Source organism: Cebidichthys violaceus, unplaced genomic scaffold (assembly GCF_023349555.1).
Source record: "Cebidichthys violaceus isolate CVI_PGR_0920_01 unplaced genomic scaffold, fCebVio1.0.p SCAF_4, whole genome shotgun sequence".
NCBI lineage: Eukaryota > Metazoa > Chordata > Actinopteri > Perciformes > Stichaeidae > Cebidichthys > Cebidichthys violaceus.
Genome location: NW_027176594.1, coordinates 3,688,141 through 3,812,029, shown reverse-complemented (window position 1 = coordinate 3,812,029; position 123,889 = coordinate 3,688,141). Strand labels below are relative to the sequence as shown.

Here is a 123,889-nt window from a genome sequence, read left to right as displayed (position 1 = left end):
TGAACAAAATCCTTGCTCCAATTCAGGATTTGTTTTAAGTATCTCAACTCGTGTGTGCACTTTTGTGTGCATTTGCCTCGAGGACACAGCAGTAATATTAAACCTAATGGACATCATTAGCTCTTCATTCTTTTACATAACTTTGTTATTATTACATAACAAATTAGAAAAGAGCAGTGCAAACTAACAACAAAAGTTATATAACAGAAATAACTTGGAGATGCAACAAAATACCATCAAATACTTAAGTTGCAAGCATAAAAGCACTCGTACTGCATTAGGTCTCTCTTCAGAATAGTTGTCTGTTTCTTTTGGCTGAATCTTACGAATATTTGACTGAAAAAAAGATAACGTTTCAGACTTTAACAACACATTAATGAAATGAAGGTCTGACTTGTTTTGACTTCATAATGAAAAGAGATCATTGCTCCACAATGAACATCTTTCACATTATTTCTGAAATGCATAACTAAGAGCTGGCTATGCAATATTTTCCACTGTGATCTGAATCAGGGTCTGAAATGAACTCATCTCACCATCTGTGGCAGTAAAGTGTCTCAGCGGTAGACCTCTGAAGATTTGGGGGGGGGGGGGGGGTTCGCGCCTCGGCTCCTCCACGTCTTAGTGTCCTTGGGCAAGATATTAAAACACAAATTGCTCCCGAAAGGCTGTGCCATCGGTGTGTGAGTGATCAATTAGTTCAGATCCTGATGTGCAGGTGGCACCATGTCGCTCTATCCAACCGTAAGCTAACCTCACTAAACGTGTCTTTGTCGGCTATTTTTCCCCGCCCGCCAAAGTGGCAGAAACCTGCGTCTTTTGACTGCTAAGCCTGCTAATTTCAGATCTTAACATACCAAGCATATATTGTATATCATAGACTATAAAGTGTTATTCCAACATGGTCTGAAAAACCCAGAGAGGTGTTGGAAGAATGTCTTTAATTCCTGTTGCAGGTGTGTTCTCACACAGCAGTGCTGCAAGTCTCTAAAAGATTAATCATAAAACAGGCCTCGTCTAGTCACACTGGACCAGAGCTTAAGATGTGACTCATTCTGTAAAATTTCTGCATTTTGAGTTCCAGGCTCTGTGGTCGACTTTGTTCCGGATATTTCCTTGGTGAATGAAAACCACAGTCTCAAAATGAGGATGCCATGGGATGATGTATTAGGGAAAAGCAAAAAGGGGTTTTTCGAAAAAGAAAATCTCAAGAGCCACAGGTGAATCTTCAACTTAGCAGCTCATGGTGTTAACTTCGCTCGCGTGGCAAATACTGACTACCTTTTTCAATACGCTGAGGTGAGTGCAGCTCTACTAAAGTCAAGGGACTGTCTGCAGCAGCTGCTAACTCGCCAGCGGTACAGAGAGAATGAGAGAGAGTTCATAAATCACTGTTGGAATGCAGCCTCATTTCCTCCGCGACCCCACCTTCTCAACAGCTTCTTCCTCCAATTCCAGGAGCGTTCTACATCAAGCCACCGAGACCTGAGCGTCACAATCATGACACAGTTTGCAGCTGTGTCTCAGCAGCAGTTTAAAACATTTCAAAAAAAAAAAAAAAGATTTCCCTGCAGCAAACTACGTCCTCACATTACAGTCATGCAAAGCAGGTGTTACAAAGTAAACTTGATGAAAGAGTAAGATCATACGCGTCGGGCTGTTGATTCAGAGTCGATTACTGCAAAGAAAAATGATGTCACGCTTTTACAGGCATTGTTCTTGAACTTGTAATGGAAACTTTAAAGGATGAGAGGCAGGCTCCGTTGAGATTTTTAAACTTTAAAACACATCTTTCTTTTGTGCTGTTCGGTCACTGCTCTGAAAAGATTCACAATCATTTTCAACAGACCAAATCGTGTTCTCTTTCATCTGTAGTGTCGCAAAATTTGATTTGATATATTTTGTCTTGTGTGCCAAATTTGTATCACATCAACACTCAGTCCGCAGATGTGATGCAGATGTGATGCAGATGTGATGCAGCCTAAAGTTCCAACAAATTGGAGAGAAAAGAAAGGATCCTCGTGAAGCCGAGATGAATGCAAAGTTTACTTCAAATGATACTGCAGAGGAAGATAGCTCATTGTAAACTGGTTACAAATACTGAGCCACAAGATAAATATCAGGTCCAAAAAACATACGAGTCAGGGTTTATATCCTATAATTTAAAGGATGAATGACACATTTGCATGATATTGAGACGGACACACGCCAACATGTCTCTACTGCCAGAGGATAAACATAACTTATCTTTTGTTCAGCATGTGATATCATCTTTTTCTTTTCCTGTTATGCCAACAACTGGTCCCACAGTTTAGTGGAGCACATTATCAGTTTACGTTAGTTACATTCTTATTTTCTCTGCATTAAATTAGCTGGAACTTTATATTAAATACATATTTAGTATTATTATCTGACTCCACATTACATGGCTTGTAAATGAATCTTTTTGCACTAGAGACAGTCGGTGGCACAGAAATCCACAGGCAGACAAAGATGTTCTTAGAGAGCAGATTATGGGATGTTTCATCCCAGAGGAAATCAGGAGGAACCTGAGCAGTGCTGCTGCCATGGAAACACAGATAAGCCAACAGATGCCACGACTTTGACCATTACCCAAAATACTTTAGTGCTCCAAACATAGAGCGGCCATCCCAAATGTCCATTCATTGCACTTTTTTTTCAGCTCAATTTCATCAATCAGAACTGGTTTGAACGGGATATCATTTATATCACAGCACTGATATCAGTTAAACGCTAAAACATGATATTTTGTCTTTCTTTAAACAGGTTTTGTGAAGGAATAGTGCCCCACTCACTCTTTAGTGTTTAAAGAGCTTGGTCCAAACAAAATAAAAAGAGGAAAAAGTAATTGCTCTTCAAACACAAGGTCGTGAATACAAACTGAATTAGTGTGAAGCACTAGTTGTGGAGTATTTGATCTTTATAATTGCTGTGTGATCATTTACAGAGGCATGCAGAGGGTGAGACCAGATGTAATGCATCACCGATACAAGTAAAATACATTACCGTTTTTAAACAAGCAATGAATGCAGAGGAACGGTGCAATATTTTAGAAACGCAATTGCAAAAAAGTGGTGGTTAAACAAAAAGTATAGCCACATGTGAAACATGAATCTGTGCCAAATATCCTGATAAATATATATCATTATTCAAAGTGTTAAATAGTTAAAACATCTGGGAGTCCTATTGAACAAAACATGCGTTTGTGGATGTAGTTCTCACAGAGAGAAATCTAGGACGCCTCCTATGCCATAGGCCGTTATACTCCTACTAAAAAAAACACTGTATTCCTTCTTTCATCAAGTTTCACGAGTACACACAAATACTGCAAGGCAGCAATGCAATTCAAGTGTACATTTAGGTCTGGGGCTGGACAGATCAAGAGCCAGAGCACTACCAGACAAAACAAAACCCTCTTCAAACGGCAGCAAAGAAACAAGAGAAGCAGAAACGGTTTCCTACAAGAGACAGAAGGGGCCAAACCTGTCAGTGGAGGGACTGCGTAGGGGCTCTGGAAGAGCTCGCCGGTGCTTTGGGGTGCAGCGTGTTATCTGCAGCACCGCAGACCTTCCTCTTTGAAGTGATGCTGAACACCGACTGAGCCGGGGGCAGTGAAGGTGGAAGGTGGGAGGCTAGAGAGAAAAAACGCAGAGAAAGCAATAAAAACGGTGAGAAAACAAACGGTGGGTTTGCAAAAGACACGTTAAACAAAACACAGCTGATAACTTTCATCTTGTAAAGAGAAAATGCACCTCAGAGATCGTTTACAGCAACTTTGTTTGACGCGGAGCTAAACATTTCAGGTTACATTGAGCCTAATTGTTTTTCTCTATTTCCTGCGTCTTGTTTAGGGAGGCCATCTCTCCTTTTAGGGAGTGATGAAGAAAGCAGGAGGCGGCCATGTGTTGGGGAGCGATAGGCTGCATCGGGGGGTGTGGGGGGGGGTGTACAGTCAGATGGCAAAAGTGAGGAAAGTGAATTGACAGACTGTTTCGCCGGCTCCTTCTGTTCACTGCAACTCTCCCTCAAGGATTATCCTCTCTAATAGACTTAAAGGCACTTTAACTGAGCCGCCAGCTGCCTGCGTCCCCAACGGAAAGCCACCCAGGTCAAGTCTACGGGAGGATATCCGACCATGACAATGCCACACATTCCTACAGAGCCTGTACTTCTTTGTGACACCACAACAGTCCATTATTGATCTGAAGAGCAATAGGATACAATGCAATGCAAGGATTAAACACTACAGATCAACTCAAAATAAAAAACTGTCTTCATATTGAGGAGGAGGAATCGGAACCAAATTAATTTGTGTCTACTCAAATTGGGATCAATTCACACAAGCTACATTTTAGAGCTTCAGTAAGCGCAGCCCAACCTACTTAAATTTGGATAAACAGTAAATAATTCATCCAGAAGAAAGGATATGTGGGCCAGTGAACTGTGATCTACATAAATTCAAACAGACGACTTCTAGGCAGTTTCTATGTTGGCAAACTGAGCCATGAAAAGAAATAATAAATAATGTTGAATCTACAGACTAAATACAATGATTTTGACTAAATTGCCACAGATGATTAGGCTGGTTTTGGGGACGTTAAAAGCTGGGCAACATTCTAACATAAAAGGCACATTTATGGGAGAAATTAAAACTATCCCAAACAGTGCAGCTACACTTTTAATCACAACGTGGAAACGGTATGAAGGGCAGACGATGAAGAGCGTGCCAACTGTACACACCTGTGTGGGCAAAGACAGGACAAGGACAGGATGCTGCGGTGACCTCGGCTCTTTAGTTGATTACAGGGAATGAGGACATTCATAATGAAGTCATTGGTTCTTTGTCCGGCTGCACAGAGAACAGACACTTGCTGCTTTTCCTTCAAGACATCTAATCAAGTACTAATTTAGACAAATGACCGACAACATAGAAAACCAACTATTCATTCTCTTATCCGTTACCTTTCTTTGGTTCGTCTTTCCTGACCCCTTTTGGGCTGATGAAATGCGAGCTAATTACTAATTTGAAGCTATTCAAAGGGAGACTCACAGTCACAATCACCTGATCATCCAAATATCAAGCAAACCATTGTTTTTATGACTGTCAAAAGTTTTTCATACATTTCTTTTTCCTCCTTTATTCTAATGTAATTAGAATCTGTTTCTACCTTAACATGGAGTAGGTTGTTGCCTAGAGAAATATCTGCCAAAACAGTATGATTGTCTATCCAAATATGAATGCACTCATACAGAAATAACTCTTAAACTCAAGTGTTTATAGAGACACAATCATATTTGCGAAAACAACTGATTGGTAAAAGACAGACAGAGCTCGTACTGGTTGTGTTGAACAGATACAGTAGAAACAAAAGGACTCACTGCTTGATCCAGCAATCTTTTGAACATCCATTTCTCTGTACGTCAGGTCTGTATAGTTAGTGTGAAGAGCATATGAATGAGAGCACTCTAGTGTTCACATAATCAGGTAGCTACGCCTAATATCTGCAGAAACAACCACACAAGCTTATGAATCAACAGTTCAGAAGCTATACAAAACAACAGTGTTACCAAAAAAAAGAACCACAAACCAACACGAACTCAAGTTTTTGGTGAACTTAAAGGTCTGACAGCTTCCTCTTGGACCACGAGACGGTGGGAAACCTCTGCTGGGAAATGGTTTCTGGTTTTCATCCTGCACCTCTGCTGCAGTCTCAAGAGAACGACCAGTTTGGCATTCGAGAGCGAATGAGTTGTGGGAGGCAGTGAAGAGATGCGATTGTGTTAAAGACAAGATGGAAGAGATCTGAGCTGAAGGCCACAGAGCCTCTGACAGGAAGTCACACCAGAGCAAAGGAGATGGATCTGTGCGTGTTGGGGAGCTATTTACACACCGACGTCGTCACCTGTCACCAGTCTGAACGCACTAGAGCTGCAACTAATGGTTAGTTTCAACACTAATTAAACCGTTGATGCCCATCAGAACAAACTAACAGTCATACACCGTGGGTACAGCCTACGGGATCAATTTGGTGTCTTGCCCAAGGACACATTGACATGGATTGATAAAGTTTTAATTAATTGAATTAATTAAAAAAAACTAGTTCCTAATTTAGCCTTTAAATTGTGGGAGTGTACAGATTAATAAAAGCCTCAGAGATATCATTATCGATTCAAAAAACACATATTTGAGAGAATTCTGTACAAAACCACCATACAGCTGTAAGATCTGCTCTCTGTGAGAACACCATCCCATCACACGTTCCTGTGGACATGATGGGTGAAAGGATACCCGAACTGTTAAAAAATGTGCTTCTTCAGCACCGAGAGACAAAGAAGGCGTCTCTCCATGGAAAGAATAAAGAGGGACTCACCTCCACTCCCTAATTTTAACTCATCTTTAGGAGCCTAAAGGACAGTCTACCACAGCATAATTTTAAACTATAATATATCCACTATTGACTTGTTATACCACCCCCCCCACTAAGTCACACAGCATTCACAGTATAGCCCACATCAAAGCAATATGCCTGGGAGAGTCCTCTCTGTGTTCATTAACCAACTCGGCTACATGGCACAGCACTGAATTATTAACGTGCTCCTTGTGCCTCACAGATACAGAGCAGAGGGCCGTTCACAACTGCAGAACACACCCACGCTCGGCTGTCTTTACATCTCTGGTTAACCCTGAAAACTCATTAAAGCGCATTAAGGAAGCGCAGAGCAGAAGGTGCCGTCACATGATTGAGGACAGCAGCATCGACGGAGAGATTGGACGGTGAAAGCGTGCAATAAAAACAAATGAAAAAATGCTGAATTTAAAAGATATGTAGCTGCCGTTCATTTTGCGAGGCGTGACAGGAGCATACATTACAGCGGGGCATGAGAAGTGAATAACGGACGTTTCAGGGAAATTAATGTCTGAACGTGATTTTATGTTACACCGAAAGAGCTCTCAAACTGAACTTAAAACACTGAAAACTTCTATTATGACACTTAAAACTTTACAAAAAACCTGATTAAGGCCAAAATACTAAAGCATAACTAAATTAACATGTTTACACAGGTTACATGCTTCAGAACAGTATCTGATTAATATCGGAAAACATCGCCCTCCATATTATTTTTCCAACACCACGGTTTCCCTCCAGGATTCAACCTCAAACCCTCACATCTGCCTTTGTGCAATGGCTACTGAACTCTAACTGCGAGCTAACCAACACTGTATTTCAAAGACAACACAAGAGACTGCATATCATAACAATATTCACTGTATTTACCTAATGTTACTACCTTTTACACTTGCAAGTACCTACATCTCCCACAACTTCAAATTGATTCGGTTGATGTTTAGCCATAATGCTAAGAAGCTAATGTTAGCATGCCTCACATCCATGTGGCTAGCAATAGATGGATCAGGGGCGGTCAACCCTGGACCAAAAAAAGAAAAGGGATATTTATCATCTATGTAGTGCCCTCAATAATGTACATAATAGTATTAGTATCAGTAAAGCCACCAAATGATGATGATCAACAAGCATCCAAAATCTTAATTCACTGCTCACTAGTAAACTACCGAGTGTTTAACATTTAAGAGCTACTGAAGGTGCGAACAAAGTTATTTTGGACAGAGCAATCAGGAGTTTCTTCGAAGCAAGATAAAAGGTGGGCGACACAATATCCAAACATTTGACCTACGTACAGCCTAACCTTTATTTCTGCACATTGTTGCTCTAACGTCCTACTTGATGGGTTTCTTAGAGATTTCCTGGAGATCCCTCACTCTTCAAGGTGGCTTGGACCTCCCAACAGAAAAGCCCTTTAATTTCCTCTTTCCTTGATCTTACTTTCTCTGAAGTACCTCTGCGCCACACACACACACACACACACACACACACACACACACACACACACACACACACACACACACACACACACACACACACACACACACACACACACACACACCTAATATTTTTGCTTTTCCTCTTCATATTTTATTTCCTTCTCCATTTCCTCTTTAAATAAGTCGTCCCTACACAAACACACTTTATGTGCTCCTTTTCATCTTTCTTTTTACCATCAACATCGGTCATCATGATTGTTTGAATAAATTAAAATGAATGAAAATAAAACTACCAACGTTCAGTCTCTCCTCTCAATGCAAACTCTGCAGCTAAAACATTCCTCTCTTTTAACCCTGCACACAGTAACACAGGCTTCATGTGAAAGTACAAGGAAGAAGTCCTTGAATTTATCATGTGTCCTGTATCCTTCCCCTTTCTCCTCATCAAACTACCATCATCAACTGCCCCAATCCCGCGGATGTCCTGATTCACTCCTTAGCCAAATGTCCCATTCACTAAACAGTGTTTTGGGTCCCAGAAGACCTGGAGGACTGCCCATTATAAGCTGACTGCACTCATTGCGTTTCTAAAGAGCTCCACTTCAACACAAGGCGCTCCTCTCCTCAGTCCTCATCCTCCTTTCTACTTCATCCCAGACCATTGGCCAGGAGGACCTTGCCATCCTTGTTGACTCGGGGGTATTCCCAATGTATGGCAGGAAATTGGAAACGGCCACCACCTCTTCTTACTCCAGAGCTCGAAAGGAAAAAGACAAATCTAAAAAACATTTCACATGCAGTTGCAGTTTCCTCAATAACCCAAGATGATACGATACGTTTCATAATTGGGTTAACATTCAGAGGGTTGACTGGTTGCCTACGGGAAACATCTTATGAGCCCAGTTTGTGTATCAGCAAACATGTGTCTCACTTCAGCACTATAAAAAAGTTCACCATGAAGCCACTGCGATCAGTCTTGTCTGCAGGAATGTATACCACCCTTCCCATCTATTGACATCCTAACTAATCTGACTCATAGCCCCTTTATGTTTAGTCAATACAAGCTTCAAAGCCAGGAAATCTCACTGTCCATATGAGAATGGTTTGAGGAAGGCCCCAGGGTCAGTTACACAGCAACAGTCACGAGTGTGGGAATGTGAAGCTTTCTGCAAACAAAGTCTAGGATGCCCCTCATCTCTCGCTCTCCAAGGCCTCGCAGCAACAACCACAGCCAGAAAAGAAAAAAGGTATTTCATCACATCACTACTACAACATTTTATCGCCTCAACCATAGAGCTGGATGAATCACATATGTTCACACAAAGTCATGCAATGCACTCAAGGGTTCAAGACTTGCTCGTGCACTTTGGAAGGGATACATAGAGGGCAGTTTGACTCGTTTTGGGTAATCGCAAAAAAAAACAAAAAAAATAAAGGGCCTCGTCGTTTCATCACACTGGGATGCAAAATGATCACTTACTGGACCATGAACAGACCACCAATATTTGACATCATATCAAAAAATCCCCACACTTACAATAGATTCCCAAGATTGCCTTTAAATTCCCAGATGTTTCACACTACCACAAATATTCCCCAAAGGCGTGGTCACGTGACGACCCTGCAGATGCATAGACTCATTATGTAGGTTTTAAGTCACACTTTTTTTTCGAGCCAAAAAAGGTGAAACTGAGCCAGAAAACAAAATGGCTCTTCTCTGTTGGCTTTGAATCAAATAAACAGGCTTATTTTTGGTGACTGTGGCTAAAATGTCCTCTATGGACATACATACGTACATGGCACATTATCACAGACACGCTTAGTCTACATCTGTATAGACTCATTTGACAGCCAGCAATAACAATACTGATACATTACTACCAAACTTTTTTTTTCATTTTGATGAGTAGCCGATACTTTTGTGTTTGACAACCATACTTCTGTTACAGAGTGTCAAACTAACCAACAACTTAACCCAGATGTTCAGTATTTAGTGGGAATAGAAAACACAAACACTGAAATAAATCCTACCTCTGTGTATTCATCTTCTGTTGACTGTCAGAGAGCTGTGTAATTCATGCTAGGGTTTTTGTACACTTCCATGGAAAGTTGTTTATAATTATCTGTTAAGGAAAAGCCTTTTTGTTGATCTGATTTGACAAGTAAACAATAAAGTATCTATTCAGTATATTGACTGCGTGTAAACAGTTGGATTCTGTGGTTAGGCTCTGGGCATCACATGGATCTTGCACAAAAAGAAAAGCACCTTTGCGGCTCCACTTTTGTAGTCCTTGTGATACAAAACAATACTTCAATTTCTTGGCCCGAGGATGTCGAGTCAACATGACTCATTTGACACCGTCCTTAAAGACACTGATCCAAATACAAAAGACAGCTGACAGAACAAGTATGACCCTGTCTTTTCCTTATCAAAGCTTTCATACTGATCAGGTTAACGTACACATTCTACTGAGAGATAGACGTGCCTTATTCTAGTTGTCCCATGAAGGACCTGCTCAGACCCGAGAGGTCAAGTGAAGGCAGTTAACTAGCAGGTTAGTGTGGAGAGGTGGCTGCATTCTCCTGAAGAGGAAATAAGAGCCACTTGTCTACATCCTCTTTCAAAGGGAACACAGAGAAGCAGTAGGTTAAACCTGTATTAACTGTGTCAATGCGTGTCATTTGACCTGACTTCACATCCCTCCTCCTGACCGTGGTTTCACAACAGTTGAACGCAACTTTTGTAAAATTCCTTTCCTATAACGGAAGGCAAATTATCTCAACCTTAGTGGTGTTTAAAATCAAACTTGACTGACTTGCAGACTCGGGAAAACAGCACAAGAGAAAGACACCATGCGGTCAAACAAGAGAGGATCAGGGTGTGGAGGTAGATGAAACGGAAATTCTATTTGGTATTTATGTAATTCTATTGTTTAGCTGTAATGTGTGATGAACAGTTCCAGACTTGAGTCTGTGTGGATATACACACCCACATATTTATATAACTGTAGACATGAAGCAATGGGGTCAAACTCAGTTTGAATGTGAGTGTGTTGGCTATGTGTAGCACATGTAAATATCATATCTTATTATCAGGAATCTTGACACAACATCATCCCTTTTTAGAAAAACCTGAATTTTCTGGATTACTCCAACAGAAACCAGGATACTGAGGCATGTAAACAACACTGTATCAAAGTTTCTCAACTTTGACGGTTGATAGTTTCTCAACTTGTGTGTGCAGGTGCATCTTTGACTAAAATAATTAAACAAAACAAAACAAAAAATACATAATGATGGTCTACAATGAAGTCAAAGTCTGACACCAGTAAGCAGACGATAAATTGTGTTGCCGTTCTGGTCTTGCATTCCTGGAGATTATACTGGAGACCAAAGTGGCAAATGCAGCAAGAAATCAAACTGGGTTCGTCCTCGGTGGTTGTGGTTACTCAGTCAGTACAGAAATTACAGATTTTCTGGATGTCAAGAAGTCAAAGACAGGGCCGTACTGCTGCAGACGATCGTAAACTTTGATAATATTAGAATCGTATACAGTGACATAAATAAACTGGTCTCTCTATGGTACATTTTCCATATCCCAAAAAGCATCAAAACCAGGATGAGACTCAAGTGTTTCTAATGTATTTTACCACCGACTTCTATAAACAGACTAAATATAAGAAACAACTCTGAGTATAACATTGTGCAATTCAAAGTGTCAGCAAACTACAGCTTCCAAAATTACAATTAACGTCTCTGCAACCAATTCAACAAAAACTGGATATCATAACCTTCATGAAGGTAGGATTTATTTAAGGGCTGTTGTCACAGACCGGATTAGTTTTGGCTAGAAGTACCTAATATAAAGTGGCACCTAGATAGAGGAACGATTGTTAGATATTTCTTAGAAACCCTATTACTTCAAGAGCTGCTTCCTTCAAGAATAGAATTGCTCCAGTGAATTACGAAATCTGGGCAATCCACTAGGTATCCGGAACTTAAGCACCCCAAAATCTCTGAACAACCTACAAACTCCTGTTATTGTCCCGTGGATTCATCTCATCCGTGTGCCCACGAGAACATCTGGATTTAGCTGAAGTTATGTTACAAGTATGGCAGAAGTTGACTTTTTGCATTTTAGACACACAGCCTCGACTATCAAGAGAAACACCGATCATTTAGCTGCTAAATTGCACCTTAAAGTTTGTGCTCATCACACAGTTAACGTGTTGCACGCGGATTGAACTTCTCGCACTTTGCAGCTTTTCACTCAAGTTTGTGCAGCTCGTTTAAAAAGCCAAAAGTTTTAGTGAGCCGATACAAGTACCCAAACTCAGTCCGATTGTTTAAATGAATGGTGGAAACATAGCGACACGTGGAGGCGAGCCCCAAGTGAGCTGAATCCGACACAGAGAACTTCTTAAGAAGTCGCTAACAAGCTCCCCATCAACAGAAGTGCGATAAGCTGGCTAGCGTTAGCAATGCTAACTCAGCTAACGAACGAGCTACTCGTTAGCTAGGCGAATGCTAGGGCCCACTTCCACTGGTCCGTTTCTACGTTATCCCCCAGTTGTGATCTTGCACTTTGTAAATGTATACTGTGTTTACCTCTGAAATGTGGAGATGAATAAAGACAGCAGGCCTCTCCGGTAATTCCTTTTGTATCCCAACAGAAATATCCTTTTGGAGCTTGATGAAGCTAACGCGACGATGAGGTGAAACGCTCCTTCTTTCGTTCCTTGGGTTTCCCACCAGCAGCAAGTCAAGTGTATGCACCCTAACTAACAGACGCTAGCACGTTAGCTGGACGAGCTAACTAGCCTCCACAGACCCAAGTTCGTGTAATGTTAGCTGGCTAGTAAAACACCGCTAACGCTAGCTGCTGTGTCAAACTGACGAGAGTGTCGGTCGACCCTTTGACTCTGTTGTTTTACTGGGCGACGTGTGAAGGCGTCCGACCATTGCAAGAGGGGAAACACATCCACTGAGAGCAAACAGCGGGTCAGTTGTGAGTGATTTAGCCGTTCACAGGCTCTTCGACAACCGCCAGGTTTGTTCGTCTCCTGACTCTCCACCGACTGGAGAGAATGGCTGTCGCAACATGATGATGCCACGTTTTTGTTTGGTCGGGGGCGCTCGAATGTGATGTAATAATACACTCCCTGGATGACATCCATGTGTGGGTAACGAGTGTAGTTTTTGTGAAGGTTTGTTTATTTGAAAGATAGATGATACTCAATGTACAGTGCAGTTGCGATATGTATGTATGTACGTAAACATTTACATTCGTGCGTAAAAATAATATATTATATATTAAACTTTTATTTCCAGACACATGAGTCCATATAACTAAAAAAACAAATACAACAACAACAACAACAAAAAACAATACAATATGCCAAAGTCACTCGTGGTTAAAAAACATGCAGACATTTGTTCCAATGTTTCCAAAAACAAGAAGAATACCTTGTGTCACTCTGTGTTGGGTCAATTAAGGCCTTTATGATTACATTTTCTGAGTTATTCAATCGACATTTCAATTTGTACATAAAATTCCTCAACACAGCATGGAAGGTGGGAGCATTACGAATCACAAACGCACTTGTCCATCTTGGAATACATTTAAAAGAAAGGAATAATACGTTTAAGCTTTCAGATACACGCAAATATTCTTTAAAAAGGGTAATTCTAAACATGATATTGATACATCAACTTAGATATGTATTAAAGTAAAAGTGTAATGACATATATGACATATTAATGATGACCTTTGAAAAGAGGGAACATTAAATAAAATAAGTATAAAGGAAATTAACAAACAAATACACATGTATGATTCTTTATTTTAGTTTTTGCTACAATTAATAATATGAATAACAAAATATTTTTTAAGTATTTGTATTGCACAAAGGGATTTCCATAAACAGCATAAAAAGAAGAAAAATAACTATCACAAAAAAAGAAAAACTCAAGAACAGCAAAACACAAGCACACAGTTAAAAGACTTTACAAAAGACATTTACAAATATATCACTCAAAAGCTCAAACAAGTGAAACTTAAAATTGCACAACAGAGCTGTATTATGTAAACATTAATGCTAGTTTTCAGACAAAGAGGAAATTCTATAAAAATGTGTCTTAAGACCTAACCCTTAAAGCAAAATCAGTCTAAGCAGATCGAATACTAACTGGAAGACTGTTCCAAAGCAGTGCAGCAAACACTTGATAAGCCTTTGAAATGAACCTGGACTCTTGAACAGCTTGCAGGACTTAGCCAGCAGATCTGAGAGGCCTTTTTGGACAGTAAGGAGTTAAAAGTTCACTGATGGACATGAATATAAATAAAGCATGGAATGAAATAGAAAACGTAGACTTATTTTTACGTCGAGCCACATTTACTCAAAGGCAAAAAAAAAAAAAAAAGCCAAAACAAGTTATAATGGATTAGACTGCTGCCTCTGCCTCTGCTGCTTTGGTTAGCCCTGTAGTGCCAGTCATGGTTAGCTTTGGCTCACGGTCATTTTCACGTCCTGTATCTGGATCCTCCAGGGAGAGTCTGAAACCCTGAGATATCACTAAACACCAAACATGTGATCCTGAGAAGTGTGGAATTGAGACTGGCAGCGAGTCAATGAAGACTGAAACACAGACCCTGGATACAAAGAACGACTGTAAATATCCTGACTTTGTTACTAAATACTCTCTAGCTGTGTGTTTTTATGGAAATTGCTCCTGAAAGTGGACTCTCCTCACAAATCTGAACTCAAAGCCTGCAATTTTCATTGGTGTCAGTCTATGTGCTGTTTATGGCGTTTTGTCAGTAAAACTAAACACTAAAATATAATACTGGATAATCTTGTGTGAGGTTTTTGAGATTGTATCTCAATATTTCCACATACAAACTGCAGAAGAGACCTGAATCATCATACCATGTTTATTTCATTGAACATTTTTTGTTAGTTTTTAGTCATGTAAAACGGTTGTCTAAACAGTGACCCTCTAACATAAAGTAATATCTTGAGTGATTTTATATGTATACTGTATACTGCATTTATACAATAACGTATAAATAACACAAGTGTTTGGCGACCCCTCACATTTTTCTTGAGACCCCCTGAGGGTACCCGACCCCCAGACTGTGGCCAGTGGTCTTAAAGCAGTTTTCTAAGAGCTTTTTCCCCCCTCCTAAAAAAATTACAGTCTCGTGAGTGAAAAAATGGTTGAATTGTTATTATTTATTCCCTTCTTTGTGCTTGTCCAAGTCTAAAACTAAGTTGGTCTCACCATTTAAAAGTCCCATAACGTGTAACTTTCCTGGGAAAGAAGTACAGAGGCCATGACCCCAGTGTCCTCAGCTCCAGCCCTGGTTGGTGTGTCTTCAAATGTTGTCCAAAGGGGGCAAGAAGCAATTTTTCAGGCCGAGAAAAAGTTTCACACGCTTTAAACTGCTCATCACGACTCTACAAAGGACCAAACTCAAAACTATTGTGAAGTAAGTCCCTTATAATGACACAAACACACTCTCTCATTCTCTCTCTCACACACACACACACACACACACACACACACACACACACACACACACACATTCCCTGGTGTACGCTGTGTTTTCCACTCAAAGATTGCCCAAGAATGACTGAATGCGATGATTGCGACAGACGGACGGTGCTCTGTAACATCACAGCTCTTGAAAGCAAACAAACACGGCCGTGAAATGGAACTGATAGAGTGTGACAGGCAGCCACAGTGCCTGCTGGGTAGACTGTGATTTGGTCCACACAGGCTTAGTAAATTCAGAGCGACGGGTCACTGGAAATGCGATGTTATGAACGTGCCCTCTGAGGGATTACATCACATTTGTGTTCACTGTTAAAGACATGACTTTAATCAAAGTTATAAACATACACTCACATACACCAAGAAAATCTACTGTATATCCTACCTGGGGTGAAACTGTGCGTATTGTTTGCCACTGTCATGTTTAGGTAAGAGGCACTGATGTTTTATTTGCCTATTAAAACCAGTCAGTCCAGAATCTTGCATAGTGGGAACAATGCTGTTTGAAAGTCACGCTGCCTGTGCACTTAGAAAAACCCTTCACCATGCTGCTGTAGAGCATTTTAAGGTAGAAGTGTAGATTTACAGTGTTTGTACTTTATCTATATGGTAATATTGTATTCATGAGTTCATTTTCTGTCCATCTACTCAGCGTTTCAAGCCCAATCTGCTGATAAAAGCAAATGTAAGAATTTCGAGGACAAAATAAGCCATACCACTGACTCAGGAAAACTATTATAGACTACAAAACAAATCCCGGAAAAATAACATAACAGAAATAAGTAAAATTAGGATAAAGTCTATAAAAAAGTTTTTCTCGTTCAGTCAGGTTTTTCACAGCCTCTGGGTGTCAACTGCAAAGACTGTGACCCATTTTAAGTTTAGAACAAAGAAAAGACCTCTGCCCGAAGATCTCAAGCTATGCACTATAAAAGGTCAGAAATAAAACAAAGGGAAACACTTTGAGTAGCCCTAAAAGCAGGTAAACACCCACGTCGTCTTTGAAAATTAAACGTTACAAAATTTCCGTCTCCAACCTAAAGTCAAGTGATGGGTGATGTCAAAATTAGTACTTTTGACGGAGCTCCTCCAAAGCCAGAGCATCAAACTGTTTTCACAGGTTGAGTAGTGGCTGGAGTGCCTCTTTAAATTTGATTAACAACATCATAAAATCAATTTCTGGGAGCCAGTATGAAGAGGGAATGACAGGTGTAATGTGGTCACACAGTTCTGATGAGAAAGCCTCGGCAGCTGAGGTCTGTACGGTCTCCTGTCACTAGTTACTTTGTGAAGACAAGAGGCTGTTGCAACAATCAAGGTGTAAAAAGATAAAAAGAATGTAAGATGGTGTGTGATTTTCTCAAATTTGAAATAGATCTTATTTTTGAGTCGACAAAAACATGGCAATTACCTCCAGACAAAAGGCAACAGGCTTGATGTAGCTGTGTAAACAGTAATTCAGTATTTCCTGATACGTGTTACTTGATGATTATGAAAATATCGACATGTAGTCAGTAGCGTCTGAGCAGCCAGACAGCGGTGACGATGCAGACACTGAGGTGTGGCAGACAGAACTGCTGTCTGGAAATCTAATAATGAGAAAGAGAGAGAGAGAAAAAGGAGGAGAGAAAATGGAGTGAGAGACTCATTTTGTCATTTGTATTCATTGGTTTGCATGGATTGTCTGCCTCTTACCCCCTCAGACCTTCCATTGGTTTGAATTCCATCACACATACAGAGCGCACAGGGGACTCATCAGTGGATTTATAGCAGTAGAGAGCGTAATGAGACAGAAACACATACGGGACAGATGTGAGTGCACTTTAAACCTGCCGTTTTGTATTTAATGTCGCTGAAAACAGGAGACAACTATCATGTGCGCCTGGATGGAATATTCCATTAATCTTAATTATTTTCTATACACATATACGACAAGACTGCCAGCAGCTATTTAGTGGTGCTTTGAGTTAAAACGTCAACATGCTAACATGCTCACAATAACAATAGTAAGGTGTGGATGTTTAGCAGGTGAAATGTTTACCATGTTCTTCATTTTAGCAATAAACAATGCTAATTAGCATAAAGTACAGCTCAAGCTTAATTCTGCAGGTATTTGCTTATAAAGCAAAGTAAAACATTGAGATGAGAGGTCACCAAACTTTTACATTATATAAAACTTTTATATTACTCTTTATTCTGAGGAGGAGATGAATGTATGTGGGTTCTTGTCAATCCATTCAATAGCTGTCGAGGCATTTCACTGAAAACCACAAATGTCAACCTCGTGGAGACGCCAGATAAAGACAGGGGTCCTCCAATGTCAGTAGGATTCATCCTCTGGGAACCATGAATGTCTGTACTAAACTTGAGGGCGATCCATCCAACAGTTTTGGAGATATTTTAAAAGCAAAGCAACATATCCATCCCCTGAGCCACACTGGCATCGTGATTTTTATCAAGAAATTTTATTTAATGACATTTCGTTCAAAGCTTCATCGGCAAAACAACAAGACAACAGCCTCATATGAAATATTTACAAAAGGCATTCCTTGAAAATAATATCTTTTGGTATACTGTATTCTCATATTTATAGTGCAAGATAATGCAAAATACTGACTGAGACGTTCAGAGAGTGGCACTCTCATGTGTCATGACTGCGTAGATACAACACTTATAATCCCAAACCTGAAACAAAACAGTATTCAGTCAGAGAGTTATTATCTACTGTATTGTGAGATGAAAACCTTATCAGCAGCAGCTTTTTGAAAGCTGCTTCAGCAACGGGTAATAATTTATCAAAAGACTCAGAAATGAGTGCAACTGCTTTCACACTTAGAGAATTCATGAAAAACACCTAACCAGCTCTGCACAGGCATGAAAAGGAGTGGCCTTCTCTGTCATGCATGCCTGCAATCTTCAACAGGATATTTCCCCATTAAAACCTGCAGCTGGAGGGCGTGACACAGTGTAATACAACAAAGAGGCTTTGAGCTAAAGAGAAGCCACCAGCAGAAACAGTCATATCTGTGGTGAAGACGAGAAGAGTACGGGCCTAATGCGCTTTACGATGACCACATACTCCACAGTATGAATCTGCAGAAAAGGGAAGCGCTGGGATTTTTTTTTAAGTTTAATCTAATTACTTTTCACCCTGTTTGATGGATTTGGGCAGAAAATGCCGTGCATTTCCGTGGATTATAGCCGATGACTTCTCGACAGTTCAACAATACAATGAAAACAGGCAAAGCATCTACACATCCTCCATCGCAGACTGAAAACTCTTTTGTTCACAAAAAAAATAAATCGTATTGACTCTAAATTTAGCACTTGAAGTAGATCAGCATATTTAGTCAATGTAATAGCTTGATTCGTGCACTTTTTGGAGTTCTACCCACATGGTTGAATGCACCTTTTGTCAGTAGCTTTGGATAAAAGCGTCCGCTAAATAAATGTACTGTAATGCAATGCAGCAATACATGAAAGGTACAACACTGATCAAAGAGCCACTATTCAACAAGTTTAAGTCCAATCTTTGTCCACTGAATACTTTCAGGGACAATAACTTGAGGTAATGTTCTTCTTTAAAAATGAAAATAATGTTTGCTAGTGTCCTTTAATGATGTTGTTCCCTGGCAGTCACATTAGCTGCTGTCGTCACAGATGTTTCTGGATTATTGTAGAGAAGGTCAGAACACCCACGTTGTCATCGACACATTGTTGACTGTGTGTTCTTGCGTGCCTGGAGAGCGTCCTTTGTTGACCTGCAGAAATCATAGGAGAGAGAGAGGTGACAATGTCCGAGTCAGAGTGATCACTCCTAAATAGTATCTGAACTCTGGTGGCCCGAGTCAGGAGCTGCGATGGCGCTTACAGTCATTTAGTCAATTTACAGTGTGTGTGTTTTTTTTACCTTTGACTTAAATAGTCCCATATAGTGTTAGAGGTTTGAAGATTCTTTTTAACAGCCCTGACAAACAGGGCCGAGCTGCTGCAGCGTGTAAACACAGCAGCAGTTACATCCCATCTACTTTGGTTCTGACATCTCTTGTGTAACCTAATGTGTACAGAGGGCCTCCACAGTGAATGAAAGTACACTCTAACTGTTGCACAGCTTTAGAAATAAAATCCTGAGAAAAAGAGCCGTGTGTAAATGATGTTGGTCAACATCTTTTACACCGAAGCGGACCTTGACCTCGCCTTCCCAGCGCTTCCAGTAAGGAGACTATCCCGGGGTTAAGTTGCGCCACACTTCATTACATGCCTGGTGTAATGACTAGCAGGTGCTGGGAGTGTTTGTGCTTCCAAACGGTACCATGACGCAAGGGTCACAGTTCATCGTAGCTATACTGAAACCAGCTGCTGCATCACAACAAACACGGGCTGGCAGGAAATAGCAAACATTTTGGAAACAGTCCAAGTCGACTGTTAATCTCTATTTTGTTGCATTGTTAGAGACGTAAGAGAGATATTAACATGATTGTTTTGAGTGTATTCATAATAAAGAAGCAGATTAATAAAGAAGCAGGTTGTATTCACACCTGACACATCGACATTAACAAATAAACTCTCAAGGTTTCTAGAAAACCAAACATTAACAAAGAGCAAAGCTAATATATACTTATGCACTTTATTTTATACATTTACTGTACATTTGTTTTGATATCTAAAAACAATATTTCAGACTTGAGAAATTAAAGGCAGATTATAACAAAAAGTGAAAATTGTACTCACCACAAATAGATTCAGGCATGTTTAAAGTCCTCTGTAGGTTCACCTAGAACAAACAAAACAATACACATGAGATTACTCAAATATTCTCTAAACCCTCAAATTTCAAAATACGCTGTTTACAAAAATGACTATGTGATAAACTGACACCAACAATTAGAGCAACAGCGACCTCTGCTGGATAAACTCCGCCAACTAATCCTACTGTCAGAAATGGATCCTTTTTACCTCTTTCGATGATTTTTCTTTCTAGCTTTCATCTCAGAGCAAACAATCAGACACAAAGGATTTCATTTAGTCCAATTACAACAAATGTTACAATAGAGAAGATCTTAACAACAATAACTCAGCCTATAACAGAATCCCACCACCGCTTCCAAACACACATTTATCAGGAAAAGGGAATACATAAAAACAATACATTTTTTATGTATCTATATGGATACATATTATGGATCTATATTCCTCAATAGATCCCCTCAAAGTGAATCTAACCTTTTCTGCAGAAAACATGACACCTCTTGTTTTTTCTTTGACAGATTCTTATACTTTAATGTCTTACACGCTTTATTTAGAGATACCTACCATCCTTTTTCATCCATTGGCCCAACTCTTCCATTTCTAGCTCCAGCACAGAGGGCACGTCGTCTTCAAACATGGGCCTGGAAGATACAAAGTGTTTGGACATCAAATAAGACACAAAAAACAGGTTAAAGTGTCAATCTTAAATATTTTTATTTAAATAAATGTCTGTTAGGTTACTTTTAATCAAATTTAATCTTTTAAAGGAGGTAACACAGTGGTGATTGAGCCTATGGCCCACTGACCAAAGTACTGCATTATTTGAACATTTGCAGTTTTACAAATTGTGTGTCTGTGATGACATTCCCAGAAACAAATGCTGTATTACAGTTTTTCTCCATTGCACACACACACAAAATTGAATATGGATTCCTTTGGTTTCACTCAAATAGAACTTTTTTCAACCAGGACTGAAATCTTAAGGATCGCCACTATAAAAAACTAACTTCAATGTTTCTGACACCAGCAGTTGGTTTTGGTTGAAACCCATTTCATTCTTACTGTACTAATTACATTTGACAGTAAGCTTCCTTTGATCTTAGGCCTTCTCTTGTTTATCTCATTTTCACTGATTTAAAATCTCATTTAATTTATTGTGTCTTGTCCAATACTGTTTTCACAGTTTCACAATTGCTTCCATAGAGACTTCGAGGCCAACGTTCGTCTTAGACCTTTATTTGAGGTGCTTTTTGGCTCCCTGCACAGCCATGCACCTACACACATAGCGAGAGAAGAAGAGTTTGTTTGCCTTGTATCTTAATGCAAATGCAATTTGGTGAACTCAATGTATCAAGATGTATATAATGTTTAAGATTTTGTTGATGTTCTAAGTAGTGAAGACATATGTAGCCACAAGGTAGGACTTGTGTTAACCCTATATTACTTCAACATAACTCTCACAGTAGTATGCACATGAATCCTAAACCTCTTTTGCACAAAGGTCATGTTTTTCAAACAGGAAAAGGGTAATCTCTCTCTAAGCAGATGACAGTTAACAGTGAGTGTCAATACTTACATTGGTACCTTCTCTGCACTGGACCCATCCAAATATGGATCCTCCTTTCTCAGCTCTATGAGAAGAGAACGTAGCTCAATCATCTTTATTATGATAAATCGCCATCTTTAACTTAAAAGAGCCAAACTAAATAAGTATTCATGAGTTTTATTAATAGCAAACAGTGATATGTAGCTGAGGTATTTTCAACAATATGAATTTAATATAGGAAATAAAAATGAGGACAGATTTAGCGTCAGTTCCCCGGCCACACACAGATAATCTCTAATTTAACATGTTTATGATTTAGCAGGTAATTTGATGTTTTCAATTATAATGCACAGATTTCTTTCAATGCTTTAAATGTGATAAACAAAACTACATTCACCCCCATGAAAGTGTTCCCTCTCCTGATGGACATACCTTGATTTCTCATTTTTTCGTTCCACCTGCGGTTGATGAAAATACCGCAAACGATCATGCCTATGATAATGACCACCAGTACCACAGGGATCAGGATGATGATGGAATTCAACATATCCTGCTTTGGTGCTTCGGTTGTACCCGTACAATTGCTGTCCACTGTGGGTTCTGGAGTCCCTGCAGAAGCAAGGCAACGGTTGTCTGTCTTTAGATTTGTTACTTCTGTCATAAATGTGTGCTGCTGCAGGGTCGTTCTCATTGTCCTGACATTTAATCTAATGATGCAAGTCGTAAATCACTATGACATACCTGAGCCTTGATCGTCTTCACTGGTATTGTCAACTGGAAACGACAGCAGAGGAAAGATTAGATGATTTTACTGAAACATGTCAGTGATTACTGACGTTTTTCTCTTCTCTCCACTACATTGTGCCAAGCAGCGATGTAAAATTGCCTTATGTTGTTACGTTCTGAACAACAAATAACTTCTTTAATAACCTTCCTGAGGGTAGATGGAGGTTTTTCAGCAAAAACAACACCATATAGATATATAGCTGTTGTGGACTTACTGTAATTCGCTGTGGGGGATTCCGATGTTGAAATGGCTTCTACAAACAAAGAGAGGCATGTCATCATGATGACAGCATTCTCAACAAGTTATTCTCATGAGCTTTGAAGATTCATTACACATGGCCAAAATTATGTGGACACCCGAGCATCATCTGATTGTTTGACGTCTCATTCAGAAACCACAGGCTGCATTACAGTAATATGCTGTTAGAACAGCTTCCACTCCTCTAAAAAAAAAAAAAAAAAGTTTACGACAAGTTAGAACTTGCAGGAAGTCTTCACAGTCATTTTGTGCAGACATGACCAGATGGGTTAAAATGCATTAAAGCATTAAAGACAGTGAACCTCAACAACATGTTTTGACCAGAATGAGGAGCCAATAGTGTCTTTCAGTGAAACAGAAGTACAAAACTTAAAAGTCTTATAAAATGAACCAGGGGTTTATCACAAAACTACCATCTCTGTCTGTGTTTATGTCATATGTATGTATTCCTATCTGTATCTGATCAAATAAAATAAAAGTGTCCCCTCACCAACCACCACTCAGTCCACTGACTATAGTCCCTTCACAGGTTGTGATACCACACACAAGGCTAAAAGACACTAAAGACTTTATATTCTACAATTAAAAATGTTCTCATGATAGGTATTTTAAAAGTTATTTTTTTCATTAAACAAAAGTACATCAGTGTCAATAAGGTATTTTGCCCTAAAAAAATACAATTCTTCTGTAAATTCTTGATTTAAATCTGTAAATTCCTGATCAAAGAATAAGTCAACAAAACTAAGAATCAAACCAAATTCTGGTTTCAGCTCTTTCTGAAAACCTTTTCATTATAGACCTGGCTTTGTGCAGGAGGGGGTATTGCCATGTTTCCTCAAACTATTGTCACAAAGTTGTGATCACACAATTGTCTATAATATTGTTGTATAATAGCATCCTCCTTACCTGTAAAATCAAAACCAATATGGCCTGAGCTGTTCTCAAAGTTGGTCTACAGATTTCCTGGAGTTAAAACAAAGTTGGGCAAAAAAACAACAACCAAAAAACCTCCAAAGGTTTAAAATCTGGAAACGTGTAAAAAAGTACTTGAACTTATCAGGGTTGAGCATCATGGTAGCCGTATGGTGAAAAGGCATTTATGGTCACAATATCCCGGTTTGATTGCTGAATTCAAGTCAGTTTTAAAAAATGTGAATTGTTATTTTTGGATCCACATAGCTGTTTAAGCATCATAACTGGAAAATGTTTCACTTATACCACATTTAACGCTTGTCTTGTCCTGTTTGATGTTGTTCTTATTGTTGTAACAGTGTTTTTTATGCTGCTCTCTTGACAAAGTGTCTCTTCAACAAGATATTTTATCTTGTTAAAAGAGAAAAAATGGGACTGAGAGGTCAAGCCCCACAGTGTCCACATACTTTTTGGCCACATAGTGTATTATTATTTCTTGAATTTATTATTCTCGTCTCACCTTCTGTATCACCTGGCTCTGCATCAACTGCCTCCTCGTCAGGTGTGTCAGTGTCTGTGCCATCATTTTCTTCTTCGCATAACACTGCAATTCAACGCCTTTCGTTACTGTATGGTTACCGTCATGTCATTGAAAAAGATAGTGAAGCTTAAAGGACAACATGTGCAGTGTTCATATTGAAAGTGAATGAATGAGAACACAAAGTGAATGAAGACACGTCTGCTGGGACTTAATGTGCTTAGTTCCTAAAACAACATCTGAGAAACTGTCACAGTCAGATCACACAGGAACTTAAGACTTCCGTGAGCATGTTTTCAAGCCGTTGCTACAAAAATCAAAACTGTTGCAAAATGCACCTACTGGACAGCACAGAGTAGGTGGAGATATTCAACATGTTGAGCAATTAGTTCCCGACAGAGCTTTGTCACGATGTAAAAGATTTCACTTTGTGAGAAAAAAGTTCCTCTTTGCTTCAAACAAAAGAGGAAAGCAAAAGTTTTATAAATACTAAGACTACGGTGTACATTGTACAAATATAATTGGTATGCTTATCTTGGCTTTAACTTAAAATAGTTTAATTTGAAATACAGGAGGGATCAAGCTTCTACACGTGGCATTGTTTTCACAAAAAAAGTGCTTTAAAGTGAGTTTCGGCCAAACTGTAACTTAAACTTTAAGTACTTTGGATCCTCAAGCCTTGCTTTTTCATTCATCTGCCCTTTCAAGACGTTCCACTCACAGCCACAGAGTCAGAAACTAAAGCACAAAAAGAGAAAGCAGGGAGGAAGCAGGAAAGCATAGGTGAGTTGGGAGGGTAAAGAAACTAATCTTCGAGTCTTACCCGTTCCATTCAGAGTGGTCAGCAGCAGCAGCAGCAGCAGCAGCAGAGGGGTCTTCATCCAGGGCCCTCTCATGCTACCAGTCCCAGAAGCAAACATAGTGCCATTGTGTGCCCACTTCCTTCTCTACTGTCACAGCATCACACTTCCTGATCTGACTTGACATGGTAAAAGGACGGAAAAGAAAAAAAAAAAAAAGACTCGCTCACACACAAACACACCCTCAGACTCACTCAGATAACTCACTCGGATGTGATGCAATCGACTGTGTGCTTGTCACCACAAGTCTGACGACTCCTCGGCTGCAGTATAATCGCATTCCTGCCGGTTAGGTATGCAGCCCTACGGAGCGAGGGGGGGGGGAGCTGAACAAACTTTAAGGAAGGAAAAATAAACTAGTTGTGTGTGAGCTCAGCGAGGGTCAGCTGGTCGTTTATCTCTTCAGAGAATTGTGAATGTGTTGAGCTGCTGCTTAGAATAACCCAGCGGCTGTGAATGTGCAGTATACTTGTTTGTTTGTATGAGAGGCAGGATTATAAATCGCACTGTCGTAAAAATTTAAAAAAAAATAATAAAAAAAAACTGGCATGAATATGATGGTCATGCTGTTATGATTCTCTACGGATGCAGACTGTAAGCCTACTTTGAGAAGACTACAAGCTTTTCTTCATCTCATTTCATCTCATCATCAGTTTCCACTGATGGCTGGGGTTTGAGGTTTCTATCAACTGTGACTATTATCAACACCTCACAAACGGCCTTAAAAAACCATTGTCTGCAACTTCCTCTGAATACTGGTTGTCGGTTCTCCTAAGCCCGAAGAGGATTAGGCAATATTTGATGACTCTTACATGAGAAAGAATCTAACTAAAGGTTAAGTGATCCAGGACACTTCATGCTCTATGAGAACAAAAAACACTTTCCTGTTAAAATAGTAAATAACTTCAAGATCCATATGTCACAGGATGGGCATTAACTGACCTGATTAACTGATTCTGACCCACAATCCTCTGTGCCGCAGATATATGAGCAAGAAATTCAAAGTTAAAGATGCCATGATATGAGGAAGTAGTGTGTCCCAATTGAATGCATATTGCATGCAACAGTATACTGTTAGGGCAGCTGCCGGATGTGCTAAAAGTACAAAGTAATGCATAATCTCTCCAGCGTGTTCTTGGTCTACCTTGGAGTCTATTCTGGCTCTAACCCTAACCCTCCAATGAATAGCCTGGGCAATCACCATGGGGCTATCACCTTAATAGCCATGTGGTGGAGGAGTTTGTGTGCTCCAGTGACCCTAGGAGTGTCTGGGGCAATAGCTCCTGGTAGGGTCTCCCAAGGCAAAGTGGTCCCATGGGAAGGGTCAGACCAAGAGTGGAGTTCGGCCGGGCACAACCCCAAAAAAAAATCAACACGAAGCCGTCGCCTACCGCAGGCAAAGGCGGAAGGCCTAGGCGGGCCGACCCCTGACATTGATAAGACTGAAGATTATCAAAGTTATCCTTTCATAACTGTCGCCTCAAATCTTTTGCCTCTGGGAAAACCAGAAGTGAATGACGTTTTTCTGAAGAATTTCTTGCTTTATAGTTCTCATCTGTGACAAAGGATTCATCTTAGCATCCATGGATGCCGTTGCTCATTCACAAGATTTATTCATCTAACTGTGTCATTCGATCTGAGTCGGGTGTAACTCACTTTAGTGGACACACACTTGCTTTATTACTGGGAGTTTGAGAGTGGCATTCTAGTGGTGGAAAAGTACTTTACTTAAGTACAGTATTGAGGTATTTGTACTTTACTTGAGTATTTACATTTGATGTAACTTTGTATTTCTATACTCCACAACATTTGAGGGGGAAATATTGTACTTTTTACTCCACTACATTTATTTCACAGCTGTTACTACTTACTTTATAGATTAAGATTTTATACAATAAAAAATTATGATCATGTTATAAAAAACAAAACATGGTTAATGACTGAACCAGGTGTTCCCAGTTGTTTGCAGTTTCACCAAATAGTGATATCGCCTCTAAACATTTGTAAAGCAGAATTTAGTTTTATCTTACTTCCTGCTCCTACTACTTACTCCAGCTCCTGCTTACACTAGATGCATCAGTATTTACAATCTAATAATGTCATATATAATGATATTCCAGTCATAGTGGACATTTTTCAGCAGCAGGAGTACTTTTAATTTTGATACTTTAAGATAAAATGTCTATACTTGTGTTTACGAAGGATTTTGAATGCAATTCAAATTGTATTATTATTATTATTATTCAATTGTAATAGGGTATTTCTAAGGTTCTGAGTGCTTCTTCAAAGACTGGACTTCATAGCTCCCCAGAAAGGTCTTTTTCAAGGAGTTTGATTTCATTGATAAAGGGAAAAATACCAGGTGTCTCCTACCTTGAAAGTGTTCTTTTCTTCTTCTGCTGGCATTGTGAAATAGGAGTTCACCACAGACGCATGACATTTCCTGTTGAACAAAAGAAAGGTGAAGACACACATGAACACTTTATTGCAAAAAGCATATTGACACCTGAACATCAAACCAATATGTGGTTGTTGAACATCTACACCATACAATGGGCCCTAATCCGCTTCTATAATAGCCACCACTCTTCTTGGATAGCTTTCCACAAGATTTGTGGACCTGACAAGTGCATTAGTGAGGTCGGGAACGGAAGTTGGGCATTATCTTTAAATTCATCCCAAAGGTGTTTGATCAATGGGCTTGAGGTCAGGGCTCTCTAAGACCAGTCAGGTTTTTCCACACCAAACAGGGAATTTCCTTTATAGAATTTGCTTGTGCATGAGTTGTCGTGTCAACCTGCTGCCAAAAAATTTGAAACACTTTGAAACTGTGAACAACAGCCCCTGATCAAAAGTATGTGGACAGTATGTGTGTCCACTATAATACCACCAACAAATACAAATTTCGGGGCCCAACATCAACCAGCTTTTAAAGTTGTAAGTTCATTGTTCCCGATTTGAAAATGATAGTGTGAAGCAAACCAGGGCTTGTCCCCCTGCCTCATATCTGATCTTAAACATATGAACCAAGCAAAGCAAAGCAGCCTGAGGTGCTGGAGGAACCTGACTGGTCTCAACTAGTCTCGCTGCAGCAGCTTGAACTGGACTGATCAGTAACATCGCATCCTTGTTAGGGTTGTTCATTGGGAGCGGCTGGGGGTTTGTAGATTTTGCGGATGGACCTGATTTGCGGTGGGGGATGAAGTATTTTGAGTGCAACTGTATATGTATGTGTGTATGTGTGTATATGTGTGTATGTATGTATGTGTATGTATATATTTATTTTATTTTATTTTATTTATTTATTTGTATTATTATTATTTTATCATATCGACTTTGTACAACACTATGTAATGTTTAGAAATTAAGTGCTGCATAAATAATAATAGGTTTGTGTTTTTTGTTTTGTTTATCCTAAAACATAACAAATTACATAATTGTACAATTTGTCATAGTGTGCCATTTCACATTTCTCAAACAGTTAGAAACAGGTGATAATCAGACTTAAACATCTACCTCTCCTCAGCTGTTTCTATGCTCTGTCAGCTTGGGTAACTATGTTCGCCCAATTTTACCCTGCTGTCCTGCTGCTTTCATTTTTGGTAATCCTCTCAGAAAGATGCTTGTGATACTGAAAGCTTGGCCACATCATCCCCTTCACATTAAATCTAGTTATTTCTTATAACCTTGTGAATGTCATTTAATCAGTTTACAATTCAAAAGGGGAACTTTTAAATGAATGCTGTGGAAGATAATCCACATCATTCGCGGTGACCGCAGCCAACATTGCTAACATTACAAACTTTTGACAACTCCGACCCGATGACGACAACAGTAATTTGGCAAATTGCAGCGGAGAAACACGGATTTAAAACACACCATTTTACAACTATAATCTTAGCCACTGACCTTAAATTGTGGAATGAGTATTCATAACAGAGCAGCAACCGAGGATGTTTTACGTCATGCATTACGTCATGCATTAATCCAGAATTACATTTATTTTCAGGTTTCTCGGTAAAACTAAAACCACACTTTCTTCTGCTGCCAGTAGGTGGGGCTGAAACTTCGCCTCTAATTATGGCCATATGTCAGAATTTAAATAAAGCACATCCATCACAATGAGTTCATGGTTACACTCGAATAGTTATATCTCTGGCTCTTGAGCCATCCAAACAATACGTTAAATCGCTTTAATGATCCGTTCAATCACTTTAAGTTTGTGATGCGCTAAAAACCGGAACCGTTTTGTTTTCGCCGCAACACATACGGACAAACTTTGAGGACGGACCGCTCTACTTCCGGTCCAGTTGTCAACAGAAGAGGACCACACGTGTTGTCAATCACTTAAAATGGTAAGACTGGCGTGCTGTGGCGTATTTAACTCCGCGTACTATTAATGATTACAGTTATTGTTAATCAGCAGCTTTCTGATTAGTTCATATTTGTTATTATTTTTCAGCCGAAGACTCAGAAAGGAAAAGGAAAAGCCCCGGAGAAGGTTGTTCACCCGTACAGCAGGAAAGCTGCTTACCTCGCCCGGGAAGAAATCCGACTGAAAAAGAAAGAAAGGTGTGAGGAATAAAATACAAACAAATACAATGCAGTACATAAGCTGCGTTTGAGCACAGCTGACTTCCAGGTGTCTTTAAAACTGTAAAACTCAGGTAGTAAATGCTTTACAGACTACAGTTAGCCCAATAAAAACAAATTAACACGGTCCATAATAGAATATTTACAGAACATCATTTTGTTCTATAGGAATCTATAGTTTTATAAACTGTGTATACATTTATTTTGTATGAAAAGCTGTGATCTTTAAAGTAACTAAATGTAAAATAAATGTGTGATGTGAAAAGTGAAACATTTGCCCCCTAATTGTGAAGTAGAAATATAAAGTAGTATTAAATGTAAATACTTAAAGACCAGTTACAGTACATTTCCACTTAGTTAATAATTGAATGTAATCAACCATTGCTTAGCACACACTGTTGTTGGATTACTTTCATTCAATTGTTTTTTCTGATGCTGCAGGCAGAAGAGTGACAAAGCGACACGTCTGAGCAGCATCGGTAAGCTCCTTTATCATTCAGTGCTCACCTGCTGGCTGTGAGGATCAAACTGCTCTCTGTTAACTCCACGTCTGTCGTCGTCTCTTCGTCTCTTCGTCTCTTCGTCTCTGGACTCGCAGGTGAGAAGCTGTTGTGGTTTCAGGAACAGTTGGATCCAGAAAAGACAACTTACACCAAAAAAGATGCCTGTGACCTCGTCGAAAGGTGAAAGATTTATGATATATGAAAATGTATTTTTGCCAATCACCATTTCAAAGTATTTTGTTTCCTAAATCTGATGTCATTGTGACGTCTAGTGAGCTTGTGTGTGTTTTTTTTTGTGTGTGTGTGTGTGTGTGTGTGTGTGTGTGTGTGTGTGTGTGTGTGTGTGTGTGTGTGTGTGTGTGTGTGTGTGTGTGTGCGCGCGCGCGCGCAGACACCTCCAAAGGTTTGATTCGGAGCTTGAGCAGATAGACCTGATGAACGGCATCAAAGGCCGGCAGGGCCGCCTCCACGGCGCCAGAGAGGCTGTCATCAAACAGACCGTCGAGCGAGAGCGAGCGCAGTACGAGGGCGTCGGGTTTGGTGAGTCCTCGTCGTGGATATGAATACACACACACGTTGTACATGAGACCAGTCAGTGATGATCTGTGTTGTGTCCTCTTCACAGAGATTCCAGACATCATTAATACAAAGAATCTGAAAACATTCAGGTGAGTGGGTAGAAATATTTTTTTTAAAGTTTATAAATATTGACACGTCAAAACAATTGAAATGATTTCAAATAAAATTGTGGTATTAAGTATATGATTTGCACGTGACGTGATGATTCATAAACGTCCTTTCTGATAATGTCTGACATTTGTTCATCCGTTATTTCGGCAGGGAGTGGACTGGTGATCTGAAGAAACTTCCAAATTTGAAACTGCGGAAGGTGTCTACCAAAGATTTGGAAACAAAGAATGAAGAAGAGGATAAACGTGACGACGCAGAAGATGATAATGAGGACGATGAAGATGATTTGGACGACGAGCAGCTGGATGAGATGGTGTTGATGTCGGACTTAAACTGAGGCTCTTCATATTTGACTGTAGCTCAAAGCTCCATTCAGCCCAACTGACTGTGGAGCTGAACATCAGAAAATACTTTTTCTAGAAAAAGTGTGTTTTTGTGCTGCTGCTCCATGTTTGTCCAGAAGATGGTGCTGAACTCTCAAAGATGTCAAACTAAAGTTTTATCAGTCTGTTCTCCTTTTAAATTCTTCTTGTTGCTCAGTAACTTCACACCAGCCTGTGAAGGGTTCTACATTCATTGTTTATTGCACAAACAAATATGAATTGTATGTAACCTAAATACTCCATTTTATCCAATCGGAGATAGAAAAAAAAGGTTTTGACAAAGATGTTGAGTGGCTCTAATGTCGAGGGAGCTAAAAGACATGAGAGATTTTCTGTGATGTGACAGCGACTCTGATAAAACACTGTGAATAAGTGTAAACAGTTGCGTCAGTCACGCACACAGTGTCAAGTCTGATGTAAAGCCATTTATGGATGGCAACCATGAATGAAGTTACATTAATGTGTAAATAACACAAACATCATAAATAACTGGGATACTTTAGATTTGCTATTTTAAGAAATAATCAAAACTCCTACGATAATAAATAAATTAATCTTTTTCAAACATTACATGTTTCAGATTTCAGACTGAGCTAAATAATGGTTTCTCTACTTATGATATGTTTACTCTTTGGTGTCTGAAGACCTCATTGTCCAGAAAGAGAGTTCAGGCCTCAGTATGCGTCAATCAGAGCGCTTCTGAAGCCGTCTTCCACGTGTTTGCCCGCTTTACAGAATGGTGGGCCAAGTGTGCACGTGTGAAAACGCCATAAATGTCTAACGGAGAGCGTCCCAAACTGCGCTGTTATTTCCATTGTACTGACTACCACGTGTCTATGACGGCAGTGCTGTGTTCTCAATTCACGTTCTTCTGTACTCACACCTGCTATATTTAGTGCATATGTTGTTTTTTGTTGCTATGGTGCGGAAGGGGAGGGACTGCCAAACAAAAACCTTCCCCAGCCTTGAGGGCCTTGTATAAGTAATAATAATTGTATTGTCTAACAGTAACTAAAATACCCGGGTACGTCCAACAATTTTATCTTTTAACTGTCAGACACCAAATGTAGTAAAAACAGAACCGCATGCGTACGTTTTAGCACGATATCTGCCACCTGTGTGAGGTGTGAACGGCCTTTAAGTGACAAGCCGCTCCTTTTTGTTATATTTATTTTAACTGTTTAACTGATTGGCATTAATCAATACAAATCGTAAATCTTAACAGTTAAACAGTTAATTGTTAACATCCCTAGTTTGACGCATACTGAGACCTTGAAAAGCATCACAACTTTAACTCGTGTCAGTGCAGTTTAAGAAAGTGCATATAGGAACAAAACTGAATATATTACATAACTACAGTCTTTACAAACTTCTCTTGCTGATGGCTTTATTTGACTCTTCTTACCACATTCTTAGTTACTTTGCACATTCACGTCACTGCAGCCCTTCTTCTTTCAGTTTTCCGTGATCACTGAAGGACATTAAATCCATCTCTTGAGTCTCAAGATCAGTAATCACAGGTGCTGAGATGAACAACACTACAATATTGTACGAGTCTAAACGACACGCTGCTCACACCGGCTCGTGTTGTTGGATGAGCAGGGTGTGATTCACGATTCTTTCTGAGTGGGAGGAGAATCGCTCAGACAGGGTTTTGTGCCGGCGCCACCGCAGCCTCCACCGACATGTCCGAGTCCGTCTGTTCCTCTGGAGCCGGGGCGGGAGCCGGACTGACTGGAACCTCCACAGTTTCGTGCCTGCCGTTGGTCAGGGCGCTGGTCCGGGCCTGAGGGTGGTGCAGCTCTTTCTCGGGGCAGTTCTGCACAGTGATGATGCGGTTGAAGGCCTTGAGGCGGCGCCACAGCTGCAGGTAGACTTTACACTGGATGTACATGAAGATGAGGCCGCCCGTGAAGCCTGTGGCCACCACGATCAGCTTGGTCCAGAAGGGCCACTCGAGCACACCTGAGGACACGCACAAACACACACACATTGTAAGTCATCCTGCAGGATGCGTCATGGATTATGATGATGGTGTGTGCAGAGCTGTGCTTACCATTTGGCGTATAGTATTTCAGAAGAGTACCTCTCCATAATTCGTCTGCAATCAAGAGTGAGTGTAATTTCCCTTTAATTCTATGACCTCTGAATAAACTCGGGATGCACCGATACCGATGTTGGATGTGAGGTCGATACTGACTCAAACAGCTCAATCGGATATCAGTGACAATTGATCTAGTTAATTCAATTCTGTATTTGTACACTATATACATTATGTACTGAAATGTTTCCAGTGCAAGTTTTGATTCATTTTAAAGGGGTTTTTACCAAGTTGTTGGTGTCAGTTTATTATGTTGATGATAAATACCAACTCAGTAAATGTATATCTATGTAATTGTTACATTTTCTTCTACAAATTTAGGAAAGGAATGTTTAATTCAGGCCAGACGTTGCCTCACACATAAAAGAATGATCCCAGTCTCTTCCACACAGTGAGGCATACTGCTTATTAATTAGACACTGATATCAGATCGGTACTCGGTATCGAACGACACCCAGAGCTCAGGCATCGTGACTGAAAAGTCGGATCGGTGCATCCACAAATGAACAAAAAATGTGTTCTATTATTTAATAGATACAAATAATAATAATCTAATAATCTGAGGTCCTACAATAAGAGAATAATACAGATACACTGTGACCACAGCACAACACACCACACCATCAACAAACACAACAATGAACAGACAAAAGGACTGAGGGGTCTACTTCCAATCTCAAATAACATTGCTGTGAAAACTGGTGAATTCTGGTCCTTGTGATGAAATCTAACATCTGAAAGTTGACATGACCTTTTTCAAGACATTTTGTTTTCTGAGTTTAATTTTCAAACGTACTGTAGATCTTGCTCTTGAATTAAATGCTTTTCTTTCAAGTATTGATAGCTAGAAATTTTTCCAAAAAACACTGTCCTCAACTGCATTACCATGTGATGATGATATAACTGTCTATATTATTATAACATCGTCTATGTCAAATTTCAAGTCTTACAAGAAAGTAGAATCTACAAATTAATTGAACTTGTCTTTTTAACGGCATTGATGCTGCAGTAGCTTTATTGGAAAGTTACTGCCACATTTAAACACAAGCTTCTGGTCATTTTGAGATTAAATCAATTTGACCTAAGAACATTGAATATGTCTAAAAACCATTGTCATCACTAGAGCTAGACGTCTAATGTGCAGAGGGACACGAGGGGATGACCATCAAAGTACATTTAGAAACTGCGAAGTTTATACTAAACAATATACACATACTTTTCACTAGTTTTACTAGGTTTGGAGAAAACATGAAAACTGTGGGTGACTACACAGGAAATGTATCTTCAAATCACTACACCAGAGTCAGACAGGTGTAAAGATCAACAGGTGCCCAGTGGAGCTTTTGACCACAAGGGGCGCTACAGTGCAGCGCCTAAATGGTCCTGTACTGTTTGTATTTGGTGTCAGGATGGGATACAAACCTCTGTGGAGGGCAGTAATAAATAGAGATTTTTATACAATGGAAGAATTGCACCTGATATCAGACACCATTAATTTATTAAATCACAATTGAATAAATGTATAACTATGTATTTGTTATATTTAGTTTTTTACAAAGTTAGCAAAGCAATGTTTCAGTCAAGTCTGAGCCTAACCATAAAATAATGGGCCCAGTCTCTTCCACACAGTGAGGCATGCAGCTTATGAATTAAATAAGGATCAGTATCGGATCAGTAATCAGTAATCAAAGCTCGGGTATCGGTATCGGGACGGAAATAGTCGGATCAGAGCATCCCTACTTTTTAGTCCAGTAACCCACAATGCATTTCACTGCACTTTTTTATGACCATGTGACAGATAAAACCTTTGAATCTTAAAGGTACATTCAAAAAAATAAAAGTAAGGTTTGCATACGTTTACTGAGGTAGGAAATGTTTGTTACGCCTCACTCACAATACCTTTAGGTGATAAATGTTGTTTAATAATTAAAAACTGTCCATGGTACCTTTAATTTACCATAGATCAGATCACTTTTACTCTGTGTGTCTCTGGTATGTGAGAGAGAGAGAGAGAATAGGGGAAGGTACTCACCGCTCTTCCCAAGTCTGATCTCTTCCGCGGTTCTCTTGGCCAGAACGTAGACTGACCACAACATACACACTATTGCTATCAGGTGAAACAACACCGAACAGAAGATCTTCCTCCTCTCGCCCGTCGTCATGTTTAGCCTCTCCCACTGGAAGACGGGGAGATGGAAATGGAGGGGGGATGAGGGAAAACATTGGTGGAAGAGAGAAATGGTGTTCATTATTACAGCTTGCTCATAGCTGTGAATTAGATTCATGAGCGAGTGTCTACCTTGCGCAAAGGTTTGAGCTTCGTCTCCATAACAAAGTCAAACTTGCAGAGTTCACAGCAGCGAGTGTCTGAGGATTTGATCCACTGGTTGAGACAGGTCTGGTGGACAAAAATCAGGCTCCCAGTGCAGCGACATGGCATTATCAACGGGCACTCGTCGTCCCCCTCACAGTGGCAGATCCTACACACACACACACACACACACACACACACACACACACACACACACACACACACAGTAAATAAACAATACACACAAATGAGAGCAGGATATGATATGTAGCCTTTGTACTTTTTTTTTTATGGAATTATTTTTATTTTTTGGGGTTTCTTTTGCATCCTTGACCAAGAGAGTTTCCCTTTTTGGCCGATAAAGTTAAAGGTGAACCTATCGTGTACATACACACACTCATATAAGGCTCACAAACACCCACTGACCTGCAGACCTCCATCTCAGAGTCATCAGAGTACTGCCGTACTGTGCTTCCATTCATGCCACTGTGTGTCTGTGCTGTGGGCACTGACATGTCCCCACCCCCTGACCCCCTTTCCTGGTAGCTCTGGGTGATGAGCTCCTCGCCGTCCTCTGCCACGGAGGAGCTGTCTCCTGACTTGTGACACTTCTCCTTGTCTCTGCTGTTTGAGCCTTCCCGCTGTGAACCGTGGCTGTCCCTTTTAATCGAGGCCATGCTGCTGTGGCGCTTCTTAAGGCCTCCGCTGTCCTCCACCAGAGAATGGTTCTCCTTCCCTTCATCTGAGCCCACCGACTGCAGCTCCATGATCTTGTCTTCCCCTCCTTTACTCCCATTCGCTCCATCCCTTTCTCGGCTGCTGCCGCTGCGGCGGCGCACTCTTCGGGCTTTCTCTTTGCTCCAGCTGCGTTCCTCGCGCAACGCCTCATCGTCAGAGGTTGAGTCTGAGTGCGGGGCCCCCGAGCAGCGGAGGTGCGGTGGGAGCTCTCTCCGGTTCTTGGCGGTCCGCTCCCTCTTCTCCCCGAGCTCACTGCGGTCGGAGCTGAGGCTGCGGTCGCTCTGATCCTGCCTGCCAATGGTTTCCACGCAGTCGCTGGCGGTGCAGCTGTTCCTCTTGCGCCGGTGGCGGCGCTTCACCTGCTTCTTCTGCGCCTGATCTGACGAGCCCAGAGCTGTGCTGGTGACGGTCATCTCAGAGGTGTGTGTGTGCCTGATGTTGTTGTGTGATTGAGAAACATCCTCCTCTAAAGGGCTCAGCTGGCTCGAACTGAACACACACACACACACACACACACACACACACACACACACACACACACAAACACACACACACACACACACACACACACACACACACACACACACACACACACAAACAAACAGAGAGATGATAAGATGAAACGAGATGGAAAAGACATGAATGTGATGACATTAACTAAACAAGTAGTTCACAGTAACATCACTTTTATTTATTATAAATGATCCTGAGTAACATTCTACACACATACACACACACAGAAAATAAACATATAGTGCACACACATAAGAGCAGGTAGCCTTTGCACTATTCTTATGGATTTATTTAGTTTTTTGGTTGTTGTTTTTTGCATCCTGGACCAATAAAGTTAAAGGTGAACCTATCGTGCACCCACACTCATAAAAGCCACACAAACACCCACTGACATGCAGACCTCCATCTCAGAGTCATCAGAGTACTGCCGTACTGTGCTTCCATTCACACCACAGTGTTTCTGTGGTGTGGCCACTGACATGTCCCCACCCCCTGACCCCCTTTTGGTGATGAGCTCCTCTCCATCCTCGGCCAATGAGGAGCTGTCTCCTGACATGTGACACTTCTCAGAGTAACATTCTTTTTGAGAAACGTGTCAGTGTTTTGAGCCATAAGCTGAATTCTACCCAGCTCCACTGTCAGTGAGTGAAGGTAGGAATTTCTCCAAACGTTGGTAAATAAAACAAAATTATAGTATACTACAGAATCAATAGCCAATATAAATGGGTTAGCATTAGGCTATGTAAATACATTTAGAACTATATTAGAATAATATAATTATATTATATTAGATATAATTAGATTTTCAGAGTCAAAATGGATAATGTCAACATAGTAATGTATAAGATTTTCAAATTCTAAATTGCCTAAACAAATCTGTTTGTACGAGTGGTTCTTGCACAAGGACCAATAAGTCTAAATTCCGCATATAGTTTTCCGATGAATGTGAAACACATTAAATTAGATGTTCCTTGAAACTCCCACCAGCTTCCCTGTTAACAGGAAATAATATAGAGGCAAAAATTGGACATAACTGAACAATAAAGTGAAAACTAAATGTCAAAATGTATTGATTAATGATCAGGCTGGGTAATTAGAATAGGAAATGATGAATATGGAAAGATCTGAGCATGCAATTTGACAAATGGAGGTCCAAGCACTCACATACATCCCATGTGTTCACACTGTTATAAAACCAAGCATCCTTTCAGCCTTGAAGTCACAGGACCATCAGTAGATATAATAATATGAAGGATCCCATTTCTGCATTCAGCCATCTTCCCCTCATTGATTGCCCTATGGTAACATCATTGGATTTCAGCATCCATTTTAGTTTTGTTAACGCCCTCTGGGTGCGGCAGACCATACTAAATTAGTCTCCCACTCAGTTGAGAAGAACCTGTGCATGTAAATATCACACAGAGGACTGTGGCTGCTCTTGCTTTTTAGAGAAATGGTGTAATTGTGTTTGTGTTAGCAGATATTTAAGAAACCTCTGTCTTGTACTTCAGCCGAGGTGACTGTAATTCTGGATAAAACTGAAAGACACAGCTTTCTCACCTGCATATGTCCTGAGAAGACGGGGTGATTGATGTTCTTGAGCCTGTGGTTATTCCTGTTGTAGAGTTGCTGGCCTGAAACAACCAACAGACTAAATTCATGACTCTTCCATGTTGCTTTGCAAGTCACCATCACCAGTTTATCAAAACATCACAACATCTTTACACAATTACTAAAGACTACACAATCAAAATAAAGATTTATATTGATGAAATTTCATAAACATGAATGATCTTTGAGCAACTCAAAATAAGCTGAAATACCGCCCTGATGTATTACAGCCTCATAAAGTATTGCTAATATATTAGTGCGTACACATCCAGAAGCCACGGAGAAACACCGGCATTCATTTTTCTGTCCACCTGACAAATCTCATTCCACTATTCACTCTCTTTTCAGCTCTGGTTCAGCCTTCAAAAACTCATGAGAAATGTATCTGAGCCTTTAGCTGCTAGACATTAGAGGTTTTGTACATTAGCTAGTTGTTAAAGGGACTGTTACTCCGTGAAGAGGACCTTCTCCCTATGTAGCTATGAAGGGCTTATTGTAAGCTAACGAAAACACAACAATTCTTAGTTTCAGGAGATTATACTGTAATGGTAATTTTTTACGTAGTATATATTTCTACTCAGTGTATTGTATTCATGCTTAAGTCATTTTGCTCTGGACTTTGTTGAACTTCACCGTGTCTCTGTTGTGCAGAAGAAGGATTCTCCCTCTCTGTTCACATAGATAACTAACTGTGTTGTATGAGAATGTTCCATGCCAAGGCCTTTGGGCTGCTTGTTTTGGTTGCTGGCCGTTTGTTTTTGAATGTTGTTCCTATCAGTCTGAGACCAAAAGTCTGAGAAATGTCTGTAACGTTGGCCATCGGCCCCCACCTTTGCTCATTCTGTATAAAGAAAGCTTGTTCACTTTTTTCGAGGTTCTTCCTCACTGAGACTGAACGCATTCTGTTGTGATGATTGAACCTTCTCTGCGCAGATAATAAATACTTAAAAGACAACCTGGTTTTTGGTCTTATGTATTTCAGCATTGGAAGACTCATGCAAAGCGAGTATAGGAATATTTTCCACCACAATACCTTAATGAACACAGAATACTAAATTGCATTTCTGCTAATAGATCCACCAAAATGCTACCCATGCACTGGCCTTTTAACTTTGTCCTAATCCTTTGGTTTATATAAATTGTTTGCTAACAACAGATCCCACGACTGTTAAAAATTTTAATTTGCTGTTTGTAAATAGAAAAACAATTGCTAGAAATGCTTAAAGTGTTGATTCTCTGTGTTGTATTACTACAAGCAACTCTTCCACATTACACAAAGTCATAGCAAGAATAGTTTAGCGTCTCATGAGTCATACAACAGTGTGTACTGAGAGCAACCTTGTATTGATTGGTAACTAAGACTTCTAGCATGAGCACATTCTTGCACATTAGATTCTGCTTGAGTAAAAGATGCTATCAAAACACTGGGAGCTGGTGACCTTGATATTGGCCCTTTAAGAGCTCTGGTATTCAGCGGTTACCTTGGAAATGTTGCTGGATCGACTCCCTGAGCGCCCGGGGGCCTTCCTCCGCTGCAGGAAGAAGGAGAGACAGAAAATCATTAGAGACCACAGAGAAGTATGTGATGCTTTAATGGCACATGGCAATGCAGCCTGAGGTGTTTAAACCACTGATTTCTCTACATATAAAACATTCAAACAATATTTCCCTGCACTCACATGAACATCGGATCCAGGGTCTCATTCATCTCACCAAAACATTTCAGTCTGATCTGCTGTAGATTATTATATTATTATGAATCGACAGATTAACAATCAGGAAATGACTATTAGTTTAGTCTATAAAATGTCAAAAAAAATGTTTAAAAAGTCTTGACATTGTATTTTAAATATATAAAATGAAAATATAATAAATCTTTAGGATCAGAAACCAGATTGTTTCCAATGGTTCATTGATACTGATATTTTTCTGTCAATTAACTAATCGCTCAGTCTACTGATTGTTTCAGCTCTAACCTGCTGTTAATTTCATCTTGGTCAAATATTTTAACGCCAACACTGCATCATGACTTTGTTTACATCTAAAACTAGATTTTGATTTGTAAATTCACCCCTAAGGCCCCAAAAATAAGTGAAATGTGGGACCATTCCTTGAAACCAGTGATTTCTCTACATATAAAACATTCAAACAATATTTCCCTGCACTCACATGTTTAAGTTATATATACCAAGATAAATTGGACATGCTAATGCTTTGACATAATAATTAAAGCAGCTTCTAACATCAACGTGTTCTATAGTATTTAGAGTTATCGTGTTGACCGGCTGTGTGTTGATTGGTTAAAATCCAGCATCAGAAACCAAGAGTGGCCACGTGTGCTTGTTATTTCATTGTGACCCGAGCTAAAGCCAGTCAATCCTATTACCTGGTCGTCCTCTTCTAAGTGTACAAGATGCCGCTCTGCAATGTGTCTCTATTTAAAGCAAACTAATAGCACTTTTTTTTGGACTTCTAAGAGTACCAATTGCCCGAACTCAACCATGAGACCTTGACCTCAAGCCTCAGACATCTGTGGCCTCCTTTACCTCCTGCAGCATCTTATACAAGTTTCAGTTACCACTAGACGGTTCTGTGCAGGAGTTACCAAGTATTGTTACTGATAAACCACTATGATAAAAACAAATACCTTCCCAGGTATCTGAATCATTTGCTTTCCATGTTATTTTCCAACACACTCTCAAACCAGGTCAGTTTACAAGCTGGAAAACTCTTTATCACAATATATGCAATGTTGTATTATTAATTTAAATCATGATATATACAATTTTCTAGAAAATTAAGTAAATTCATTATTATTGCATAAGATAAGAGAGGAGTGGGCAGCATTTCCACTCAGCTTTGTTGGCCCTAAAACTTGGCAGGTGTCTAAACAGACAATGTTGACTTAACACTTACTTTGTAAGCTATGTTAAGGAATTACCAGATTTATCAAGCAAATATACAGACCTTGAAGAGCAATTACAGCAAGAAATCCAATCAACCTTTCCTCCAACACTACTTCCAGCTGGCTTTCATCCCGAGCTGCACTGGTGATGTTACTGGCTACCAGGTGCATTATGGGATTAAATACGTCTTGTCTCAGAAAAACCTGCAGTCTCAGCTGTCTACTGTGAAGTAAAGGTGTTGGATTCTGTATGAGCTATGTGTCAAAATGAGTGCCCAACACACATGCACACACACAACTACTTCTATCTTTGTGAGGACACTTATTGATATAATGCATAACCCCTTACATTAATATTAACCCTAACCATCACAACTGAACGCATGTCGGCTGCTGTGTGTGTGTGTGTGTGTGTGTGTGTGTGTGTAAATGAATACATGCATATGTGTATGTTTATTCTTAAATGCACAGGTGCACAATATTTCAGCGACTACAGTTTGTTTGTACATTCTTGTTATTTATTGCAGAAATGAAGATGCAATATGTCTGATTAATTGTTCATCAGATATGATATATAGATCTATATATATAGATATATATATATATAGATATATATATAGATATATATATAGATATATATAGATACATATATAGATGTATATATAGATATATATATAGATATATATACAGCAGCAGGAAGTGCAGCTGGGATTGACTGAACATACGGAATAAGATACTGTATATAAGGCTTTGGCTATACAGATAATAAATTAATAAATGTATGATCAATACATTGTTTTGATCTTCTGAAGGAATTTGTTTAGTATAATCATCAGGAGAGAAAAACGTACAAAAACCGAAACAACAGAAACAAACAAACCAAAAACACAGAACACCAGCTCAGATTCAAACACGCATCACCAGAGGTTACAATGATATTGTGCAATAAAAACAATCAAGAAACTGGCTGCAGCACGATGGCAGAGACACCATGCTTTACATCAGGAAAGATTCCATGTACGGTATTCTAATAGCACTAAATCAAACAGCACTCTCTGCCAGCCTTTAACAGTTGGTACATGTTCATTAATCAATTGCAATAAAATGTTCTTCCTTGCAGCATAAGTAAGAATACGATATAATCTCTTCTTGTTTTTTGATGTTACATATGTACTTGGGAGGCTGAGGGACACTGCGTCCATCTCCAGTTCCACACCCAATACTTTTTCTCTTTCAATCATCCCATTGGAGCAGGTAGTACCTTTGCAGCTTCCAGCGTGACCAAAGACAAAGAGCTGGAGCATCAATTTGTCTTGTATTTAAGGCACTTAGGTGAAAATGCATTGTTTAAAAAACAGCCTCAACCACTGGCAATCAACATTGTTCACAATAGTGGTGAAAACTGTTGTCAGCTTTGAACTTCCCTCAAATCGACATTAATTGCCAGGTCTTAAGTGTAAGTGTAGGCTTGTCACAGCTCGACCTAATCATTTAAAATTTCTTGGAAAAAAAAATTGTCCCACAGTGGAAACTTCGAAACGGGAGCTTCAACATGCATCCAGCTAGAGTTTGTATTATTTACAACCCAGTCAAAAATATATCTTATATAAGTAAACAGCTGAGGTGTTTTATAATATTTGGTACATTCACATTTATTGAAATACTCAACAGTTCTGATGGACATTTCAAACTTACATGCAATACATGTTAAAGGTCTGTTTGTAAAGTTTTTGTATATATCATATACATGTAGAAGGTCTATAGGCAGGGCTCAGTGATATGAATTGCTCACTTGCCCATATATATATATATATAATATATATATATTATATATATATATTTATATATATATATTATATATATATATATATTTATATATATATATATTATATATATATATATTTATATATATATATATATATTATATATATATATATTTATATATATATATAATATATTTATATATATATATTATATATATATTTATATATATATTATATATATATATATATATAATATATATACACACTGTATATAGCAACCCACACACAGACTGTGTGTGTGCAAATTAGTGAAATAAATAAGAGAGACACTGACAAGTACAAGACTATCTTCTAAGCTGATCAAGGGATTTGCTGATAGCCAGGTTTAAATCAGCAGTCCTGTGTAAAGTCAAAGCAAACACTGCAGCCTCCTCTGGGTGTTAGACTACATGGAGACATGTACTGGGCATAGGGCACATGCTTGTAAGGTTTGTTATTTTAACAGGACAGACCAGACATTCATTTTGAGTCAACAATTCACATATCTACTCCATAATGTAGTTAAAAAAATGTAATTCCTTTAGTTACGAGGTCCACAGCTGTGGATGTGTGCTCTTCAGCTCTACCAAAATGTTCAGAAGGTTTTTCATTAGTCTGAATTTGCAAGTGTGTGCCACTTTATCATTTTAATAGTCTTAGCTATGTGGTGCATTCATGTACTCATGTAAACCTCAGTGTAGGCTGTCAAAAAGCTGTCAGAAAATGAAACTTGAAAAACAAACAATAAACATACATGGCCATGATTCTAAGAATATATAAGAATAATGAGGAGTTAGTAGCTTTTTTTCCTGAAGGACAAACCATGGCTGTATTTAAAACTGCTTACTACGGCAGTACATACTGATTTTTGTTTTATGCAGTATGTAAAAAGCTAAATCTACAGTATGCCAAAAAATACATTGTTTAAGGGTTGGGGGAGCTAAACCATGCATGTCTAAACCATGCAGTCTCTTTTAAAGTAAACAAACATAGGTCATAAACTAAAAAAGATTCAAAGCTCAAAACGTGTATTTTTCAATAATTATTGTCCTGTGATTAAAGAGCTTGTTTACAGGCTAAAACCTGGCTTAGCATACTGCAAAATAAAGCGATTCACCAGTTTCATGCTGCATACTACTGATGAACACAGTACTGTATAATGTCTACTACATGCGTGCGTTCATCAGTAGTCTGTAGTGGGCCATTTCGAATACTGCCAATGTTTAGAAAAGGTGGGGTCTCCACAGCACATGAACACAGCACTACACATACAGAGGTGATTGTTCTTGTTTATTTACAGTAGGGTGAGAAGTTTGCAACCAATTTCCTCTTTGTATTCACTATAGAGAGATTGGTCTAACAGGTGTTTAGCATTGCTTAGCACAAAGATGAGTCTTGTTAGCTTGTAAGCTAGTGTTGGGATTCTACCTCTCTCGCTATGGAAGGCCGCAGCTCACACTCTCTACTGTACTTTTCGTCAACAGAGTCGTATCAAATAACCAGCTGGTTCCGATTTACAATCAAAAGTATTTTATAGTGTACTTCAGTTTATAATTGTTTAACTTCTGTTAGTTATTAAATACTTTTGATTGTAAATCGGAACCAGCTGGTTATTTGATACGACTCTGTTGACGAAAAGTACAGTAGAGAGCGTGAGCTGCGGCCTTCCATAGCGAGAGAGGTAGAATCCCAACACTAGTAACCCTAAGAATCTGCATTTTTGTGTGAAAAGTCTCCAACTTTGACATAAAGGTTTCTTAAACTGTGTTAATCCTTAAATTGTTGCTGGAAGACTCGTTTGACGGAGCTAAGATAGCCATTTCCCCCAGCTTCCAGTCTTTGTGTCACGCTAAGCTAAACACAACTGGACCCCTTTTCTGAAAACACAGACTTTAAACTGATGTAAATCTTCTAATCATCTAACTCTTAAGAAGTAAATAAGAAAGCTAGCAACAGTGTCTTTCAAACGTCACAAGTTTAACTTGTTGCTATTCAGTCTTATCACTTTCCCTGTCTGACAAAGCCAATAAAGTCTGTTCAAGCAGAACTACTGTGTGTGTAGCATCTGTACAGTGGATGCATCTGTTTCATAATCACACTCTGATTTCCCAACTCTTTGGTTCACACCAAATAAACACCAATAGAGAACAGAAATATTTCAAAATGCAAATGATTTCTTCCCTCAAATGTATGAGCCAATATCTTCCTTTAATACACATACAGTCTATGGTCCCAACTATATGTTGTCATGCATGTAAAGGTTTTACTCCTCACCACATGCAAATAACCTGTTATGTTACATCCAAAATATCCTCTATTAAGCCTCACCCGACCGGTCTAAGTCAGAACAAAGCATTACAAAACATTACAAGAAGAGTTAACTAGACACAAGATCGCAGCAAAACAAACCGCTCCTTCATGCTGGAGCGTCAACCTACAGTTCAGTTAAGTGCTGCATCAGAGACAACGTCCCACTGTTGCTTACCTCAGCGTCTGCTCCTCTGGACACTGTGACTTTGATGCACATAAGAGACTTTGGTGAGTCTAAGTGTGGACATGTGCATGTTTCTGCAGAGGGGATTAAATGATGTAGCGTGGACCGAGGACTATGTTTTGGCTCTGTGCTCTGGCTTGGGATAAAAAACAACAACAACCTACAGCCACATTTAGACAACCAACCATGAAGCTGCAGCTGCACTGTTCACATTTGGTCATGACATGTTTCACAGAACCTAATGGTTGTTTGAAAATCAGTCTTTCTTTACAACATGAAATATTTGTTCGTAAATTAGTTACCAGGGTTGTGTTGTTGTAACCAAACAACCAAATAATTGCCATCACATTTTGCCTCTTTATTAAGAACATGATGCATTCTGTATATTACTGTGGCCTTCACTGTATGTGAACAGGTGTACCCACTCATATAACTACTGTTATGTAAATCTCTCCTCGGACTTACTTATGTACAATATGCATACAAATCTAAATGAATACAGTCCATGCTGTCATGTCACTTCCCTAACCCTAACCCTGTGGTTGAAGGAGTTTTTCCTATATTTAAGTCACTGGCGAATGACAAATGTCTTTCAAAAAGCTCGCAACTAAGACTATTAGGGGCAGATCTTGTGATCCCTGTAGGGCATTGAACAAATTTCCATTTTAACAAGTAGATTCGTATTAAAGCTATTAATAAATGAACAACCAATACACAACAGCAAAATTCATTCTTGATTTTGTCAGGATGAGGGACCGCATAAACACAAACTAACTCTATCTGCTTTAAATTCTCCTTGCTGCCAGGAAAACACTACTAGTGTGATGTTCTGTGATGTTCTATGATGTTCTATGATGTTCCAAGATGTGACATGATGTCAGGCTCTGTGGAGGAGGCAGTTGAAAGCCTCAAACCCCAAGTGAGGGAACAGTGATAAAAGGCTGCTGAAATCATACATGTAATGTATGTGAGTCACTGAGTTGACTGCCTGGAAGCTGGTGGCTGACAGACACACATACACAATCAAGATCAATGCTCACGGACCATCAAATTACTTCTACCTTCTGACAACACAAAGCTAGAATCTTAAATTTCTGTAATCTGACCAACTTTACATTTAGTTTTAAGCCTTAACTGCAAAAAAAAGACAAAATAAATCAATCTACAGGTTTTTTTCAGGCCCCTCAGAGTAAAGAGCTCAGAAACTCACCTCAGTCTTGTCTTTGGAGCGAGTAGCACTCTTGCCGTTGCTGGCTGTCTCTTTGGCCGGAACCACAGTTATCTGTTGTATTGGCATGCTGCTGTTTCCAGGCAACGCTGTTACTCCGACAGCATTCCCAGCACGCCGTGCTGTCCTGTCCGTTCTCTGCGACTGATCCCCTCTCCCATCCACAAGGGGTTTTTAGGGGAAAGCGGACGGCGCTCGCTCTCCTTTATCAGCCCAATCCGGAGCATCAAGAGGAGCGGGAGTTGGAACAGGATCAGTTCACCGTGGCAACAGGAGGACAGCTCTAGAGATGGTGGGGTGTGAGGTCGTCATGACAACTGGGTAACTACTCAACAGTGTGCTCCTCCTCCTCCTCCTCCTCCTCCTCCTCCTCAGCCCTCCTGCTGAGAGAGAGAGACGGAGAGAACAAGAGTTGAGATGGAGCCGAGCAGTAAACAAGGAGACAGAGAAAATGTGCGCTGTCGCGACGCTGTGTGTATGTGTTAGTGTGTATATGTGTGTTTATGTGTGTGTGGAGTCTCTCTCGGTGGGGCGGAGCCAGGATTGTGTCGTGCTTGCTGGGTAATAAGCCCACGGTCCATAAGGATTAGGGTTTAGACTAACCTCAATCTCCTCCTCTGACCAGTGCTGCTGCTAATAAGCTTACACAATTTTTGCACAAGGACAGCAGCAACACACACACACACACACACACTGCTGAGAAACAATGCCTTAGTAGAGGTTAAGCCACCTCATTTCTGTCATGTTAAAGAAATAAAGGCCCATTAATCGTCTGACTGGCCACGAAGCGAGAAACCTACACAATCATATAGACCACTTCACAGAATGTGTGCGTGGGTGTATGTGTTTGTAGTGAGGGTGTAATCCTATTTCAAACTGTCTCAGGTCATGGGGCTTATGATTGATATAACTGGAATATTGGTGACTTAAAGTGATTACTAAAGAGCAGCCGTTGAATGAAGTGAAGTTTCTCCAGAGACGAGCAGTGACTGTCCACTTAAAGTATTCAAAGGGCTTCCAAGATGCATTATGGGCAAGATTATAATAAATTACAAAAACAAATTAATTCCCGCTGCACCTGGAATATTAGACCAGATTTTTGAACTTTCGACCACTTACTGTTATTATTTGTACTATATTGTTGATAACTGATGTTATTCTTGTCTCGTGACTTCACTGTGTTTTTAAGTCTACAAGTTGTGTTAAATTGTAACATTTGCAGTGTTTTTCTACAGATGTGTAAGCTGAAATCTCTACCACAGTGGGCAATAGCATCACACTGTATTTTATTGTATCATAAACAGGTTGCGGTTAAAACAAGAATGGCTGTTCAATCTCCACGTTTTGTATTAAAAGCTGTAGTTTTTTGGCTTTGAACATGTATCATCCCTGCTTAGGCTCAGCGCATTTAAAAGTAGATTTGCAAAAATAGTCAGTGTAATTTTATCATAATGTTACTACTTGCTTATACTGTATCTCTGTGAGTATAAAATGCTACTTCCTGTTTATACCTGCACACATCGCAGTGCACATACAGTATATCTATTTTACTACCATCACAAAAGTATTTACATTATTATATGTATTTTACATATCATTCCTACATTTGAACTTCTGCACTATGTCATGCTTGTGTCTCAGATTCTTTTTACTTGACTCCTTAAAATGAAAACGAAAAGCCCAAATATCTGTTGAACTGAACACAAACTGACCTTCCGTCACCTCTGCGTGGTTGTATTTTTGGACAGCTGGATTCACTGAAAATACCACACTGACAATCTGATATGAACTGAGATGCATACTGAATGAGTTTCCCTTCCCTATTATAAAACTGCATACGGCTTTATTTTCTGGTACATTCGCAGGATGTCGATTTGTGACCTGAATATCTGCATAGAAAGTATTCTGTTATAAGGAGCAGCAGAGGCCATGTTTTCACCAAGCAGAAGTGCTCCAAGGTGTATGCCCGTCCATACCCTTTTCACACACACACACACACACACACACACACACACACACACACACACACACACACACACACACATTGCTCCAATACCGTTCAATTGTGTTGGTAGTGGGGAAGTGGAAACACACTTGCATTGTGTTCTCTGGTTTCTCTGAGTGCTATTTCTTTGCAACACGCAAAGCTACCACACCACCTGGTTTCCTGCAGAGTGTGGGTTTCAGACACTCTGAAATGGGCTCAAGCACTTTAAAAAACAATTCTCACACGCTCATCACCTGAAGCAAATACTCCACCTGAGAGCAATCACAAATCCTAAAAATCAATACATTCATACATTTTGCATGGAACGCTTCTACTGTTAAACACACACACACACACAGGCACGAGGCCCATCAATAATTAGGGTTAATATGATCTCACTTGAACTTGAGAAGGGAAGTGTTGGTCCGCTCTTCACAGCTCTAGCAAGTGTGTGACAAAGAAAGAAGAGGGTGTGTCATGTGTCATGAGGCTGCTGTGTGTTAGTCAATATCTAAACGCTCCAGTTACGCACTCTGGGTAAGTGTTTAATCATAATTTTGATTCAGCGTGTGTAGTGGAAACAGGTGATTTTACAGATGAAAATGTCCACAGCTGCGGCAGCCGGTGTAGATGGCATCACTGTTTACAGAGCTGGAGGTGTTGACGATCATGTTCTCTCTGCTGGTGTTCGCCCTCTTCACGCTCACTGGGATGCTCGACGAGGAATGCGCACGCTCGAATGGTACGACTGCAAACACACACACACATGCATTTGGTCCCTTTGCAGACGCTTGTTATTCACGTCATACGGTTCAAATTTACTTTGTGTTTAAAATATCAATGGATTTTGATGATATTATTGGTGGAACAAAATGAAACACCTTCGTACACCACTGTGCGCACAGTTTTCAGGTCATTAAATTAACCTTCTTGAAACTTATAATGTTATAACTGTTTTAGAGAGGTGTTGATACAATGTAATGGTCATTTTGCAGGCAAACGTTTGTCTAACTTAAAAATTCAGTATAATTCAGTATAATACCAATGATGACCAATAAACTGGCAACGGAGTTATGCTGAAAATACTTTACAATAAACACATCCCACAACATCTATTAATGTAGTAACGGCTCTACAAACTACAGCCTCAAAGATTATAGTGAAATTAATTCAAAATGGATCTGAGGCAGTGGCTTGTTTCTCAGACATATTTTATCATTGTAACTCTTTTTAAATGTTGCCTTAAAACCCATTTTACAGAACATATCACTCTCCCTTCTTTCTTTAAAACTTAATACTTGTTTGGCTCTCTGATTTTATTTAAAACCCAGTATATAATGCATCATAACAGGACAAACTTAAAACCTGTTTCTATAGAACATGTCAAGGTTCTGTCCTTGATGTTGTCTTTTACTGATGTTTTTTTTTTCACAGCTATGTAATAATTGTTCAAATTTGCTGTTCTATAATTGGTCCAGAGGTTGTCGTTAATTCATAATTTCATTACTGCGTTTAGTATTGATGTTTTATCTGTTATCTGTAAACTGTACATACAACATATGTACTGTAATTCCTACAGATTTTGGAGCATGCAGGCTTATTCATGACCTCGGCAACAGTCAGAACAGATCGATCTATGATGTATAAAATAAGTCATGTATAGCATAGACATATATATATATAATGTATTTAAACATCTGGGGAACCATCTTAGCTCAAAGGTCCACTTAGTAGCTTTTACTGAAGCTTTTCACTGCATTTCACGTACGTTTGTGATTATTTTTTCATTAAATGGTCCAATACGTTATTCATAGATTCATTCATTTATAATACAGCATAGATGACACAAACAAGTGCGAATCATGTTGATCAGTCATTTTCTTCTTCTTTCAATGTGATTAAAAAAAACATTCTATATTGAGGTGGAAAACCAAAAGATTATTTTCTGTCCATCAGAGACAAACACCACAGAACCACAGAATGAGGAACTGATCGTCTAACGAGATTCACGACTAAGAATGAAAAACCTCCAAAGGCAACAGCGACCTCCTTCTTCCTGTCAGTCCTTATGAGGCTGAGTCAGCGAAAAGACTTGTATGAGTGTGTGTTATCAGTTACCAGAACAAAGTCTAATTGGTGACCTCTGAATGTGTGTGTGTGTGTACGTTGATACACGATCCAGTCTTTCCTCCAGGATGTGGCACAAAGGAGTGGCCTGGATTTTACACTGTAAAAAAGAAGTCAATAAACAAACGCCTGCTTCAACAAACCAGTAAGACAGTATCTCACGCCTACATTCTTTACTCTTTGAGAGTGTGTGTATGTGAAGACACACAGAAGTGCTTTTGTTTTCATTTTCACCCACTGTGATTCTTCCTATTGGTAAGTCTCATAACCTCTTATTCTTGTTTTATCTCTGCTGGATTTGCTCATCGAGAAACGCGCCTCAAACAAAGGTCATCTCTGATTGAAGTCTACGGCCTCAGAGAAGCGTCTTTCTAAATCTGGGTCACAATGAAAGGTGTGCTGGACGGTTTAGAGTGAGTTCTCAAATAATACTGCAGGAATGAGGCTTGTCAGGAATCAAAGGGTGGAGCTTGTGCGAATGAGCAGATTTACAGCAGCAAGAAAAATGTGTGAATCGCAGGCCATTACAATTCACTCAGCCTCTCGGTAAGTATATAAAACCCATGGTACAATGTAAATTATACTTGTCAATGTATTTGTGTAATTGATGCCTCTTAGTAACTCCAGTGAAGCTCCTGTCCATCTTATACTGCAGTCATTTCACTGGATGTGTTGATGAGAAATGTTTAGTCAGGGATTCATAGTCTTAATGGTTAACATGAGCAAAGTAAAAATGTGGTTGAAGTTTCACAGCAAAGGGATTTTGGTTGAAGTTGGTTATATGACAAAAAGGGTTTGATCCTGTTGAAAATGAAAAATTAATTCACTGAAGTATGGTTCGCCTGAAAGTTTCCAAGAACTTCCGTGTTTTTACTTTTTTCTTTGATTTTAGCACTGACTGTTTTATTCATATTTCCAATTCCACCGGTCACTCGCTCTGTGATACTCGAGTACATTTCTTATCTTTGTGATTCTTAAACACAGCATCTGGTACCGCTCCATTTCTGGCCGAAAGTAATCATGAGTAAAGGATTCTGCAATAAAATGTGCCATTAAGTGTCATGACCAGTGAAGAAAATCTTCTTTTTATTGTGAACAGAGACACATTTTGAGTTGTAATACAGTCATTATAAACCAACAACTGAGCGACTGAACAGCTACATTTAACAGGGATGTAGCGCCCTCTGGTGGAGGTGACATGCTACTGCAACTCAAGCTCTGTATAAACAGTGTTGTTTGAAAATACTTCTTTTTATGTTTGTAATGCACAAACAGTGGCGTTTGTGAGGACAAATAAATCTATTTTAGTATGTGGATGTGTATTTAAGATAGCAATAATCTGTAGTTTCACTATGAATTTACAAGTCAAGTCCTAATTTTATCCATATATTACATGTATTAGTCTGGCTGAAAATATCTGATTTACTGCCCACATCTCAGATTTGTGAAATGGTTCAAAGAGTGAACGGATGTAGTGAAAAGAAAAGATCTATTCACTCTGATTATCAGGCTACATGAAAAGCAGCACAAGTATGTCCTCCTTACATGCAAGCATTTAGATTTATATCCTATAGCCCTGTTGCTGTATTTGAATATATACAGTACCTGATTTAATGTAAATAATAGAATATGGGGCTGTGATAAACCAAAACTTAAATCATGGACATATAAAGATTATGAAAAGTCTGTTTATGCTCACTGGATATCTGTTCCAATATGAAATCTCAAAATGAATCAGCAATATTGGACATTTTTACTTCAATAATCATTCATAAACACAATAAAATACAAAGTGTAGTATTTGCTGTGTGGGTATAACATATAATGATACTATATGCATGACATATATTGATACGACCATAATAGACAGTGTGGATAGGCAAGATACTGACGTGCAAAGTACAGATAATCATTAAAAACCTATTACTGCATTTCTACCTGGCAGCAACCTCAAGGCCTGAAAAGTGAAGCCAATGCGGAAGTGCCTTAAAATTGCAAATTTTCTAATAGCCATCATGGACCACTCCTCTGGTTGCAAAAAGAAGTCTAACTGTATAGAAGTCTATGAGAAATAGTCCCTAATTCTCACTTGATTTATTACCTCAGTAAATATTGTAAACACTCTCTAGTTTCAAGTCATCTTTATTTAGTAAACTATGGTCCCATTGAGAGTAAAATAGATGTAAAGCTGGGTATGCTAACGTGTTAACATGGGCGCCGGAAAGAAAAGCAAGAGGTTCACTGTGTGTATGCTAAAACCAAATTGTGTGTGTTTACCGAGTTTATCACGGTAAAGACCGGATTACAAAGTCTATGTCGTGGCCAAATGTGACACCGGTGACAGTGATGATACCGGTATTCCGCCCACCCCCAGTGTCATGCATAGTAACATGAAGATGTTACATCAAGTAATGACGTGCTTTGTGTTGGCTAGTTGTGTAGATGGAACTGCCGTTCTCTAGCTTTGAGCTGACCTTCATCATCGTTGCCTTCGTCATCTGCTCGCTATTCGGCTTGGCTTCAGTCTGTTTCCAACCAGAAGCAGATCATCCAGGTACACACTCCTCCTCTGTTGTCAGACACACACAGACAAGTGTCAGCTTCTCTAATGCTGAATAATGACATGATGTCTTTTGTGTTTTCAGAAGAAGATGTCTATGAAGCAAAGAAGTTTAACAGAAAGCAGAGAGTGATCAACAAGCAAGCTGGAAAGAAACCATTGAGTAAAATTCAGAGATCTCTTTCTTGATCTGGTGTACTGCAGGGTTTTCAATGTAAAGTTCTCACAAATAACTCTTTTCTCATAAATTGTCTTTTTGTTTGTCTATTTACTACAGAATGCCACTATGGCACATAGTGTTGCGTTTGTATATACTAAGGCAACAGGGATGTCCGTGGGTAAGTGGAGAGCAGGGCTCTGCTACTCTCACGTCAATGTGTCCTTGAGCAAGACACTTAACCCCAAAATTGCTCCCGTAGCTGCGTCTACGGTGTGTAGATAGATACTGAATTGTAAGTCGCTTTGGATAAAAGCGTCTGCTAAATGATTGTAATGTAATGTAATGTAACAATAAACTTGTTCCCCCATGAATGATGCAGTCTCTCATCATTAACATCTTATACAAAAGTGGAAACACATCGGTAGATAAAGTCTAATTGTTGACAATTTAAATTCAAAGGTGTAGTTTTGGGAGATGCAGAATCCAGTTCGAACACAGAAAATGTGGTTTACAAAAATCCATCCCGTGAATTATACTGCTCAGGCAATGCATACAAATCCTGCCTCCTTCGCTGCGAATGGCAGACTCTGACTATTGGTCCCATCTCTGTCCTCTGTGACTTATAAAATGAAACCATTTGATTCTAGATTGTGTTACAGTCGTCAACATGATGGACGTAATGATCTGTCCACTGTACGTTTTTGTTCAAACTGGAGCCTTTTTGGGAAAATGCATACAAGCTTAGTGACAATTTGTTGACTATTTGATTGGCTCTGCATGACCCCATCAGGTTTCACAATGAACATTAAAGTAATAATCTCATTCTCAAAGATTGCCATTTAAATAAATATCTGTTAAGTCAGTATTTATCGGGGAAGACAATAGTGACTGAGTCTATGGACCTCTGATGAAAGTGCTTGCATCTGCAGTACCACGGACTGGGCGTCTGTGGCGACATTACTGGAAATAATCCCAAGCAGCACACAGTTGGCAGACCCTGCGTTTTCCATCACCCAGCAGGGGTCGGTCTGTCAGAAGGGAGAAGGCAACAGACATTACATTACAGTCATTTAGCTGTCATTTATCCAAAGCGACTTAGAATTCAGATTCTATCACATTCTACACCATAGGCACAGCTACGGGAGCAATTTTGGGGTTGCTGTCCTTGAGCAAGTGTCTTGCTCAAGGTCACATTGACATGCGACTAGCAGAGCCGAACCTAGCAGAACCACCGACCCTCTGATTGAAGGACGGCCCTGCTCTCCTCTTAGGCACAGTTGCCCCAACAGCGACAGACTCTTCAACTCACTTGTGTGTGAAGCGCCGGACAGATTTTTTCCGGTCCCTGCTAGCGTTGTGAGTTAGCTGTTACTATGGTTGACCAAACAAAGAAAACAGCAATGACTACAAGACGATGACATTTCAAAAACTACTGCCAACTAAGTAACATCACAGTTTGGATCTCTGGAAAAGGAGTTGCAAAAATAAACCTACAAATACAGCTTATTGCCTTAAGAGAAGAAAACAACACGGACACTGGGTCTGTGTGTCCAGAAGCTGTGAAGCCGCTGTGTCTGGGTTAAGATTTAACAAACCAAGTGACTTTTGGCCCCTGAAGCCCTATTGGGGGGACATCCTGGGGGGTTAGAGGCTGCTCCCTGTTGAGTTTGCCCCTTGACCCCTGAGCCCTCCGTCACTCCTCCACAGTCAGCCGTCTAGCTGCCGACGGAGGGGTGGAGGCGCTCCAGAATAAAGACGAAGTTAATCAACCGTCGTGAGATCCTATCTTTTTTTGTGTCGGAGGAGAAGAAAGAAAGAAAAAAAACAAAACGCCCGGCTCATTTGTGAGATGGGCTCTGATGGTCCATACTGTCAGTGTGTGTATTGGGTGTTCACTACTGTTCATGTGTATATGCATCCATTGGGGTTTGTATTGGGCAATCTGAGATAAAGGGTTTTATGAGTAATTAAGCTCTGACTGGCTGCGTCTCTCATTAACACTGACGACCTTTGCGGCATGACAACAGACCAGCTATCACTCTAACGATGGACAACGAACTGAACCATCAGATCACAATCAACGCTCTCACGTACACACAGGACTACACCCCAAAAATGTTTAGACATCACGGCACGTGACATCTCTGCTACCCTTTATTCCACCAACACTCTCCTCTGGATCCACGTGAAGGAGTGTACATCTACGGTCAATGCGACTTGGGATATATTTTCCTTTAAAACAACAAGTAACAAATTAAATACAAACTTCCTTTAACAAATGCAGACACTTCCATACATGGCATACAGGGAAAATTATGTGGGCAATATGAGTAAAATCCTCTACAATGGTATACATTATTTAAATCACAAAATACATTTGCCACTAATGATAATTTACTCAATTATTGGATTCATAGTTTTGTCAGTAAAATGTGAGAAAATCCTCATAATTTCTTAGAGCCAAAGGCGCCACATTCAAATGTCTTGTAGTGTCCGACCAGCACTCTATCAAGACAAGATATTCAGTTAATTAGCACACAATGCAAAGCAGGGCAGGACATATTCATATTTGAGAAACTGAAACCAGCAAATGTTTGGCATTTTTCCTTGATTAATAACTCAATTTATTTTGATCAACAAATAGTTGCAGTTTTATGATAAATATTTAATGTGACTGTGCATCTTTCTAAATTTCCCAGAAAATCAGTTGAGAGGCTGTTTAAGAATGCCTGGACTGCACAGGTACGTCTGTTTTTGGTAAATGAAGTGAATTTAGTTCCTGACAAATCAACACTTTTTTTACTTCAACTTCATATGAAAATATAAATAGAATTCCAATAGTACTTATTATAGAGCAGTTCTGCTGACCACAAAGGTCTAATACAACCAGTGACATTAAAAGGGATAGCTGCCACAATATTGTTCTGTGGTGATGTCTTAAGGTATTGTCATATTGCTCAACCCAACATATTGCTTAACCCAACTGAACACCTATGGGGGATTTTGGATCGGTGCTGGACAGCACTCTCCACCACCATCATTAAATCACCAAATAAGGGAATTACTTTCAGAAGAATGGTGTTCAGTGGAGTTTAAAAGACTCTGTCAAAGAGCTTGTGGTGGAGCAACACCTGACTAAGACACTCTGTGGTGTTATCTTTCTGTAATTGGTTACCTATCTGTCTGTATATAACTGTTTGTTCATGTTAAGCGTACCTGTGTGTACAATGCAATAACGTTTGTCTCAGTGGCAAAGAAACAGTCACTTTATGAGTCTCTGTTCCACTCAACAGGTTTCATCAGAGAGGAAGTTCTTTATCTGCATGTCCTGGACAGGAGATGATGCGAGAGGAAGAAGAAAGTGAAAATTGAGGAGGGGAGGAGCGGCCGAAGCTTCCTCTGACGTCGTAAAGATCACAGCTACTATGAAGACCCGCAACAGAAGCAATAACAGAGCTCTGCAGTCCAACTCTTTCCTGGGTTACACACTCGTCCAATGACGAGTTTAACTGCCTCTTAAAGTGAAAAGATCTTGAAGGATGGGATGCTGGTTGTGAGCGTCAGATCAATGCTAGGGCTGGGTATAATGGAACATTTTGTGATAGTAATGCAGACACGACACCTTAGTTTTGGTAGCAATTAGGATTAATGATTATTCTAATTAAATATTTATCTGAGGATTTTTGTCTCGATTAATCGTTCAATAAATCAGTTTATAACATAGATTAGATAATAGATAACACAGAACAAAGTTTATAAAATAGGTTGAAATACTTTCACAAGTTTCCAAATGTATTAAATTTTACTCTGATATAAAACATTTAAAAAAATTATTTAAATGATTCATTGATTATGATGTTTTAATTGTTAATTGTTTCAGCTCTCGTACAAATACAGAGACAGCACATTTTAACTACCATATTTTCAGAAATATAAACATATATAAACAAAAGTTGTCAAATGTTTCATATTGTCAAAATTTGGCTTAAAGAAATTGTCTAACATTAGCAAAATATTAATTTCAATGGAGCTCAATGGACACATTTCAGATTTGCGGCATTTCTCTCTTTTACATCATTACTTCCTGAATCTATGTTGATGGGACAAAACAAAACATCTGATGACATCACTTTGGATTTTGGAAAATTGTGTTTGGCATTATCTTATTGATTTTATAGAGTAAACAATTTTGGTGGTCGGTACTGAAGTCCAGTACCAGACGCTTATAATCACGCACCAAAGAATAACCTTTGACAGGGGCCCGAGGTTCATCTGTGCAGTGCAGCCCTGCCAAGGTACTGAAGCAGTTTAATAGGAGGTTGCCCTCTGTGTGTGTGTGTGTGTGTGTGTGTGTGTGTGTGTGTGTGTGTGTTTCTCTCCTAGGGGAGTGTTTGAGCAGGCTGGGTAATCCCTGTAAAGACGTATAATCCCCAGGAAGAGCAAATATTACAACACGCTCTTCTCAGTCACACAGAAAACCTGGTGGGGAGAATTCGGTACGATTCACTTGTTTCTGTTTTGAAGGGCAGATAGTAAGAAGCTGAGAGAAACTGAGTTTAGCAGCAGTTGGACACAGCGGATACCAGGTGGCTCTGAATGACAATTGAAACGAAATTACCATATTCAAATAGGGAAAATAAAAGTTTTTTGAAAGACAATGGCAACCGATGCAAAGCGCAGCTCGCCACAGAAACAAACTACATACCTCAGCTGAGTGTTTGCAGCAGGATGAATGTGTGTGTACGCTAGTGAGTGTGTGTGTGTGTGTGTGTGTGTGTGTGTGTGTTTGTTCGTTAGCCAAATCCATGAGGAATCCCTGTCATTTCAAGCAACATTTTTGCAAACACCATAAAGCCATAAAGGCAAAATGTCAAAAGGCATAATGAGACACACACACCACTAAACGAAAAACACAAACTCTGTCTCAGACTCTTTTTGTCCTCTTTTGTCTTTTTTTTGAGGGCTGAAGAGAGCTGAGGGTCCAGATGCTTGTTCAAAGTCTCCGTGACTATTTTGAGCCCCTGGTCCATTAGTGTCCTGCTGCTTCTCTAATCCTCATTCACATGTAATGGCTGACATTTCATCTTAATGTGTTAATTCATTAGCTTGGTGCTGAATGGAGAGTCTCAGTCCACAGAGACGGCCGTCAGCAGACACGCTAATGAGTCTCCACACTTTGCAAAAGTCACAGCAGAGCTAATGCCAAGTGACCTGGTTTACCTGCAAGAAAATCCCCTGGTATACCACCAACTGACTGCCTGCATGAGACGTAGGGCTGGGTATTGTTGGCATATTTCAATACTAGTGCAAAGCTTTTGTACAGATACATTTTTTAATACCTGAAGAAATTCAAACAAGGTTACTACACCTTTGTTGTATTTAAACAAAAGAGATTTTCTCAGATGAATTAAGTTGTCTAAACACAAGCAGCTATGCGCCAACTTTGGTTACAAAATATTCTAATTTGTTCAACTTTTATTCTAATAAGGAACTATACATTCAGAGAATAAGTAAAGTTTTGGCCGATACAAAAAAAAAAGGTTCCACACCCAACTAATCATCAAGCATTCGATGCCCTTTCAGCATTTGCCACTTTTTGATACTCAGTGCTACAGACACATTTCGGTCAGTGCCGAAACATTTCTTGAGGTTGATACATGTACTAATGACAATAATGAGAAGATGCTAACAAAGTGAAGCCATCTTGGAAAGCCAGATGGAATTAGTTTCTTACAGAAGAAACTTCCCTAGAAAAAACTGTCTTTTTAGAAAAATACAAAAGTTACACTTTTATCCATTTATCCTACATACACACCCTCCCAACATAGACACTCCTGCAGACAGACAGATAGACAGTAGATGGCAACCCTGACAGACAGTAAGGACTTCTTTATGTGTCGTTAGTCCAATGCATCACTGCATTTCATTCATCTAGGACACCCGGCCCCGAAATCCTCGATGCAAACACCCCTCTCCACAACCAATACCACCCAACCACCCAAAAGCCCCAGATGTGTGTGTCCTCCTCAGTGCGGGGGCAGGGGACAACTGAGGGAGGCGGGATCTGGCTCTATACTCTCGGCCTTGAAGAACCTGCTATAACTTCTTCAATCACTGTCCAGATGTTTTAAGTGATAAACAAACATCGCCTGCTTCTTTAAATATTCCAAACACTCATAGTTGCACACACACACACACACACACACACACACACACACATTCATGCATACACAACTTGCACGCTGGAGAGCCTGTGTTCAAGGGGCAGTTGGAGTGTAAGGAGGGGGCTTCCTGTCATTTGAATTACCCTCTACATGTGGGGTCAATATGTGCAATGCAGAAGTCGTGTGTGTGTGTGTGTGTGTGTGTGTGTGCGCGTGTGTGTGTGTGTGTGTGTGTGTGTGTGTGTGTGTGTGTGTGTGTGTGTCTCAGGGGTTGAGGTGGGGGCGGCTGAGGGAGCTACACCCCCTCCCCAATACTCCACCTCCCTCTAAAAAGGCTGTATAAAGGAGGAGGGGGGAGAAGCACCTTTGTCACTTTGCTCTCAGACATAGAGACAATCACACTCTCACTGGACACACAAACTGTGAACGCACGCATTCCTCGGGGGACCTACTTATTATCCTGAAGAGAAGAGCTTTTTTTTCTGGGTACCGGATCCTCGCGTGGTGGGCCATCTGGACTGAAACAGAGCAGGAGAAAGAAGACCACGCTGAGCATCACTAGTCCCGCTCAGGGTCATCAAGACTCTCCAGACTTTTGGGGAAATTACCCTCAACTAACCTCTTCAGAACTGCTGCTCAGCCATGAGGATCTTCAACCTGCTCTACCTGCTGCTGCTGCTCGTCGCCGTTGTAGCGTCAGTCTCCTCCGCCAGGCCAGGTAAGCGTCCCAAAACTCAACCCGTCCAGGTGTTCAGGTTGGTCCAGCAGGTGTCCGTTAAAACAGGGCAGCACAACTATCGTCCCGGTCAACAGTGTTCAACAGCGGTCCTGTTAAATCACTGCGTAATGCGCAATAAAAGAGGAACAGTACTTTTGCTTCTTGCAAGCTAAATTAACGTCACGTTAACTAGCCTAATTCTCGCTGGGTAAAAAGATGTAACTAGCTTAAACATAGTACATATTGACCACACACTTATCTATCTAAATCTAAGAGCATCTTCGGTTTTTTTGGCTGCACATAACGTTAACTGAATTATGAATTAAGCCCAATGTGGTGTTTGGTTTTTTAAATGACGTATTTATAGCTTTAATATTTTCTTTTTCCACGCCCACTATATAAGTTTGTTTTTTGTTGATAAAAGGGAAAGCAGAAATCATGCGGCTGCTGCCTGATGTGGATGCAACAGGTGCGCTTTCTGCACAAATCCAAGCTGGTTAGCGGCGGTTATCTGCGGCGGAGACATACAGCGCGTGTTAAACAGAGGGGCTTCGGGGCTCGAGGTCGTGATTAGGTTCATGTGATGATGGTGAGGAGAGGATGAAGGGAGGGAGGGACGGAGAGCGGAGCGCCGCCGGGGATCGCACAGCGGCGACCCTCGTGAGTCCCTTTGTCCCCCGGCTGGAAGGCACTCCGGCGCGCTTTTGTTAATCACGGTGTTAAAACGCCATGCAAATACCCGAGCTTTATTAACATGACATGGAGGAGCAGTGCCAAGTGTAAAGAAGCCTACCTCCAGGCGTGGGGTGCGGTTTCTTTCAGAGGGGAGAGAGAGAAAGAGAGAGGAGGGGGGAGGAAGAGGGAGTCATAAAGTCATCTGGAAGTTTATCTCTTCCTGGACTTGGCTGGCAGTCTGTGAACCACAGGAGTCAAAGTGGATTTATTAGGGACGTTTAAAAATAATCATGTGTTAGGTCTGTGCGTCCCAGTTTATTAGAAGGGGGGGTCGCCTTCAGATGGTAAATGGGTCCAAACAATAAAACCTATGAAAGGGGGGCTTATCTTTGGTCAACAGAGGAAAACTTGGTACATAATTAGGCTTTTGTTAGTTACAAAATTGTACTTACTTAGAAAATGGTGACAGTAGGAGGTGTTGTTTTATCGCCTTGGGTGCTAAAAAGCTCAGGTTGAGTTACCCTCCTCCATTTGGGACTAATTAGGCCTGTCCGGTGATATGCAGGGGTCCAACTGCAGACATAAATCTGGCTTTTACAGGATTCCTACATCTAAAATGACATTTGATAAGCAGTTACATGCATTCAAATATATAATATTGCATGCTACAAACAAACAGCTTAACCATTGGCTTTATTCTGCATATTAAAATAAAATCTTTTTCTTCCAGATTTCCTGAACCTACGGAGGAGATACCACAGGCACCATTGCCCACACAGACGCTGCCTGCCTCTCCACTCCAGAGTACCCTTCCCCTAAGGTGAGACATGAAAAAAAAAAGAAAGAAAAAGGTTATGAGCAGAGCTGTGTGATAGATTGAACAAAACACGGTTACAGAGCCGGCAGGTGGCAGTTAAGAAAGTGTGTGTGATTAGTGGCAGAGGTGTGTATTCACGTAGAACAGGCGTGCAGAGGGGAGAAAGGCTCAGACATAAATCTCACTAACGATGAAGTGGAAGGCTTTAGTGCCATGAGGAGTGTTTAAAGAGAAGGGGGAGTTTCAGCTTTCTTTTTTTTTGACTCCTGCACGGCTTCTTAAAGCTTGTTTTTCGTCATACCCCGAATTCTTTTTAGCTGGACACTAAATTCTGTTTTTCTTCTTCTCCATCACAGCACAAGAATGAAGGTGACCTAAGGAGAGAAATATGAATGTGAAGCATCTGCAGTGTGCGGCCCAAACACCATGGATGGGTCCCAGTACCAATGGATTGTAAAGTGGAAGAGACACCATGAAAATGTCATCTAAAGACGATCAAGTATGTAGCTGCAAAAGAGCTACGAGGAACTGTCTTCATTCCCAATGAAATCAAACATCAAAAACATGCTATGTTTAGGCATCCTGGTGGAAAACGGATCCCAGTTGCAAGCACCTTCCCTCTGTGTCGACAATACTTCTGTGCTGAACAAGAACAAGTGAAAAGGAGTAACATCATCATGAAGTATATTCGACGTTCAACTTAAAAGCTACGGACCAAAGAGCTGGACTCATCTTAGTGAATGCAGCTACGATGAACAGCATCCACATAGTATTCCTACAAAGTGTCTATAATGCATGTATGCACTTCAAATGTTTATTGAGTTACATTTAAAACCTTTTTAATAAATAAAAAAAAAATTTATCAATGTAGTGTTTTGTTTTTCCTTCATGTGTTTGTTTCAACAAAAGGAATGGAATGAAGCAATTTTGAGGATTGATGGTAATTGTGAAATACAGGTTTTTAAGCCAGACTCCATTTAAATTTGGGCTACTCTTCGGACCGAGTACTAGAAATATCTGTAAATGTGTAACCTGTAAGCCTAAAATCAAACGTGGGGACCGATACCTGCTGTATTCCAGATAACTGGGCTCTCCGTAGAAGCCATGTGGTAAAGGAGTCGTAAATGCAGCGCTCCCTGTGGAGTTACGGACGCCAGAGCATAGAGAAATCACAATGGGGCGCAAACACCAATGGCTCAAATGACCACCCCGATATTTCGTTAACGTAGATTCCCGTAAAACAGAAAAGGTGAGGCGGGAAAAGATGTTCACATGTTGACACTGCAGTGTCACTAATGTTTGGGCTTTTTCTTTTAGCTCTTACAATACTATATACAAAAAAAACACACTTACTTGTGCTTCACTGAAGTTTACTGTGTCAACTGTCACTCCTGAAAAGGCTTTAACACAAATTAAATAAAGAAAAAACATGTTTATTACATATTTATTGGAATCTGATCACAAATACACAAACTCAATGATTGAACAGATAGAAAAAAAACTGCTACCAAACAAAGCATTTACACATTCGGACAGATAAAACACCACTTACGGACATTTACAGCGGTGCACGGTCTGTTTCTTTTGTTCGACCGTGATGAGTGAAAACATCTCCGACTCTTTCAGCTCCTCCTCAGTGCAGATGAGCTCTAAAAACAACTTTGCCTCTTCTGTTTCTCCCACAAGCGGCGGCGTACGTGGGTCACCGGAGGTTGTAACAGTGATAAAACCCCCCTCACCTCTGATCTGTGACCCATGACTGCTCTGCTCCTCCTCCCACTTTGCCTCTTTAACTGCCCTCCACTCACAGCTCACCTCCTCCTGCGTTATCTGTCCGTCTCAGGTGCCTCGTGGAGAAGCCCTCCCATCTCATATCTGTGCGCACAGGTGCTTGTGTGCACAGGGATTTCCTTGCTTTTAGTCTTTTATCCAGTAGTTTTCTAGCTTCTAGTCATCTCTTTCAAACCCACAGATCCCCCCTCTCCTTTGTGTCGAGAGAGCGGAGTGTTGAAGTGATCGGGCTCTGGCTCACGAGGAGGAGGAGGAGGAGGAGGCCGGACTGTGGTCAGTGCTGAGCGGTGAGGTTGAGCAGCCTCTTGCTCAGTAAGGTGTTGTGCTGCTTCAGGTACTCTATCAGGTCAGCCTGTTTCTCCACCACCTCCTGCAGATTGGAGCCCTCTCTGTGACACAAACAATAACACAGGAGCCCTTTTTCACACGTGGAATCTGTAACACCAACGTCTTCTGTCTTAGTTAAGGCCGGTGAGATTCTAATATTTTTCTAAAACCAAACATGGCTTGTCCAAAGCCTGATATATCTTATTCTTCTGTGTCATAGGGCTAAATTGTCTCCAGAAACTGTTATAACACGTGAATGAACCACACTGTTGCAGTGGGTGACACCTTTGTCTATTACCATGAATTGGGGAACTGAATGGGAACTTTATTTGGAGTCAATCCCTCACACACCAACAAATACAGTTTACTCCTAAATGAGTGACATCTGCAAAAAAACTACAGTCCCCACCTGTTTTAGGGAATCAATTCGGTGATCATTAAGCACTTCATTAAAAATATATACATCTTCAGGAGGAAAGAAATGTGCTTGAAGCCACAAACAAGCTGGAGAAGTCGGGAAAAACTGACTATAACTTTGATGCTTTTAGTCTTTTCAGGGGCTTTGTTTAACAATAAATAAAATAATTATAATATAATATAGGATGTGGCCCGGAACATACAGTTTAAATAATGTCAGTAACATAAGTTACACACACAAATTTTTCATAACAGTTCTATTTAAACACGACTGGACGATGGAAGTTGGAAAATAATGACATGAAGGGAGAAAAATGGTGTTAATTTTCTTATAAAGGCCACAACAGTGACGGATTTTAAAATGATTTTGCAGATGAAGAGCCAGGGATAAAAAAAAGTGTAGAAAAGTGTTGGCTAGATATTGAAACTGTGAGCAGTTGGCATGAATCAAAGCTGAACATTTAAGGAGGGAGATCGATGGTCTATTAAGTGCTGCATATTTTCAGAACTGATTTAATTATCTTCTTGAACGTCAGACCAAAACCCACATTTAATATGTCTCTTTGTTTATTTTTCTCTTTGTTTTGTGTGGGTGACTGAGTGAAATCAGTGTACCTGAAGCCGGTCTCCCTTGGCAGACTCGTGACACTGTGGTTGAATGAATGCTCTTCTTGGCTCACATCTGGTGCAGCTCTCTCCCTGTTGAACCTCATCACTTGGACTAAAATCACAAACGAACCACAAACAAAAAAACACTCAGAAAGTTTTCTCTTAACATCCTCAAACCAGTGTTTTATCTTTTTCAGCTGCACATAAAGACACGCAGACATTATCGAGCAGTGAGAGCCGTCCTACAAACATTAATCACTCAGGTGAGAAACTGCACACATTTGTGTGTGTGTGTGTTTTTTTTTTAACAGTTTTCCATTCCTCTCCCTCTCCTAAACACACACTGGCTGTTATATCCTGCACTTAGTCCTTATGAGCTGCTATATCCTGCACTCAAACCTCTAATTCTCGCACCCTAAACATACACCTTTACAAAAGAGGCGGGGTTAGCAGCAAGGTGTGGAGTGTCCAGTAGCTGGAAGAGGAGCCACAGCCAAAATATGGCAGATGTTGGTGCTGTTTGAATCAAGATAAAGCCGTGGTGTGTGTGTGTGTGTGTGTGTGTGTGTATGTGGGGTTGCAGGCCGAATGTGTGAGGAAGGGCAGAGGGAGCAGTGTTGATAAGACTTGAGTGTCATTAGCCAGAGGAAATTGTCAGGGAGGTTCTAAAGAGCGCTATCTTTACTTTGCTACAGTGCAGCATCTCAACATCCACACTCACACACAATCTAAAGAAATACTGCACATTCCTGCATAATGAGGCCTTAAATCTGTGTGTGAGTGTGTGTGTGTGTGTGTGTGTGTGTGTGTGTGTGTGTGTGTGTGTGTGTGTGTGTGTGTGTCGGTAAATATAGCAACAGCAAGCAGGTATGTGTGAGAGAGAGAAAAACATTCCAGAAAGGAAGAGAAATGAAGAGGTCTGTTTCAGAAATGACGAAGCGGAAACACAAACTGCTGTCAAATAAATACCAACTTTTAAAAAAGAAAAAAGAAACTTGACAAATGTTTGACCAGGTAACACTTTGACTCAAGCATTTATATTCACAGCGGCATATTTAAAAACATATATTAATTAGGCTAATACATAATATATTATGCTTTTAAAATGTATGATAATAGATTTACTTTGATTATCTGACACCGTTGACTACAGTACTGGTCCTCCATTGTCCAACATGGATTTCCTCCAGTGAACTTTGCAGCTTATGAACATAATAAAAGAAGCAGCAAAAAAAAAATAGATAAATGAAGCTGTCAACCATTTTTTGTAGTGCTGGATGATCACAGAAACAAAGTCATATCTTATTAATCTTATTCTATTTGGGGATAAAGTTTATTTTGAATAGGTGCTCTGGGAAATTCCTTAATTATCAATACATTTTAAAGGTTTCTTAAACATCCTAATTATTGATTTTTGAATAAGTTCTTTCAGAAATAAATTATATTTTATAAAGATACATTGTAGTCAGGAATAGTCAGTTTAAACATTGTTTAAGGTTTGTTGTGGGGATTTGGTTAGCAGTGCACATATAATCATAGTGCTATTGTATTTTATAGAGAGAGAAAGAGTTCATTTTGGGCTTGTTTGTTTTTCTGTGTTGTTTGTTTCTGGAATATATTTTTGTTAATTGTTGTTATTGTTTGTGTCTGTTAACTTGTCTGTCTTTGCTTCATAATAATAATTTAAAAAAATGAAGATGTGTAAATGCAACAGTAATTCATAAGACCGAGTATTGTACATCTGTTACTCTGGTTTAAAAAATAAATAAATCTATTTCAACCTTAATTTCACCCAAATAGCTTGCTCCAGTGAATGCAGTGACCAGCGCGTTGGTTGTATTTGTACTATTAGCAAACCTGTAAAGACCCTGAATTGGTGCACAAACAGAAAAAGGTGAAGGGTTATTAGGATGAGGTCATTCAGGTCTGTGGAGTTCAGTGCTACTACAGCAGGGGGCTAAAAACAGATCGAGATACTCTGATGGACGGACAGATGGACAGACGGATGGAGGGAGCACCGTAAAGGAAGTGACACATTTCACGTGTCCCTGTTAGAGCCTCTCAAGCACTCACACGACCGGACAGACAGTGCTCAGACCTGATCTCTTTCCAGGTGATAACAGTGGCGCTGCGGAGGTGCTAACAGCTGATGGTGCCACAAAAAAGTGCTCACAACTCGGCACTGCCTGCATCAAAATCAAAGAACCGGGAGGAAATGGATCCCAACAACCACGGAGCCTGACAAGAGCGGCACGATCGCCTTTCAGTAGCAACACTTAAAGGAGTTCAAAAGAAGTATTCGAGTCTATGGTAAAGAAATGCTGCTCATGAATCTGTGTCACACACAGGAGCTGGAGGTTCACAAGATGCTCAGGCTTTCCTCAGACTAATCAGGAATGTCGAATAATAAGCAACGCACATTTACAAATGCTAAGAAATTACATTTTTGGTGTCCAAGCATCTGAGTATGGATGCAAAACTAAGAAAATCCCAAATAAGTAAGCTGTCCACAGCTACAGTTTTGAGACTTTTACAGGAAGAGTACAGCGCTGTAGATGTACTGTAACGGTGGACTGGCGTTAACTTGAGCTCTTTAAAATCCTTTTTAAACTGCAGAAAATGACGAGGCACACTGTTGTGGCTGTTGGTTAACTTACAGGTCTGGATGCTCCTGATCCTGACATGGGTTTGTGCAGGTTTCAATTTAGGGATAAACATGTTTCTATGATAACTACAACGTGATTACTGCGGGTTTATTATACGATTGGTCAACTTAAAGTTGTGTTTTTAAAGACGTTAACCACAAATTTCCACCAGATTATGAATTATAACCAGTTTGAATGATGGCGAGACATCTGAAGCATCCCTGTCTAGAACAGATTTCATACAAAGCTTACTTTGCCCACCATTTAATATGGACCTTCAGCAATGCAACAATTGTGAAAGATAACGACCGGGTATTTCTGATCAAAAATATGTTTCAAACATATGTTGAACATGTCGGTCCTTACCACAGCAGCCCGGGGTTCAAATCCGACATGTGGCCCTTCAATGCAAGTCTTCGCCTTTCTCATCCCCCTTTCCAGTCTATCTGTTCTATCTCGCTACTGAATAAAGGGCAAAAACAATAATCTTAAAAAAAAAAAAAAAGAACATGTTAGTCTTGTCGAATAGCACATGGCGGTTCATATGTGTGTGATGGTTATATGCTGTCTGTATCTGTTTCAGAGTGTGTGTGTGTGTGTGTGTGTGTGTGTGTGTGTGTGTGTGTGTGTGTGTGTGTGTGTTAACCCCGTGCCCTGCAGTGCTTACACTAAGTTCTGGCGAGGCAGAGGAGAGAGATGTATTCTAAGTTCAGCCTTTGAAGGCCAAGACATGGCTTTGATGTGCATGGAGGTCTATGGAGGGGAGTGTATTCATGTTAAAATGAGAGAGGCAGAAACATACAGCAAACCTCAAAGACACACACACATACACACTTACAATGAGCATGCACTTCAAAGAGAAGTTGAACGAGGCCTTCCTGTATGGACTTCATAGCTGCAGGCATTATAGCTCTCCTTCTCTGTCGCCTCTGAAATGAGTTTTTAGTTTCTTCTTCTTCTTCTTCTTCCCTCCTGGTGAACTCTCTGATGTCACCTTGACTCTGCTTCAGCCGGAGAATGTGCGTGCGTGCTTGTGTTCGTGCTTGAGGAAAGGTTTGCGCTGCGAGGCGTCGCTGGGTTTGTGTCGTGGCTGACTGCACTGATCTGAGCAGGAATGTGGCGGCTGAACACAGATACCCCCCCTCACAAGCTGGATCCCCCCACACTGTAAACACGGGGACAATGTGTGTGTGTGTGTGTGTGTGTGTGTGTGACTGTGTGTTTGGGTGGAGTTGGTCGAGGGCTACCCTTTGGCTAGGCTAAATCCTAATGCTTCTTATCTTCTCTTCGTGCCTCTCTGATATCTCAAACCGAAATCTGTGCCCTTCAGCTGCCAAACATACCTTTAATATGCATTTCCTTTCATTACAGATTCCTCAATTTCAATATCCTCTGGTACAGCGGCTTTAATAGCAGTTTTTCTTTACTGGGAGGAAAGCCAGTGCATGGGACTTCATCTAACACTCTTTGGAATATCTAAATATGTATGTTTGTTGTCTGTAACTGTTGAAGATGATCCCAGATTACAGATTTCTTTAATTTAAAATACACACTAAAGCAGATTTATCGCAGAATACTTATACTAGTGTGAGGCTGGGTATAATTGAAAATACTTTGATATCAGTGCCATCAGTTGCAAAAGGTTCCGTGTCATAAACCATAGACTTCTTGATTCTTTACTTGTTTTAAATTAAACCATTCAAAAAAAATATTTTTTAACCTTTTATCCACTTAATAGAAACCCAAATTACATCAGGGTTCAACTTCATCTTACCACAAAACAATTGTCTAAAAACTACGCCTCAATAAAATTCAGTCTAAAAGAAGCAAAATGATTTTAAATATTTAAAAAAAAAAGACATATTTGGGTCTGAAACCGAGCACCAATTCAATGGTCATGAAACAAACAACTGAGATATAAATAAATAGGATTTGCAATATCTACAAATCACACAAAATGCTTCATACAATATTAAAAAACCTTGTTACAGAAATACATACATGCCACTAGAGCTGCAAGACTAGTCCTTTCTGTCTTTAAAGATCCTGATGTTGGCGTAACGCAAGCGCACTTGCTAAAGTTTGGAGGAATCTCGAGATCCTACCAAGCAGGTACTTTTCATGAGACGGTTGCTAAACTTTTTTGAATAGCCACCAACCCCCGACCTCAAAATCCAAGATGGCTGCTCCGCGCCTCAACAGTAAAAAAAAAAAGAAGTAATATACAGTATTAGCACCTCTATCTTAATTGTGTAAAATTAAATCAATCATACATACAGTACTGTCCGCCGGTTTTTGTATGTGCAACATACGACCGTAACGTGTTGTTTTTAACTGGTATTAATAATAAGAGCTAACATGGCCATAGCAAACCCCATTTAGTTTTCACACTTGTTATTCTGAATACTCTTAATTCTAATTTCAAAGGTAAATGATGTTTACACCAACTAGACAAAACATTCTAGAAGTGACATTTAATAATAACTAAATTAAATCCTTATAAGTTGTTCGAGGCCCAATGCAGAATCATAACGTACACAGAAAGATAATATTAGAATAAAACAAGACATCAAGCGGAGTCACATCAGGGGATGTTTTGTGACACAGCAGAGACGTTCGCACTCGAACCAGCGAAACACAATTTGTTCCTCTATCTGCTGTACTGCACTTCATATAGATGGATGACAATAAAGTCTGTCTTATCTTATCTCTCTTATCTCATTGATGAGACCATCGACACACCACAACCTGACCAACATCGCAGCATGTGAGATGTCACCTGTTTAATTCAAAGCATGTGCAGAGAGCATGTTGGGATCTATCTCTACGCTCTCAGATGATTTCACTTGTTCACAGCTAATTAAGTAAAGTGTTACAGTACGGGCGGAATGCACCGTTGTGTTGCAAAGGGAGTGAATCCCTCTGGTAGGTTTTTAGCAGCTTAAGACCGTTTCAACAAAGCGACCGACACACTGGAGTCAGATGGAGTTAATTTAAACTCAACCAATTTGTTCCCGACTTCAAAGACAAGAATAAAAAGACAATAGATGGATATGTGGAGGTATCATCCAAAGTTTGCATGGTGTTTGTATCAAAAGCAAATAATCAGCTGATCGGCAGAGAGAGAGAGACAGCGAGAGACACAGAGAGAGAGACAGAGGGAGAGAGACAGAGGGAGAGAGACAGAGAGAGAGAGAAAGAGAGAGAGAGACAGTGAGAGAGACAGAGAGAGAGACAGAGGGAGAGACAGAGAGACAAAGAGAGAGAGACAGAGAGAGACAGACAGAGGGAGAGATACAGAGAGAAAGAGACAGAGGGAGCGAGACAGAGGGAGATAGACAGAGAGAGAGAGAGACAGTGGGAGAGAGACAGAGGAAGAGAGAGAGTGAGAGACAGAGTGAGAGACAGAGGGAGAGAGACAGAGGGTGATAGACAGAGAGAGAGAGAGACAGAGTGAGAGACAGAGGGAGAGAGACAGAGGGAGAGAGAGACAGGGAGACCTGAATGGTTGATTGTCATGCTGTCGAGTCTGAAAAGGGCAGGGCAGGTATTGTGATGCGAATGTGCTCAGATAGAGTGGGGGGTAGTGTGTGTGTGTGTGTGTGTGTGTGTGTGTGTGTGTGTGTGTGTGTGTGTGTGTGTGTGTGTGTGTGTGTGCGTGTGTATAATGTAATCTACAGGGTGTGTCTCTCCATATAACACTGCTGATGTAACTACCACCATCCAAAGGAAAATGGTGGTGCTCTTGTAACACTGGAGGAGAGGGCTTTCTTTTCATACCTTGTCGATCTGTGTGAGACATTAAATAATTCACACAAACTTTACAACAGGAAAGCAAATGCTGCCCGGTTGCCTTTTAGCAAGTAATACCTACGAATCTAATAAATGTGCCTCCTTTAAAATGTGGATACAGGAAACAATGTCTTTATTACTAATTGAAAAAAAAAAGTATTTGATGAAGCTGTTAAGCTGTGAGCCCTCTTTATTGTTCATGTGCTACTTTTTTTTCTCCACTATTTTTAATACTGCTGCTGTTTTCTCATTTGTTATTTTCTACATGCTGCTGAGTTTCTGTTCATTAGCTCAGATTTAAAGTTTTTTACTCTCATTATTTCGTTTTAGACTATTATGCACCATTCATTCTTTTTTTGTATTCTCTCCAGTCACAAGACACCTTCATTGCACAGTATGACGACAATTCAAATTAATTGAATTTTTTTCTTTTATCTTTGAAGTTGGATTCTTTACTCCGTTTTCGTCTTTGGGAGGGAGTGAGCCTGTGTGTGTGTGTGTGTGTGTGTGTGTGTGTGTGTGTGTGTGTGTGTGTGTGTGCATTGAAAGTCTGATATATTGTATGCAACCGAATATAAACCATATACCCGCTCTCCTACAAAAGAGTCAATCTATAATACCAGAGCGAAATGATCTAATATCAAAACATCTTAACTGAGATCAGTTTACCTGTGTAATAGAGGAGGCACGGCAATGCAACCAAGAGCTCCAACCCCAACACGCTGAGCAGCATGTAGGTTTGCACAGTCGATGTTAATTGCACAGCCAGAACAACCAGCAGCAGAACATTTCCTGCACAGAAACATACAGAAGCACAAACACGAGTTCTTCCTTCAGCATTACTGCCATCTTGTGGCAAAAACTGACCTCTCCATGTTCAGTAAATGGGTTCCTAGTCGTGTGCAGCTGTACCTGCAGAGTGCACGGTGAGCGGCAGATGCTTCAGTCCCTGCGTCTGTCTGTAGAATCGCAGGTATCCTCTGCTCCTGGCCTGGCTGTGGTGGTGCTGCACACACCCAGTGAACAACAGCACCAGCACCCATAAACACACCTTCCCGAACACAATGACACTGTCGCCTCGCACGTTACCCAAAATACTCGCACACACCTCCTTTTGGCCCAACTCCAACACACACAGCACTGCCACGCACATTGACAACACCACGTACACAACCTGAAAGGAAGGAGAGCACAGCGAGTGAGACAGATGTGTGGAGCAGGAGACCAGCACACACTATCAATGTTATTACACATTGAGAATAAAAAGGTCACTGCCAGTATCCAGGTTAGGAAGGCAGATTAGATAAATGTCTTTAAATGTGTAGCGTTTTGTTATACAAGTATAGGGCTGGAACTTATTTTGATTATCAAATTTTTCCTTGAAAAAAATTATTTAGATGACTAATTGATTATCAAAGTCATTGCAAATACATTTTCTGTCAATCATTTCAGCACTAAATTATAGTGGCAAAAACATTAACAGCAGTAACAGTCGTACATAACAGTAGTTCTGCTATTTCAAAAACGAAATACTAATAATCAATAAATAATAAATATATCATATATATAATAAATAATATATAATATATAATACAAATATTATCTCAAACTTGGTTTAAACATTTTTGCCCTCAGCAGTTTATTTCTAAATTCAACAGTTTTTTTAAATTAATTTTGAATCCATAATAATTCAGTTTTTCTGTCCTGTGTTTTCAAAGTTAGGTCACACGTGTGTGCGTGTGTGTGTGTCATACATGCAGCAGAGACAGCAGGGCGGCATGGCAGGGTGTTGGAATGGTCTGAAACTCTCTCCTGATGGCGGAGTAAAGGGCGTCGGCAGAGATCAGAGGTCCGTCCACCAAGGAGTCCTCCTCTGTGCTGCGTGTTATATCTACTGAGGAGCCTGCCGGCTAAAACATGCACCAAATTATAAAGTTATAATAGGCCTGTCTTTAAATACAGAGTAGTTACAGAGCATCTATACATACCTTACAGATACATTACACATACCGTGTATTCTGCATCTATGTCCCTTTGACCACCATGTTTTGACATAGACATCTTATTCATGCACACTGGTCTAAAGTAACATACTGTACATCACTTTCTAGTGTTGCACCTGATTTATATGTGATTTATGTATACGTTTCTTTTTTTATTGTGTCATGTTCCGACCTACTCTTCTGTTTCTAGTGTTGTTTTAACACTAGATTTTCCACCAGGGGAACAATCAAGTTGTTTCTTATCCAGTGTTGGAAAGTAACTAAGTACATGTACTCAAGTACTGTACGTATACTGAGGTACTTGTACTTTACTTGAGTATTTCCATGTTCTTCAACTTTATACTTGTGCACTACAACTCAGAGGGACATATACTTTTACGCCACTACATTTTTCTGACAACTTTAGTTTCTTTGCAGATTTAGATTCATAAAACAAAATACAATCAACAAACAAATGATGGATTACAACAGGTTAGGATAAGTACATAGAGCTGTGTATAAAGTAGTTTAGCTCCAACTTTAGCAGCTGTAATATTCAAGAGATGTATACATTCATGCATCATTATAAATGACCTTATCCTGAAATGCATAACAAGTACTTTTACTTTTGGTACTTATTTTGAGGCAGTATTACAAGTGTCTCCAGTATTACAACAGTACTTATCCGCATATCTGTGAGTACTCATGCAATTGATTATCTTCCAGTAATGACTAATGGCTCATTCCACTTCAAAAGACAACAACAACAACAACAACAACAAAATACAACTAACAACTAACTGACTAGAATCCACCCGGACTACCATCTTTCAATGAAAGGACTACGGAGAGCAATAACAGCTGGTCAGTTTACATAAGAGTCTGTGTATGACTATGTGTTTGTACCTGAAAGTGAAACTGAAACGTTTCTAAGAAATGATTAATCTAAAATATGCACAACAAACATGACATTCACAAAACAGGAAAGCTGAGAAACCCACGAACTGACGTCTTGCTTATCTGATCATTCTATATGATATAACTGTTGCTACACGACAGATACACAGTCGTATAGCTTGCTGTTTTTAGCTTGCTGGCTAGCTAACACAGGCTAACTAGCACACAGAGTACGTAGCTGTTGATATGGTCAGTGAAAGGTGAACGACGGGTACATACTGCATAAAGAGAGGGTCCCGTTGACTCCATGTTGTTTTGGTGTTCCACGTTTTTAATGAAGAAATTACAAAACAACAACAAACAACCATTAGCTTACATGCTCTAAAAAGGGGCGGGTAAGAAAATATTGGTGCATTTCCGGTCCCCTTATTTTATGTTTCCGATCTCTGTTTAACTTTAGTTCCTAGCACAATTAATCCAGCAATTTAATTGTAATTACTTGCAGAACAATAGAAACCATGACCTGCAATCCAATGCAACAGCACTACAATAGTTACTATCTTTTTTTAAATTGTATTTTTAATGGCTGAGAGGATTTACAGAGGACAATTCTTAATACTTTACCGTTTTGATAATTGTGCATAAAAAAACAACAACCTTTGGTTCCCATAAGATTCATCATCAAGCCATCTCTATTATCCGAAGAAATCTTTTACTTTTTGCTTTACACTTTGATCAAGTTGCTCACAAATACAGAAACAAACATGAAAAAGTACAATGTTAGGCATCAATTGCTGGTAATAACTTTTTGGATTAAGAATTTGACACAAGTTTTGTTCTACACAGAGTTATGGCAATTCAGCCCGGGGTTTGATTGTCGATTGTTTACAGCCAATTCTATGGAAGAGTGTTGGGGAACACAGATCACAAAGCTGTGTCTTGTTTAATTGGTTGTGATGATGGAAAGTAAATACTCAGCGTGCACTTACTCAAGTACTGTACTTAATAAATGCTGAGATAGGCTGTGTTTCATTACAATGCCACTGAATATTCCACAACCTTACAGAGGTACATTATACTCCATATTTATCTAACAGCTATAGACATTAGAAGCTTTTATGTATAAAAACATGACAAATTTATAAAAGCATACATTTGAAAGTCAACCACCTAACATTAGGAATATAATAGTTACAAATAACTCCCCATCAATCAGCTACAAAATTAAAATACTGTTACACAGACCATTCTTGAAGTACTTTTTTACACTTTAAGTACATTTTGTTGAAATGACTTTTGCATGTAACAGTATTTCTTACTGCTCTAAATACTTTTTACACGTTTAAATGTAGATCTATGCACATTTTTCTGGACAGTTAGTATACTTTACATGCTCAATTTTAAAAAAAGACACAAAGAATCCCATTTAAAATATTTTATTGATAAACATACACTTGCTATAAAAGACAATGAACTGAGCGCTCTATTCCTCTGAGTGATGAAGTCATGTGTTCAGATAGAAGCAACAACACACAAAGGACAGAGACATTCAGCTCAGACTCTGGGGAGGCAACACTTGTGATAGAGGCAGACGAGGAGAGATTATAGGACATTGTGTTTGTACGAGGGAATAATTAACCGGGGAAGCAGCAAATCACTTTGTGTCATTGGTTTAGCTCATGGGAGGGGGTGGAAGAGAACAGCAGGTGATTAAGAGATCTATTTTGAATGTTTTTTGCTGGTATGGAACTGTGCTTCAAGTCAAATTACACATTGCTTATATACCTATACATGCATGATTTCATACACACACACACACACACACACACACAAGCACACACACACAAACACACACACACACACACACACACACACACACACACACACACACACACACACACACACACACACACACACACACACACACATGTGCCGAGACCCAGAGGTCCGTGTGAGTGTGAAATTACTCCTCCACATACGCTAGCCCTCGCATTCTTTACATAAGGCACTGATTCGGATGCAGTCAGTCTATGAGCAAAAACAATGGCTAAAACATCCTAAAGGGAAAATATTTAAAAATCCAAAGAACAAGTATATAATTAATAACATGCATTCTCATTCCAGTAAAATTAATTGTAAAGAAAAAAAAGCTTGTGTGAGTTAGCCAGATTCCCATAACAATTCAAAAATATCATGATGATGATGTACAACATACAAGAGGAAAGTTAAAGTTCAGCGGTTGAGAAGATAGCAACGACGTATGTCAAACTCACACTACTGCATCTGAGCAATACTCACAATAACTTATATAAGTTCTTCTTTCATGCAAAACTGTAAACACAAAACCCCAAAAGAATGAGAAGGTATGACGATGAGTAAGGCATTATAATGGTCAAGCTACTTCAGGTTATCCAACCCAAACCAGTCACGTGATCAGTGCAGAAGCAGTGGTTAATGGATCAGGATTTTGAGACTGATGTGTGGTAGTTCAGCTTTTAGCGAAATATGTTAAGCTTGCGATAGAACTGAGCCTTATTTTAGCTTCTTAACTGTGCTATGTATGGGTGTGCAAAGATTTAAACACACTGATTTCTTGATTACATCCATGCTACACATATTCAAAATGTTAAATGTGTACAGTTGTATACATGTGTACAGTTAATAAGCACAAATACACACACACACACACATACACACTGTACTGTATGTGCATGTGATTATGGTCAATCAGTCCGCATATTAGTCCAGTTTTCGCTCTCAGTAGAATCCATAAAGCTGTTTGTGCATTTTAGGAGAAGAAAACAATTCTTCTCCATCCAATCACTGACGAGGACAATGGGGAGGGGCGAGGGAGAGAGGGGGTTCCAGTTCAAATGCAGGTCATCATAGTGTGGTGGGCTGACCTCTGCCTGCATGCAAACACATGGAAAGGTGTTTAAGTCTGCTCTCATAACTTATAATTAGGTTGTTCAGCTGTTTGTTAGTCAGTCAGTGTTTGTCTGATTGTATTCTTGTTGGAGCCACTTTATTCAAACCTTGAAATAAGGAAATAGGTGAGATGATGTTGTCAATTCGGCCCCTAACCCCATTTTATGAAGGGTCTAGTCTAAAGTTAAGATAGTTTAAATAATGAATACATTTTAGAATAGTGGCAATACTTATAAGTAAAAGTCAGACATTCAGAATTGTACAAGAGAGCATGAGTAAATCAGCTAAATGTACTTGAATGATAAATATGTGAAACTCGATTCCAGTTTTTGAAATGATGGAAAAATACACCAGAAAATGCAGGTACCTGTCTCTACCGCTAAACACATGATTGACATTTCTGTTACTACTTCCACTATGTAATCCTCCCTCTCTATGAAGAGGGGTAAGAAGCTGGTTAAGTCTAACACGCCTTTAAAAAATATAGAAGTATAATAATGTACTTAATGGGGGGCTCTCATGACTATATATGTGTGTGCCAGTCTCCGTTTGTGCATGTCTTCTCACCCCGAGATGCAATATAGCACTCGTGACAGCTCAGCAGACCATTACGAATTCGTACATCAGTCCCAGCAGTGGCGTCACCCAGCTGCCCATCACACACTCCACACTGAGGAGGAGACATACAGTCAACTATCAACATTATACACAGAAAGGATTGTTTTAGACAGGCTATCAAATGGTTAAAAATGTCTCACAAACACTAATTGTGATGTACACATGCTTTAGTAAACTTTGTACATCTTCAAAACCTTTCTAGAGGATGTGTATAAAGTATTGTTTGTGTGTGTCCTAGAATAATACAGTACCTTGAAACACTGTATGTGGAAAAACAGTCCAAGTGTATCGATGATCATGGCAGCTCCTTTTTCCAGTGGTTGAGAACAACCAGAACATAGTCTCTTCCCACTAACACATCTACACACACACACACACACACACACACAAGACAGGAGGAAAATGGACATTAAAGCACCTTCACTCCATTAAACATCAAAGCCTAACTTCTTTCAAACATGTTTGTAGATGTGTATATGTATGTTTGTATCATTACCTGCTGGGTGAGGGAGGCTGAGGTGCTGAAGGAGAGGGCTGCTGTTTGTTTGTTACAGCGTCATGTGATTCAGACCTGTGGTGAAAAAAAATAATATATATATGTATATATATATATGCACATCCAAAACATCTGGAACATATTTGTAACACATGTCAGTTGATTATTACTTAAGTAAAGCCTTAACTCTCTATTCACCCTGATAGAGTGGAAATAAAAATTTCGAAATGATGTTCCTATCATAACATTACAGTCATTTAGCAGACGCTTTTATCCAAAGCGACTTACAATTCAGTATCTATCTACACACCGTAAACGCAGCTACGGAAGCATTTTTTGGGGTTAAGTGTCTTGCTCAAGGACACATTGACATGAGACTAGTGGAGCAGGAGCCGGGGATCGAACCTCTGACCCTCTGATTGAAAGACAGCCCTGCTCTCCACTTAGCCACGGTCACCCGTATCAATACTTAATGGATCATAAATTAATGAATATTTATTAAAGACTATGTGACTTCTGAGAGAAAAAACACATTCTTCCTCATACAAATGGAAAGTTGAATTCACAATCATCAAAACACACCATTTCTGAATCAAATACACTCGGCTGCAGCCTTTCTTGGTCTGGTGTGACCAGTAGCTTAATGTAGCTAATGTTAGCATTAGTCAACATTAGGTAAATATTGTTATTATAATGCATATTACTGTGTCAGTTCACTGACTTACAGAAATGACTCTTCTCCACTTATGCTGATGTAACATTAGCTTAGCATTGTAGCTAAATGTTTATTATCTCATATTTGTCACTTGTATCTACAGAGGCCGCTATTCAAAGTTACATACGTTTTTCGCTTTAACTCACTGTTACGTCGCATGTTACTTTATATGCTACCGAATTAGCTAGAATCCAGCTACATAGAAAATGCCACTTCAGACCCAAACACTTGATCAGCCTCTGAAAGCAGAACATTACTTTTAAATGTGAGATAAGAAAGGTCACAACAACTTCACATACATTCAGGACAAACATGCAGCAATATGGGACAATCCTGAAATATAAATCGCATACCTTTTAGTAATATGTGCCTGGTTCAACTGAGGGTTGCGATCCAGAGAGGCCGTCTTCCACAGTTCTTGTTTCTTTAAAGGTTCACCATCACATGCAGAATCTGAGAATATATATCATAAAATAACCTTTTATAAGAGAAACTCTGAGGACTACATGTTTGAACTGAGATTAAATGAGCTGTGCAAACACAAATGTGGACATCTCCTGTATAACAGTGTGTATTTCGGCGTGTTCTCACCCTGGAAAAAATGCAGCTTGGATGCATGCTGATCCTCATTCCCTGTTTTTTGGCCGTTTTGCTGCTCAGCAACGTTTCCTCGTTCTGTCTCGTTGTTTTCTGGAGCTGATGAAGTCGTCCCCGTCTGCTGGTTTAACAAACCCGTTGGATTTAAGGGTGTTACAGTCTCCTCTAGGATCTTTCTCTCCTGGAAATTGTACAAATAAAAAAGACGCAACTCGTAAGACATACAAAAGCAGCGAGTGATGCTTTTGATTCCATGTGTTTGTCAGTCTGCGTGTGATTGTACCTCTTCATTGTGTTTTCTCTCCTCCTCCTGCACTTCTAGTTGTGCTTTCTCCCACTCTTTCTTCAGCTTTTCCTGTTCTCTCTGGTATTGCTCCTGTAGAGAAAAATTGTGCATGTCAAATACTGAATGCAACAAAAAACATGCATATGACACACACACACACACACACACACACACACACACACACACACACATATATATATACACACATATATATACACATCCAGCAACCTGTGCCTTCGGTTTTCTGCTAAACATTCATCGTGCCATGCGCATAAACGCCATTCCACCAGTGTACCTGTAGGAGGCGCTCCTGCTCCTGTTGCCAACTTTCCAGGCGTTTACGTTCCTCATTGGGGTCCCAGACCCAGTGATTAACACGTTTAGCCAAGTTCAACATGGGGGTCTCAATCTACCCAGACCCGACCGACAATCACGCAGACACACATGTATACGGACCAAAAGGACAGAAAGAGAGGAAAGGTGAGAGGACAAGTATGACTACAGCGACTACAGGAGACGAAGGGTAAAGGACAGGGTCAAATCTAAGAATGAAGGAGAAACAGAAAAAAACAAGCTGGGGCTGCTGAGAGATACTCACAGTCACACTGCTCTCCTCAAGTCCCTCTGTGGCAGAGAAAGAAACAGACACACACACAGATACAAAAATATATATCAGAATAAGAATCACTCTTATTGGCCAAGTATGTGCACAAATACAGGGAATCTGACTCCGGTTTTAAGTTGCTCTCAATGTACTTACACACAGAACAATTTACAGAAAGATAGAAATTGACATACAGCTAAAAACAATGACGACAAAACTGAACAAAAATATACAAAAAGTAAATGATACAGAATGTCTGCAGCAGAGATCATGCTGTAAACTATACTATATCAAATACTATAATTTACAGATTTACCTGTGACAGTGGGAGAATACTCTTGCATGCTGTTTGGCGATGAAGCTGGCTGAACCTTTTTTTCCTCCACTAGACTCTCAGATAACCCAGAAGTAAGGTTGACCTGAAAGTGAAATTAAAATGAATGAAACATGAACTGGATAGTGGATCTATAACTGATTTTGTCTCTATTTATAAATATTTATCAAAAATGAATGGACCACTTGTTTACCAGTTTAAAGTTCAAAATATACTATAGCTTTTGTTCTTCAGGCAGTCGCTGGCTTCAGTTCATGTAAATACAATATTAAAATCAACCTGAGGAGACTCCAAACTTTACATAAGACATCAGTGGAACAGCGTAAGAGTGTTTCAGGACAGGCTCATGTCTCTCCACTGTGAGTTACAACTTCTACCCTCTTTAGGACAACATAAAGTTCCCAGATGAAGACTGACCTGCAACAAAATATTCTTTATGTTCTTAAATTTGGAGTTTTAACTGGCTTCAGGTTTGTGCAATGGCCATTTATGGTTATGTGAATTTCTTCTGATTGTTTTTAATGTTTTATATCTGAATTATATTTATTGTTTTCATACTGCAGTGCAGAGTCTAAGACAAATTTCCCCATGGGCACATTAAAGAATGCGCTTCCAAGACCCGAGTCAGCTGCTGAACTGCATCTTTTTAATGAAAAGAGTAACTAAATTCACAACATCATTTTTTAACAGCACCCATGTCTGCTTTCAGTTTGTCCCCTGGGTTTCATTTTCCGCTAACAAAGCTCATGAATACTATGAATCAACGGCTGACACTAATGTTAAGGTGTCGAGACTTTCCATGAACACTTGAATGCACCAGGATGGAACATCCATGAAAACAATTCACACTTTTTTCCATGCAGCGAAAACACAGAAAGTAAATATGATGGATCTCCTCTCACAAGCTAATGTCACATTTCTGCAGGGTGAGCTTCATAATATTGAAAAGAACCAAAAAGCATGGCTTTCTGGATGGTTAGAAAAATATATTCCACTCAAAAACATCATCAAAAAATCAGTAATGTGAAGCGTGCATTATTTATATTAAATGAACTAACCCAGAAGAAACACAGGTTTTATGTCAATATGCCACATGTGATATTACCTGTCCATTGCTTTGGATGTCCGGGTGATGTGGCTCCACATGTGTGAGCTCGGTCACAATAGTTGTTGTGATGGTACAGTTTCGGCCTCCAATCAGGGAGCTGATGGCAGAGCCTAAAGACGAGGTCGATCTTTCTGTCTGTGGAGGCGGCGTCTGTGGAGGCGTCTCCTGATAGGCCGAAATCTGCTCGGGGAGAACGTCTTTCTCCGTCTGTTTGGAGGGAACGTCTTTCTCTGTCTGCTCTAATGGAACTTCTTTCTCTGTCGGCTCGGAGGAAACATCTTTCACTGTCTTCTCTGAGGGAACGTCTTTCACTGTCTGCTGTGAGGGAACGTCTTTCACTGTCTTCTCTGAGGGAACGTCTTTCACTGTCTGCTGTGAGGGAACGTCTTTCACTGTCTGCTGTGAGGGAACGTCTTTCACTGTCTTCTCTGAGGGAACGTCTTTCACTGTCTGCTGTGAGGGAACGTCTTTCACTGTCTGCTGTGAGGGAACGTCTTTCACTGTCTTCTCTGAGGGAACGTCTTTCACTGTCTGCTGTGAGGGAACGTCTTTCACTGTCTGCTGTAAGGGAACGTCTCTCTCTGTCATCTTTGAGGGATTGTCTTTGACCTCCGGTGGTGAGTGATGAGCAGAGGTAGGTGGAGTGGAAACAGATAAATCCTCCGTCATCTCTCCATTCACTCGCACCAACCCGTCCATCTGAGTGGGACAAACACACACAAGTTAGGATTAGAGGGAGAGTCCATTTTTCTTATTTAGTGAGAATAACACAAACTTGTGGATGTTAAAAATGTCAAAAACATCCTAAATATAACAGACACCGCCTTTCATGTAAGTATGAGGCCAGGCGTTGAGGTGGAACAGTGAGTATCAGATGATGCTGACTGCTGTGACTGATATCCTCACCTTGACAGGTTTGTGTCCAGACTGTGTGTTCCTGGGCTGGCAGTAGGGCTTGGCTGCCAGTAAGGGGACGGGTCTGCTGGATACAGATGGAGGTGAGGGGAGTGAGTGTCCAGGCTGTGTGGTGTGAGGCTGCACATGTGCAATGTCGGTATGTTTGGTTTGAGGCTTTGCGGCTCCTGCAATTGGTTGTTTTTGTTGTGTGGTTGGAGTCGGTTTGGATCGAGGTTCATTCAGTTCTAGTGACTGAGGTGGCACATTTTCTGAGTTTCTGACCGGGCTGCCAGCTGTTGGAGAGCTGGAGGAGACTGACACAGATGTCTCTTGTTGAGCCGTTATATTTGTCTCCATCTCCTCCAGTTCTGTGTGCCTCTGGTCTTTTATAACAGGTGGTTCTGGTTTGTGTGGAGGTCGTGATGTTTCAATAATAGGTGATGCCGTTTTGTGCTTCTTGTCCGCCTGATGAAGGTCCTGTTTGGGATTTGCAGTGGATCTGGGCAGTTTTAGACTGTCCAGTGTTGCGTCACTGATGGTGAAGCGAAGAGCGTAGCGCTGTAAAACCATGGCGGCCTCCTCCGGAGTTGCAGCATTCCTGTAGGCGTTGCACAACTCTACCTCTCTGCGCTCCCTAGACAGAGAAGTAGAGAACAAAAAGTATTTGGTATGTAGTTCGTGTTTATGATATTGAATGTTGTATCGTTGCATATCAAGGTTTAAAATTGGCCAACTTTAAATAAGTCTGTCTCATGTTAAGGGCCACATACAACAGTACAAAGCGCCTCAATATCATCCTTACTTCTCCTCCACGATCTCTTTGTAGGTCTTAATGCTTTTCCTCTTGTTGCTGTCACTTCTTTCCTCCTTCATCCTTTTCTCCATCCTCTTCCTCTCTTCCTCTTTCTTGATCAGTTCCTGTGACGCGCTGCGACGCCGATTCTTCCAACGAGCCAAGTCCTGTCACGAGTTCACAGGGTCGAATAGTGACAGAGTTAATTCAGGATAGTGCTGTTATTTCAATAAGATGCACATAATAGTTTCCCCTATACTATGTAGATGGACTCTACATGCTCAATTTATATATCATAAGTCTTTTACGTTTTGCCAGTGGTCGTCATCTTCCTGAAAGTTGTTGTACTGTTCGTGCATTCGCTCATAACGTGATTGGCTCAGTGGCGGTAAGTGTTCCACCTCTTCCTCGTTAAGTATGTCACTCATGCTCACGCTCCTAGAGAGAAAAAAAAACAGTGTAATCTTGAAAAAAATACTGAATCACTGGACCCAACATTTTCACTTTGTCCAATTTGACTCTGGAAAACAGAAAATATTCCATTTTAATTCATTCATTGTTTACTTTGGTCGCTCCAGTGAATATAACACAACATTTCAAACATTTAAACTGTAATCTAAATAAATAATACACATTCCATGATCAAAAATGGAACAGGGAAACCCCCCCCGATGACAGTAATCACAACCTATTTCTAGAGATAAAATATATGATATGAAATGAACACAAAGCAAGACATACTCAGACACAACCAATAACAGTCCACTAAACACAAATATTACATGATCATTCTTATTGTTCAGTATATAGTGGATTTATATTAGTTGTGTACGTGTTGCCCCAAACCTCCACACAGTAACAAAAATATATTACTGTTTCCATGAACTAATCACAAAGCAATTGAACAAACAAAACTAACTTATTTTAGCAAGACAAACACATTCATATATTATCATAAAAGACTACTATAAATTATATTTAAAACAAGCAAAATAATGCAAAACAAAATTACATTAAAAGTAAAAGGTGACAATAAAAAGCTGGATGTTAGTTATGAGTCATGACGTGACAATAACAATGCACAGCAATGAGCACACTGTTAGTGTGTCGTATATTAATATGTTATTGGACTGTACTCTTGAAATTGAATGAGCACCGTGTGTGTGTGTGTGTATATCACTGTCATGCAGAAGATCATCCAGGTTCACATGAAAGACTTACTCAGTGTCCTCAGACATAAAAGCAACTCGCCGACTCATCCTAAAACAATAACAAAATAAAGTGAATGAGAGGAAAGAGCAAGTGAAGCTATGGGCAGCAGCATTCATGTTAATGTCACACTTCAGACTGGATGAATGGCAGAACTAAATCTGACAGGGTGGAGTGATGAAGACACAAAAGGAGCATCTCACATGATGGGAGGTAGATCATCGTCATCCAGCCAGAAGGGTTTCCTTCGTGGCTTCCCGTTCACGTCCTTCTTTCTCTCCTCCACCTTTTCCTCAACACTCTGTTTTTCCAGCTCTGCCTCCACTTTACAAATCCGGGCAGTCGCAGGACGGGACGGAGGGGTGAGCGATGGAGAGGAGAAGGGCTTGGTCACATCTGTGCCAGAGCTGTTAGGGGTTGTCATGCCTCCCTCTTGCTTTCCATCCTCCTCCTCCTCCTCCCGCCTCTCCTTCAGCCCTGCACCCTGCAACCCTGGGAGGGTTGGGGCTTTGGAGAGCGGAGCCTGAGGTTCTGCTGCCACAGTAACGATGCTGTTAAATCCAGTGACAAGGCCAAGATTACCAGGAAATATAGCTCAAGTGATGAATCAAGACCACATCGCAGACAACAGAAGACGGCAGCTGAGCCAATCTCTGTTTACTTACATAAAAACTATGTCTAGCTAGATACCACTACAGGTAAGCCCAAAAATATGAGTTTACTATTTTACAGTTTCGTGCTTTCCTAATAATTTCCTAGGAAATTTAAAAAAAGAAGAAAAAAAATGTAATTTGGTATTAAGGAAAAATAAAGACAATGCTGGTGTCACATTAGTGGTGTAACTTTACATTTTTGTCTCTATGTGATCCAGCAGTGATTTACACTTTAAATGCAAAGCTAACAGCTGATCACTCCCTACTGAACTAGAACCAAACAACCAAAGTCATGCCAAACAAAGCCACGGCAAAAATTCAACAGCAAAAAAAATCCATAAGGACAGATAAGTCCAAACAAAGCACAAACTCTGCCAAGCCATATGAGAACCAGAACTCCAAGAATCCGACCACAACAACAAATCAACGTCAACCAGTTCTTTCATATACAAATAATATCAATTAAACCACATCAAGCGTCCAGCTGCAGGCGCTCAAACATGCTGGCATGGAATAACAAAACAACAACACAGTCAGGATCAACTATAAATCATCCACAGACACTCAATAGTGTTATTACTGCAGGCCATTTCACTTGTAAACATAATCAAACCTTCATCTTTGCCAGTAAAATATGCTTTGTTAGTTGCAGTAGTTGGCCGACACCACAATCTTCAAACACAGTGAAATACCTTTCACTAGCCATCTTCTCTGTGAGTTTAGGTCTGTTGCGTAGTGGCTTCATTGCAGACACTGGGGCGATGTTATATTTAACTGATCCAGGGACCGGCAGGAACTGGTTGATGGGCTGATTTGTTCTGGCCGCACTCGATTTTTGGAACGACCCGGTCCTCCGAGCCATCATATCGTCCTTCTCCAGGTCAGGCGCAGGCTCATTTTCATCATATTCATCCTCATCATCTTCATATTCAAATTCGCCGTGAGACGTTGCTCGGATGACAGTCGTGTCAGGGTGAAGTTGAGGCGCTTCCATGGGAACTCTGGGCGTCTGTTGCTCCACTCTATGAGAGAAACTGCTATAGTTGAAATAACTAAACATCAAGCTGGAGAATCTCTTTGAGGATGCAAGCCACTCCAAGCGTGTTAGTGCCTTCTCAAACTGTTAGACACACAAATCTCAGCCCACCTGACGTTCAGTTTCTTGCTCCTGTCCGCCTGCACGTTCCTTTTGTTCCTCGGAGCAGCGTCAGCGGTGACCTCCCCTTGTGTGCAGCGCTTGGTGCTGGGCAGAGGCAGGAAACGGTTGTAAGTCGCTGTAGCGGTGCTTTGTTTATGGAAAACTCCTGTCCTCCTCGCCATCATGTCATCTTTCTGAGGATCCGGACTCTTGTCCTCTTCCTCATCATCTTCCTCCTCTCTTCTCCGTTCATATTGACCCAGGCGTGCGTCCAGCTCAGCAAGAGTAGAGGGGGTGTCAGGTGTGCGGAATGGGAGGTCAGCTGAAGGAGGTGTGGTTTGATTGAGGTCTGCTCCATCTACCTGGCTGTGAGAGCACCATATAAAGCTCAAACTGCAGCAACAGCGGTGGATACTATCGTCTTAAAATCCAGGCGTGAACATGCAGGAAAGAAGGCCAAGTGTAGAGAATACAGATCGTAAAGAAGGACAATTTTAAAACCATAAGCCCTTCTGGCAACAAATAAATAAAGGTTAGAAAAAAGACAAAAACATGCAAAACAATAAATAAATAAAAAAGACCTGTGATAACATTTTAAGCTCATCATAGTCACACGATAACCCCCATACATAATCTACTTGTCACTGCAGCATGTGCATGCATGTGTGTGACTGAGTGTGTGTGTATATGTATGTGTGTGTGTGTGTGTGTGTGTGTGTGTGTGTGTGTGTGTGTGTGTGTGTGTGTGTGTGTGTGTGTGCCTTTGTTTCCTATCAAAACTACAAGCAAATCAACACAATGCAAAGAGGTGCATCCAAACTACCATATTTACTCATTCAAATAAGCCTGAAATGTAAAACATGTCACAAAACGACAATGACAAGCAATTCAAATAAACCATTTCATTAGTTGTAGAACAGAAAGGGAGCTATTTATTCCTCAATACAGTCCACACTAATGCAATAGACTTTGGAGTCAAGCCATTGTAGCCTAAGTTGTCTCATATTTGGCCTCGTCCATACCTGCGTTCCCGCTCTGAAAGCTGGGAGCCCAGGCCAATGGTAGGCATGGCTACAGTTGCCTTGGAAAGGAGTCGTCTTAGCAACTCCGTCTCCTCCCCTTCACTTGACGTGACTGTGTCTATTGGCTGCTCGATCTCAGTCACGCCCCCAAAGGTCACAACTTTGCAGTGACCTCGTCCTGCCTTTGCGGATCCGCTGAAAGGACTCCCATAATTTTTCTCCAGACAAGCTTGACACACAGGGGCCGGGCTAGCCTCACTGTAGATACAATCTCACAAATGAAGACAGGCGCGCGCACATACACACGCACACACACGCACACACACGCACACACACGCACACACACACACACACACACACACACACAAACAAACAACAGCCAGCAAAAGAGCAGTGGGAAATAAAGAGGGTGGAAAATCATGAGCAACCAGAGACAGAGGATCAGACTGTGAAGACAAAGGAAGGATGAGGTGGAAATGATGAATCAGACAGGAAGTGTGGATGGACAGAAAAGGACAATGCATGGGGTTGTGTGGTTAAATCCCTCTAACACATACGTACATTCACAACACACACACACACACCGAGTATTTTATCGAGTCTAGGTAGCCACATTTTCATGGTAACTGCAGCTCCTCTGGGAATACAAAAAACTCTTTATCCTATCTAATGACATCAGCGCAGAGAGAGAAAAACAAAGCCGAAGCAGTGCTCACAGCCAACAGTTGCCTCTCTTTTGGTCACACACACACACACACACACACACACACACACACACACACACAGTTACACACACACACACACACACACACACACACACCGGCCAATTCCCTGGTCTGTTTCAATGCCTGTCATAGAAGACTGAAGAGGCCTGAAGTGCACAATAGTGAGGAGAATAAACAAGCAGATGAGAACATGGGGAGCAAAAGAGAAAAGAAGAGCGGGGAAACTAAACCTAAGGGGATATATAGGTGCTTACAAAAGGAAAGACAAACAGCGCTGAAACTGATGAAATAAATATTCTACTTGAGTGGCTTGACCTTAAATCTCTCTAAAGTAAACTTTATATACTTTGAAGTCTGCACGACTAATGAATTATTAACCTGTAGATCATTTTTTTGAAGAACAGTGGGAAATTACATGTTCTAATTGATTATATTGACTGAATAACAGTCTAGAACCCAAATATTTTCTAATAATAATGATAGAAAACATAAAGAAGTAGCAAACTCTCACATTTAAGAAGTTATAACCAAAGATTATTGGGCCTTTCTGCTTAATAAGTGACTTAAAGTAATTGGTTAACATTTGGGGGAGTGCAATTATCTTCTCTCTCTCCAAGAGTTAGATGAGAGGACCGATGTCATGTCTAAAGCCAGTTAGCTTAGCTTAGCACAAAGACTGGCAATAAGGAAACGGCTAGCTTGACTCTGCCTACCAGCACCTCTGATTCACTGATCAACACATTATATCTCTGTCTTTTTGTTCGTATAAAAAATGTTATGTTACTAAATAAGCAACTGTGGGTGCGGTGATATTTGATTTTTAAAATAGGTGACACGGATAGCGTGATGACACTTTGTGCTTTCAGATAATGTGTAAATTGTAGCGGTTTAGAGAGGATTCAACTTAAATGACATTCCAAATAAGGTACCAAATTCTCCATATATTCAACCACTGTTTGTTATGGCTTAAAAAATATCTAGTGAACGCCATTTTGGTCATTACTTCATATAAAAGTCTCTGCAGATTAAAGATCCTCTTCTGCCTGCAATGTTCTGCTTAAGACTGGAATTTAGACTAGAAGCGCACACACACTGCACATTCTCTCAAGTCATTTTGAAATCACACACTTGACATACAGTTGCTTTCAGTGCGCTGTACTGCATGTGTGCTGAAACAGAGAGAGTGTGTTGGGCACCTGGGTTCAGTCATCTTGAGTCTTTCCCACTTCTGCATATCTGCCTGGCTCATGGAGACAGAAACCAAGCTCACTGGTCCGTCCCTTTGAGGGAGGGGCTTACTCTGAGCCCTCCTACGAGCCAAGTCATCCTTCAGCTTATTAGGCGTCGCCTTAACCTTCCCCTCTTCTCCCTCTTCCTCCCCATCCTCCTCTTCCTCATGGCGAGAGGCGGAGTTTAAGAAAGGGTTGTCTCTGCGTGTAATGATGTCAGGGACTGCTTCTTTCTCACTGTCCATTCACAGCACCAGTACAGTGGCATCACACAGCACACATGTCACATCAAGGTGAAGCAAGCACACGTCAAACCACAAGTGACCACAACACCCAAAGAGAAAAAAAAAGTAGGAGAATGGGAGAGAAAGTTTAGCAGTACGTTTGAGAGAAAATGGAAGAAAAACGGCAACACACGCAACCAACCACTGGCTAACCTGATCTCTTTCTCCTGCAGTGTTTGCTGCGAGGCTCGTCGAATGCCTTCCCAGCGCTCTCGGTCTTTGCTGCTACAAACAGGTGAAGGGACAAACTGATGCACCTTGGGAGCAACGGGGCTGCGATGGGCTCGTCTGGATGCCAGGTCGTCTCTACGAACATCTGGAACTTTCCGCACCTCTGCCTCCTCTTCCACATCAGAGGAGGTGTCCCACGCAGATTTCTGAGAGCTCAAAAAGTCATTATCGCAGCGAAGGATGATGTTTGGGGATGGTGACCTCACTTCCTGTTCCTCCAGTGTCGGAGGGCTGGGGTTGGAGACGAGATGGGGTGGGGTGGCAAGGTAATGTCAGAGATTATTATAGATCCATCGTTCGTAGCAACGTAGCAACATGCGGAGTTCGGATTTGACATGCGTCCACAAATATTGTAATATGGCGAGGTCCCGTTACATCAAGAAAATACCACACCAACTTGGAAGTAATTCATGGCCATTGAAACCTCTATTGAAATGTTAATGACTGAAATGATTTAAATGAACCTCAGCCGTACGTTAAACACAGCAAAGTAGCGAGCAGTTAGTCAGATCTGCAAACACACTCATTAATAAGCCAGATTGCTTCAACCAGATAGCAACACAAACCAAAAGTCAAACCTCAGCACTAGTGTGAATGGAGCACCAGGTAAAGAAAACGCACAAACAAAAATTACCATCATAATGATCCGTTAGTGAACACGACCAAAACTGTCAAACCACAGCAGCAGCGGCTCTCATGCCCCTCCTCTCTGACCTGCTGAAGCGAACGGCAGCAGGCAGAACTTTGATTCCTGCCTTCTCCACCTTCTGCAGCTTCTTCTGCTCCAACACTTCCTGAGTCACCTCCTCCTCTTCCTGTGTTACTTTTTCCCCATTACTCTCAGGTGCCCAAGTGACAGTCTTGGGAGTTTTGTGGTGAAGTCCGGTTCTCTTGAACTGCTGTGAAGGGGCTTGAGGGTGACTGGGGAACGGTGTGTAATGGCAGGGAAAGATTAGGGATGAGGGAGTTTGTGTGTTTTGTGTGATTTACCTTTTCCTTCAGCTCAATTTTTGGATTTTTTCCATTGCGGCGCTAAGTAACATGGGTATAAAATGCATAATATGCATCGGAGTTATTCAAAGCACTGATTTGTTGGTCACTACCTGCGCTGCTCTCCTTCTTCTGTATGTGGTTTTCGTCGTGGAGTCGGGATGTAGGAGCTGGCGTTGGTTCGGTTGGGAAGAAACTGGTTAAAGGGAATGGAGATTCTTGATTCACTGCTGGCAGTCCGTCTGGCCAACATGTCATCCTTCCGCACATCTGGCCTCCTGCTGGAACCATCGGCCTCCGAGTCGCTGCCTCGCCCTGGGCAAAGAGCAATGGAGCATAATAGAGAAGTGAAGAGAGTGAAGAAGGTTAGAAAGTATGTCAGGAATTATTTTAATTGGGCCTTGCATAATAACTTCTGTAAATGGCGAACGATATTCAAGACATATTAGCTCCATTTTGTTCATAATTTCTCCAACGCTATTACCAATTTGTTCCATGTCAGTAAGGGTAAAAAAACTTGGGGGCATGACATATTCATCTTAAATTTCTAGACACTTTTCTTTAGCATTTTAGGCATTTATAGTGACACCACACGGCAAAATCAGCTCTGTATTTGTCCATAGGGATTCCCTTCTACCACCAAAAGACTGACAATGTGGTTATGTGTCTCTTAACGTTTTCCCATCCCACAATCGTGAGAGACATTTTAGGCTAGTTAGGTTAGAAAGGTTAGTTACATTTATTTGAAAGAGATTGAAGGATTGTTATCAACATTTTGAGTGTTCTCACGTTTTACCTCAAAATAAAGTAGCTTAGATATTTGGCTAAATTGTTGGCTTGTTACAAGCTGTCTGATTTATCCCCAAATTTCAGCAACTACTTTTGGTGCCGTGTTAATATCACTAATATAAATACTGACCAAAACTACAACTATTTAACTGAAGTTATATTAAACCAGAATAATTCTTTAAAGGTAGATGCAACACTATTATATTGGCAGTCATTGAGAAACACTGATCACTTCTTCTCTTACCATCTGTTACAAGGCTATTGTGCATAAACCTATGAAGCATTCTGCAAACACACAGAGAGACAGAATAGGACAAACTGTCCCCCGTGTCTTTCTTTCTTGTTGGGTAATAAATATGACTTGGTAAGGCAGCACACTTTCTCTGTGGCCTCCTGGGAATGTGGGGAATAAGTCTATTCCCGGCTCTGGAATAGCGTTTTTCTTCTCACCCTGCTGCACACATATTGTACTGTCAGCATAAAAGACACAAACAGGATGCCTGTGTGACACTCACCCTCAAACACACACAGACAGACTGACATACGACAGGCAGGATGTTGACCTCAGCCTGTGTTTCCCAGGTCCAAATCTGTAGTGATTGCTACTCAGACCAACAGCTGCTGCATCTGGGGCACCCCCACCCATACCCACGCACGCACGCACGCACGCACGCACGCACGCACGCACGCACGCACACACACACACACACACACACACACAGTGTCTGAGACGTTCAGCTGTTGTCCACAGCCCGCCTGACTGGCCATAACATACCAAGGTTAAAACCGCAACATGTTAGAGAACAGCAGTCAGGCTATTTATGGATGAATGAGTGGGTTATGTTTTGCTGCTTTAAAGGACTAGTTCAACATTTTTGTTGAAAATAGGCTTATCTGCCTTCTTTCAGAGTCAGATAAGAAGATCAATATCCACTCTCATGTTTGTATGCAAATCACGGGGCTAGCTTAGCTTAGCATAGTGACTGGAAGCATAGAGAAACAGCTAGTCTGGCTCTCTCTTATTTTTTACTTTTCCTACTTGGGAGACATTTATCAGAACCAACCATCACCGTTGCCTCGATTCACCACATCAGGAGAAGGGCTGTGCTGTGAGCGAGAGCCAAAGGAGTCCAGACTGTCAGAAACAAAAGGAAACAGATTTTTTTTTCAAAAACATATAACTATTTAACATTGTAAAATCACATGCGGGTTTTCTATCAATGGGTTTGAATTGAGTTTCAAAAATGTACTAAATGTCAACAGCTGTATTGAACCTCTCATCAGCAATCTGAAATACCCCTGGTGTGTGCGTGTGTGTGTCTTGACAGAGGTCTCTCACCTGTCTAGGGAGTTGTCGCGAGTGTGCCGTGGTGGAGACAGAGAATCACTCCTCTCGGAGTCCCAGCAGTCGTATCCGCTGTCCCTAACGCAACGCTTCTGTGAACTGTCGCCTCCTTCCTCACTCTCCTGCAAACACACACAAAAGCATGCATCAGCAATCAGGAAAATATCGGGAAAAGTTAGGGAAGATGCATAAAGAAACTCACTTAAGAGAAAAAACATGGTTTGAGAAATTGATTGTAAAGGAGCAAAGGAAACAAAATAAAAGGTGGTCTTGTTATTTTAATAGACTTCCAATTGATCAAATAGATAAAATGTGGGGAGCCACTCTTCTTTCTCAACTCTTATATCCTGTTTCTCTTTTCGGTCTCTCCCTGAAATAGGAGTAGCTGTGGTGTAACAAAAACAAAAATGTGTTTGTGTCCTGTGTCTCTCCTGCCCCCCAACAAAGACAGGAAACTAACAAATGCACCCCTGCACCTCCTCCACACTGCTATGTGTCTCTCTGTCTGTCCCTCTCCTCCCCCGTCCTCTTCACCGTGTTCACTCACCACCTTCATGTGAGCAAGAAGCCCTTCAAACTCCTTAAGGTTGAGAGTAGGGCCGCTGTAGGATGCGCAGGCGTTGGCAGCCTTCCCAAGCCAGAACACAGTGTTCAGCACCTGAGAGACACAGATTCAGGGGTTTCATGTATATTCATAAATGCTAACATACTGGCATCGAAGACAAAGCTAGAAAATTAAATGAAAGGACAATAATTACTCACATTTTTAATTTTGCGGTTGCAGTCAGAGTCCCTGATGAGAGAGAGGTGTGTTACTGTCGTGAGAACTACTTTAAAATGTACATAAACAGGACAAAAAAGCCACATGAGCCTATTTACTTGAGGTTAGCTCGTATGGAAGTGTCTTGCAAGTCCCCGGGGTCAAACAGCTGGGAGCCCTTCAGGCCCAACTCCTCACAGCCCCGCAGGAAGACTGACAGGTTGTCCTACAAGACAGACAGCAGGGGACCACGGACAGCCAGAGTTTATCACTTTGATGAAGCGACTGGTTTACAAGGACTAATGTCACACTGGAGAGTGTCTTCTTACCAGTCCAGCGATGGGGGTAGGCAGTCTGTTGATCTTCTTGACCAGCCCTGGTTTGATTGCACTCAGCAGCCTGAGTGGAGGAGGGGAGAAGCAGAGATTTATTGAGTCTTAGAGGAGGTTATGTATGTTGTTGCTACTTCAGACATCAAAAAACGAGTGGGGGTGATGTCAGAGGCTTACTCGCATAACAGGATGCCGTTCTCCAATCCGCTGCGGAAGTCCTTGTCTCCAAAACTCTTCCCCGTAACAGCCTGGAGGACAGAAAGAGACAGATGTAAAGGAGGTGGACTGGAACGGTGGCTGCAACTAACCTTTTTTTTTTAATAACAGATCAATCGGTTGGTTAATTTCTGATTAACCAATAAATTGTTCAAAAAAATTCAAGTCAAGTTTCTAGAACCCAGGGTGATGTCTTCAACAGTCCAAAATCCAACTATATTCAATTTCCAAGGATATAAGTATCAAATTCTCACATTGAGATGGTGGAAGCAGAAAATGCATGTTCTTATTGACAATGACATAAAACAAAAAGATTAGTGTTGTGCAGATATCGATATTACAAAATATATTATTTGATCTATTGCTAAATTTGATGAATGAATCATTATAGACAATTCATTTATCATTTCAGTCATTTATCCCACATAAATGCAAGATATTCTCTGGCTCCAGCTTCTCAAATGTGAAGATTTCCTATTCCTCTCCGTTTTGTAACATTGTAAATAAAATGTTTTGAAGATGTATTTTGGGCTCCTGGTACTTGTTATTGGGTCTCTGCTTCCTGATGTGTGAGTTTAAAGGAGTAAAGTAATTAAAAAATAATCAACGGTGAAAATGTATTATTTGCAACCCTAATGCGATCGCTATAATTAACAGATACATATCAAGTATAAAAGTGATTAAAGTCTGTTGAAATGTGCCCCACTGTGTCCCTGACAGAAGAACCTGCTGCTGCCCGGCTCACCCATCCCCCAACATTTTTTGCTTCAGTAGAAACCAAATTAGAGTGACGCCACTGACACACTGCTCTGTGCCCTCATTCCAGTTTCCCTGATTTGGTTGCACACAGTCGTAGCCCGATCGAACGATAACCTCAATCCTCCAACCTGGACTCTGAATTTGCAGCCTATCCTGTAGAGGCAGGAGAGGAGGAGGAAGCCAACATTGACATACTAACGCAACGCCAACCCACACACATGCACTGCTTTCTAGAGCGGTTGTGTAACCAGCAGCCAAAGGTGAATGGAAGAAAAGAGAGATTTGACTCTTTGGACTTCTAATCCAGATTAGCATGGATTATAGTTAGCACCAAAACTGTTAACTGCAGGCACACACTCTCTCCGTCTCTACTGCTCATGTACAGTATACTGCATGCTCTTATACATCCACCCACAAATAACCTACATTTACTCTGAGCCAATATGACAGAATTTGTCTGCAACTGACAAAAATAATAATCTGAGGTTACTTTGATGTCAAAATACTTGAGTCCTTTTGCTTCCTTGCTTTATCAGTCTTTGTCTCGTCTTTATTTCTAGTGATAAGCATGATTCATTTCCATTTATCTATGTACAGTTCTGATGCAAGTGTACCACATGCATGATAGGAACACACACACACACACACACACACACACACACAAAGTGCATCTGCAGCTATGAAAACAGCCTATTGTTTTATCATTATGTAAGTGATGACCAGATGTTTCCCATTGTCATCTTTTTCTTTTCTTTTGCCATTCTGTTCTCACACACACACACACACACACACACACACACACACACACACACACACACACACACACACACACACACACACACACACACACCTCTGCTGGCATATGTCATGTTTATTAAGGTTTGGCTCCAGGTCTTTGAAACATTTACAGCATGGTCATGCATAATTGACGGATAAAAGAGAGTACTGCATCGAGTGAGAGCAGGACAAATGTGTTTTGTGTAGGTAGTGTGTGTGAGAGTGTGGGATGCATGACACAGACAGTGAGTGGGGGGGGGTGGAGGTGGTTAACGATTGGTTATGTGTAAAATGCTGAAACTGAAACACAGTAATTAGAGACAGCGACTGATGTTTTGGATGAAAAGGTCTAGAAAATGTAAGCAGAGGACAAAAGATTGTGTGTTACTGTAAGAAAGAGACACAGAGCATGTATTTGTGTTAAGTGAGCATCCACGTCTGCCACAAAAACACAGCCAAAGGCCTTGGGGGTATTTCAACGCCAGCAACGGTAATTCGACCCTCCCTCGCTTCCTCTCTGTCCCCATGGTGGATTGCTCTGCTCAGTGTGGGTGAATGGCAGCAGCAGCAGCAGCAGCTACCATTTAAACCCTGAGCTGGGACTGTGCGTGGGGTGGGGGGGGGGGGGGAAGAAGCAGAAGTAGGCTAAAGTACCATTTACTTCATTTTCATTTTTACAGTTTTAACAACTGTAAAAACATGGAAAGAATGAGAGGCTTGAAAAACAAAAAAGTAGGAGAGGAGAAAAATATGCATTCCATCAAGTGAGACAGGATGTTGGTAATAATAGCATGGGGCCAAAGCTGACACAGTTTGTTGTTTATGTTTATCATGGGACAGATAGGTCTCCTGAGTTGACCCTAAGTTCGTGGCTCTCATGTGTTGCCATAACCATTCGAGTCACAGAGATCAGCATATATAAATAGATGATAAATAGAGTTTGACAATAGTTGCTGTTCTTGAGATATTTACAGACTCTTATAACACTTTAGATAAAAAAGACCTTTCACATGTTTCTGAAGTTGATTTCCTGAGACCTAGGCCAGAAATAATCATTTCTTTTCTGGTTTTGAAAAATATAGATGCGGTATTTTATATGAAAATATAAAATAACAGAAAGCAAACATGTCTTTTGGTTTACATTGTACAAATTTAGCGAGGTCAAATATCGTCTTTGTTTGGATTCAGAAATAAAAGTTGCAACTTGGTAAACAAATGAAACATCCTTTCATCTGTGAAGCAGACAGTACAAATGGTTTGCGGACTCTTGGAAAAGAAACAAAGTGTTATTTAATGACCTAAAGCAGATGCGTTGGCTCTGTGGTGTTGAAACATGGGAGGCAGAAACTAGGGCTGAATGTACTTTACTTCCAGTAAAGCCAGTTGATGGAGATGTAGAGGGTTAGAGCCCCAGTGTGATGCACAGACTGTTTTCATTTGCGGCGCTGCAGAAGCATTAGCCTCTCTATAATGGTATCCCGTGCTGTAGGCACTAATGGAATAACGTGACATACAGAGAAGAGGAGAAGACACTAATGAGGAAAAAAAAACTGAAAGAGAAAGACAGAGATTTAAAGTCATAATCCAGATGGAGGATGAGCTTAATCTGGATCATAGTAACTAACCAGTGACTCAACACTAGAAAACATCTCTTCAACTGCTGCAAATTAATATTTGTTCAATATGAGGAACAAAAACACCTCTCTCTAATCTAAGCACACTTACTGTACTTCATATCTTTATCATAGTAAAATAAATTTGTGGTAAAAGCATACTAAACGATTAGGCATTATCATAGCGTAATCAGTAGTATTTTTAATTAAATTAAATGTATATAAAATGTGGGAAAAAAATTATATTTTAAACTGCCATTTTTAATATGTCTTTGTATTTCACTCTGCACTGTATATCTTTTGTGCAATTGAAGTAAATTTATTATTTATTTATAAGTACAAAATTCCAGACATTATTTGACTCTGTGTGCACTTCAGGGTACATTGCATCCTAAATACAGAACAGTTTAGTGCACTACTTTTTTACACACAGCTCAGTCAAAGTTGAAACAACACAAACTAATGCTGCTTGAAAATTCTGAACGATGCTAATCAGAGGCAATCCATCATGTAGCATGATACAGCATGCTAATGCTTTACAAAACATGTTCAGATGTCTGTGGGCAATCTGCGAATATTCTGGCTTCACAAAAAAAAACCCATTGAGGCATGAAAGACGTCTCTGTCAACAGCAAGTCTGTGTCATCATTATCTCACATTCTTTCATACAGTATTTGATGCATGGAAAATCCCATGAATCCCTGCTCTCACACTCTCTCGTGCAGACACAGCTGGCTGTCTGTGACCATTGCAGTTAATCTGCCTCGGACAGACAGCTGTGACATCTGGCACACACACACACACACACACACACACAAACACACACACAAATTCTTCCGTTTATTCCCTGCGTGACAGATGCCTAACTCTTGCTATGTACTGTATGCCGGTGACAGCAGAGGTTAATTGCTGTCACTAAAGTTAACTTTGTGTTTCTCTAAGCCTGTGCAACTTTAAACTGCTCAACGTCACATCCAACAGGTGTAAAGCGCATTCGATGGTGTGCATCAGCTTTGAGACGGTCTAATCCCGCCTTGTCTCGTTTTTAAACAGATAGGAAAGGTCTCGTCTGTGCCAGTCTTATTTCCTGCTGGGGTCACGGGGTGATATATAGCCTACTGCTCTACTGCCCCCCTGGAAACAGTGACACCTGAGAGCCTGCCCATGTTATGTTCCCATAGTGACCAGTGTCACCCAACCGGGGCGTGTCTGAGGAGTGTGTGAGCAGTATCATGCATAGCTGATTGATGTGTGTGTGTGTGTGTGTGTGTGTGTGTGTGTGTGTGTGTGTGTGTGTGTGTGTGTGTGTGTGTGTGCATACGCTTTGCATACTCTTACAGACATGGCAACACGCATACACAGGCTGAAAATGCTGCATGGAGCGCAGTGTAGTATGGTTCACTCTGAATCATCCCCACCTGTGAGAGCGCATAAATACAACACTAGAAATAGAGTCAGCCTGGCCGGACTGAAAATAACTGGAGAATTAGGAGGCAGGAAGACGACAAAGCAAGAGGGACAGCGAGCAAAGACACTGCAGGAGAGATTAAGACTTAGAGGCCAGCATTAACCAAGACTACGCTGCTTACTACTGATGCTACGTAGTATGTTTTTAAGCACAGACCACGATGTGTCCATTGCGTTCAGTATCAAAACGTGTCAATAATTGTAAGTTGAACTCATTTTTGTAGTTCTCAAAAAACAATCATTGTGTTTGAATGCTTGGATGTACCAAGTACCTCTAGATATATTTGTTTCTTGTAAATATTTGTATCAATGGGGAGGAAAAACATTGTGTAAAAATGCTTTTGGTGGTTGGTTGTAATGTTATTTATCTGATGTTTGGAGTGATGTTAACTGATGGATTGCATGTAAATCAACCAGAAACAAGACACAATGACCACCCAAAGATGTCCGGTTAGATTCTTTGTCTTGTTAACTTAATATTTCCAGATCTAAATCATTCCTTTGCTCGTTTAAGGCTTCCTGTATGGATGCTTGTGTTAAAACAATCACTGTTGCACAGAGACTTTTGCCACATTTTGTTTGATTTTTGTGATAACGTGTTTATAGCTGACACCAAAGCACCAGCATACCTGTATAAAATGTTCAAACAATGTCCAGTTCTAACCACCAATTAGTGAAATAGTAAGCTGAATACAACACGGCACTTTAAACTTTAAAAGGTTAAAGGAAGGTGCTCTATTTATTTTAGATGTGTGACAATTACTAAAAGCCTTTAGCTGATAACGTAATCCTTCAAATTGGAATATATATATATATATATATATATATATATATATATATATATATATATATATATATATATATATATATATATATATATATGCCATCTTTTCTCATCCTTTCTTGTGATTGAGGGCGCAAGTATGATGACAGTAAGAGACATCATACCTCAACATCATTCATTGAAGGGGCAACTGTGCAAGTTTGGTGAAAGAGTATCTGTGCATATTAATATCTATAAAGCCACATACTGTAAATAGGCCAATACTCTCCACAGACAGAAAAGTCTTTTTTCATAAATGCTGATAATTTAGACTTCCGTGGACTGTATTTGGGACACTTGACAGATCTAAAGTGGGTGGATGGGAAACGAATGATCTACTTCTGTGGCCTCTGGAATTCTAAAAGTAATCATGGAGGAAAGATGGCGAACCATTTAACTTTGACAGATAGATAAATAAAAGAAAACAATCTTTAGTTGCCACCCCTCTCCTACTGGTTGGGACCAGTTCAGGCAAAACCTGTTTAATTCCTTGCGATCAAATATTTTTTTAGAGGCCTAAAGAGGTAAAACTATCAAGCTTTGCTTTCATGTCCTCTTAATAAAAGTCTAATAATATAATTTATCAACCCCTTGTGTCCATACCCCGGTTTATAACCACCGTTATAAACAGTATAGCATCTTTACTTCTGTTTGGATGCATGTTTAATCTGATTCAGAGCAATTAACATATCTGTTTAAATAAGCAATCTTATATCTGTTTTGTTTATTTGTTCTGTTTTGCATGTTCTTAGCCTGTCTGTCATCTTACTACATCTATAGCAATGCAAATAAGCATTCTATCTCTGTGTTTGTTTAACCACAACAATTATAATTGTATGTCAGGACTAGGGTTTTCACAGTCTATTACTGTCACATTTGTCAAATAATAGATCTATTAACTATCCAACTTCTTCTTCTCTATCTACCACAGCGTGTAGTGGACAGGCTTGTGGGAGTCCTGTGAAAACACAGCCATGGTGTGAAGTTAAAGCCAAAACTTTTACAATAAAGTATAATTGTGTTGTACATCCAAGCCTTTGGTTTCCAAAATCTGAGATTGTTGTTGGCAGGTATAGCTATGAGCTAAATCGGGGACAGCGATAAAAATAGGTCATAACGCAGCTCCACGGGCAAACAAATCGTGATTCACCACTCAGACTTATAGAGAGAGGCGCTTTCATCCGAGCAGATGATGGTGGAAGCGATGCAGCAAACCGCAAACGATAATCTCATCGGATGCGATCAACGGTCGGTGGGGGCCTACTGGTTACAGCATCTCAGGCGTTAATACCATGGCAACCGGAATCCAATCGCGCACGAAGAAGGGGGCGTCACACCTTTATAGCAAGTAAAAAAATAAAAACATTGATACTAAACAAACGGGAAATGGCTACTTTGAGAGAATTACGTGTATGTGTTGGTCGGTGTTTAAAGTCCTCACCGTGCTCCTGTTTGTGTGTTTTAAATAACACTAAGACACACACATGTGTTAAAACTTTTGGTACATATGTTCGTCCACGCGCCGCAGAGCCGTTGTCCCACACGGTAACCAGACACTGCATCGTCCCTTTAAACAGGTGACGACGCACCGGTGCTGTGTGTATTTTTATCCCCCAGTGTGGTGCGTTTCTGTCCCCGCTGCGGTGCAGCAGCAGCAGCCCCCACCCCCCTCCGAGCCTCCCCGAGCGGTCACTCCTTCACTTAACGTTACCTCTATCCATTTCTGTGCCTCCAGACACGCTGGTTCGGGATGGTTAGTCCCCGGCTCGTCCCTCGGCGAAGCATCCGGGTCATCTCGACCTGCAGCGGGGGTAGCCATCTCCGGGCAGGCAGTTTACCGAGGACCGGAGTGTGTGTGTGCGTGTGTGCGTGTCGGACGGTGATACGTGATAAGATGCGTTTGTAGTTCTCCCCGCTGCGTAAAGTCCGTTATCCTCCTCGCTTTCAGCGTCGACCGCCCCGTGACTCCACACACCAGGCAGTGCGTTGCGTAGCTCTCTCGTGCTCCCCCCGCGAGTCCTGCTCAAACGGAGGTGTCGGGGGAAAAAAAAAGCTTCTCGCGACCCCGTCACTGCAACACGAGCCAGGCGCTAAAAATAATGATTCTTGTAGGCAGCCGAACTGCGCGAGGCTGCTGCCGCCGCGCATTTTGTTTAAACGTGAGCGCGCAGGCAGGAATCTGCGCGGGGGAGGTCGAGAGAGATAGAAAGAAATAGAAGAGAGAGAGGATGATGATGGGGGGGCGCTGTGAAGTCCGTTTGAGTCATGAAAGTAAGTCCAGGGACCACAAAGACATTTCCACATGTACCAAAAAAGTCTGAATTACTTAATTGTATTTGCTCAGTTAATTGTTAAAGTAATTAATCCCAGGGGTGCTGGATTACCAAAAACACCCTGGGGCCTTCAGACCCTATAGGGACGCTGTTAAACTGAGTCTATATACATTGTAGGTGGCAAATGAGTTTCCCCACTGGGGATTAATAAAGTTTTCTAATCTAAACCTTTATTATTTCAGTTGATATAGAGATAGATTTAAAAAAAAAAAAAAAAAAAAATGTGTTTAATCAAATTACCACTAACAGTAAACCTGGGCAAATGTAAAGAAGCTGCCATCTACAGTAGACAGTAGTGTGTGCTCTGTAGCTGGTGGGTACTTAGGCAACACAATATCCATTTACTTTTTCTTGTGGAGAAATAATTGGTTGACCTTAAAGTGGACACATTTAAAATACAGTCTATAGATAGAAATATCTACAGAAGTACAAGTTCCTCAGAGCATGTCCAAAATGACCTTACCAGCCTCAAATATAGCTACAGCTCTGCCTTTAAGTTGCTATTAAAAAGTATGCCTAATTTTGAAAAATACAGCTGCAGAGTTTTACTTTACAGTCATTGAGTGAAAGACACACACACTCTTACTAACTGTATTTCATGGTTTGGCAGTCGTCAGTAATGTTCACACAGTGATGAGTGGACTGACCACACAATCCATCGACAACTCTGTGGTCCCACACCTCCTTTTTCATCCCTTTACAGGATGAGCCCCAAACTGTGAGAGCCACAGGACATCAACCACTTCATCACCTCATGTGACAGGAGAATGGAGGGGGGGGGGAGAGAGAAATCAAGTGAGGGCTATAGACGAGTCCGTTTTAAAGCAAGAGCCAGAAAGACACATACGAGTCTAATGGTTGCTTTATTGAATTCCCACAACTGCTTCACCAACAGAACTACAGCAACATAGTATTTGGAAGGTGCATAAAAGGTAAACAATTAGTGCACAGCCTAGACATACAGTACTATCACCCTGCACTGCACGACAACAACCCAATATAGAGCAGCACTTTATTTTAAACGGTCCATATCGTGTATGGATGTTTTGCATTTGCTGTGTTTAACTTTCACAATAATAGTGTATTTGACTATTTGTAGATGAAGTGAAAATCCATCGTCACTAAAAGAAAAAAAAAAAAAAAAAAAAAGTGCAGACATATTTCAACTGTATTCATTTCTGAAAACAAACTACTGAAATCCAAAACTATCATCTTGCACTTTAAATTCAAACTTCAGTTTTTCAAAAACCCAAGACCACCACTCAAAAGGTTGTGTGTATTCTCCGAACAATGGTTAAATTATTCCTACGGACACATTTGGGCTGTTCTGAGGAATGTCAGATCCTTATAAACTCAACCACACAGCAAGTGAAGGCGTTCTGGGAAAAACATGTCTCCACACAAAGTTTTCTGCCTTTTCCTTCTCACTCTTCTGTATTCTATTTATTGGCACAAAAGGTATTTAAGCATCAGGTTTTTGACTTTGACACCGATAGAAAAACTAAAATCTGCAAAACAGACAAATGCACACAAGCAGTGGCGAGATCTGAGCTCATGTTTTCCCATTGCTGAATGAGATAACATAAAACAGACAAGCTTATATCAGTTTGTGTCAGCAGAACAAAAGGGTTTGATGGTGAGTTTGTGTTTATGTGTACATGTGTGCTTTGTTCATGAGATGAAAGAACAGTATGTGGCAACAATGTGTGCTTTATAGTGCATAGTGTCTGCAGATGTGTGGGTTCACAGGTTGTTCTGGGTGCCTGCTCATTGTGTTTGCCATGTGAATGCTTCAGGACATTTTGGTTTACAATTTGATTGCGTGTCCTACCGAATATCTAACTGTGACAAAGAGCCACCGCGGAGAAACGGACCTCGCCTTGCTCCCTCTCCATGAATCCACGGCACACTTTGGATGCATCCTGGGCATGTACGAAAAGGAGAAAGAAGAAAAAGTAGATTTACTAAGTAACATTTGTACTAAGTTGCATTAAGTTGCTTTTGCTCCATTGACGTAAACTACAAATACTGCACTTTTTAAACTACACATTTCTGACATCTGAGGTTACTAGTCACAGAGGAAAGACCATCCTTAAAATGGAGGATTTTGTTACAATCAGAGTACATTTTACTGCCAAAAGTTGTATACTCCCCAGCAGGGCTGGACAATAGCATGGAAATATCAATACTGTAATATGAGGCTTGATGTCATGAAATGTGGCTGTGTTCATATAGATTGTACAGTAGAACCAAAAGTAGTCCCCAAAATATTGTAACATTTATATAGTTTGGTCAAAACGATTACATGATCATTTTGTTTTTGCCAACATTGCCCACTCACACAGTGGACTTGTGAATGCAGCTCTGCTACTTGAGAATAATCAATGTAAGAATCCTCATTTCACTTCAGAATAGTAGTTTATCACAACATTTAATGTTGCAATTTCATCAGTAATGCATGTAGAGCCCTCTTGTGGTAGTTTGATGCGACAATCCTACAGACCTGACCCTCCATGACTTGGCAGATCCTAAACGCATTTAGTTGTTCTCATTTTATCATAGTCATCTTCATTATGCTCTTACTAGACAGCTTAAGTTGTGAATCTAATATCTAACACACAGACCTGACGTTCATGACTTACAGTGGCGGTTCAAGTAGAAGGTGAAACATAACATTGCTTAAGTTCCAAATATCATTTATGATCCCTATTACAGATATTTGAGAGTGTGCATTAGCCAAGTTTATTGATTGAATCAAGACACTTGGGAACGGCCACTCCCTTTTCCAGTTCATACCTCCATGACTCATCACAGACAGACTGCCTGAAGAAACTTGGCTAACAATCCTATTTCAACATTTCCAGAATTGACATCAGCTGTGAAAGAATAACCATAGTTGTACCTACCGTAATGAAGGACTCATCTTTGGTAGCTCCGTGCTTCACCGGTCCATTCATTCTCCCATCTTAGGAACAAATAAGATCGTCAGGAATCCACAACATGGAAACGCATACAGGAATGTAGACAATGAGTTGACGCGCTTACCAAATTCGTAAAGTTGTCCATTTGCATTGACAAAGGCGATAAAGTGGAAGTTCACTTTATCGGCTTCCGGCTGTGAAAGTACAGGTGGGAAGAATTAATATTCGGAGTAAATACTGTGATACAAAAAGGCTTCAGAAAAGGAAAGGAATCAATTCAATGATGCTAGTTTTTAAAACGCCATTTAATTAACCGACTCACCAACTAAAGAGAGAGAGCTCACACATGGGCTATCAGGAGTTAAAGACTGTGCATATAGACCGACAGAAAGGTGAAACTGAACAGTTTCAGTTACACTGCAGACTGAAGTCTCATACGAGTGAATCACATGCGGGTTGACATACTTCCATCTACTATCAGAAAGGGGAATATGATGTAATCCATTAGCAGTAGATATTGTGGTTAAGCATCTTACCCTACACTGGCCCTGCACTGCAACCTCATTGTGAACCTCCCAGATCGCCTGGAGAAGAAAAATTCAGAACATGTCAGTTTAATACTGCTAAAACAAATCAGGCATGAAGACATATTCTTAATAGTACATCCTGTAATAATCTGCTATCAAGGGTCCTTTAGAGTGACATGGATGTATTGGTGTGTGGCGCCCCCAAGTGGGTAAAACCACACATGTAGGTTATGCACAACAGAAATTAGGTGTTTATATGAGTTTTTCCAATGTATTGGCATTAAATTTGAAGTTCTTATTCAACATTTCATCTATCGCTTATAATTCTATACATGACAGTAACCATATACGGCCTCAGATCATTAGCTCATAAACAATTAAATCTCACTGATGGCAAAAAAAATAAATATTTGAGCCTCTGCTGATTGTATTCCCACTTTAAGGAACAGCTGAATCTCCTTTCTTTAAAGATCAATCCACATGAGAACATAAAACAGCTTCGACAGTTTACCTGGTTCTTCTCCAGATGTTTGGCACGGTCATCAGCAGACATGTTTGCAGTCTCATCTAGAAACTTCTTCAGGGCAGAGCCACTATCTGAAAAGACCCAAACATTAAGGTAATCAGAACTTTATATGACATTCATTCACATTAAAATATCCTAAATCACAACCTGCCAGACTAAATAACTGCATCGCCAATCATCAGTGAAAGTTCTATGAAGCACTTGTTATGGTCTAATTTTTCAGCCACAGAAAACAAACTTGCATTAAAAGTAATGTGTGGGTTGTAATTTAAAATAAATGACAGCAAGATATCTTTGCACTGAATAGAAACTGCTGCGTCATTGATACAGACCAGCTGTACTTACTATGGCACCAGTGGTCATTTGAGCCGCACTCACCAAATGTCATTTTGCTTTTGTTGTTGGCCACAGCATGCAGCAGGGCGATGGTACCACAGGAATTGGCTGCTGTCTGCTTCAGGAAATAAAGCTCAGAGCCTCCGGCAACCTTGTCTGCCTGCTGCTCCCTAAAAGACTCATGCTGCAATACGCACAGATAAGAGCACGGTCATGGCTGTCAGATTGAGCTTCGTCATGATCAACTGCCCACATAAACAGTTAATTATGTCACTTTAAATGTTTGTGTGGATACGGTCAACATTGGAAACAGCAATCAACCAAAATATAGAAATGTTGACAACCTATAACTCATGTCATTAAAAAAAAAGCAAAAACACAAAAATATATTATGGTAAATTTAAGGAGGCATTTGAAGACATCATCGCAACCTCTTAGGAACTGCGATGGCCATTTTTCACAGTCATCTGATATATTGTAGATTTGAATTCATTGTCAGTTATTGCTTTATTTTGAATGTTGACCCTGGGGATGTGGTCTGAATCCCAGGCTCACAATACAAGCACTTATGAGAATGATACAGTTTATGTTTAACAGGATAACTGGACCTTATATTGTTATCCTTGCTTCCATCCCAGTCTCCCCCTATTCTACCGATCACATAACAATAGAGCGCACTCCCTCTGCATCCATGCACCTCAATCTAACCCCACCCCAGACAGCCTGCATCAGTGGCTCACCCCACCCTTCTATTTCCAGGAAGTGGTCTCCACCACCACCAAACCTGTTATTGTACCTGTTGTGTCAGTGGGAAGAGCAGCATCAAGGCACAGCATGGTTTAGGGACGGCAGAGAGTTGCTCCCCCTCCAGACCCAGCACGTCAACGAAGCGCCAGCTTTCACCCACGCCTAGCTTGCTCATTATCTGAAAACACAAGACAGGACAATAAACAAAAACACGAGGACCCAAATGCATGTGGAACAACTGAGGTCTTGACATATAAATGATGCCTCCACTCCTTAGGGTGTTGAAGGATGCTGCGTTGTGTTGGTCCAGCAGGGCCACACCCTTTAGCCTAGACACAGGACACACCGCTGGGGATGATGCTGCCGCATGGCATGGTGTCTTTTTTTAACGGTTTAGCTGGCCTCACATCTAGCTAGCTACTGTAAAACTTACCCGACAGTAGAATCAAGTAGTTAACGTTACCAATACGTCGCCATAGATTTGGTTAGCTTAACCGTTTCTCACCTTGTTCAGCATCTGAAAACGACATAAACAGAGGCCACAGGTGAGTTTGCGGTTTGAAAACGTTACGGTGTTAAAAAAAGTTAACAAACCAAAGTTATTCCCCTCCCACCTCGGGGTTGATCTCCATTGGGGTCCACTCCATTTTTGCACTGTTTCGGCGTGACTCCGCGTGTTGTGTGTGCTTCTCTTGCCGGTTTGTAGCCGTGAGTTGAAGTTACAGAGCGTGCCCATATTTTATGCTGCCGGTCATACCACTTACCGGCAGACAGGGGGGTGTCCTCGATCAAATAACTGGTGATGTTCCAAATTTAAAAGGCCTTCTGAGAAATATCAAAGGGATTTGAAATGCTAGGTCTTTGTTGCTACATATCTATTTATGTAGTAACATTTCAGATGATATATTTCCTTCTTCATTAAAAAAAATAAGTTAGATCCCACCGCTAAAGGTGAGATCACTCTGGTCAAACCATGCTCTTTCTAGAAGCAAAGATGTACAACCCTAATCACTCCCTATCAACAATGGTTGTGGCCAATGAGTTAAATTTAAATATTTTGTATCATCTATTTTATTTATAACTGTAGTGGTGTGGAGTGCACAGATCACATGTTAATCATGCAAAGGCCATATTCTATGATAATGTTGTGTAATATCGTGAGCCCCTATGTGGCTGCAGTGAATGTCCACATTTTAACTAAAATAACTCATAATTAACTGTATAAATACATTCTAACTAGTACATTTTCTCAAGTACTGTACTTTAGTGCCATATTGAGGTACTTGAGTATTTCCATTTTATTCTGCTTAAGCCAATATTGTACTTTTCACTCCACTACATTTATTTGACAACATTAGTCCCTAGTAGTTACATATATACTTTTAATTTCAATGCAGGATTTTAGAGTACTTATAACAGAGGGTTTTTACACTTTGGTATTTTTACTTTTAGTGAAGTAAAAGATCTGAGAACTTCCTCCATCACTGGTAACACAGGGTATTTATATCAGAATCAGAATCAGAACTGTTTATTGCCAAGTACGTTAGACATACAAGGAATTTTACTGAGTGAATGGTGCATAACAATAACAATAACAATGAACACAGTGCAATAATCAAGACATAATTTAAAAATAAAAACATATTAACATTTACAATAAAATATGTTACACAAACAAACAGATAACAACAGTTTAAAACAAGTATATTGTAAAAGTAGCATATGTATTTAAATATAGAAACATAAAAAGGATATGGAAGGGAGTGTAACGTTTCCTGGGGATGTAAGAGTCAGAGTCAGTGGGGGTCCCGGGCTTTGTTTATGAACCCAACTGCAGAGGGGAAGAAACTGTTTGTGTGGCGTGAGGTCTTGGTCCTGATGGACCTCAGCCTCCTGTCAGATGGAAGGGGCACGAACAGTTCATGTCCAGGGTGAGAGGGGTCGGCTACAATCTTTCTTGTTCGCTTCAGGGTCCTTGAAGCGAACAAGTCATGGAGGGACGGCAGATTGCAGCCAATCCCCCTCTCAGCAGAGCGAATGATGCGCTGCAGTCTGCCCTTGTCCTTAGCGGTGGCTGCAGCGTACCAGATGCTGATGGAGGAGCAGAGGATGGACTCAACGATGGCAGTGTAGAAGTGCACCATCATTGTCTTTGGCAGGTTGAACTTCTTCAGCTGCCTCAGGAAGTACATCCTCTGCTGAGCCCTGTTGGTGATGGAGCTGATCTTAGGGTCCCACTTGAGGTCCTGGGTTATGGTGGAGCCCAGGAAGCAGAAGGACTCCACAGCGTCGACGGGGGAGTCACACAGGGTGATAGGGGCAGGTATATGTTCTTCTATAACTTGTTTTTACCATCCAATGTAAAGCATTACATTTGATCTCGTATAAGGCACTTGCATCTTAGAACATGGAAGAAGAAGAAGAACAAGTACATTCTGTGAAACATGTCTGGACTGAGTTTGTATCTATAATGACAGAACACATGGAAGGACATAGAGATGTATTTCTATGCAAAAAGTTATTTATATATTTGTTTTTTTTACAGTTAAGACAATTATATGTTTTTGGTGGTCGTTTGTTTGTCTTTTTACATCATATTCATTGCTTTAGAATAAATATATTGAACTAAATCGGCTGATCTCTTGTTTTTTCTCTGGACTTTGTCCAATGGGTTTTTACTTTCACAACAGGATGTCAGAGTTACCTAACAGTAAAAGAGCATTTTAAGTCTCTCTGGGTGGTTAAAAATGTGGACGAGCATGAGTAAGGCATGTGGTCTGTAGAAAATGTCTGTGTAAGAAGACAAGAGAGGCAAGAACTCCAATCTTACTATTTCTCTGATTACATGGAATGTTGAACAGAGGAAACTGATACATTTGGATACTCAGCAGCTCACAGCATATTCATTTGCACCCTGGATACAAAACTGCTGTCAGATTTGTTGCTGTACAATCAAGATCTTTACTCTTGAATCTACTCGATCGGGTAGACACTTGATGGCACTCATCATTCATTCCTACCACAGAACGTTTTTGAACGCCTGGTGAAAGCAGCTCATGTGTGGTGGTTGTGGTCCTCACAAGATAAGGAAAACCAAAAATTCACTTGTGGACAACAGAACAAAATTCAACTCACTTGAGTTTCACTTCTCCTCTCCTATATGCAATAAAAGGAACAAGAAGAATCTAACTTTGACCTTTTACCTCAGTGTCCTGTGCACACCAGCATGCTTATCTTGTCAACATTTGTGGAGGTGAACGGTGTAACTCCTTTACCAGCAGGTTGGGGATGGAGCATTGTGGTGTGCTTTCGTCTCTTTGTCTCAATCAGCATGCAGTTAGGTCTGTTTCTCTGGTTGTTACTTCAACAATTACAATGCTGCGGATACAGAAGGTGATGATACACTATGACCCAGAAGAGAGATTGTTTTTATTATGTGATATGAAGACCATGAGATACAATTGTTAGCTCTGGAAACAAAAGTTACTTATGAGGGGCAATATTACCTAAAGGTTAAAGAACTGGACTTGATGAAAGAGCAGCATTTGTTACTCCCTCATGCAAGGCACTGGCGCTGCTCATTAACAAGCTCTCTCTCTCTCTCTCTCTCTCTCTCTCTCTCTCTGTCTCTCTCTCTCTCTCTCTGTCTCTCTGTCTCTCTCTCTCTCTCTCTCTGTCTCTCGCTTTCTCTCCCCCTCTTTCTTTCTCTCTGTCTCTCTCTCTCTTTCTCTCTCTCTCTCTGTTTCTCTCTCTCTGTCTCTCTCTGTCTCTCTCTCTTTCTCTCTCTCTCTGTCTCTCTCTCTTTCTCTCTCTCTCTGTCTCTCTCTCTCTCTCTCTCTCTCTCTCTGTCTCTCTCTCTCTCTTTCTGTTTCTCTCTTTCTGTTTCTCTCTCTCTGTCTCTTGCTTTCTCTCCCCCTCTTTCTCTCTCTCTCTCTCTCTCTCTCTCTCTCTCTCTCCCTCTCTCTTTCTGTTTCTCTCTCTCTGTTTCTCTCTCTCTTTCTCTCTCTCTCTCTCTCTCTCTCTCTCTCTCTCTCTCTCTCTCTCTCTCTCTCTCTCTCTCTCTCTCTGTTTCTCTCTCTCTTTGTATGTTAAGTCTTTGTTAGAATTGATCTGCAGTTATCAGTCTGGTTTACTTGGTGATTCATTGACGTGCAGATTCCACACATGCCAAAGTCAACAGAATGAACATCATTCAAAGCAGAAACAATCAGATCCATATGTTTCTAAGATAACGTTCTTCATCCAGTACAGGTTTACCTGTGGCATTGAATCAGATTGGTGTCAGTCTCCACCTGATGTCAAAACCTGTTGTATTCTAGTTTCTAGTTTTTGTCTATAAATGAATAACGCATTATTATCTCTATGAGTTATTGTTTAAAAAAACAACCTTCTTTTGAATTTGAAGCTATGTGGGGGTTCCCCTTGGTGTCAGTTATAGATTATTAATGTAATTAAAGTTCAGCTCCAGATGTCTTAAGACACTCATAATAGTGGTGAAAATCACATGCTTTACTAAAGCATGACTGGTGATGAATGCATGAATTCAGACCCATGTATGATCTCAGCCTCTCTGACAGCAGAACAGTACCTATTCTCATAGAAATATCTATAAATATTAATAATTAATACCATTGGGTCATACGGCAACATGGAAATGTTTGCAACCAGTTTGATATTTAAAAAAAAGCTTCATATTGCATTGAGAATATGTATTGTGCTTTCAGAGAGGCTGAGGAAATGCTTGGGTCTGAAATTAATGTTTATGTGACTGAATTCCAGCTAATTTGGTCGTAAATCAATTAATGTATAAAGTAACTGTGAATTACCATTCCTTAATTTGTTAATTGAGAGGAATTCATGATGCAGCCTGCATTCATTCATGCATTGAATCATCATCATCTAAAGTCATGCATTACTTAAATTTATGATACCCGTATAATAAAGTGTCTGAGGAACGCTGCTTGGGTCCAGTAACTGTGATTATTCCTCGACCTACACAAAGTTGGCAAATGAAACGGACAAAACTGAAACAAGCACACATTTGAGCAACTGAAGTTTCTTTCTTTTCAGTGTATATGCTACATGATGGATCATGCTTTATTAAACTCTCAGTATAATCTGCAGTTTCCCTTTTTTCTATGGGGAGTTTTACAATCTTTGTACGAATGCATCAGGCAACCAGAGAAACGACTCCAAATGAATGCTAATGTTGCGCTGTGTCTGCTGCATGTGTAAATAGGCATCTGTCTGCTAACATGTTAACTTCGTTAGATTGCAATGACATTATTGTGTTTTCAGCTAGTTTCGCTGTCCCCAGGTGGCAAAAATGCAATCAATACAGCTTTAACTAAACAGAAGTGTACAATGTGTACATTTCTTCCTTGATCCACACAATGTTGACAATACATACAAATAAAAAGAGCAATAAAAAGAAAAACTACCACTTTTAGGATTTTTGAAGCATGAATGCTTTGAGAGGCAATATATATGCTCTGAATGTAATGTTTGAATGAACAAAATGAATAATATCTACATGGAAACCTGTCAGGTAACATTTTGTCATCTGTCAGGTGTTACTCACACACAGGCTTTCTGTTAATACATCGAATACAGCCAGTGGTGGAAGTACATTTACTAGTACTGTGCTTCAGTACACTTTTGAGGTACCTTACCATTTCAGTATTTCCATTTTCCGTTGCTTTATACTTCTACTTTACTACATTTATTTGATAACAATTAGTCACTAGTAACTTTGCAGTTAATAAAATAGATTAATAAATATGGACATAATGTTATTAAGCCACACACAAAGTAGCCCAGATTTAACCCCACCTTTACCAGCTGCTACATTAGTGATGCTTGCATATGTTACACATTATAATCCAGTGGTATTATAAGCTATATATTATTCCAACATTGGACCACTCTGTATGATGAATGCTTTTACATTTGGTAATTAAGGCACATTGTGATGCTGATAATTTTGTTCTTGTTTGAAATCATGGCTTCTAATAGTGACAGAGTATTTGTACACGGTGGTACTGCAGCCCTACTTCTCATATAGTATCTGAGAGGACCAAACCTCTGTTTATTCTGCCGCCGTTATGAAATATATATGGAATAAAAACAGTTTCTCTTCTGGATACATGAAACAACATTTCCCACAGTGCTTCAGGAACAGGGCTATGGCCTGTACCAGAGTCCACGTGCACCGGGGTGTGGCCCACACACGCGCACCCTCACGCTCACGCGCGCACCAGAGAGTTTATTCGAGTGGGATTCTAGCGTCAGCCCTTCTTCTCTTCCTCTCTTCTCTCTCAGCCGGGTGTATCTTTCCGTTCTCCGAGCTTCATCTGACTGCTGCTACTCAGCGGTAAGTTTCACTGGAGCCGTTTTATTTTTTTATTTTTTATTTAATCGCTTTACCTTCCAGGTACAAGTTCAGCAGCATCGGACAGGTAAGCGGTGACACTCAGGGTCTACCTGCAGACAAAAGAGAGAGACAGGTCTGCGGAAGTTTGATAGCTCGGCGACACTAAAACCGAGAACTCAGACACCGGATAATCACCAGAATAAGAAGTTAATGTCAGATGTTCAAAGTAAATACATCTGGTTCTCGGAGAGAGACTTTGGTATTTGTTATATTTCGTCGCTAAATACCGTTTTTCCTCTCTCCAACAGATCTTCTTCTTCCGCAGAATAAATATCAAAGACCGACAAAATGGTGAGTCACTTTTACTTTATATACTTGTTCAGCTGTCAATTTAAAGAAACACATTAGGCATATTTTATATTAAAAGGATGATTATACTAACACAGTTATAATGGTCTTATCAAAAATCCGTTATTTATGCAAATATGTGAGGCATAAAATGTGTTTACCCTATGAACTCCAAGACAACGCCCACTTTTATCAACATTATGTAATGCTTAGATTCTTTTTTAATCTAAAAGTAGGTTAACATGAATTCACTGGTGATAAAATGTAAGATAACAATAAGTTTACCCTAAACACAGAAGCCCATTAATGTTTAATACATGAAGTAGATGTGGCAGTAGGTCTGTTTAAGATGAAGGAAAGTATATGAACTTGGCAACCATTCAAACACTTCAGAGAGTAACTTGTTGCTTTGAATAAGTTTATTTTACATAAAAGTGATCAAATGAACACTTTTACTGAACCTTGTAGTTTATCAAGTTGTGTGTGTGTGTGTGTGTGTGTGTGTGTGTGTGTTAATGCTTGTAGCGGTTCCATTTGGGGAAGTTGGGAAGTTTTGTATGACTCATGTGGGCTTTATTCCATCTGGGTGGGTCTCTCGGTGTCTCCTCCTCCCTCTGTTTTAAATACACCCATTTCCACGTCTAGCCTGAAGTTTAAAGCCAACCTTCCTCTCTTAAAGGGGAAATTTATTTTTCTTCTGTCAGGGTGGAGTGTTATCTTACCATAAAAATATAAAAAAACATGATCGTAATCAGCTGTGATGATGTAAGGCTGCTGCTCTCTGCAGACAGTTTTGTCTGGGGCTGTAAACCGAGTGTCTCCTTGGTGTTAAAAATGCTCACAAAGTCAGTTTTCATGTGTCTTTCTCAGACTCGTGTCCAATTTGAGGATGAGACTGATGATAATCTATATTTTTCTTATTGTCAGCAAATGCAGTGAACAGACCAAAAGCAACAATATATTGATCGGATCATTAACCTGATAGAGAGTATTCCTCTGTGCCAAAGTTGTTGTCCAAAAACAGTTAAAAACACATCAATGACATGATCATGGGCACTGTAGTTTATTAAGAGTCAGTCCCACATACTGTACACCCAAGTGCTGATATATATTCGTGAAGTTTTTAAAGTCTTCAGTAGGAAGGAATGGGCTTTGGACTGCAGCCAGACCTTTAGGCTTCCCACCCATAAGATCATTCAGAGTGAAACTTTCCTAATATGACTAATCCAGTCATTCTCTTGCATGCATTTTAAAACTGTTGTTTATCTCCACATGATTCTCCTGATTTCAAAGAATTCCTTCTGATGGAGAAAACTGTGAAAGGATGATCGTCAAACATGTTTTAGGACATATTAAAATGATCTTGTATGATTAATAACTTTTTGTCTCGTATGGTTTTTTCCACACAAAAAAGTCCAATTACCCTTTTTTATTTTTTAAATTACGTCTTCTTCGTTAGAAGACGTAAGATTCTACGTTAGATTCTATGCATATGCAAATATATTGTTTATTTCAAAAGTTGAACTACTAGACACACGATGTCTCCTACTTATTTTTCTTGGCCGGAAAATTGTCAAAGTTAAGGACACTTGAGTCTAAAAATATTATTTTCCATATTTATATATATATATATATATATATATATATATATATATATATATATATATATAAATAAAAATATATATATTCAAGTTCAATGTAGACAGTAATTGTACAGTTAATAGTAAAATGTATTATTTGACAATATGACCTCCCTTCATACGAGCAGGGCTGCATGTATTATGGATTGTTTGTAGTTACTGTTGTGCTTTAAATGCCAGTGAGGTACCAGTTGTGACAGCCTGGGTTTACATATGGTGGCTCAACATACCTCCATCAGACACCAGGTCATGTCTGAGCTCGCTCCACACAACGTATCCCTCGCTATAGGAGCTAAAACTGCGTCTAACACTCCAGTAGAAATGTGTTGCGTTGCTGTTCTAAATATCTCATTGTTTGGCTGCATGTTGATTAGATTTTGTTTAGCTTGTGGTGATGAGTGTGTTCATGAGGAAGGAGAGCTCGTGGACGTTTTGGCGTTCCTTCCTGCAGCAGAAGACAGAATCCTGGTTGTTAACAGCGACTTGTTTTTGGACGCGTTACAACTTATTTTTTTTTTTCCTCCAGATTTCCAGGGTCAGAATTCCACAGACATTCCCGTGGTTTTCCCCTCTAAACATCCCTCCCTCTGAAAAAAGAAGCAGCCGCTTGGCTATCTTATTGTTAATGTATAACAGTTTTAGGGAGTGTCTGGAATAAGTGCAGCTTTGTTACAGAAAGAAGCCTCTATTACTAAAATCAATCTTAAAGTTAATGTTTTTCCACCTTATCACATTCTCACTGTCCTCATTACCGATCGGTCTGTCTGTCCGGAACACTTTTTCCACATTCAGAGAAATGATTAGCCTGATAATCCATTACATTCAAATCGCTGGAGAATTCTCTGACAATACGATGTGGGAACATACTGTTCATGAAACGGAGGGCGATGTGAGAGCTGGTGTGCACATCTGCATGTATTTTCATGACGTCTGTAAGTCATTAAGTTCATCGTGTGTGTCTGAAAGTATCTGATGAGCGTACAGTATGCACATAACAAATCAGAGACGCAGCGTTTTTAAATGTACACTATGTACTCATGAATGTTAAGATTGATTAAGTGTGTTCTGTAATTCTATTAATGGGGAGAAGGAGAAGAGCCTTTGATGACATTATGCACATTAAAAATCTGAGGGGTGACCGTGGCTAAATGGAGAGCAGGGCCGTCTTTCAATCAGAGGGTCGGGGGTTCGATCCCCGGCTACTGCTCTACTCGTCTCATGTCCTCGAGCAAGACACTTAACCCCAAAATTGCTCCCATAGCTGGTGTGTAGATAGATACTGAATTGTAAGTCACTTTGGATTAAAGCATCTGCTAAATGACTGTAATGTAATGAGATGTGTAATTGATTAGGAATGTTCTGCCATGATTCTTTGATAAGGTTATGCATATAAGGAATCTAAGTTAATATGTATTGCTCTGTAATCTGTAAGCATGAAACTACAGATTGATTTAAGTGGGGCCTGCAAGGTTTATCTCTGATAAGAAGCCACAGCGGAAAGATGTTCTTTTGATAAATAAGTAGCTGCTTGTTTACAGACACATTAATTAATTAATTCAGCATAAACATTGTTGCTGCTCCAGTATCACACATGAAGAGACTTCTTCTCATTTTACATCTACGTCGTGTTGGAAGCCACTGGGTACAGGTGCATTAATGAAGGAGTTATTTATTGTTTTTTATTACTCAAACAAGAAGAAGAATATGTTGCAGTTGGAAGATCATTTGAATGTATTTAGACATAAACTATAGAGGTGCAATAAATCAGTACAAGTGTCTATCAGCTGTGCTTTAAAAAGAAATAATAAAAATTAAAAAAAAGTAAAACTTTGGAAAACTTAGATCAGAATAATCCTCCTTTGTCCTTTTCTTCCATGTTGCAGGCCGGCAGAGGAACCGTCAAAGCCAGTGTGAACTTCAATGCCACTACCGATGCTGAGGTTCTGTACAAGGCCATGAAGGGGCTGGGTAAGATGCACGTTTACACGGTGTCATCTGATACGTCGAAGGCGTGGAGTCAGTCAGTAGTACAACTCCAACGCACCAATGAGAGAGCGTTTTTTTGGGAGTTCCTCTCTGTAACTGCTGTCTGGGTGGAGTTCCACCCAGACAGCAGTGAGTCATAAACACACCAACAGAGACGCAACTTGAGTCACTGTGAGAGGAAAAAAAAACCATCTGCTGACTACGACTGAAGGCTGTGATTATGTGGGTGAAATAATTGTGATCAAGAGTCCGCCTCGACTGGACGTTGTTATGCTTGGCTGGGTAACCATGGTGCTTGTTGTCGTATAGGGACCGATGAGGATGCCATCTTGCAGCTGTTGACGGCTCGTAGCAACGCCCAGAGGCAGCAGATCAAGGCTGCCTACAAAACTCTGTTTGGAAAGGTTGGACTGCCTTAACAGCTGTTAGACCACATGAACGCACATATTACAAGAGCTTCAACTTATAAAAAAAGGCCTCTGTATGCCTCAAACAAACTACTGTATACTTTGAGGTATAGACATGTTGAAGGTATAAACATAACTACTGTAATGTTATACCGGACACAGCGAGACTAGCTGCTGCCCCTTGTTTCCAGTCTATACTAAGCTAAGCTAACTACATGACCGTAGTATTGATCTATCGGCAAGGAAGCAAATATTTCCCAAAAAGGTTAAACTATTCCTTTTAACAAAAGCTGAGCAAAAAAACAACAACATGCTGTCACTGCACGAGCAATAATAAGCCCTCAACAGTTAGCTGCTGCTTATTGAGCAATTCAAGCAAATCCCGTCACTTTCACACCTTCGCACACCTGGCCGATCAATGTGTAACAATGCTGTTAGACCAACCGACGAGCTCCTCATTTGAAGCATACTGAGGCCTTTAAACCCGATGACCACACACATCAAAGCTCCAGCTTGATTTAGCCAAACCATTACTGTCGATACAAATCATGGAGATATATGTAGCGAAATAATCCAGCTGCACGCAACAGCCATACAATTCTTCACTGCAGTCACACACAGAGGATCTAATTAAAGCACACGTTGTATCCTCATGACAGGATCTGGTAGATGACCTGAAGGGAGAGCTGGGGGGCAAATTTGAGACCCTGATTGTGGGACTGATGACCGCCCCCCTCGCTTATGACGTGTCATCGCTCCGCAACGCCATCAAGGTAAGTGCTGCAGATGAGATAAAGGCTCTTATAGATGGAGAGTTTCTGAGTACGGTAGAAACATACATGTTAGCAGTCTGAGGAGCTGGAAACTCAACTGTCGCTTCATCAGACCGCTTCCCTCTTCGACCTGTAGGGCGCAGGAACCGACGAGAAGGTCCTCGTGGAGATCCTTGCCTCCAGAACACCTCAGCAGGTGAAGGAAATCGTTGCTGCTTATAGAAAAGGTAACACTGGCACACTCGTACTGCATGATACAGGAGACTGTATTGGTCCTTGTTAAATATTCTACAGTGAAACTATAGAATATGTTCTCATCTGCAACTTAAATAACAGAAATTGTGTATTGTTTTTATGAATGGCTCTAACAAGCAGGGATTCAGAACAGGGAATAAACTGAAACTGCAGATGCTTTAATTTTTTTGGAGTCACTCCGATTATGTTTTATTTATTGTAGCTTAACTTTAATTATAGACTCGGAGCTGAGTTTGTGCTAAGCAAAGGGACTCTGGCCTGTGGAGGAGGAACAGTTTAAAAGGTGCTGAACAAAGACAGAAAGGGAAAGCATAGAAAGTGTTGGTTCATATTAAATATATTTCTGTGTTTTGATGCATGTGTCAAAGATGAATCTGATGGGCAGATGTTTTCAAAAGATGGACAAAGAAAGTGTGACAATACAACTTTTTAAAGATCAGGTCTAAAAGAAAACTTGTGTGTTTCTTGTGTTTCTCAGAGTATGACGACGACCTGGAGGAAGATGTATCTGGTGACACCTCAGGTCACTTCAAGAGACTTCTGGTTATTCTGCTGCAGGTAAATCTCCTCCTTTGCTCTCTCCTTGTCCTCCCTTCTTCTCTGCTCTATCCTTGTCTCCTCTCCTTTGCTCTCTCCTTGTCTCCTCTCCTCTGCTTTCCTCTCTTCTTCTATATCCTTGTCTCCTCTCGTCTGCTTTGCTTTGCTCTATCCTTGTCTCATCTTCTCTCTTCTTCTCTATCCTTGTCTTCTCTCGTCTCCTTTCCTTTTCTCAATCCGTGTCTCCTATCCTCTCCTCTTCTCTGTACTTGTCTCCTCTCCTGTCCTCTCCTCTTTCCTTGTCTCCCCTCCTCTATCTTGATCTCCTCTTATCTTGTCTCCTCTCCTCTATCCTGATCTCCTCTCCTCTATCCTTGTCTCCTCTGCTCTCTAACAGAAATGTTTTGTCTCTCCTCAGGCGAACAGGCAGAAGGGGATCCAGCAGGGAAACGTAGAGAGTGACGCTCAGGTGAGTCGGTTGTTTTATCGCTGATCAGTAAATATTTCTGCTCTTCACTATCAATGGTGTCTTTGTTTTCTTGTCAGAGGGTGTGACTGTCACATGTGTTTGTGGATAGGATCTAAATGCTGGGCTTTGAAGCGTGTGTGTGTGTGTGTGTGTGTGTGTGTGTGTGTGTGTGTGTTGCAGTTTGTACAGCTGATCTGTAATAACGTTATGAAGCCTCCTTGTAGAGGGAGCGAGTAACTCTTGGTTGAATTTAAAAGAGATAAAAAATACAGGCAGACAGACACTGTGAAGCGGTTCTGTATGGTGTGGATAATCTATTTATTTCTAGAGCTTGCTGCCACTTGGCCGAATGATTTCTACTCTAGAATAACTTCTGTATGAACGGGATCCATCCCCAGTACGGACAAGACTTCACTTTATTTTGTTCAGTTGCTGTTTCTGTCATTAGGCAAGGCAAGTTTATTTGTATAGCACATTTTAACAACAAGGCAATTCAAAGTGCTTCACATAAAACCATTAAAGCAATCAAAACACAAGGCAAAAAAAATTTGATTTAAAAACAATTAAGAAACATTAAAAACAGTCATTAAAACACTACAAAGCTGTGTAAGAAATAAAATACAGTAGTAAAATGCAGAAATGAAGGAAATTGATTAACATCCTTGAATGTGGTTCAATTAAAGGCAGCAGCAAACAGAAAAGTCTTCAGTCTGGATTTAAAGGAGCTGAGGGTCTCAGCAGACCTGCAGCTTTCTGGGACTTTGTTCCAGATATGTGTAGCAGAAAAACTGAACGCTGCTTCTCCATGTTTAGTTCTGACTCTGGGAACAGAAAGTAGACCGGTCCCAGACGACCTAAGGGGTCGGGATGGTTCATAAGGTAGCAGCAGAGATGTATTTTGGCCCTAAACCATTCAGTGGTTAGTATCACTGATAGTCTCTCTGAGAGAGCTGAACTCATTCCTCTTCAGCACATATTAATTAAACACGACAGTACTTCCCTCTGAAATGTAGTGAAGTATAAAGTAGCATGAAATTGAAACTGCAGTACCTGAAAGTTGAGTCGATGTCCTGTGTGTTTCTGTGGTCGCAGGTCCTCTTCAAGGCTGGAGAGCAGAAGTTCGGCACTGATGAACAAACGTTTGTCACCATCCTGGGAAACCGGAGTGCAGAACATCTTAGGAAAGGTTCGTCTGAGAGTTGCAGTTACAGAGCCTCTCAAATCATTTTGGGAGCTTCACATAATACCCAAACTAATTCTGAACCTGTGTTTCAGTATTCGATGCCTACATGAAGTTGGCTGGATACGAGATGGAGGAGAGCATCAAGAGGGAAACATCTGGAGGCCTGAGAGATCTGCTTCTGGCCGTCGGTACGAAACTACTGCAGGCTGGTTCTGTTGCCCGCTTCTTGAGGTGGTGACTTTGAATGAATAATAATGACACGTTCTCAATCGTCTGTCCTGTTTTTCTTTAAAGTGAAGTGTGCCAGGAGCGTTCCAGCCTACTTTGCTGAGACTCTGTACTATGCGATGAAGGTGAGACAACAAAGATCGTAGATAAAGTGTAATCAATGTTATGTTTGACCATTATAACAGTAGTCGTAATAACACATTATTATACCAGCAAAATGCAATTCATAGCTGCTTAAAAAAATGTATGTCGTCATTTTGGAATTGGGAATTGAAATAGAGAAGTAGAAACACTCAACTCACAAGTATGTTGAGGTTGTTTATCTTCAATCCATATGCTCAATTTTTTTCTCAATTTGAATGTGATTTAAATGAATCAAGACAGTTAGTTGATTGGAAACCTAAAGAATCTCGGGGGAATAACTGCTTGTAGTTTATCTGTCCGGTATGTAACTTTACTGCTTTGGTTCACCGTCTTTAAAGAGTTGTGTTGATACGCAGAGAAAAAGCTCTAAAAACAACTGTACTTTGGCCAGGGGGGCAGTCCCTTTTTTCATTTCCCAATGAAAGCTAACGTTGTTCCCTAACTTTTGGATGTTTAAATGAGCAACTGTTTGCCAACATGTTCACCATATCGACTTAAAAGGTTTATGTCAGTGTTCTGCAGTGTTCGGCCCCCAAGTGGCCAAAAATGGTCACATGTAGCGCAATTGTCAAACAATGAACATCTGTATCCATGAACATGAACTATTCTAAATATTCATAGAAGCCTGTGCTCTCAGATGATCGTTCAGGAGGCATGCAGTCATCGTGTGTTTGTTGTTGCAGGGTGCAGGAACTGATGATAACACCCTGATCAGAGTGATGGTGTCTCGCAGTGAGGTGGACTTGTTGGACGTCAGAACTGAGTTCAGGAGGTTGTTTGCCTGCTCTCTGTTTTCCATGATCAAGGTACACACACACACACACACACACACACACACACACACACACACACACACACACACACACACACACACATGAATAAACAAACACACTGCACCACACGCACACACACACATTTACTGAACATAACTTCCCATACTCCTATGAATCTTTTTTTTTCCTTTTCTTTATTTCTGTGTGTGTTTGTTACAGGGAGATACCGGCGGTGACTTCCGAAAGGCCCTTCTATTGCTCTGTGGTGGAGATGATGCGTAAACGGGGCCGCAAGCAATAAAACAGGAACCACATCTGAAGTGCCTCTTCTCTAAGTCGGCCTTTTTTTTCTTTTGGGCCGTCGACTCACTGAAACAAGAAAATAACACACAAAGTCCAAAACGACAACAAAACGTTCTTGTGCGTGAGAGACGGCCCATCAGGTCTTTTTAAACTATGACTCCAAATAATGTCTTTGAAAGGTAGCTAACACTTAATGCAGCTTTTGGCCGACTAACATCTTCAATATCACTCATATTATATCATTCCTTTGTATTGCGAAAGCATGAGATTACAATTGTTTTGTTTGCACTTTATATGGCAGAAACAATATATGCAATAATAAACATTTCAACTGATGAAGTATAAGGGCCCCTGTTTTCTTGTCTCTGCTGCAGTACCAGTCCTGTCCTGCAGTACACATGTACTAGTACATGTTTTACAAGTACCCGTTTGATTTCTGTTGAACATGCACTGTCCTCTCATTGCCACTAGAGAGAGATAGAGCCGCTTTAAGAGAGAGAAATTCACCCATGTTGAAGACAGAGGCGATTTAAAAACTTGAGCGTACTACACTTCAGTACAGTCTTAAGATATTTGTACAGCTTTATACTCCTTTTACACTTTAACATATTATATTACAGTTTCATTCCATTACATTTATGTGAGATCTACAGTAGTTGCTTACTTTGCTAATGAAGACTTTACATACATAACTACAGATTAAACTTCTCAATAACATATGAAGCCCATTA

The 123,889-nt window shown here is 40.4% G+C and overlaps 8 protein-coding genes and 2 long non-coding RNA genes across 19 annotated transcripts; 5 read left to right on the top strand and 5 right to left on the bottom strand.

Annotated features, from left to right (window-relative positions):
• Positions 1–17,859: 17,859 nt before the first annotated feature.
• On the bottom strand, positions 17,860–25,330 carry tmem154 (transmembrane protein 154). The gene is made up of 9 exons (XM_068727730.1): positions 25,035–25,330; positions 24,194–24,277; positions 22,718–22,756; positions 22,458–22,490; positions 22,149–22,325; positions 21,747–21,801; positions 20,735–20,811; positions 20,153–20,195; positions 17,860–19,182 (listed from the first exon to the last, which is right to left on the bottom strand). Exons 1-8 carry the CDS (start codon positions 25,129–25,131, stop codon positions 20,164–20,166), a joined length of 594 nt encoding a protein of 197 aa, XP_068583831.1. The 5' UTR covers positions 25,132–25,330; the 3' UTR covers positions 17,860–19,182; positions 20,153–20,163.
• Positions 25,331–29,361: 4,031 nt separating this feature from the next.
• Positions 29,362–31,810, top strand: tma16 (translation machinery associated 16 homolog). The gene is made up of 7 exons (XM_068727048.1): positions 29,362–29,426; positions 29,534–29,643; positions 30,106–30,143; positions 30,263–30,347; positions 30,559–30,707; positions 30,793–30,835; positions 31,008–31,810. The coding sequence occupies exons 1-7, from the start codon at positions 29,424–29,426 to the stop codon at positions 31,192–31,194; spliced, it is 615 nt and encodes a 204-aa protein (XP_068583149.1). The 5' UTR covers positions 29,362–29,423; the 3' UTR covers positions 31,195–31,810.
• marchf1 (membrane-associated ring finger (C3HC4) 1) lies at positions 31,420–47,331 on the bottom strand. Of its 2 annotated transcripts, XM_068727046.1 has the most exons (8): positions 46,926–47,331; positions 39,996–40,046; positions 38,464–38,537; positions 36,079–36,879; positions 35,641–35,821; positions 35,374–35,518; positions 33,297–33,341; positions 31,420–33,205 (listed from the first exon to the last, which is right to left on the bottom strand). In XM_068727046.1, the coding sequence occupies exons 1-8, from the start codon at positions 47,010–47,012 to the stop codon at positions 32,883–32,885; spliced, it is 1,707 nt and encodes a 568-aa protein (XP_068583147.1). In that variant the 5' UTR covers positions 47,013–47,331; the 3' UTR covers positions 31,420–32,882. The 2 variants fall into 2 exon arrangements, with proteins under 2 accessions (XP_068583147.1, XP_068583148.1); XM_068727047.1 differs by lacking the exon at positions 33,297–33,341.
• Positions 47,332–49,368: 2,037 nt separating this feature from the next.
• On the top strand, positions 49,369–51,206 carry LOC137884767 (uncharacterized). Its single transcript, XR_011104767.1, has 3 exons — positions 49,369–49,467; positions 49,543–49,672; positions 50,887–51,206. It is a non-coding gene; the product is annotated as an uncharacterized lncRNA (long non-coding RNA).
• Positions 51,207–51,526: 320 nt separating this feature from the next.
• Positions 51,527–57,455, top strand: LOC137884768 (uncharacterized). The gene is made up of 2 exons (XR_011104768.1): positions 51,527–51,603; positions 57,071–57,455. It is a non-coding gene; the product is annotated as an uncharacterized lncRNA (long non-coding RNA).
• tmem192 (transmembrane protein 192) lies at positions 51,602–75,024 on the bottom strand. 6 transcript variants are annotated; one of them, XR_011104766.1, is made up of 12 exons: positions 74,891–75,024; positions 73,487–73,642; positions 72,645–72,906; positions 72,402–72,524; positions 65,302–65,407; positions 63,704–64,331; positions 63,505–63,551; positions 61,787–62,149; positions 61,453–61,474; positions 60,561–60,780; positions 60,394–60,459; positions 51,602–53,626 (listed from the first exon to the last, which is right to left on the bottom strand). XR_011104766.1 is itself a non-coding variant. In XM_068726770.1 (6 exons), exons 1-6 carry the CDS (start codon positions 74,918–74,920, stop codon positions 64,217–64,219), a joined length of 792 nt encoding a protein of 263 aa, XP_068582871.1. In that variant the 5' UTR covers positions 74,921–75,024; the 3' UTR covers positions 63,569–64,216. The 6 variants fall into 6 exon arrangements, 1 of the variants encoding a protein (XP_068582871.1); XR_011104763.1 differs by having other exon boundaries at positions 60,561–61,572; XR_011104765.1 differs by having other exon boundaries at positions 60,561–61,474.
• On the top strand, positions 60,437–62,592 carry apela (apelin receptor early endogenous ligand). The gene is made up of 3 exons (XM_068726772.1): positions 60,437–60,659; positions 62,065–62,154; positions 62,508–62,592. Exons 1-2 carry the CDS (start codon positions 60,584–60,586, stop codon positions 62,151–62,153), a joined length of 165 nt encoding a protein of 54 aa, XP_068582873.1. The 5' UTR covers positions 60,437–60,583; the 3' UTR covers position 62,154; positions 62,508–62,592.
• Positions 75,025–76,031: 1,007 nt separating the features above from the next.
• LOC137884737 (LIM and calponin homology domains-containing protein 1-like) lies at positions 76,032–102,545 on the bottom strand. Of its 3 annotated transcripts, XM_068726716.1 has the most exons (29): positions 102,061–102,545; positions 94,872–94,942; positions 94,692–94,761; positions 94,482–94,588; positions 94,365–94,395; positions 94,150–94,260; positions 93,597–93,724; positions 93,322–93,392; positions 91,582–91,783; positions 91,193–91,399; positions 90,401–90,709; positions 86,997–87,353; positions 86,542–86,871; positions 85,400–85,747; positions 85,209–85,247; positions 84,296–84,425; positions 83,997–84,154; positions 83,204–83,828; positions 82,295–82,996; positions 81,172–81,274; positions 80,850–80,875; positions 80,547–80,660; positions 80,249–80,341; positions 79,960–80,146; positions 79,722–79,821; positions 78,654–78,728; positions 78,409–78,517; positions 78,107–78,209; positions 76,032–77,520 (listed from the first exon to the last, which is right to left on the bottom strand). In XM_068726716.1, the coding sequence occupies exons 1-29, from the start codon at positions 102,166–102,168 to the stop codon at positions 77,495–77,497; spliced, it is 5,040 nt and encodes a 1,679-aa protein (XP_068582817.1). In that variant the 5' UTR covers positions 102,169–102,545; the 3' UTR covers positions 76,032–77,494. The 3 variants fall into 3 exon arrangements, with proteins under 3 accessions (XP_068582817.1, XP_068582818.1, XP_068582819.1); XM_068726717.1 differs by lacking the exon at positions 80,547–80,660 and having other exon boundaries at positions 102,061–102,543; XM_068726718.1 differs by lacking the exons at positions 86,542–86,871; positions 86,997–87,353; positions 90,401–90,709; positions 91,193–91,399 and having other exon boundaries at positions 102,061–102,508.
• A 983-nt stretch (positions 102,546–103,528) lies between these two features.
• On the bottom strand, positions 103,529–108,464 carry uchl1 (ubiquitin carboxyl-terminal esterase L1 (ubiquitin thiolesterase)). The gene is made up of 9 exons (XM_068727667.1): positions 108,354–108,464; positions 108,245–108,256; positions 107,789–107,917; positions 107,035–107,176; positions 106,642–106,727; positions 106,140–106,187; positions 105,728–105,797; positions 105,589–105,647; positions 103,529–104,604 (listed from the first exon to the last, which is right to left on the bottom strand). The coding sequence occupies exons 1-9, from the start codon at positions 108,384–108,386 to the stop codon at positions 104,521–104,523; spliced, it is 663 nt and encodes a 220-aa protein (XP_068583768.1). The 5' UTR covers positions 108,387–108,464; the 3' UTR covers positions 103,529–104,520.
• A 5,537-nt stretch (positions 108,465–114,001) lies between these two features.
• anxa5b (annexin A5b) lies at positions 114,002–123,503 on the top strand. Of its 2 annotated transcripts, XM_068726939.1 has the most exons (13): positions 114,002–114,112; positions 114,421–114,463; positions 117,984–118,068; positions 118,396–118,490; positions 119,153–119,266; positions 119,403–119,493; positions 120,000–120,079; positions 120,477–120,527; positions 121,620–121,713; positions 121,803–121,898; positions 122,005–122,063; positions 122,766–122,888; positions 123,075–123,503. In XM_068726939.1, exons 2-13 carry the CDS (start codon positions 114,461–114,463, stop codon positions 123,135–123,137), a joined length of 954 nt encoding a protein of 317 aa, XP_068583040.1. In that variant the 5' UTR covers positions 114,002–114,112; positions 114,421–114,460; the 3' UTR covers positions 123,138–123,503. The 2 variants fall into 2 exon arrangements, with proteins under 2 accessions (XP_068583040.1, XP_068583039.1); XM_068726938.1 differs by lacking the exons at positions 114,002–114,112; positions 114,421–114,463 and having other exon boundaries at positions 117,975–118,068.
• The last annotated feature ends 386 nt before the right edge of the window (positions 123,504–123,889 follow it).

What these genes read in the sequence shown, in the direction of transcription:
- tmem154 (XM_068727730.1), bottom strand. Translation starts at nt 25,131, where the DNA reads ATGTTTGCTTCTGGGACTGGTAGCATGAGAGGGCCCTGGATGAAGACC. An exon ending in AGAGCCAGGTGATACAGAAG is followed by an intron (nt 22,757 to 24,193) that starts GTGAGACGAGAA and finishes CTTTGTTTGTAG; the next exon opens with AAGCCATTTCAACATCGGAA. An exon ending in ATCCCCCACAGCGAATTACA is followed by an intron (nt 22,491 to 22,717) that starts GTAAGTCCACAA and finishes TGTCGTTTCCAG; the next exon opens with TTGACAATACCAGTGAAGAC.
- tma16 (XM_068727048.1), top strand. An exon ending in GACACGTCTGAGCAGCATCG is followed by an intron (nt 30,144 to 30,262) that starts GTAAGCTCCTTT and finishes CTGGACTCGCAG; the next exon opens with GTGAGAAGCTGTTGTGGTTT. An exon ending in GTACGAGGGCGTCGGGTTTG is followed by an intron (nt 30,708 to 30,792) that starts GTGAGTCCTCGT and finishes TCCTCTTCACAG; the next exon opens with AGATTCCAGACATCATTAAT.
- marchf1 (XM_068727046.1), bottom strand. Translation starts at nt 47,012, where the DNA reads ATGCCAATACAACAGATAACTGTGGTTCCGGCCAAAGAGACAGCCAGC. An exon ending in GCTCCAAAGACAAGACTGAG is followed by an intron (nt 40,047 to 46,925) that starts GTGAGTTTCTGA and finishes TTCTTCCTGCAG; the next exon opens with CGGAGGAAGGCCCCCGGGCG. An exon ending in GATCAGACTTGGGAAGAGCG is followed by an intron (nt 33,342 to 35,373) that starts GTGAGTACCTTC and finishes TCTTGATTGCAG; the next exon opens with ACGAATTATGGAGAGGTACT.
- apela (XM_068726772.1), top strand. Translation starts at nt 60,584, where the DNA reads ATGAGGATCTTCAACCTGCTCTACCTGCTGCTGCTGCTCGTCGCCGTT. An exon ending in AGTCTCCTCCGCCAGGCCAG is followed by an intron (nt 60,660 to 62,064) that starts GTAAGCGTCCCA and finishes TTTTTCTTCCAG; the next exon opens with ATTTCCTGAACCTACGGAGG.
- tmem192 (XM_068726770.1), bottom strand. Translation starts at nt 74,920, where the DNA reads ATGGAGTCAACGGGACCCTCTCTTTATGCA. An exon ending in GTGCCTCCTCTATTACACAG is followed by an intron (nt 65,408 to 72,401) that starts GTAAACTGATCT and finishes TTGTGATTTTAG; the next exon opens with TCCAAGTGATGAGGTTCAAC. An exon ending in CCAAGGGAGACCGGCTTCAG is followed by an intron (nt 64,332 to 65,301) that starts GTACACTGATTT and finishes TTTGTGTCACAG; the next exon opens with AGAGGGCTCCAATCTGCAGG.
- LOC137884737 (XM_068726716.1), bottom strand. Translation starts at nt 102,168, where the DNA reads ATGGCTACCCCCGCTGCAGGTCGAGATGACCCGGATGCTTCGCCGAGG. An exon ending in AAAGAGATCGTGGAGGAGAA is followed by an intron (nt 83,829 to 83,996) that starts GTAAGGATGATA and finishes TTCTCTGTCTAG; the next exon opens with GGAGCGCAGAGAGGTAGAGT. An exon ending in AGCAGGAGCGCCTCCTACAG is followed by an intron (nt 80,342 to 80,546) that starts GTACACTGGTGG and finishes TTTTCTCTACAG; the next exon opens with GAGCAATACCAGAGAGAACA.
- uchl1 (XM_068727667.1), bottom strand. Translation starts at nt 108,386, where the DNA reads ATGGAGTGGACCCCAATGGAGATCAACCCCGAG. An exon ending in CAAAAGCAAAATGACATTTG is followed by an intron (nt 106,728 to 107,034) that starts GTGAGTGCGGCT and finishes GGGTCTTTTCAG; the next exon opens with ATAGTGGCTCTGCCCTGAAG. An exon ending in TGGACAACTTTACGAATTTG is followed by an intron (nt 105,648 to 105,727) that starts GTAAGCGCGTCA and finishes TTTGTTCCTAAG; the next exon opens with ATGGGAGAATGAATGGACCG.
- anxa5b (XM_068726938.1), top strand. Translation starts at nt 117,975, where the DNA reads ATGTTGCAGGCCGGCAGAGGAACCGTCAAAGCCAGTGTGAACTTCAAT. An exon ending in CGCTCCGCAACGCCATCAAG is followed by an intron (nt 119,267 to 119,402) that starts GTAAGTGCTGCA and finishes TTCGACCTGTAG; the next exon opens with GGCGCAGGAACCGACGAGAA. An exon ending in TTCTGGTTATTCTGCTGCAG is followed by an intron (nt 120,080 to 120,476) that starts GTAAATCTCCTC and finishes GTCTCTCCTCAG; the next exon opens with GCGAACAGGCAGAAGGGGAT.